Here is a 144,179-nt window from a genome sequence, read left to right on the forward strand (position 1 = left end):
ATTGGTACTGCTTGCCGTGCAGTAGCAGAGAGAACAGTCTATGACTTGGGTGGTTGGAGTCTTTGACAATTTGTAGGCCCTTCCTCTGACCACGCCTGGTATAGAGGTCCTGGATGGCAGGGAGCTCGGCCCCAGTGATGCACTGCCTTGCGTTCTGATGCAGAGTCGTTGCCATACCACGTTGTGATGCAGCCAGTCAAGATGCTCTAAATGGTACATTTGTATAACTTCTTGAGGATCTGAGGGCACATGCCAATTCAGCTTACTGAGAGGGAAGATGCATTGTCGTGCCCTCCACTAAGCCCAGTCTATGTGAATGGGGGCGTGCTCAGCCCTCCGTTTCCTGTAGTCCACGATCATCTCTTTTGTCTTGCTGACGTTGAGGGAGAGGTTGTTGTCCTGACCCGTCAGGAATTCCAGGATCCAGTTGCAGAGGGAGATGTTCAGTCCCAGGGCCCATAGCTTAGTGATGAGTTTGGAGGGCACTATGGTGTTGAACACTGAGCTGTAGTCAATGAACAGCATTCTCACATAGGTGTTCCTCTTGTCCAGGTGGGAAAGGGCAGTGTGGAGTGGAGTAAAGATGGCATCATCTGTGGATATGTTGGTGTGGTATGCAAATTGGAGTGGGTCCAGGGTGTCTCGGATGATGGTGTTGATGTGAGCTAACAGCCTTTCAAATAATTTCATGGCTACAGATATGAGTGCTACAGCACGATAGTCATTTAGACAGGTTAACTTAGCATTCTTGGGCACAGGGACTATGGTGGTCTCCTTGAAACATGTGGTTATTGCAGACTGGGTCAGGGAGAGGTTGAAAATGTCAGTGAAGACACTTGCCAGCTGGTCAGCGCATGCTCTGAGTAGGGGCCCTGGCAATCCATCTGGCCCTGCGGCCTTGTGAATGTTAACCTGTTTAAAGGTCTTACTCACATCAACTACACAGAGCGTGATCACTCAGTCATCCAGAATAGCTGGTGCTCTCATGCATGGTTCAGTGTTGCTTGCCTCGAAGCGAGCATAGAAGGCATTTAGCTCGTCTGGTAGGCTTGCGTCACTGGGCAGCCCATGGCTGAGTTTCCCTTTGTAATCCGTGATAGTTTGCAAGGCCTGCCATATCCGAACGTCATAGCTGGCATAGTAGGATTCAGTCTTAGTCCTGTATTGACACTTTGCTTGTTTGATGGTTTGTCCGATGTTGTAGCGGGATTTCTTATAAGCGTCCGGATTAGTGTCCCGCTCCTTGAAAGCGGCAGCTCTACCCTTTAGCTCAGTATGGATGTTGTCTGTAATCCATAGCTTCTGGTTGTGATATGTACGTACTGCAGTGGCGATCGGTGACGTTTAAGTTGAGGGAAGACAATCATTTTTAATGAGCATGGCCTTATTTCTATTACAGCATATTGGATGACTGTCATTCATATTTCATTCATCCATCTCAATGTAACCTCGATAGGTTTAGGTTACTACATGGTACTCCAATTTTTCTTATATCCATAATGAGGTTGTTACAAGGTGACAGACAATGACACATTCAATACCGCCTTGTACACTCTTGCCTGAATCTAGCTGATCTAGGGTGTAATCATTAGTCCAACAGTTGCAAACGAGAGTTTTCTATTGGACAAATTCAGGTATGTTTATCCCCGTTTCATTCCGTTTAATTATGTTTAAGAAACATTTTTCAACAGAATCGATGGAATGAATACACCCCTGATCACATGCAAACATAGTTCACTTTCATAGCAGCCATATAAAAACAGCATAATCACTTTCCTCGTTAATTCCTTTTCGCATCTACGGGCTCCCTCCTCTCACCTTTTCCCTTCGCTTGAAGGCTTCAGTGCAAAACACATCAGCTGTCTTTGACCTGGCGAAAAAAACCTTTCCAAGCCAAACCTTTATATCATACCAATAACCGCTACACACAGCCTACATCGTTGTCACCATATTAGCTAATGTCAGTCAAATAATTACTAGAAATAAAGTGTAAACCTGCTACAATCGTGCAGTACTGTGTAGAGTTAGCAAGCAGTTTAGCAGTTCCACTGGTGGGCCCTGATAGCAATACATTTATAAAACCAAAAGCTTACCTTGACTTGGAAAAGTTCCAGTGTTGGATAGCCATAGCCAGCTCGCTAACATGGCATCCCTCCCTGTTTGAGCAGGATGTTTGAGTAGGCAAAACTAGCTAGCTGCAAGTGAAAGTGAAAGAAAATACAACAAGAAAACTCTCTTGTTTCTCCTTTATTTTTGAAAAATGTATTTGTTCAAAACTGTTCAACTATTGTCTTTCTCTCTCTTTGAGTCAACTACTCACCACATTTTATGCACTGCAGTGCTAGCTAGCTGTAGCTTATGCTTTCAGTACTAGATTCATTCTCTGATGCTTTGTTTGGCTGGACAATATGTCCAACATGTTCATATTTCAAGAGGTTGGAGGACGTCCTCCGGGAGTTGTCATAATTACTAAGTCTATGGAAGGGGGCGAGAATCTCCTAGATTTTGTATTGAAGTCAATGTACCCAGAGGAGGAGGGATGCTGTCTGTTGCGGCTACTTTAGACCTTCGTTGCAAAACAGTGTGTTTTAATCAATTATTTGGTGATGTGAATATATTTAGTACAGTTTTATCTAAAAAGGATAACTTTTTTAATGTTTCACTATTTTAATTTTTTATGAAATTCACTGAGGATGGTCCTCCCCTTGCGCCTCTGAGGAGCCTCCATTGATGTACTGTCACTTTGGGGACAATACACTTATTAATGAAGCTGGTGACCGATGTGGTAAACTCCTCAATGCCATCAGATGAATACCAGAACATATTCCAGTCTGTGCTAGCGAAACAGTTCTGTAGCTTAGCATCCACTTCATCGAACCACTACCATATTGAGCACATCACTGGTACTTTCTGTTTGAATTTTTGCTTGTAAGAAGAAATCAGGAGGATAGAGTTATGGTCAGATTTGCCAAATGGAGGGAGAGGGAGAGCTTTGTGTGCGTTTCTGTGTGTGGAGAAAAGACGGATTTCAGTTTCACTGCATTAAACTCACAGGCCACTAGGGTCACCGCCTCCAGATGAGCATTTTTTGGTTGGCTTATGGCTGTATTCAGCTTGTTGAGTGCGGCCTTAGTGCTAGCCACGGTTTGTGTTGGTAAATAGACAGCTACGAAAAATATAGATGACATTCTCTATTCCACCATCAAACAGAAAACAGACACACAGGTACTGTACTAACACACACACACACGCACACACACACACACACACACACACACACACACACACACACACACAGTCAGATCACCGTTTACCACTTGTAGCTATTTTTAGAGGTGATATAAATAGCTTTTCTTTAGCTCAAACATTTGCATTCATGTCTGACTGTAGCCAGCAGCCTTGTTTTCTGTTGTCTATAGATGTTAGACACGGATGTTATCATCTACTCTGTGATTCTGTTCTCTCTGCTATCGCACGGCAAGAGGTATGGGAGCGCCAAGTCTTGAACCAAAAGGCTCCTGAACATCTTCTACCCCCAAGCCATAAACCAGCTGAACTGTTAATCAAACGGCTACCCTGACTATTTACAATGATCCCCTTTTTATTTCAACTGACTCTCTTGCACCAGTGCTATACAAATTCACTGAACTCTACCCACACACTCACACATACTACACTGACACAACACACACACAGACTACATACAACTACATACCCTCACACACACACAAACCACACACACGTATATTGACATAACACACACACTTTCCCACTCTTTCACACTTCACATACACTGCTGCTACTCTGTTTATGATCTATTCTGATTGCCTAGTCACCTTAACCCTTACCTACATGTACAGTTGAAGTTGGAAGTTTACATACACATTAGCCAACTACATTTAAACTCAGTTTTTCACAATTCCTGACATTTAATCCTAATAAAAATCCCCATTTTAGGTCAGTTAGGATCACCACTTTATTTCAAGAATGTGAAATGTCAGAATAATAGTAGAGAGAATGATTTATTTCAGCTTTTATTTCTTTCATCACATTCCCAGTGGGTCAGAAGTTTACATACACTCAATTAGTATTTGGTAGCATTGCCTTTAAATTGTTTAACTTGGGTCAAACGTTTCTGGTAGCCTTCCACAAGCTTCCCACAATAAGTTGGGTGAATTTTGGCCCATTCCTCCTGACAGAGCTGGTGTAACAGAGTCAGGTTTGTAGGCCTCCTTGCTCGCAAGCGCTTTTTCAGTTCAGCCCACAAATTTTCTATAGGATTGAGGTCAGGGCTTTGTGATGGCCACTCAAATACCTTGACTTTGTTGTCCTTAAGCCATTTTTTCCACATCTTTGGAAGTATGCTTGGGGTTATTGTCCATTTGGAAGACCCATTTGTGACCAAGCTTTAACTTGTGTCTTGAGATGTTGCTTCAATATATCCACATAAATTTCCTCCCTCATGATGCCATCTATTTTGTGAAGTGCACCAGTCCCTCCTGCAGCGAAGCACCCCCACAACATGATGCTGCCATTCCCGTGCTTCACGTTTGGGATGGTGTTCTTCGGCTTGCAAGGCTCCCCCTTTTTCCTCCAAACATAACGATGGTCATTATGGCCAAGCAGTTCTATTTTTGTTTCATCAGAACAGAGGACATTTCTCCAAAAAGTATGATCTTTGTCCCCATGTGCAGTTGCAAACCGTACTCTGGCTTTTTTTAATGGAGGTTTTGGAGCAGTGGCTTCTTCCTTGCTGAGCGACCTTTCAGGTTATGTTGGTATTGGAATCGTTTTACTGTAGATAATGTTGTACCTGTTTCCTCCAGCATCTTCACACAGTCCTTTGCTGTTGTTCTGGGATTGATTTGCACCTTTCGCACCAAAGTCTCCTTCCTGAGTGGTATGGCGGCTGCGTGGTCCCATGGAGTTTATACTTGCATACTATTGTTTGTACAGATGAACGTGGTACCTTCAGGCGTTTGGAAATTGCTCCCAATGATGAACCAGACTTGTGGAGGTCTACAATTTATTTTCTGAGGTCTTGGCTGATTTCTTTTGAGGCACTGAGTTTGAAGGTAGGACTTGAAATACATCCACAGGTACACCTCCAAATGGCTCAAATTGGCTCAAATTATGTCAAATTATGTCAATCAGAAGCTTCTAAAGCCATGACATCATTTTCTGGTATTTTCTAAGGTGTTTAAAGGCACAGTCAACTTAGTGTATGTAAACTTCTGACCCACTGGAATTGTGATACAGTGAATTTTAAGTGAAATAATCTGTCTGTAAACAATTGTTTTAAAAATGACTTGTGTCATGCACAAAGTAGATGTGCTAACTGACTTGCCAAAACTATAGTTTGTTAACAAGAAATTTGTGGAGTGGTTGAAAAATAAGTTTTAATGACTCCAATGTAAGTGTATGTAAACTTCCGACTTCAACTGTACATATTACCTCAATTACCTCAACTACCTCGCACATTGACTCAGTATCGGTACTCCTTGTATATAGCCTCGTTATTGTTATTTTATTGTGTTACTGTTTCCTTTTTTAATGTTCGCAAAAAAACATTTTGTCTCTACATTGTTGGGAAAGGACTCGCAAGTAAGCATTTCACAGAAAGGTCTACACCTGTTGTATTCAGCGCATGTGACAAATAAAATTTGAGTTGATCTATATAGCTGTTATATGACCTGGCTCTTTACACAGAGCACTTATATTGGTGTGTGTGTGTGATGTCTCTCCATCCTATTACCCCACAGATTTCCTGGAAATTCTTTCTGGAAACTGGGAATTGAGGACAACCACACACAGTAACACACACACTCTCACACAGTCCCTTATATGCCTTAATCTATAGTTTCTCTAAAGCGCTCTGATCTTACTATTAAAACACAGAGCAGTGCTATAGGACAGTGCACCTCATTCATCCATATAAATGTCCCTCTGTTCCTGCAATGGATATTCTTAAAAGCTTTGCAATCATTGATTGTTTCTGATATGTGCAGTATTCCATTTAAAGGGAATAAGATGTAAATTCAATACAATGTTTTCTTCTCATTAACCCCTACTAGTCTAATCCTGTAGACGGTGACATCCACTAAGCTAACATGTGGAGCTGTTTTATTAATATGGTCATAAGACGGACCACTTAGCTATTTGATTTGAAGTTTTAGGACTTCTGTAAACCAATACGTTTAGCCTTTATTAAAGCCTTCATGGTGGAGCTTTAGGAAGTGGATGGAACAAAACACAGCCCAGAGACACAAAACACAGCTTATCTTGGAGGTGGGGTGGGGGCGATGGAGGGAGACACGTTGTAGCCTTGGAAACGGTTGCTAAGTAGCGGGGCGAAGGATGCCTGGACAGAGGGACCGAGATGGAACTGTGAGGAGGGATGAGGAGAGAAAAGAGGGGGAGACCTATGTGTGTGTGTGTGTGTTGAACAGTAGTCTGTGAATCGAGTCACTCATACACACATGGAACTCTAAAGTGCTTTTGCACTCTGTGGACTTGGTGGGATAAAAATAACCAGGTTCTGGCTATCCAACACCACTGTATCCTAAAGACACACACACACACACACAGACACAGACACACACACACACAGACACACACACAGACACACACACACACACACACAGACACACACAGACACACACAGACACACACACACACACACACACACACACACACATTTCCATTCAATCTACTCTTACTTGAGTTTATTCCACTCGATGCCTAGTTGAACTAAAACCTCTGTACCCTCTGTTTTTTCTCATTTCCTCTGTCTATCCCTTCTCCACTCTCTTTTATCCTCTCCTTTCTCTCTTCCTCAGTTATGAAATATGAATGACAGAAAGCAAACATAGACGACATGCAATTCATATGTTAATCCATGTGTGTTGGATTTCCGCAGTGCCGGGCCACATTCAGTGAATACACAAGTTCACTTGAAATCAATTTGGATTGAAGCATCTGCTAATTGAACCTTTTGTTTTTATACAAAAATTATATTATATGTGTTATTGGAACTTCTCTCAATCACCGAAACAGTGCTTACTTACTTGCTTATGGTAGCTCAATTCATCAGATGATGGTATGCATAGTTCTCTGTTAATCATGACAGTAGATGTCGATAGATGTTGTCCACATATGTTTCATGTGGTCTTCCACTATGAGACCACTGGTGGCCAGCTGATGATGCCTGAAACATACAGAAACTGTATTGAAGATTAAAATAATAAACACAAATCCTAAGACCAAGTAGGACATGGACAGACACGCAGTCTAATGCACACACGTATTCTATGTATATTCCTGAATGGTAGAGACGGGGGAAAAACATGAATTCGAAATAGTCTGGAAAGATTTAATCTATTTAGGCAGCGGTGGTTGTGTTTTGGTAGCAGCCTTGAGTAGTTATTTGTTTGACAACAGACAAGCATTCATACACTGAGAATACAAAACATTAAGAACACTGCTCTTTCCATGACATAGACTGACCAGGTGAATTCAGGTGAAAACTATGATCCCTTATTGATGCCACTTATTAAATCCACTTCAATTAGTGTAGATGAAAGGGAGGAGACAGGTTAAAGAAGGATGTTTAAGCCTTGAGACAATTGAGACATGGATTGTATATATGTGCCGTTCAGAGGGTGAATGGGCAAGACGAAAGATTGAAGTGCCTTTGAACAGGGTATGTTAGTAGGTGCCAGGTGTACCGGTTTGTGTCAAGACTTGCTGTGTTTTTCACAACCAACAGTTTCCTGTGTGTATCAAGAACGGTCCACCATCCAAAGGACATCCAGCCAACTTGACACAACGGTGGGAAGCAGTGGAGTCAACATGGGGCCAGCATCCCTGTGAAACGCTTTCGACACCTTGCAGAGTCCTTGCCCCGCCGAATTGAGGCTGTTGTAAGAGCTGTTCTGAGGGCGGGGGGTGCAACTCAATATTAGGAAAGTGTTCCTAATGTTTGGTATACTCAGTGTATATAGGCATGAAAGAATGGCTACATGTGTAACTGGCATGTCCTAAATGGATACAGGTGTAACTGACGTATTCTAAATGGATACAGGTGTATCTGAGGTATTCTAAATGGATACAGGTGTAACTGACGTATTCTAAATGGATACAGGTGTAACTGAGGTATTCTAATTGGATACAGGTGTATCTGACGTATTCTAAATGGATACAGGTGTATCTGAGGTATTCTAAATGGATACAGGTGTAACTGACGTATTCTAAATGGATACAGGTGTATCTGACGTATTCTAAATGGATACAGGTGTAACTGACGTATTCTAAATGGATACAGGTGTATCTGACGTATTCTAAATGGATACAGGTGTAACTGACGTATTCTAAATGGATACAGGTGTAACTGACATATTCTAAATGGATACAGGTGTAACTGACATATTCTAAATGGATACAGGTGTAACTGCATATTCTAAATGAATACAGGTGTATCTGACATATTCTAAATGGATACAGGTGTAACTGACATATTCTAAATGGATACAGGTGTAACTGCATATTCTAAATGAATACAGGTGTATCTGACATATTCTAAATGGATACATTTATAACTGACGTATTCTAAATGGATACAGGTGTAACTGACATATTCTAAATGGATACAGGTGTATCTGACGTATTCTAAATGGATACAGGTGTAACTGACATATTCTAAATGGATACAGGTGTAACTGCATATTCTAAATGAATACAGGTGTATCTGACATATTCTAAATGGATACAGGTGTAACTGACATATTCTAAATGGATACATTTATAACTGACGTATTCTAAATGGATACAGGTGTAACTGACATATTCTAAATGGATACAGGTGTATCTGACTTATTCTAAATGGATACAGGTGTATCTGACGTATTCTAAATGGATACAGGTGTATCTGACTTATTCTAAATGGATACAGGTGTATCTGACGTATTCTAAATGGATACAGGTGTAACTGACATATTCTAAATGGATACAGGTGTAACTGACGTATTCTAAATGGATACAGGTGTAACTGACATATTCTAAATGGATACAGGTGTAACTGACATATTCTAAATGGATACAGGTGTATCTGACGTATTCTAAATGGATACAGGTGTAACTGACATATTCTAAATGGATACAGGTGTATCTGACGTATTCTAAATGGATACAGGTGTAACTGACATATTCTAAATGGATACAGGTGTAACTGACGTATTCTAAATGGATACAGGTGTATCTGACGTATTCTAAATGGATACAGGTGTAACTGACATATTCTAAATGGATACAGGTGTATCTGACGTATTCTAAATGGATACAGGTGTATCTGACGTATTCTAAATGGATACAGGTGTAACTGACATATTCTAAATGGATACAGGTGTAACTGACGTATTCTAAATGGATACAGGTGTAACTGAGGTATTCTAAATGGATACAGGTGTAACTGGTGTGTCCTTGACTTGTGCGACCAGTCTTCCTTGCACACGTCAATATATCTATAGGACTAACTCTGGAGGGAGAACATTTGGCCATCAGAATTCTCTCGAATTTCCTCTCTCTTACTTCTCTTTTTATCTATCTCCCGCTCTCCTTTTCTCTCTCTTGATCTCCCCCTTCCCTGCTCCCTCTACACCAGGGGAGAACGACTGGTCCCTCTCGTTGAAGACACGAAGTTCAAGGCCGACCGCCGTACTGCAGGAATTGTTTGCAGAAAATAGGATCCCCATTATAATGAAGGGGAAATGGCGATCTTTGTGGTCAATCTTCATGTAAATAAATACAAATTTGAAGGAATCATGGTACCAATATTACTTCTATAACACCAGATGTATGTCCTTGAAGAGATTATTTTTAAATCACACAGAAGAAATTATAAGGATAATTTAGTAGCTAATATCAGCCTGCGGTACCCCGGTCAGTCTTCAATTTGAGGAGCAGCACTGAGCTACCCTCAAAGGTCACTTGATCGAGTAGCTCAAACTTTGCACGTGAGGTCTACATAAATCTCCCACGAGACGCCATTTTAACCAACTTCCTGGGCTGCATTCCAAACACTTAACAGACACACCCTCTCAAATTAAGTGGACACTTCTGATGACGTATCATGATATCTGACGAGTTTACACTTGCAGGTCAAGGGGCGAGGGAGGAAGGAAGATTTGATAGAGAGGAGGTGCCAAGATGGCTGCTTAAACAGACGCTTTTTTACCGAGCTCCGTACCAAACTTCAGAAAGATTGTGAAAAAAAAAAAAAGTTTAGTCATTATTATTTTTATTTGTTCAAGATATAAGACCTTTCCTGTGACTGGAATGATAATTGGATCATTTATTTCAGCATGTCCATGCGAAGTCGTGCCAAAAAAAAGAAAGGAAGAAGTTAGCCGTTCTATTGTTAATCAACAAGAGAGAAACGTGCTTATAGACAACTGCCATTACTACGCTTCGTCTATGGATAATATCATGCTTTTGAATGCTGAAGATGACGAATCCCCCTCTTTACCGGTTACTCCGTGCAAACCTCCACCCTCCAAAAAACCCAACATGAACTCTGACATCGTGGCTACCCTCTCCTTACTCATCAACTCCAGGTGTGACGCCATTGAGAAAATGGTAGGCGCGAACACCACGGTTATCGAAGGTTTGAAAAAGACTGTGGAGTTTGCATGTGGTGAAATTAAGGATGTGAAAACGAGAGTGGCAAAGGTTGAAAATAATGTGGAAAGGGTGGAAAAGAATAACAATGTCTACCATAGACTGATCTGGAACAATACACAAGAAAATGGAACCTGAGACTCTACGGCTTGCCAGAGGTGGAGAATGAAGATGTGCGAGGAGAGGCTATCCGTATCTGCCAAGACGTTTTGCCTGCAGAGAAGAACAAAGTTGGTGATACCATCGACGTTGTGCATCGCCTCGGCAAGAAGCAACAGCAAAATGATTCAAGACCCAGGGGTATCATCATCTTATTCACTACCAGATTCTACAGGGATGCTGTCTGGAAAGCTGCTAGGAAGAACGCCTTCCTTCAGAGCCATGGTATGCGTTTCGCCGAGCATCTCAGCCCGGAAGACATAGAAAGAAGGAACAAGTTGTGGCCAACGATCAAGATAGCACGAAGTGAGGGGAAGGCTGCTTACTTCGTTGGAGGACGAGGTTTCATCAACGGTTCAGAAATCCATATTCCTCCCTAAAATCTCACCAGAAGGAACAGGTTGATGGTTTCAGCCATGGTATTCTCATTTTCCTTATGTTGTTTACCTAATAAGCATCAGGTGACTATTTTTCAGGAATACTCAGGTATTTAAATGTATTCGTTTGTTCTTGTATGACCAGAAGACCTATTTTGTTTACAAACTTACGAAGAAGATTGAAAGCTGAATTTATGTTTTATGTATACAGTAACTAAGATACTGTTTTAAAGGGCATACAGGTCTGCTCTGACTTTACACGGTTATTATTCTATTTAGTTATTAATACTTATTTCCAAAAAAGGTCTTAGGAACGTTTCTATGTAAAACTTTTTGTTATTCAATTATTTTATGATCAGTTTTCATATGTACTTAAAATAGTAGGTACCCTTTTATTTAAATGATTATTTGTTGTTTTATTTCTCAGAATAGTTCCTGATTACACTAAAGAGGGTTTTTAGTCTCTCTTACTACAAGAACCCTTGGTTTGGTCTTGAACATAATTTCCAGTTGAGTTGAATTTCAAAGCCAGATAACGTCTAGCTCAAAGGTTATGGAATAAGCTATTTTCACTTTAAATTGACTTAAATGGTGCAGATCTCAGTTCCTTATCGTTTACGTTCACTGCTCCTACGTCTTTGACTCATCCTACTACAGTTTATACTTTTATATAATCTTTGTTGTTTTGTCTTTGTCTATATTATCTCTTAATGCTAAGGGGTTACGAAACAATGTGAAGCGCAAGGCCTTATTTTTATTTGCTAAACAATTTCGAACAGATTTTTGATTTTTTCAAGAGTCTTACTCAATTTTGGCTGATGCCAACTTCTGGAGGTCACAGTGGGGCAACGATATCTGGCTTTCCCATGGATCTGAACGCTCCGCCGGTGTCACTACAATGAAAAATACCTTTGGTGGTAATATTCTACACTCGGAATGTGACCCCTTTGGTCACTTTATTTGTCTTGTGATCAGTTACAATGACATTACACTCATTACTGTAAACTTCTACGGGTACAATACCAAACATGATAATGATGAGTTACTTGAATCTATAGAGAAACATATACTTCCTTGGTTATCTAAATTTCACAAATCGTTATTATTGATAGGAGGGGACTTTAACATTACAATAGATAATTCAACTGATAGATGGCCCCCAGGGAGGCCAACCAATCAGAATTTGGGTTTAATACTTTTTATGGAAAAGTTTGATCTTACTGATATATGGAGAGAGAGGTTTCCGGACGAAAGATCATTCACTTGGACTAACAAAACAGGCTCCAGACAATCCAGAATAGATTTTTGGCTTATATCCAAATGTATTGATAGTGAGTGTGTTACTATAAATATTTGTACTACTCCCCTCACAGACCATAGGGCCATTTACATTGATATCAAAATATTTACCCCTGATACGAACCTTGGTAGAGCATCCTACTGGAAGCTAAATAGCTCATTATTAAATAATGATATAGTTACATTGGAGGTTAAAGATCTGCTCTCACACTTTTGGGAAAAGGCTTGTGAAGAAAAATCTTATTGCAAGAACTGGGAGCTCTTTAAATTTGAGGTGTCCAAATATCTTAGAAAATATGGTAGTAATCTTGCTAAGACCAGAAGAGCTGAGGAGGAAAAGGTGATCATTAAGATAACTTCCCTTTCTCAGAGGTCCCCAGCCGACCTCTTGGGGGAGGAGAAGATGGAACTAATTGAGTTACAAAATAAACTGGATAATATATATAAATTAAAAGCAGAAGGAGCCGTTATTAGATCTAGGAAAAAATGGATTGAGGAGGGAGAACAGAATTCATCCTATTTCTTTAGACTTGAGAAATTTCACTCTAAAAATAACACTATCCATAAGTTAAACATTGATGGTGTTATTACAGATGACCAAAAATGTATCGCTAAATACTGCAGCAATTTTTACAGAAAATTGTATAGCTCTACATACTGTCAGGAATCCACAGATATGTTTTTTAACTCACTGAATAATGTTCACTCTATCAGTGATATAGAATCTAAACAGTGTGATGAACCCATCAAAGTTGAAGAGATTATAGAGTCTATCAAACATCTAAAGAACAATAAATCACCAGGTGTTGATGGAATTACATCAGAATTTTACAAATTATTTTCTGAACAAGTAGCTCCCTTCCTATTTGAAGTCTTTTTAGAGAGTATTAAAAACAGTTCTCTCTCCTACAATGAGTCAGGGGTTAATAACACTGATACCTAAACCTAAAAAATAAGTGCTGCTCATCGATAACTGGCGTACAATTTGTCTTCTTAATAATGACTATAAAATATTAGCCTTACTACTTGCAAAAATAATTAAAGAAGTCCTGGATGCAATCATTGATGAAACAGTCTGGCTTCATGAGGAACAGACATATTTCTAACAATGTCAGACTAGTATTAGACATACTTGACTACTCAGACCTAATACCTGAGGATAGCTTCATATTATTTTTAGATTTTTATAAAGCATTTGACACAGTAGAACATCAGTTTCTCTTCCACTCCCTTGAGAGACTTGGCTTTGGGGATTTTTTCTGTAAGGCTATTAAGACTCTCTATGCAAATGGTAACAGCTCTATCAAATTGAAATATGGCACCTCACCTAGATTTGAGTTAAAGAGAGGAATTAGGCAAGGTTGTCCTATCTCTCCATACCTGTTTTTATTAATCACCCAACTTCTTACAAATTCTTTAAATAATAATCCTGTACAAGGTATTTCCATAGCTGGTAAAGAAATTACTAAAAGCCAGCTGGCTGACGATACTACACTTTTTCTGAAAGACGCTAACCAAATTCCCAAATCGATCAATGTGATACAATCCTTTTCCAAAGCGTCTGGTCTATATCTTAACATTAAGCTATGAACTCATAGCTGTCAAAGATTGTGTGACACCTTCATATTATGGTATTCCAGTAAAATAAGAACTTACATATTTAGGCATAACCATTACAAAGGATCAGAAGTCTAGAGGCTTACTAAATTTTAACCCTCTTATTAAAAAAACCCAAAAGAAACTAAATCAATGGCTACAGAGGGACTGATCTTTAAAAGGTAGAGTCCTAATAACCAAGGCTGAAGGTATCTCTAGACTAACATATGGTGCTCTGTCTTTATATCTTGACCGTAAAATAAGCAAGGAGATAGACCAGATGCTTTTCAACTTTCTGTGGAGAAACCGTTCCCATTACATTAGGAAAACTGTTGTAATGAACACTTATGAGAATGGTGGACTGAATTTTCTGGACTTCACTTCACTTTAAATAATACTTTTAAGATCAATTGGATAAAACAATTCCTAAGGAGACCCACTTCTATCTGGAATTTTATTCCTCATCATGTCTTCTCTACTTTTGGTGGCCTTAACTTCATGTTGTTTTGCAATTATAATATTGACAAAGTTCCAGTGAAACGTTCTGCTTTTCATCGGCAGGTTTTCTTGTCATGGTCCTTAATTTATAAACACAATTTTTCTCCACACAGATATTATATATGGAATAATCGGGAAATATTGTATAAAAATACCTCTCTGTTTCTAGAATATTGGTTCCGAAATAATATCCTATTGGTGAGCCAACTGGTAAATGCAGAGGGTCTTTTACTCAGTTATAAAGAATTCTTATCACTTTACAAGGTCCCTGTAACACCTAAAGATTTTGCAATTGTTTTAGATGCCATTCCCTCAGGTGTTGCTATGTTATTCAGGAATGTGTCAAGACCTGACCCTCAGAGCCTACCTTCTATTGACCCTGTTGACTCAACTGTGGCAAGACATCAGTAGGTTTATAATTGAACACATTTATGAAGATTTTACACTATTGTGGAGAGATGTACTGTTTGGATTCTTTACATACAATAGAAATAAGCGGAATCATTTTTATGTAATTAATTTCATTATTCTTTTGGCCAAATTTCATATACACAAATGTACATTTACAAACAGAAAACCACATTTTCGTACCCTACAAAAATAAATTGAACTGTATTAAGACGATGAAATGCTCTACTAACAAAAAAGCTGTTGGAATTGTAAGCATATGCATGTCCCTTAAGGTCCTTGTGTAATTGTAATGTGATATTGTACCCCCTAGCTCGATTGTCTATTGTTTGTAATCTATGCATGCTTGTGTTCCCTCATGTGCTTTATGTATTGATTTGTTATTATAAAAAAAAAATATTAAAAAAAGAGGGAGGAAGGAAGGAATTTTAAATGGACCACATTTGCCCGGATATTCGTCCTCGTTCATCCCACGACGATTGTGTTTTCAGCCACTGGTAGCTTGTGGGTGCTTTATATGTGCTACAGTCAATTATGATTGCATGTCTACTTATATTAAATATATAATTATTCATATACGCCTACTGTATGATAGCTAGCAAATTAATTAGCTAACTAACGTTAACCTGCCTAGCTGGAACTTCTGAAGTAGGAAAATGTTTTATTTTTTACCATTTCCAAAAGCTAACCAAACAAAAACATAATTACTGAAAACGAGGGCTGAGGGGCTTACGTTGCAAACTTCCCTTGCTTGGCTAATCATTTGGACCGCCGACAAATATGGCCGCAGGGATTCCCCCAAGGGCATAAAACGAGGATAAATTAATAAGGGTGTGTCTTTTATGAGTTTGAAACACAGCCCTGGGCTTCAAATGCGCTATTGAGTCTTCAGATACGAATGAATGGTGTCACGTGATCGATGGCTTTGTCCATTCATAAATGTAGTCTTTGCGCTGTACCCACCTAGGTATACCTAGACTCACAGAGTAAGACCAAAGTGACTTGCTCTCCTCCTTCTCTCCATTAGCGATCCCCTGACTTTTACTATCTCCATGTATCTTCATCTCACTCTGTTGTTTCTCTGTCTCGGTCTGGGTGACCCACACTCATTGAGAAGAGTCTAACACAGCTCTGTATTAACTCATTTCCCTCTGCCTCAGAGAAAACTATAGAACTTACTATAGAATTCTGTTGTACACTGTACAACACTAGACTCCACACTGTAGTATCCCTCGTTCATGTGTTGTACTACAGTATACTATAGACCGCAAAAACACTACAGTAATTACTATAGTATATACCGCAGTACTTAATTTGCATATACCCTGGCCAATCCCCTCCCTAATATCCCAATTTGTGTCACCTATAAGTGACTGGAGGCTGCTATAACAGCCAGTCTCCAGTCTTCTGGGAAGGCTTTCCACTAGATGTTCGAACATTCCTGCGGGGACTTGCTTCCATTCAGCCATTAGAACATTAATGAGGTCAGGAAATAATGGATGATTAGGCCTGGCTGGCAGTTGGCTTTCCAATTCATCCCAAAGGTGTTCGATGGGGTTGAGGTCAGGGCTCTGTGGAGGCCAGGCAAGTTCTTCCACACTGATCTCAACAAATCATTTCTGTATGGACCTCGCTTTGGCCACAGGGGCATTGTCATTCTGAACGATGGAAACACAAAAAACATCAACCACAACCACACATACCACCAGTATCCTGAAAAACAAGTTTCCATGCCCTACTTTCTGTTTTTAATAAAGTTATTCACCCCCTCCCCAAACATACCCTAAATTGGGTTTGTATCCTATTCCCAACCCTACCTCTTAAACCTAACCCCATCTCCTCTATTTTATTATCCTCTTTACATTTTTTTATTCATTCTTTAAAAAAAAAATCTAATCGAGGAAGACAAAAGGTGAACTCCACCACCCCTCCCCCTTGCAAACCTGATCTTCAACCAGACAGCTACACTGAGAAGAGGGATAGAAGAAGGCATGATACCTTGAGATGTCCCTACCAGTCCCAAAGTTTGTTGTGTCTATCTCCAGGTTATAGAAAAGAGCAGCTCTTAACTATCTGTACAGACTCCAGTCCTAAATACCTACAGGCTATGGAATATTTGCTCTTTTAGTATTTGTCCAGTAGGTTTCCTCAAGGAGAAAGACCACATGTATATTACAAAAAGAACTAAACAAAAACAAGAGTAAATACTACAGTAAATACTACAATCATGTCCGCAACACTACATTGAATAATACAGCAAAAACACTAGTGTATACTATCGTATTTATACCTTAGTGTACTATACTATTTTTTCATGTGAGGGGAGAGAGCGATAGAGACGATTGACACTCAAGCCTAAGTATTCTCAGTACTGGATAATCTCCTTTTGCATCTGAGGGGAGGGGGGCTCAGAGAGAGAGGCGGCGTCTCACCCTGTCCCCTTATCTCACCCCGTCTCTGGCGCAAATCCCAGTCCTCTAAAAAGCAGTTTACAGACCAGACAGAAAAAGCAGAGGGAACGAGAAATGAATGGATTAGAGAGATATAAGTGCGGTAGAGTAATGAGCAGAAAAGGCTGAATAGACAGAAAGGGCACTCCAGGCCAGAGAGAAAAGCTAACTGTATACTAAACATGTAAATCAGAGAAAGCAAACTCTATAGGCTAACTTTGAGTTGTCTGGCTCAAGAGATGTGAAGGGGTGAATTGTTAGACTGCGCAGCAGTAATGCTTGTTAATGTACTTTTAAATTATTAGAATGCTTGGGCAGAAATAACTATTTAAGACAAATGCAGGGGCTACGCAGACAGACCTGTCACCAGAGGAAGACTGATAAATGGAAGTGTCCAGTTAAACCGTCATAGCTGCCTCAATATTTCATTAACCACTCACATCAAGACTAATTACTTTATAGAATTAATCAGAAGTCCACCTAGGTTTGTAACCAGAGAAGGGGGAAGGATGGAAGCCTGGAGCAACCTGAGGCCGTAGTTATTTGGTCACAGAACCCGTGATGATTTAACTTGAAATTAAGATTGAGGGGGAAAAAAAACAAATGTCTCCCCTGGTTGCTGTGGATACTAACTCAATGCAGCTCAGCAGATTAGTTTTGAGAGAGCCTGTGGTAGCTGGGAAAGGGATAATGTAGAAATGCAATCTAGTGAGATTATAATCCAGCCCTCCCCTTTGTTGCTTTTGGGCTGGTTGAACCCAGTGAAGTGCTAAAATTGAGTATACATCTGAAGCCAGATGTACCGATGGGATTAGGGTTTAGAAAACCCAGACTGACAAAGCTGTGTTGGCTAGGCCCGCAGAGAGAATTGCTAGAGGACATAGCCTATTCACTTATAGCATGAGTGCCAGTGGTTGTGCCATAATGCCAAACAGTTTGGTTTGACAATGACAGTTGTCAAGGGCAAACAGATCTGAGCCAAGGCTACTATTTACAGCAGTCAAAACAATTTTGATTGTAAAAAACTGGGATTTTGATTGCTATAAATAGCCTGGTCCCAGATCTGTGTGCCCTTGACAACTGTCATTGTCAAACCAAAGAAGCATTTTAAGACTAGGTAGAAACCACATATCTGTGATCAACTCACATTACCCCAATCGGTAGGGGGATTAGGGGATTGAAGAAATACCAGACCCTATATGGTTAGTGGGAACTAGCAGGATCATTGGGTCCCCCAGGGGATGGTTGAGCTAACCTAGGCGAATGTGATCAGCATGAGGTTGTAAGTAACAAGAACATTTCCCAGGACATATCTGATATTGGCAGAAAGCTTAAAATTCTTGTTAATCTAACTGCACTGTACAATTTACAGTAGCTATTACAGTGAAAGAACACCATGCTATTGTTTTAGAGTGCACAATTTTCAACATGAAGTTATTAATAAACAAATTAGGCACATTTGGGCAGTCTTGATACATTTTGAACAGAAATGCAATGTTTCATCAGATCAGTTTAAAACTTGGCACACTTGCCATCTAGTGGCCAAAATCAAAATTGTACCTGGCCTGGACTAATGTTACTGGCATCAGACAAAGATTTGGGTATGTCGTTTTACGCAAAAAAAATGAAGGGCAGATCCTTATTAAAACATGCACCAATTGTCTAAATACATTGGTAAATTAATCTGGATAAAGTTTCCCTTAAAAACAAGAGTATGTTAAGAGGCATATATTATTTTTCAGGGACACAGATCAACCTCAATACTGGAATAAAAATGTGTTCAAACAAGATTCTCCATTGCAAGTAATTTGTCAAACTAGTCCATCTATGCCCAGGAAAACTGCAAATTAAATGGCACTGAGAAAGTTCTGATTATTTTATAGTCATGGGCACCACCTTGTGGTAGCAGATAGAAAATACATATTGTAAATCAGAATCAAATTATTTATTTATTGGGGTTCAAGAAAAAAAAGTTGGAGTGGTGAACATGACCACAGAACATATATACAGACATATCTACAAACTGGAATGAGCATTTGTTTTCCAAACAGAAGAGGGAACAAGGGGAGCATGGAGTTCTGTTGATCTTCCTCACAGACAGCTGGCCAGGTAAGATGATCAACTAAAAAGTACTTGAGCTAGAATAAGAACCCTAGTCCCAGAAAAGGACATTAGTAGATCCTACCACCATTGTCTATCCAGTATATATATAAAAAATGACTGGATCAGTCAAACTGCTGATAAACAAACGTATCCAGATAAAACTAAAACGCAATAGCGATGCCATGATGCAGACAAAGTCAGCCAGCCATCCCTTTCCCACCCGCCAACAAGATCCTCCTCCCTCCCCACTGGAAGTTTGGACTAGGGAGGTTTAGGAAGCCTCCTCGTCAATCTTGGGCGCCAGGTAGTACTTGACATGGCCCATGTCAGCTATCTTGTACTCCACCACTGTCAAAGAAAAGATCAGTCAGACATCAGAAAACAATGTACAGTACCTGATAGGCTGTGTGTATGGGGTAGAGGTTAGGGTTAGAGGGCAGGAGCAGGTTACCTACCTAGGGGGATGTCTGCAGACATGCTGAGGATGACTGTCTTGGAGAGGGGTGTGGCCTTGGTGAAGAAGTTGAGGTAGTTGAGAGCAAAGATCAGCTGGACTGGCTCGTTCATCTCAATACTCACCTAAGAGGAAGGAATGGGAGAGAATATATTTAATTCAACATCGAAGCTTCCAGTGATCCCAGACAAAACTGCAAATCTGCTGTCCAAGAGAACAACCTTTACCGAGCCGATGGCCATTCTGGTTGACATGTTCATTGTCCATCTGATATGCAGTTTCTCACACTTCACCCCAGAGATCAAATTATATAGGGCACTAAATAGGGAATAATTTGGGATACAGACCCAGGTCTCCTCCCCATACGTACCGCTTCCTCCTCCTTGTCCACGTTGCTGGTTTGGGACAGTTTGACGTTGCCAGTGCCCAGCTCTCCCGTGGCCGAGAACTTAACGCCATCCTTGGCGCAAGAGATCATGACGGCGTCACCAATCTGAGACAGGTCACGGCAGATACGGGCAAACTCCCCCGATGGCATCTTGACCACACAGCTGTACTCCTGCTCCTAGAGGGTAAGAGAGGGGTGAGAACGTGACAACCAACATGGCATGGTCTGGTGACAAGTGACTAACGCTACTGCCACAAGTATGGTTCAAATAGCACACTCTAAAGAGAAGTTTAGAACTTTTACTTCATGGAATATTGGGAGAACACTTACTGGGATTCCCAACTGTTCTACATCGAGATCCATCAACTTCATCTCATAGTCCGACACCTTCTCCTGGTCTAAGAGAAGAACAGGTTAAAACCTCTTAAGTCTACCCCTTCCTTTTTCGAACATTCTGTTAAAAATCGCGCAACTTTTCAGCGTCCTGCTACTCATGCCAGGAATATAGTATATGCATATGATTAGTATGTGGGGATAGAAAACACTGAAGTTTCTAAAACTGGTTAAATCACGGCTGTGACTATAACAGATCGTGTGTTTCATTGAAAAACGCAAGAAAAACTGCTCTCTGAAAGCTAAAAATAATTTCCATAAGTCACTTTCATGGGATGTTAAAAGGGGACATAATTTAATATCGACCTGCATGCAATTCATACAAATTCCACACGATGTCGCCATTGTCGTCATTTTCAATGGAATTTTTTGTTGGAAAATCCAACTATCTGGATTCCGTTTCTTCCGGTCTCCACCAGGATCTTTTCAATGTGGACATTGGCAGCCATTGATTTGCAGACGAGGAGCTATTGAATATACATCGCCCTGTAATCATTTTGATAGATTATAAACGTTTACTAATACCTAAAGTTGGATTACAAAAGGATTTCGAAGTGTTTTGTGAAAGTTTATCGTCGACTTTTTTAATTTAAAAAAATGACGCAGCGTTTAAAAACGATGTTTTTTTCTGAATGACACAGCTTCCATAGAAAGCTATTTTGGGTATATATGGACCGATTTAAACGAAAAAAAGACCCAATAGTGATGTTTATGGGGCATATAGGAGTGCCAAGAAAGAAGCTTGTCAAAGATAATGAATGTTTTATATTTTATTTCTGCGTTTTGTGCAGCGCCGGATAAGCAAAGTCTTTGTTTACGTCGCATTCAGGCATTTTGAGGTGTTGCATGCTATCAGATAATAGCTTCTCATGCTTTCGCCGAAAAGCATTTTAAAAATCTGACTCGTTGGCTAGGTTCACAACGAGTGTAGCTTTAATTCAATACCCTGCTTGTGAATTTTGATCAAGGTTTGAGTTTTAACGAGTACATTTAGCGTAGCGCATTTGCATTTCCAGGTGCCTAGTTGAGACATATGCGTCTCAAGTAGAATCAAGAAGTTAACACTGACATCTAATTAAACATTAAATACATGACCAAGCATATATATGATAGCAGGGGTTTACCATGGGTCCTGAGAATTCAAGTCGTCCTACTACAGGTACAACTCCCTCGATAGATTGCTAGATCTATCATTCCAGCTGCAAAATGAAATATCCCTACTGTATAGGTATAGATATTGCTTGATGGATAAAGGTACTCACTGAGTGTCTCGAAGACTAGGGCGAGTGTGTCTGCGTTGTCCTCTGCTCTGAGAGTGATGATGTCCTCATTCCCAGCACACTTCAGGATCTTTGACATACTAGGAGGGAGAGTGGTAGACCAGTCAATTTCACTAAAAAAAAACTTGCTGAAGCACAAAATATGAAAATTGATTTGATATGCTTTGTTTATACGGCAATATTTTTATTAGCATATTTAAACCTGCTCTTTCCATAGGCTGTGTATGTCAATCAAATGCAACTTTGGTTAGGCTGTCATGACACTGCACGGAGCACCATTGTCTAGAAGCTCTGCTACACGTTAGTGGTTAAATTATACATAAGCATTTATGATTGTTGGATCCTGTTTTAAATTATAGCCATTACCATATATATATGATTGAATATTATCTGCTGTTGGCTTGTGTGTATGTGTTATGCAACATAGCTGACTTGAAACATTGTTAACAGTTACAGGGCCAGGGGCCTTTCTCATGATGGAAAAATACAGAGTAGCATGGGGTTGCAGAACAAGCGGTCTTTTGTTAGATAACAGGAGCCAGGTGCGAGATAACGGTATGGAGCATGAGTGCATGGATGTTCTTCACAGCAACAGTTACATCTATCAACAGAAGCCCAAGAGGCGGGGACCCGCCTGAGCGCCTGCAATAGGCTGAGCAAGTTTAAACCACGCCCAGTCTCTACTGTGATAGACAGTTCCAACCCGTCTGTTGGCCTATCACAGTATAAAGAATACTGTTTACATACATCTTGTCAGTTCTCTGTTCTGCCCTGCGTGGTATTACAGTGAGCCCGTATATACGAAAGTTGCATTTGCCATTTATTACTTAGCTAATAAAAAAATACATAGTACACAATCGGTGACTCATTTATCCTGATACCAGATTCGAATTTACGCAACTCTAACATGGTGACCGTTTAACATGAGATAATATACAAAGTGATTTCATATAGCTGGTAAACGTGATCGTATGCTCCATTTCGCAAACAGCCAACTTCAAACAATAGTGACTGACGTCACCTGAACTTGGCGGGTTCGCGAAATTCCCGCCAACCATCAACCAGCGATTTAGCGCTCAAGTGACGTCACTTTCAAAAGGCGGCATGTTACGCTGCAACCTGTCGCTATATCAGTTTTCCAGGAAAAACATAGTCTACAAACTTTTAACTTCTGAAGATAACGAGGCGTTGCAAGAGACTTGAACGTCTAAAAATGTCCTCACCACAGTACAAAGTAGAATACTAAAGCCACAAGAACATGGTTAACTTAGCTTACTAGCGACAATGAAAAATCTTAAACTAGTTACCTCCCTGCTAAACTAACGACATTATTGTTCTCTAGGCAAAGTAACTACCCTTGACAATCATGCTGTCATACTCTAAATCAATTCCACTAACCTGCTAAGATTGACTCCCATTGCGAGGTTGCGGTCACAACGGTAGGAGTCGAATCCGTCGCTGCGGAGAGTGAGCTGAACTAGGGAGACGTGGGACGAGTCCATACTCTGAAGAGAGATACCCGACGAACTCACGTCCCAACAGGCCTCCGTGATCAGGTCCTTCAGAGCCTCCAAAACCTTCTTCAGGATGGATCCCTGTACCAAGCGAGCCTCAAACATTGTCGAGTCTGTTTGTATGTAGTAGAAATACAAAATTATTTCCTGAGACCTTCTCCTTCAACTTTGGTCCTGCAGTCTAAAAATGCAGGCTTGGATAAAAAAAGTAAAAAAAGAGCTCCCTTCCTCGCTTCTCAAAATGCGACAAGAGTTCTCTCTTCTCTAGTTGGAGGGGAAACGGTCTGTGGATCACGAACGCGCGCTAACGTGTCGTTTTAAGCGTCATTCGTCATTTCCGTTTAATAATGGGCGCCTTCGGCTCCTCCCACTGAAGAAATTGAGGCACAATAATCTCTTTGATATAGTTTTAGGCACTTGTTCATACGCATACGTTAATCCAAAATGGTATATGTTACAACCTATTTTCAAAATAAGGACGTTCGATGGCGCCAAATGTTCTCCAGCTTAATTTTCAAAACAGTAAAATGACTCCGATATTTCGACCGTAGCTATGCATACATGTTCTCTGGGTTTTACTTTATTTGACTCATTTATTACTTTAACCCATTTGTTTGAGTGATATGCAACTGTCTATGCGCTGCTGCATTAGGTTTGTCTGAGCTTTCCCAGTTTGCATTTTTTTTTTAACTGTCATAAATTCATGTTTTGTTGCAAACAGTCCATGCACCATGACAAATGTAATACATTTGAATTAAGAGAAACTATAGCTTCCATATTCAGCATACAATTGGTTAAAAATGGATTTCCCCAAATAGACAACTATATATATATATATATATATAGTTGTCTATGATTGGTGGCCTACCTCTAACCTATATACCTGCCATTCCACAATTCCTGGCCCTACAGATGTTAACATTGGTTATTGAAATAAGTAAACATTGAAAATTGATTATTTTATTGAAGCACACAACCATTTGACTTGCCACTCATCTCAAGTTTCACGTGTATAAAATGGATGGATGAACAGAGCATGTAATTTCTCCCCTGAGAGTATTCAATACAGTGACTCATGTTAGACATGGGGGTAAAACATTTGGGACACATAAGGTTGGATGGATATATTTTAGCATGATCTTAGAAACAGAATCTATCGAACAACAACCTGAGCTCTTGGAATGTTTGAAATTAACTGCCGATATCACACCATTGATGGATGTCTGTGTTCTTATTCTTTGTGTAATATATCAAATTATACTGGCACTACCATATTAGGACGGTTATATGTGATATAACTCAGGACAGAGTAGGGTACATTCTACACATTCTTATATCACAAGGTTGCTAAGCACTGGGCAGGGTGTAGTTGGGTTGCTAGGCGCTGGGCAGGATGTAGTTGGTAGCCATGGCAAGGACTGGCGCTCCGGTGGGTACACCGGGGAAGGGGCCGCTGGAGCCAGCGATGTCGATGTGAGAGTATGGCAGAGGACTGCCAGAGTCCACACCATACTAATGGAGGGAAACAAACAAACGAACACAGATTATGTTCGATCCAGAGCTGTGAAAAGAGCTGGAGCATTGTGTGTCTGTGTGGTGTGGGATGTGTGTGTACCTTGTCCAGCCCAGAGGCCATGATGAGGAAGGCAGCGGGGGTCTGATGTCCGCGGGGAGTAGCAGAGGATGGCAGGTTGTTGCTCTGCAGAATCTCCTCGTACTCAGACTTCCCCTTATGGAAGTCATAGTCCTCACGCCTGATACTGGACACCTCAAACAGATCACCCAGCACCTCTCCCGCTACACAGAGAGAGAAAGAAATAGGACTAACAGGTTAAACCATGTCCAACCCAGAAAACCCACATTCAGACCTGTAAAACCCTGGTTTGAATGAATAGTATCCTGTATGTACAGTGGGGCAAAAAAGTATTTAGTCAGCCACCAATTGTGCAAGTTCTCCCACTTAAAAAGATGAGGCCTGTAATTTTCATCATAGGTACACTTCAACTATGACAGACAAAATGTGAGAAAAAAATCCTGAAAATCACATTGTAGGATTTTTTATGAATTTATTTGCAAATTATGGTGGAAAATAAGTATTTGGTCACCTACAAACAAGCAAGATTTCTGGCTCTCACAGACCAGTAACAACTTCTTTAAGAGGCTCCTCTGTCCTCCACTCGTTACCTGTATTAATGGAACCTGTTTGAACTTGTTATCAGTATAAAAGACACCTGTCCACAACCTCAAACAGTCACACTCCAAACTCCACTATGGCCAAGACCAAAGAGCTGTCAAAGGACACCAGAAACAAAATTGTAGACCTGCACCAGGCTGGGAAGACTGAATCTGCAATAGGTAAGCAGCTTGGTTTGAAGAAATCAACTGTGGGAGCAATTATTAGGAAATGGAAGACATACAAGACCACTGATAATCTCCCTCGATCTGGGGCTCCACACAAGATCTCACCCCGTGGGGTTAAAATGATCACAAGAACGATGAGCAAAAATTCCAGAACCACACGGGGGGACCTAGTGAATGACCTGCAGAGAGCTGGGACCAAAGTAACAAAGCCTACCATCAGTAGGCCCCCTGCTTAAGCCAGTACATGTCCAGGCCCGTCTGAAGTTTGCTAGAGAGCATTTGGATGATCCAGAAGAAGATTGGGAGAATGTCATATGGTTAGATGAAACGAAAATATAACTTTTTGGTAAAAACTCAACTCGTCGTGTTTGGAGGACAAAGAATGCTGAGTTGCACCCAAAGAACACCATACCTACTGTGAAGCATGGGGGTGGAAACATCATGCTTTGGGGCTGTTTTTCTGCAAAGGGACCAGGACGACTGAGCCGTGTAAAGGAAAGAATGAATGGGGCCATGTATCGTGAGATTTTGAGTGAAAACCTCCTTCCATCAGCAAGGGCATTGAAGATGAAACGTGGCTGGGTCTTTCAGCATGACAATGATCCCAAACACACCGCCCGGGCAACGAAGGAGTGGCTTCGTAAGAAGCATTTCAAGGTCCTGGAGTGGCCTAGCCAGTCTCCAGATCTCAACACCATAGAAAATCTTTGGAGGGAGTTTAAAGTCCGTGTTGCCCAGCAACAGCCCCAAAACATCACTGCTCTAGAGGAGATCTGCATGGAGGAATGGGCCAAAATACCAGCAACAAAAAACCTTGTGAAGACTTACAGAAAACATTTGACCTCTGTCATTGCCAACAAAGTATTGAGATAAAATTTTGTTATTGACCAAATACTTATTTTCCACCATAATTTGCAAATAAATTCATTAAAAAAAATCCTACAATGTGATTTTCTGGATTTTGTTCTCATTTTGTCTGTCATAGTTGAAGTGCACCTATGATGAAAATTACAGGCCTCTCTCACCTTTTTAAGTGGGAGAACTTGCACAATTAGTGGCTGACTAAATACTTTTTTGCCCCACTGTATATGTATGCATGTGCGGAGCATCTCACCTTTCTGCCACTGCCGGGCATTGCCAGAGCGTTGGGCAGCTCCGTTGTCCATGATGATCTAAAAGGGGACAAAGTTTAATCAAACAAAATTGTCACCATGGCCTGTGTGTTGTATTGTACTGTGTGTGTATGGTAGAGTACTGTGTGTATATGGTCCCGTCCTCACAGAGTAGTTTGGTCCCATGGCTCTGATGGCGTGTCCTGTCAGAGTGGCGATGGTAAACAGCTGAGGAGACACCTCACATACCGCCTGGAAAGAGAGGAGATAGAGGGTATTATTACACTTGATGAAACACCCTGCCAAGAAATGAAACTTTAAACCTAATTTTACATTGTCATCAACAGCTATCCCCTAGAATGTCGCATGCAAACATATCCAGTGACACCTGTTTTGGGACTTAAACAGATATACGCACACATTAAAGGTCTTGCCCCTGGACCTGGAAGGCGTATAAAGTCACTGACTGACAGTCAGTCAGTTTTTGACAGGAAGAGGTGAGATTAAGGTGACAGAATGGGTTGGACAGGAGAAACAGAGGGAGAGAAGAGGAAATAGAGTTGTGTATTCTCACTTTCTCCTTCATTTCACAGAGCAAGTCGACCATCACCATGCGTCCCTCAGCGTCCGTGTTCCCCACACGAACTCTGCGACCCGCACGGGACACCACCAACTCATCAGCTACGTAGCAGTCTGAAAGAAGAGAACCACAACACACAACCCTTAAACCCTCATTCAGTCAGAGAGACAACACACAGAGAGAGATAGGAGAGAGGGAAGACGCCAACTGTACACTCATTAGGTGAAAGTATAGAAATAGAATAATAAAAATAAATGTTCATATAAGATTCTATTTGTGAAACCCCTACCCCTATGTCATCACACTGACCTGAGCCCACGCTGTTCCTGACCATCGCCATGGCACCGACCACCTTCAGATGCTTGGGCTTGAGTTTGGCCAGGACCTGACAGGACAGAACAGAGCTACATGTTAGCAGGAGTAGCAGACTATTTGAGGGACTATGAAACATCTCTAACTACCATCCTCTAGTGATAACTAAATAGTGTCAAAGTGCTAGTTGTTGAACCTGGAAGAACCCAGCCACGGCAGCAGCACCACACTTGTCCCTGTGCATGCCAGCCATGAAGCCACCAGCCTTGATGTCAGCTCCACCGGTGTCATAGGTGATGCCCTGAGAGAAACACACACAAACATGTTACATCCAAAAACATGTTCATGACATGAGAACACCCCACCCCCTTTATCGCCACCATCATCTTCCCCTCTTCCACACTCTCCCTCTCACCTTGCCGACCAGCATCAGTGTGTGTTGGACTGGTCCTTCTCCACAGTACTGCAGCTTGATCACTCTGGCCTGGTGACGAGGCACAGCTATAAGAGACAAACACACGGATGAAAAACAGACACACCAGACCTAGGTTCAAATACATGTGAATTTGAGTATCTGGTATTTAAAATACCATTCTCTGTGTATTTGAGTATTTTCAAATAAACAGCCCAAAACAAGTACTTTTATTTGAGTATTTGAATGGTTATTTGTAAAAAAAAAAAACCCAGATAGAATATCAAAAATTGAGAGCATTTTCAAATACTATTTTTAAATACATGGGACTGTATTTGAGTATTTTCAAATATTCAACTACTATTCAAATAAGAGATCTGAATACTTACTGTGAATGTATGTAAAAGTAATTGAGATATTTGAACTCAGGTCTGACACACACACTTACCATTGGCACAGCGGTTGACAGCAGCGAGGCAAGGGTACTCCTTCTCCAGCACCTTCAGATCACTCACCACATCTACCTGAGAAAGAAAGGGTGGTTCAGCTTCATCACATTAACATATTAGTGAAATACATGAGACAAGTAGAGTTTAGATATGCTGGCACTACTAAAGGCTGGTAAAGAATGGAGAGCTCATCTGGGTAAAGTCATATTCCCAAAAAGACTGCAACAAACCTTTGACAAAGACAGATTGAGGTCGAAACAGATCAGCTTTTTTAACTAATAAAAAAAGCACCTGAATCACAAAATCACTTTGTTGTTGCTGTCTTTTTGGGAGATAGAAATCACCTTTTCCTTTTTGGATGTATGAGAAAATCATCTCTCACCTGCACTGGGCTGTCCTTAAAGAGGGCCTGGATGTACTCAGCTACACGAGGAGCAGCCATCCTCTCAGGATCGGACCCTCCTATGTCGCGGCAAGCCAGCCTGGAGAAAGAGTGAGAGAGAGATGGGGTAGTCAGTGGAAAAAAATATTGATTTTTCAGATCTAATACATTTAAAAACCTCTCCCCATAAGAGGGATCACTAAGTTGTGAAAATGTGTGTGTGAGACCCACCGTCCACTCTCCAGAGCAGAGGCCAAATCCACTAACTCCTTCCCCTGGGCCTCCTGGTCCACCCACAGCCCCAGAACACACACCTTATACTGGCTAGGCTTCACAGACGCCTCCCTCACTTCCAGAGGCTGAGAGAGAGAAGGAGATGGAAAAAGAGAGAGAGGGAGAAAAAGAGAGAATAAATGTCAGCACCATATTTGGTGCAAGAGAATTGATTTTCTAGAGCTCCATATGTGTGCAAAGTTTATTTGAATAAGGGTCTAGGGCTTTATGGGCACAGGAGTGCCTGACAAAGTCCTTCGGGTCGAAACGTTGCACAATAAACAACTATGGGAGCATTAATCAGTGTACTGGTATCTATTCAGTTTTTCATAGGATAGTTCTCACCATGTAGAGGGCGTGCAGGGCACCTAGGGCAGCCACCAGGGTGCTCCTGTCATAGCTGCTATGGCGAGGACAGACCAAAAGGGGGCGCTGCATGCCTGCTTTCATGGCCCTGAAGAAATACCCATACAGTATATGGTAATGAATGTGAGAGCGCCACACACACACACACACACACACCTCGATACCATTTGTGTGTGTGGTGTTGACTGACCTCTTGATGCCATTAACAGCTGCGTCACTGAAGCGTCTGACATCATCGTAGTCCCGGTTAACAGGCCCGGTGGACGCAAATACCAAGCGGTTACCAGGCAACCCCGGAACCTTCAACACCACCACCTCATCTCCCAGACCACAGTCCACCTAGAAGAGAAAGGGAGAAAGGAGAGAGACGAAGGAGGAAAAATGAGAGGGGAGAAGAAAAAAAGTAGGGCTATATTCATATATCTATCTATATGCTGTTGTGTGACTCACAGAGCTGTAGTCCAGCAGAGGTGCTTTCAGACATTGCAGCTCCTTGGGCAGCGTGTCATAACTCTGCGTCACCAAGACTATTCCATCATAACTGGAGAGAACACACACAGTTAGATCTCACACACACACACATACACACACACACACACACACTCACTTAATACTCACTTCTGGCTCTTACAGTCAGTGGTCCACTCGATGGGCTGGACACTATAGACAGTGGTGGAAAAAGTACCCAATTGTCATACTTGAGTAAAAGTAAAGATACCTTAATAGAAAAATGACTCAAGTAATACTAATTGAGTAAAAGTATTTAGTTTTAAATATACTTAAGTATCAAATGTAAAAATGTAATTTGTAAAATATACTAAAGTACCAAAAGTAAAAATAAAAATAATTTCACATTCCTTATATTAAGCAAACCAGAGGGCACAATGTTTTTGTTTTATTATTTTAGGGATAGCCAGGGGACACTCCAAAACTCAGACATTTACAAACAAAGCATGTGAGTCCACCAGACCAGAGACAGTAGGGATGACCTGAGATGTTCTCTTGATTAAGTCTGAACTGTCCTGCTAAGCATTCAAAATGTAGCTAGTACTTTTGCGTGTCAGGGAAAATGTATGGAGTAAAATTACATTATTTTCATTAGGAATGTAGTGGAGTAAAAGTGGTCAAAAATATAAAGATGCCCCCCAAAAACTACTTAATTAAGTAGTACTTTAAAGTATTTTTACCTTAGTACTTTACACTTCTGACTATAGAGAGAAACATTAATTACAGCTCAATATTACTGGTCTTGAAGGTCCAACTCACAAACCTGGTCCCAGATTTGTATGTGACCTTGTCAACCCAATTGCTGTCAATGTCAAGCCAAACATTGTTAAGCATGATAATGAATGACAAGGAGTTGGAAATCATTATAGTACACACTGGATCTCTGGTTACCAACTCAGAATAATACAGTGAGCTGTTTTGACTGCAGAGAAAGGTGAGATAATGTATTGCTTTGCTTTCCTGTCTGGTATTCTCTGCTGCAGGGTTAGCGATTTCACTGAGACTGTGTCAAAGCCTGTCTTGCAGAGGAAACCTTTGGCCTCTAGATAACCTGCAAGACTCGTATACACTCGGCCTGTTAAGAGTCCCTGGTTATCTCTAAAGGCACACATAGTCAAGGGGACATCGCTTTTACCTGCCCAATTCATCCACAACGCACAAGGAACAGAGAGACCTTTGAGATCCACTTTATGTTGAGTTGCAGACCATATGAGTCCGACTCAGTATTTACGTATCTCGCCATAGAACGAACAATGCCTTCAGATTGAAATGGAAGGGGTGTTCTAAAGACCAGTGTTACCGTTCTCGCACCCTCCCTTTCCTGTAATGTGGAGATTCATGCCTTTGTCACAAGAATAACATGTCATGTGGGGAGACTATTATATCTCCAAAAAACAAGGAACACGATCGAGGAACAGAAAGTGAAAATGGCAGATTATATTTTTTGCCATAGGCCAAGACAAACTGGGCTGTAATAAAAAGCTAGTTCGCAGCTACTTGAATGCAAAATTGCAACTATCTTGCTAATCAGCCTGTCTGTAAAAAAAATAGACAGTCCTTGCGAATTGATCAAGTGGATTTAAATATGCATGCAATCTTGTCGAACAAAGCCACGGCTCAAGAAGTTAGTTCGCTCATTCATACCAGATAACAATTGATCCTGCACACATGTATTTCACAAAGTACATTTTCTGACCGAATCTTTGCACGGAAAACAGCTAAATATATGAATCGGTAGGCTTACCGGGCACACATTGCTGTCCTTCCGACGTCTAGAGGGAAAGAGACAGCAAGCTGACAGAACTAAGCCTCCCTCTGGTTGATCACCTGATTTATCAACGTTCTTTAAATGTAATCATGGGAATTGTAGTTTATACATAGCAATTACTTCTCGTCTCGGTCGCGGAAATGTATGCAGATTATCCATAGAAATTGTTCAGATAATCAATTGTAAGTGTTACTTATGATGCACATGCTAGAGAGCATTGACCTTTCATCTCACATACTGTGAGCACTGAGTGACAGTATCCAGTAAACTAAACTACAAACACTGACCAGGAAGTGCACTTCTGTGCATATCTGTTCTGTAGACAAACTAGCAAGGCGAGTTTATTGATCTTCGGTCCAAAGTGCAATAATGAGACGATTTACAAGACGTTTGACCTGATTTATATGATATCGGTAAAAACCAGCTACTTTTCATTGACTAGATTGTATTAGCAAATTTTGGTTGTGCAAGGTAGAGTATATGTTGCTGGCTGCGTAATGTATACACCAGTTCCACAGGATAGGGACAAGGGGTTAATTTGGGATTGGGCACAAGCGTTACAAGTGTTGTCTGTTGTGGTCCTCAGTGCTTGACTTCAGCAAGAACTCACCAGAGTTGACTACTGGCACCTAAAATGTTCTACTGCTTGAGCTCCTGTTCCTCTAATAGAATAGGAACTCATAAGTATTGTGAAGCTCCTGCACCATAATGAAGTGTTCCTGTATGTGTGTGTGTTTCAGAGAGGTGACGTGGTTGAGTGTCAGATAGACCAGCTGGGGGGTAATAGCAACAATGTTGTCTAACCTATGACTCCTGAAGCAGCCAGCCCATTGGTCAGCTCTTTTTTTAATCAACCAATCATTATGATTGATAGATTCAGCTCTCTTTTGGACCGAAGTGGCATTATTCTACTGTACTGTAAATCAGGTCACAAATCCAAGCAATGTTTTGTGTGTAAATTCTGTCAATCTAACTCATGTTGCATATATTTTGTGGAATTCTTGTAGATTCGACTAGATTACTTATCAATTCAAGCTCTGTGTGTGTTCGGTGATCATTCTTATACAAAACATCTGTTGTCATACTAAAATACCACTCACATGGCTAAATACATGACGAGTCTTTACAGAAGTCAAGTGTGCTATAACAATGTTTCCATCCCAAATGGCACCCTATTATCTACATGACCACAGACCAAAAGTAGTGCACTATATAGGGAATAGGATGCCATTTGTGATGCAAAGTGTCATGAAGAATATATTTTTACCTAGACAATTAGATTAAGCAGGACTACCATTAATAATTATGATAAATATTCATGTGGGTCATTATGACTCATATCACTGTTATATTTCCTTGACAATAGATATACTCAGTGGTCAGTTTATTTAGGTACACCAAGCTATACTGAACAAAATAAAACACAAAATGCAACAACTTCAAAGATTTTACTGAGTTAAATGAACTTGAAGGAAATCAGTCAATTGAAATACATTCATTAGGCCCTAATCTATGGATTTCATATGACTGGGAATACAGACAGGCAACTGTTGGTCACAGATACCTTAAAAAAAAGGTAGGGGTATGGAACTGAAAACCAGTCAGTATCGGGCGTGACCACCATTTGCCTCATGCAGCGCAACACAACTCCTTCGCATAGAGTTGATCAGGCTGTTGATTGTGGCCTGTGGAATGTTGTCCCACTCTTTAATGGCTGTCTGAAGTTGCTGGATATTGGCAGGAACTGGAACACGCTGTTGTACAAGTCGATCCAGAGCATCCCGAACAGGCTCAATGGGTGACATGTCTGGTGAGTATGCAGGCCATGGAAGAACTGGGACATTTTCTGCTTCCAGGAATTGTGTACAGGTCCTTGTGACGTGGGGCCGTGCATTATCATGTTGTCACAGTATCTCTATGCAATCAAAAATTGCCATCGATAAAATGTTTGTTGTCCGCAGCTTATGCCTGCCCATACCATAACCTCACCGCCACCCTTCTGTTCACAACGTTGACATCAGCATACCGCTTGCCCACACATGAACCCTCCAGGACACCTACAACACCCGATGTCACAGGAAGGCCCAAAAGATCAAGGACAACAACCATCCGAGCCACTGCCTGTTCACCCCGCTATCATCCAGAAGGCGAGATCAGTACAGGTATGTCAAAGCTGGGACCGAGAGACTGAAAAACAGCTTTTTTCTCAAGGCCATCAGACTGTTAAATAGCCATCACTAGCACAGAGGCTGCTGCCCTATATAAACTCAGCAAAAAAAGAAAATGTCCCTTTTTCAGGACCCTGTCTTTCAAAGAAAATTAGTAAAAATCCAAATAACTTAACAGATCTTCATTGTAAAGGGTTTATACACAGTTTCCCATGCTTGTTCAATGAACCATAAACAATTAATGAACATGCACCTGTGGAACAGTCGTTAAGACACTAACAGCTTGCAGATAATTACCTACTAAGGTCACAGTTCTGGAAACTTAAGACACTAAAGAGGCCTTTCTACTGACTCTGAAAAACACCAAAAGAAAGATGCCCAGAGTCCCTGCTCATCTGCGTAAACGTGCCTTAGGAATGCTGCAAAGAGGCATGAGGACTGCAGATGTGGCCAGGGCAATAAATTGCAATGTCTGTACTGTGAGACGCCTAAGACAGCGCTACAGGGAGACAGGACGGACAGCTGATTGTCCTCGCAGTGGCAGACCACGTGTAACATCTGCACAGGATCGGTACATCCGTAATACACACCTGCGGGACAGGTACAGGATGGCAACAACAACTGCCCGAGTTGCACAATCCCTCCATCAGTGCTCAGACTGTCCGCAATAGGCTGAGGGAGGCTGGACTGAGGGCTTGTAGGCAGGTCCTCACCAGACATCACCGGCAACAACGTCACCTATGGGCACAAACTCACCGTCGCTGGACCAGACAGGACTGGCAAAAAGTGCTCTTTATTGACGAGTCACGGTTTTGTCTCACCAGGGGTGATAGTCAGATTCGCGTTTATCGTCGAAGGAATGAGCGTTACACCGAGGCCTGTACTCTGGAGCGGGATCGATTTGGAGGTGGAGGATCCGTCATGGTCTGGGGCGGTGTGTCACAGCATCAGACTGAGCTTGTTGTCATTGCAGGAAATCTCAACGCTGTGCGTTACAGGGAAGATATCCTTCTCCCTCATGTGGTACCCTTCCTGCAGGCTCATCCTGACATGACCCTCCAACATATCAATGTCACCAGCCATACTGCTTGTTCTGTGCGTGATTTCCTGCAAGACAGGAATGCCAGTGTTCTGCCATTCGCCAGCGAAGAGCACGGATGTCAATCCCATTGAGCACATCTGGGACCTGTTGGATCGGAGGGTGAGGGCAAGGGCCTTGGTGGAAGAGTGGGGTGGAACTGGCAAATCTGGTGCAGTCCATGAGGAGGAGATGCACTGCAGTACTTAATGCAGCTGGTGGCCACACCAGATACTGACTGTTACTTTTGATTTTGACCGCCCTTTGTTCAGGGTCACATTATTCAATTTATGTTAGTCACATGTCTGTGGAACTTGTTCAGTTTATATCTCAGTTGTTGAATCTTGTTATGTTCATACAACTATTTACACATGTTAAGTTTGCTGAAAATAAACGCAGTGAGGACGTTTCTTTTTTTGCTGAGTTTACAGACTTGGAATCACTGGCCACTTTAATAAATGGAACACCAGTGACTTTATTAATGTTGACATATTTTGCATTACCCATCTCATATGTATATACTGTATTCTATCCTATTCCACTGTATCTTAGTTTATGCCGCTCTGACATTGCTCGCCCAAATATTTATATATTCTTAATTCCATTCCTTGACTTTAGATGTGTGTATTGTTGTGAAATTGTTAGATATTACTGCACTGTAAGAGCTAGAAACACAAGCATTTTTTCGCTACACCCGTTTATAACATCTGCTAAACACGTGTATGACAAATACAATTTGATTTGACATGCTGTCTGTCATCTGCCCGGCACAGTCAAAACCGGGATTCATTCGTGAAGAGCACACTTCTCCAGCGTGTCAGTGGCAATTAAAGGTGAGCATTTGCCTACTAAAGTCAGTTATGACGCCAAACTGCAGTCATGTCAAGACCCTAGTGAGGACGACAAGTACACAGATGAGCTTACCTGAGAAGGGTTGACAGTTTGTGCAGAAATTCTTTGGTTGCGCAAACCCCCAGTTTTATCAGCTGTTCGGGTGACTGGTCTCAGATGATACTGCAGGTGAAGAAGCCAGAAGTGGAGGCCCTCGGCTGGCGTGGTAATACGTGGTCTGAGGTTGTGAGGCCTGTTGGACATACTGTCAAATTCTCCAAAACAACGTTAGAGGTGGCTTATGGTATAGAAATGCACATTTAATTTTCTAGAAACAGCACTGGTGGACATTCCTGCAGTTAGCATGCCCCCACAAAACTTGAGACATCTGTGGCATTGTGTTGTGTGACTGCACATTTTAGTGGCCTTTTATTGTCCCCAGCACAAGGTGCCCCTGTGTAATGATAATGCTGTTCATTCAGCTTCTTGACATGCCGCACCTATCAGGTGGATGGATAATCTTGGCAAAGGAGAAATGCTCACTAACAGGGAGGGAAACGAATTTGTGCACAAAACTTGAGATACGCTTTTTGTGCTTATGGATCATTTCTGGGATTTTTTATTTCAACTCATGAAACATGGGACCAACACTTTCTATATGTCGCGTTTTATTTATGATCAGTGCAGTACCGGGTTGAACCCCCCTTTGCCTCCAGAACAGACAGAATTCTTCAAGGCATGGATTCTACTTTATATAGCAAGCCACAGTCACATGATTCACTGTCTGTAGGTGTGAACCATTTTCATGAATGGGGTGGTGTACCTAATAAAACAGACAACTGAGTGTATGAGGTTAGATGTGGGCACAGATAAGATTCCAGTGTGTGCAGGAATAGCAGCTGCTTACCATGAGGCAGTGTGGCAGCTGGAAAGGTATTGCTCTGAGTCAGCTGTTGTGGGCAGCTCAACTTCTCTGTATGGAGATGGTGGCTTTGGTCTCCATGATTCAATCAGACATATGTATGACCTTGGAAATATTAAATATCTGGGTCCACTGCAGCTCAATGCTTTACGGTAGATACATATTCTGTATTGGAAACATTATACCTGGTTAGTCTCACCATCAGACAGTGGCCTCTCCTGTGGCACTTACACAAACACAAGTGTTTACTGTGTCAAACACACCTCAGAGATACCCACTTAATCTAAATGCAAAGTGCGAGACCGAAAGAGAGAGCTGAAGGCTATTGATTATTCAAGGGCAATAGAGGTAAAATGCACAGCCAGCCTGTCACATCTCTGATTACAAATGCTGCCATTTGTTCAGACCAACACAAGGTGGTAGTAGTGTGTCATAAGACATTCAGACAACGGTATCTTATCTCTGCCATCTCTTGAAATAGTCTGCATGCTATATTGTTGCCTTACAAGACAACTGATTTGACTTATTTCCATCTGTTCAAATGTTTCTTGCACATGTTGTCTTCTACAGTATTTAAGGGTGAATTATTTGACCTCAACTCATCTTCCCATGTTTTTGCTGTCCAGCCACTCTTCTCCCAGGTTAAGTATTGATTGCTCTCTCTTTGTTATTCAGTGATGATAGAAATACACTGCCTACAACCAACATAAAGTACACTGCCTAGAATAGGCATGCTAGAAATATAATATATATATTTATTTATTATCAGTCAAACTTTTGAACACACTCATTCAAGGGTTTTTCTTTATTTTTACTATTGTCTACATTGTAGAATAATAGTGAAGACATCAAAACTCTGAAATAACATATGGAATCATGTAGTAATTATGTAGTAAAATTGTAATCTATTTTAGATTCTTCAAATAGCCACCCTTTGCCTTGATGATTGCCAAGAGTGAACAAAGCTTTCGCTTAACCAACTTCACCCGGATCAGTCTTGAAGGAGTTCCCACACATGCTGAGCACTTGTTAGCTGCTTTTTCTTCACTCTGCGGTCCAACTCATCCCAAACCATCTCAATTGTGTTGAGGTTGGGTGATTGTGGAGGCCAGGTCATCTGATGCAGAACTCAATCACTCTCCTTCTTGGTCAAATAGCCCTTACACAACCTGGAGGTGTGTTGGGTCATTGTCCTGTTGAAAAACAAATGATGGTCCCACTATGTCCAAACCAGATGGGATGGCATGTCGCTGCAGAATGCGTGCAGTGTGCCTTGAATTCGAAATAAATCACTGACAGTGTTACCAGCAAAGCACCCCCACACCACCTCCTCCATGCTTCACGATGAGAACCACACATGCGGAGATAATCCATTCACATACTCTGAGTCTCACAAAGACACGGCGGTTGGAACCAAAAATCACAAATTTGGACTCATCAGACCAAAGAACAGATGTCCACCAATCTAATGTCCATTGGTCGTGTTTCTTTGCCCAATTAAGTCTCTTCTTCTTATTGGTGTCCTTTTTAGAAGTGGTTTCTTTGCAGCAATTCGACCATGAAGGCCTGATTCATGCAGTCTCATCTGAACAGTTGATGTGTCTGTTACTTGAACGCTGTGAAGCATTTATTTGGGCTGCAATCTGAGGTGCAGTTAACTCTAATGAACTTATCCTCTGCAGCAGAGATAACTGTGGGTCTTCCTTTCCTGTGACGGTCCTCATGAGAGCCAGTTTCATCATAGTGCTTGATGGTTTTTGCGACTGCACTTGAAGAAACTTTCAAAGTTCTTGATATTTTCTGTACTGACTGACCTTCATGTCTTAAAGTAATGATGGACTGTTGTTTCTCTTCGCTTATTTGAGCTGTTCTTGCCATAATATGGACTTGGTCTTTTACCAAATAGGACTCTTCTGTATACCACCCCTACCTTGTCACAACACAACTGACTGGCTCAAATGCATTAAGGAAAGCAATTCCACAAATTAAGGCACACCTGTTAAATTAAATGCATTCCAGGTGACTACCTCATGAAGCTGGTTGAGAATGCCAAGAGTGTGCAAAGCTGTCATCAAGGCAAAGGGTGGCTACTTTTAAGAATCTATAAAATATATTTTGATTTGTTTAACACTTTTTTGGTTACTACATGATTCCATGTGTTATTTCATAGTTGATGTCTTCAGTATTATTCTACAATGTAGAAAATAGTAAAAATAAAGAAAAACCCTTGAATGAGTAGGTGTGTCCTAACTTTTGATTGGTACTGTATATGTTCTTAATTTTCATTGGACATAAAAAACATTAACATTTTGGGAAATCTGTTCTAAAGTATTTCCATGCATAACAGTGATCATATACAAATGTAAGCAAGGTTTGAAATTATTTAGTTTAATTTATTATCTGTTTGCTAGTTCAGGGTTGGAGTAAAAACCTATACGATGGTAGCTCTCCAGAAATAGGGTTGGAGAGCCCTGGCCTAGAACAGTTATAGATATACACTGCCAAGAACAGGAATGATAGAAATATACTGCCTAGACTTAGACTCAAGAGTTCTAAACTGACCTCTAGTCCATAAACCATTGTTAATTATGTGAACACTTGGCAAACAATAAACTGAATGGCTGCCCACACATTCGTTTTATAGGGATTGTTCTCAATCATTATGGCCCTTATCACTTCTAATTGAGTGTGATGCTTCAGGTTTGTGAGATCAGAGAAATGATGGATTCAGAAAATAAAAACATTTCTAGGTTTAATAACATCAACGTAACAAAGAGCATCATATGAAAATAAATCTTGCTTAGACACTTTCCACTGAGCTATTCAGCATCATTAACACTAGAAACACACATCTTCTCTCAATTTCTCTGGTGTGTCCAAAAATGTGAACTGTTCCAAGCCAAGTTATCACTATACATCTTTGGCCAAAGGCAACATCTAAACTGAAACAAGACCCAATGTTCCGATCCATTATAGACTCATGCAAAGTCTTTTACTAAACTGAAACACGCATTGAGATTAAACAAAAAAATAGCCTGATGAGAACAGTAAAATGTAAACTTAATTCCAACGACTTGATCATGTAAACACATGAAAGTCAATAAGAGCAGGCTAAACATTATAGAGCTTCACTATATAGATTTTACTCTCATTCACTGCTTGGTCATTCTCTTGTGGTGTGTGTGTGTTAGTCATAGAGGAACTGGGATACAAAGCTGTGGAGTTTCTGTCTGTTGTCTGTCTGTTGGAAGAGTGGACTGACTCCCAGGAACACACATCCTCTCTGCTGATCCTCAACCAGCACCTGACACACAAACACTATTTAGATACACGTGCAAGGACCAGTGAGTCACTGATAAAATGTTAATCATATACAGAGTGACTGCTTCTCACCCCCAGGTCTGTCAGGGTCCTGACTGTCACACGTGCCACCTCCTCTGAGCAGCTCTCTGTGACACACACACAACAAACCAGTGTTTGTGAAAGGTGAGTCATGTGCGTAACCTTCAGACAAAAAAGCTGGTTATTAAAGAGGAGATTTTCATTAGGCAAATGTTTGAAGTATGAGTATTAAGCATTCTGTGTGTATGTCATTGTGTAATTCCAGTCTCACCATAGTGTCCCCTATCCCTCTGGGCGGTGTCACACAGGTGGGAGTGTATCTGGCCCAAACAGACAGCCTCTGCAGGGTGAGACACACACAGCTACTCAGAGGAGTTCCACGCACACACACACACACACACACACACACACACACACACCTGGTAGCGGAGTGTCTAGGAGGTCTAACCCCTTTGTAGCCCAGCACAGGGCCCTCAGGTAGCCAGCCATCAGACTGCACAGGAAGAAAAGCAGTTCTGGACACTGGCTGGGCTGGCTCAACTACAAAGAGAATGAGAGAGATAGATTTTAGTCACTGAGTTGTGTTGATTAGTAGTTCTGTGTGTGTACCTTGAAGGAGCGTGCCTCTCCTTCTTCACAGTCAGAATGGTCATCTGAAGCACTCCAGGTCAGAGCACCCTTCCTCCAGAAATCACAGATCGGCGTGTCGCTAGGAACCTACACACACACACGATATAAATGACATAAGCCCAATCACTGGGTTGAAATGATGAAAGTGTGTTGTGAGAGATGTACGTTTGTGTGTGATGCACTTTTAACCTCTTCCATCACAAGGATGCCACAGCGCACCAGTGTGTCCACTGCATCCAGAGCAAAGCCATGAGATGACTGACATGGCTATAGAGAAAGAAAGACAGAAAAATGGGGCAAGTCAGAGCATTATCTGTGCATATTTCGTTGCTACTGGTGGACAGACAGGCAGTTATCAGTCAATGTGGAAACACAGATGGGTAGGGGGGGTGAGGAAACAGATGGGTAGGGGGGGTGAGGAAACAGATGGGTAGGGGGGGTTGAGGAAACACAGATGGGTAGGGGGGGTTTGAGGAAACAGAGGGAGGGGTAGGGGGGTGAGGAAACACAGATAGGCGGGGGGGGGTTGAGGAAAAACAGATGGGTGGGGGGAGTGAGGAAAAACTGACGGGTAGGGGGAGTGAGGAAAAACTGACGGGTAGGGGGAGTGAGGAAAAACTGACGGGTAGGGGGAGTGAGGAAAAACTGATGGGTATGGGGAGTGAGGAAAAACAGATGGGTAGGGGGAGTGAGGAAAAACTGATGGGTAGGGGGAGTGAGGAAAAACAGATGGGTAGGGAGAGTGAGGAAACAGATGGGAGGGGTGGGGGGTGAGGAAACAGATGTGTAGGGGGGGTGAGGAAACAGATGGGAGGGCTGGGGGGTGAGGAAACAGATGGGAGGGGTGGGGGGTGAGGAAACAGATGTGTAGGGGGGGTGAGAAAACAGATGTGTAGGGGGGTGAGGAAACAGATGGGTGGGGGGGTGAGGAAACATATGTGTAGGGGGGTGAGGAAACAGATGGGTGGGGGGTGAGGAAACAGATGGGTGGGGGGTGAGGAAACAGATGGGTGGGGGGTGAGAAAACAGTGTGAGTCAGATAGAAATAAAAACTGATGCAATCAGACAAAGGAGGGAGCGGGAAGGAGAGAAGGAGGGCGCAAGAGAGAGAAAGGCCTAGTATTTATGTCTTTGATTAAAAGCCTTTGAGGACAGAGAGTTCGAGCACACACTCCATACACAATCTCTCGCACTCTCTGAGCTAGATGAATGGCTGTGCTGCACCATTAAACATTCATTGAATAAGACACACACACACCCAGCCAGTCCATTGTGTGTCTAGTATAGTATTTCCAGGCACAGTAGGTATGTGTGTGTGAATGTGTACTATTCACAGGTATTGTTCACAGGGGGGCATTGTGGGTGTACGTACTCACAGGTATATACCCCGGGGGCAGTAAGTGTGTGAGTTGCAGGGCTCTCTCAGTCAGTTCATCCTGACACAGTGCCACGTCAAACTCCATCTCCCCTCTGACCTCGTCACCTTTAATCTCGTCACCCCTGATCCTGCTGCTGCCCCCGCAGCCTGCCACCTCACACAGCATGGCCGACACCGCACACGCTGCACACACACACACACACACAGTCAATTGTAGGAAAAACAAAAGAGTCATAAATAATACAACTAATCAATGAAGACTGTGAATGTGGTAATGAATTTGCACAGACGTACCTCCGACGGCCTCATGGATGAAGGTGTGTGTGAGTATCTGGGAATGGCGGGAAAGAGAGAGAGTGGCGGAGAGAGAGGGGTGGGGAGCGATGAGGGGATCAGACCTAGAAGGGAGGGAGAGAAATGGTTGGTATTCCCTCTGTCACACACACACACACACACACACCTACATACCTACCTACCTGTCTTTGGGATGGGCAGCGAGGGTGAGGTGAGGGGTGAGTAGGGTGAGGGAGTGGTAGACCACCCCAACCAGACTCCCCCCAAAGCCCACATCTCTGTTCCTGAACAATATCTCCTCCAGCAGCCAGGCCACGTCACGACACAACACAGACAGACATACACCCTGGATGGAGGGTGGGGGTGGAGAGAGAGAAAATGAGGTGAGCAGACGACCCAATGACCAATAAAATGAAAGAACAGGGCTTTGCCCCTTTGAGAGTAGAAAGTCAGCATCAGCGACTCTAATAACGTCTATACACAGAAACAATAAGCAGCAAAGCACAAAAACACGGGCTCCAGTACTTAACCCCCCCAGACTGAGTTTATGGTCATAGATGGTGTGTGTTCCCTGTGATATCACCACAGGGCTGGCAGGAGAATAGTTCTCACACACACTACCTTGCGGTGTTTGTGCAGTAGAAGACAGGAGACCAGGCTAGTGGACATCACAGCCATGCAGGACATAGTGGCTAAAAAGAGGAAAAACACCAGGTATATTACATGTTAATAGACTGGAACTGGCATTATGACATGTCAAAGAGATGGAGACAGAGGGTGTGAGAGAGAGAGGGGGGTTGGACAGTGATGTAGTGTCAAAGATATTATGGAAACTCCAGACTAGTACAGTATAGCTGATCTGGTCCTTTCTGATGTACAAGGGGGAAATCAAGAAGAGTCTAGGGGTTAGGACTAGGGGTTGATTTAGGACGGCAATAGATTCACAGTAGATGAAGGGCGGGTGGGGGTGTGTGTGCGCGCTTATGTATGCATCTCTGTGTGTGTGTGTGTGTGTGTGTGTGTGTGTGTGTGTGTGTGTGTGTGTATCTCACAGTAGGTGAGGTGCAGGGTGAGGGCAATGCTGAGGTCTCTCTCCGATTGGCAGAGCTCAGGCAAATAACGAGGGGGCAGGATCCATGACATCGTCCTCTGGCCAAATATCGCATCAGACCTGGAGGAAGGGCAAGGGCGCGCACAAACATATCAGCCTGAAGACCTTTCACTAAATCAGCTCCTTCAAAACAGGAAATGATCTCAATTAGCGATGCCAGATAGACAACAGGAAGCATAAAACCTAGAGAGTAGAGACTGCAGGGTGTTTGAGCATCAGTTAGGCACTTTGAATGAGTGTGTTTTTGTGAGTCAGATCAAAAGTGTGTGTATATCCCACCAGGTTCCCAGCTTGGTTTGGCCAGCTCTCCTGTTCACTGCTGTGTGTTTACTATTTGAGCTGTGAACAATAGAGACTTTAAACAGACCTAATAAACCAAGTAAAGCCAGACAGATTGACTCAACAACCTCTTTCTCCATCCATCTTCAGTCCCCACTGCTAATACCCCCTTTCAACTCTCTCCTTTTCCCATCGTCCTCTCTCCTCCTCTGAGTTTCATAAGAAGTGAGGACTGAACAGCAAATATTGAGATAAGATGTTACGCAAGCGCAGGCACACACCTGTTGTGTAGAATGGTAGGGAGCAGGAGATCTTGTAGAGGGCGCCCTCCATCCACACGACACTTCCCTGTGTCACACATCTCCTACGCACGCACACACACACACATCAAACAAACACATGAGGCGCGACACAAAAGTCAGAAATAATGCTATAATTTATACCTTACCTTTGAAGAGCTTCTTCTGTTGGCACTCCAATATGTCCATTAAACATCACAAATGGTCCTTTTATTCGATAAATTCCGTCGTTATATCCCCAAAATGTAAATTTATTTGGCGCGTTTGATTCAGAAAATACACCGGTTCCAACTCGCGCAACATGACTACAAAGTATCTAATAAATTACATGTAAACTTGATCCAAACAACTTTCCTAATCCAACTTTATGTATTTTTAAACGTAAATAATCGATCAAATTTAAGACGGGATAAACTGTGTTCAATACCGGACAAAAACAAAGTGGAGCGAGCTTTCATGTCGCGCGCCCCAACCACAACAGTACACTAGACTCGACACTCGTTCTGAACAGCCCTACTACTATATTATCTCCAATGTATCGTCCATGTAAAAAACCTGTCTGATTAGGATGAATAATATCTGACAATACTTTATTAATTCTATGCACCAAGCATTTTGCATCACAACACTGAAGTGTAAGAGGTCTCCAATTTTTTAAATTAACTGGAACTTTATATATACACACACACACACACCACTTGTGTCCTTTTTCAGTAATAATGATAGCAGACCTTGTTGCGTGTTTGATAATCGACCATTTATATAGGAGTGGTTAAAACATTCTAATAATGGTCCTCTGAGTATATCAAAAAAAGTTTTGTATACTTCCACTGGTATGCCATCCAGCCCTGGAGTTTTCCCAGCCTTAAAGGCTTTAATTGCATAAATAAGTTCCTCCTCTGTAATTTGGCCTTCACATGTCTTTCTGTACAGATGTTAATTTGACATTATTATTATTATTATTATTATTATTATTATTATTATTATTAGGAAAAATATCCATACAATTAGTTTCAGTTAGTGGAGATGGAGGAGACTGAAACTAAAACATTCTTAAAGTATTTTACTTCCTCTTTCAAAATATAATTTGGTGAATCATGCGTTACTCCATACATTTTTGGTAGCATTTCTATATTGAAGATGAAAAAATAATTTGGTGCATTTTCCCACATATTCCATCCAGTTCGCTTAATTTTTATAATATATTACACTGGATCTTTCTTGAATAAGTTCCTCCATTTATTTTAGTTTTTCCTCCAACTTATTCCTCTATGGTACAGTTTTAATTGCTATCTAACTGTACTGTTAGTCCTTCAATTTCCTTTGTTAACCTCTCTGAGCACAGAACCCGGTAGCGGGCTGAAATTCCACAACATACGGTGATCGCTACATAAATAGTCATATTAAACATTCATGAAAATACAAGTGTCTCACATGTATCGAAAGCCTAGAATCTTGCTAATCCAACTGCGTTGTCAGATTTAAAAAAGGATTTACTGCGAAAGAATACGATGTGATTATCCGAGGATAGAGCCCCATGAAAAAAATATATATATTTCAACCAGCACAGGCATAACAAAATCACAAACTGCATTAAAATAAATAGTTTACATTTGACGATCTTCCTCTGTTTGCAATCCCAATGCTCATTGTTACACAATTAATGATCTTTTGTTTGATAAAATCCGTTTTTACAGCCTAACACGAAACATTTTGTGAACCGCTTGTGTCGTGAATTCCGTCTCATTCCATTTGACGACGACCCATTCGAGGGTAAATACCCACACAAAACGTGACTTTTCCAGTCATGTTTGGTTTCATTGCAATCAACTGGTTTGTTTGTAACACATTCACTATTGAAGTTTTATACCGGAAGGAGCTACGCATATTACGCACAGCATTGTTTGGTAAACGCGCAGATTCAGCTGTTTATATATCAATCAGTATGGCGACTAAGTCAGGGAAAGCTAAATCTAAGTCTAGATATACAGATGTACACACAATTTTAGAAGAAATTGATCAGAAAAGTGAGACAGAGATTGTTGTAGGACGATTCATTTAGCGATTCCCAAGCGGAGGAATATTTCTTTGAACGGAGAGGACATCGTTTTGGACTGGTAAGTTCTTCTCATGTTAATGCCCTTGTTTGAAATTAATAATATAAAATATTATTTGTGATTTCTATTAAATTTAGAAGCAATATCTAAAAATGTAATGAAATGCGTGTGTCTGCCGCCCCACCCCAACCCACATGAAATAGCCTATTTGAGGCTGTTGAGGGGAGGGCAGGCCCACAACAATGGCCAAAGGGAAATGGAGACAGTAGATACAGCTGGTCTGTTGTAATATAATAAAGACAGTAGATCTAGCTGGTCTGTCATAATATAATAGAGACAGTAGATCTAGCTGAAATGTCATAATATAAAAGAGACAGTAGATCTAGCAGGTCTATAATAATATATTCAACCTTATGTTCCGTGTACTCTATATATATACACACACTGCTCAAAAAAATAAAGGGAACACTAAAATAACACATCCTAGATCTGAATGAATGAAATATTCTTATTAAATACTTTTTTCTTTACATAGTTGAATGTGCTGACAACAAAATCACACAAAAATTATCAATGGAAATCAAATTTATCAACCCATGGAGGTCTGGATTTGGAGTCACACTCAAAATTAAAGTGGAAAACCACACTACAGGCTGATCCAACTTTGATGTAATGTCCTTAAAACAAGTCAAAATGAGGCTCAGTAGTGTGTGTGGCCTCCACGTGCCTGTATGACCTCCCTACAACGCCTGGGCATGCTCCTGATGAGGTGGCGGATGGTCTCCTGAGGGATCTCCTCCCAGACCTGGACTAAAGCATCCGCCAACTCCTGGACAGTCTGTGGTGCAACATGGCGTTGGTCGATGGAGCGAGAAATTATGTTCCAGATGTGCTCAATTGGATTCAGGTCTGGGGAACGGGCGGGCCAGTTTATAGCATCAATGCTTTCCTCTTGCAGGAACTGCTGACACACTCCAGCGACATGAGGTCTAGCATTGTCTTGCATTAGAAGGAACCCAGGGCCAACCGCACCTCACAAGGGGTCTGAGGATCTCATCTCGGTACCTAATGGCAGTCAGGCTACCTCTGGTGAGCACATGGAGGGCTGTGCGGCCCCCCCCAAAGAAATGCCACCCCACACCATGACTGACCCACCGCCAAACCGGTCATGCTGGAGGATGTTGCAGGCAGCAGAACATTCTCCACGGCATCTCCAGACTCTGTCACATGTGCTCAGTGTGTACCTGCTTTCATCTGTGAAGAGCACAGGGCGCCAGTGGCGAATTTGCCAATCTTGGTGTACTCTGGCAAATGCCAAATGTCCTGCACGGTGTTGGGCTGTGAGCACAACCCCCACCTGTGGACGTCGGGCCCTCATACCACCCTCATGGAGTCTGTTTCTGACCGTTTGAGCAGACACATGCACATTTGTGGCCTGCTGGAGGTCATTTTGCAGGGCTCTGGCAGTGCTCCTCCTGCTCCTCCTTGCACAAAGGCGGAGGTAGCGGTCCGGCTGCTGGGTTGTTGCCCTCCTACGGCCTCCTCCAGGTCTCCTGATGTACTGGCCTGTCTCCTGGTAGCGCCTCCATGCTCTGGACACTACGCTGACAGACACAGCAAACCTTCTTGCCACAGCTCACATTGATGTACCATCCTGGATGAGCTGCACTACCTGAGCTACTTGTGTGGGTTGTAGACTCCGTCTCATGCTACCACTAGAGTGAAAGCACCGCCAGCATTCAAAAGTGACCAAAACATCAGCCAGGAAGCATAGGAACTGAGAAGTGGTCTGTGGCCACCACCTGCAGAACCACTCCTTTATTGGGGGTGTCTTGCTAATTGCCTATAATTTCCACCTGTTGTCTATTCCATTTGCACAACAGCATGTGAAATTTATTGTCAATCAGTGTTGCTTCCTAAGTGGACAGTTTGATTTCACAGAAGTGTGATTGATTTGGAGTTACATTGTGTTGTTTAAGTGTTCCCTTTATTTTTTTGAGCAGTGTATTTGAAGATATATAGAAAAGCTATATTTTTTTATTGTATTATTACAATCCATAACCGGGGTAGAATTGTGTTTCATTATTTTCCTCGTCTATAAGAACTTCATAATTTTTTAAATAGCCATGGAGTACTAGTCTTTGTGTCTCTGGTTTATCGACGACGAGAGCGACTCGTTTCCCTTTGAATCTATTTTTCTTGGAAATTGGATACAGAACTTTATGCCATTCTGTAATTTCTTTCGGGAACTGGTCATTCATGCCAATTTTGGTCCCAGCAAGTCTTTTACCCAGGCTTTTAACCATTATTTTATCTTTAATTGTAGCAAATTTGGCAACGATTGGGCGTTCATACCTCTGCTCTCTGTCCGAAGTGGTGTACACATTTGAGTTGGATTTTGTCGATAGCTTCGCATGGAATCTGAAGCGCTGTAAGGAGGAACTCTAACTACAGATTCAGGAACTTCTCCTTCTTGGATACCTGTAAGTACCAAATTCTCTCTCATGGATCTAGTCTATGTCAAGTAAGGCTTCTCTCAGAACGGTGTTCACTTCGGTTTCAATCTTATGGATTGTCACTTTTAGCTTATTTGTTTCCTTCTCCAATGGTCGCAGCTTTTTCATCACTCATCGAGGCTTGCCTTCAACTCTTATATCCTTACTGACTATTTCAAGTATACCCAGTTTGTCAGTTATTGATTTTAACAGATCGGTTTCGACCTTTACCATTCCCGATGGTGAAAATATTAAAATTGTCTGTGTCTGTAGAAGTCACGTTTTCGTTCTGAAATCGGTTCCCCTGTCTTAACTCTGTCATATTTGTGTGTTTCGTGTTTTCTTAATATTTGTCAATACATTTCTCTAGTCTTAAGATTTGTTTTGTGTTATTATCCAGATTGAAGGTTATCACCCACCAGTTTGTGTTGTGCTAATATTTAGTCTAACTTGCCGATATTGAATATTACGTTTTCATCTTGAGGTGCTCTACATAACCATGTTCAGTCCACCATTACCTGTCTCAGTCCCGCCCTCTCCTCTTACCTCTATAGCCAAGTATTTACGACAATCAGAATGAGACCGATCGAGCTGACGATTAATAATTGACTGCTATTGATAAAAAAGATCTGAAGATCTTTTAAAGAGTGGATTCGGGAGATAACCGCTCTATATAAATGAATGCCTCCGTGGTGCCCCAGGTTATTAGTGGTTTAATTGTTGCATGGTTTAATTCAATCACGTAATCAATTAAATGTTAGGTAATCGATTTGATAAAATAGCATATCTTATAATTGAATCAGTCAGAGACACGACAAATCTTATCTGCTAAATTAAATAGTGTAGCCCATAGCCATATGGCATAGCCTGATCAGGGCCTAACATATGGACAACTCAGAGTGTGCTATTCTGTTCTTCTGAAATATACTACATTTCCTTCATGTCATGTTTCTATAGACATGTCTAAAATAAATAATGGATTTATTGTGATGGTGTAGGCTGGTGTACATGGATCTATTAGACTTTTTAAAATGTAGATGTTCCAAAGTTCTGCATCAGTGGCTTGTAGCCTGTGTGTGGAAGATGCTAAATGTGTTTTATGTTAATTAACGGTCAATTACCGTGAGACTGGCAGTTATTTGCTTGACATTCACAGGCTGACTAAATTTCATGACCGCCTCAGCCCTAGTCACAACTAGACTTCAAAAATACTAAGACAAAGGTGTTTCACAATCCCTGTCTGTTGGAGAGTTAGTTTTAAGCTAAGCAGCTCAGTCCTCCATGAAGGAACAACAATAGCATACCCATCAGTTACTGGTCCAAACATACCTTCAGAGAGAAGGGCTGGGCGAAGTGGATCCTCACACTACTTCTCTGTCGGTTGCCGCACAGCAAGGAGAACACACACCTCAGAGTAGACAGCAGACCAACCTGGGGGATATGGAATACATAAACACATTGTTATCCTCATGGGGACCTAGAATGAATTTCCATTAAAATTCATATTTTCCCTAATCCTTACCATAACCCTAACCCGTAACCCTAGCCCTAATAGTAACCCTAACTCCTAAGCTTAAAATAGCCTTTATCCTCATGGGGATGTGGGAAATTCTTTGGATACTTGAGGGAACAATTAGTTAGGAGAATGGAAGTACAGATACAATAGAAGTATAGAATACATGCACATAAGCACACACAGATGAGTTATGATGATACCATAATGGGGCTCTCCCATTAAGAGTAAGATTAGGGGAGCAATAACAAAAATGATTTTAATTAACAATAGGATGACGTGTGTGTGTCAGATTAATAATGAACAATAAGATGTTGAGGGAACATTAGCCCACCCACAACGGAACACCTTCATCTAACCAACAAGTACAGAAGCAACACTGTGGGGGGGCTCCGAGGGGCTTTACCGGGAAATGTAAGATTAATGTGTGTATGTTATACAGGTAACTGTCAAAAATAATGGGAACACTCAAATGAGGGATAGAGATGTGGTTCTTGAGTTAATTCAGCATCCCATCAAGCTCAGGGTCATGTAGAAAAATGCTGGGCAGGCCATTATTTTGGCTACCATGGCTATAACCCCATAGGATGACAATGCACCAATCCACAGGGCACGAATGGTCACTGAATGGTTTGAGGAGCATGAAAATGATGTAAAACACATGCCATGTCTGTCTCAGTCACCAGATCTCAACCCAACTGACCACTTACAGGAGATTCTGGAGCGGAGCCTGAGACAGCATTTTCCACCACCATCAACAAAACATCTCTCCCACAGTGTTCCACACTTGTAGAATGAATACAGTGCCTTCGGAAAGTATTTAGACCCCTTGACTTTTTTACATATTTTGTTACATTACAGCCTTATTCTAAAATGGATTAAATAAAAATCCTCAGCAATCTACACAGAGTAACCCATAATGACAAAGCGAAAACAGGTTAAGAATGTGTCCAAGGTACATATAAAAAATAAACTGAAATAGCTAATTTACATAAATATTCAGACCCTTTGCTATGAGACTTGAAATTGAGCTCAGGTGCATCCTGTTTCTATTGATCATCCTTGAGCTGTTTCTACAACTTGATTGGAGTCCATCTGTGGTAAATTCAATTGATTGGACATGTTTAAAAAAAATATATAATTAAAAAGGCACACACCTGTCTATATAAGGACCCACAGTTGCCAGTGCATGTCAGAGCAAAAACCAAGCCATGAGGTCGAAGGAATTGTCCGTAGAGCTCCGGGACAGGATTGTGTTGAGGCACAGATCTGGGGAAGGGTACCAAAAAATGTCTGCAGCATTGAAGGTCCCCAAGAACACAGTGGCATCCATCATTCTTAAATGGAAGTTTGGAACCACCAAAACTCTTCCTTGATCTGGCCGCCCGGCCAAACTGAGCAATCGGGGGAGAAGGGCCTTGGTCAGGGAGGTGACAAATAACCTGATGGTCACTCTGACAGAGCTCTAGAGTTCCTCTGTGGAGATGTGAGAACCTTCCAGAAGGACAACCATCTCTGCAGCACTCCACCAATCAGGTCTTTATGGTAGAGTGGCAAGACAGAAGATACTCCTTAGTAAAAGGCACATGACAGCCAGCTTGGAGTTTGCCAAAAGGCACCTAAAGGACTCTCAGAACATGATTGAATGCCAAGAGTCCCGTCTGGAGGAAACCTGGTACCATTGTTACGGTGAAGCATGGGTGGCAGCATCATGCTGTGGGGATGTTTTTCAGTGTCAGGGACCAGTAGACTAGTCAGGATCGAGGCAAAGATGAACGGAGCAAAGTAGAGAGAGATCCTTGATGAAAAGCACTCTGGAGCAAGTTAGGACCTCAGACTGGGGCACAGGTTCACCTTTCAACAGGACAACGACCCTAAGCACACAGCCAACGCAGGACTGGCTTCGGGACAAGTCTCAATGTCCTTGAGTGACCAAGCCAGAGCCCGGACTTGAACCCGATCAAACATTTCTGGAGACCTGAAAATAGCTGTGCAGCAAAGCTTCCCATCCAGCCTGACTGAGCTTGAGGGTCTGCAGAGAATAATGGTAGAAACTCCCCAAATAATGATGTGCCAGGTTTGTAGAGTCATACCCAAGAAGACTCTAGGCTGTAATCGCTGTCAAAGGTGCTTCAACAAAGTACTGAGTAAAGGGTTCGAGTAGTTATGTAAATATGATATCAGTTTTTTATTTTTCATAAATTAGCAACAATTTCTAAATTTTTTTTTTGCTTTGTCATTATGGGGTATTGTGTGCCGATTGATGATAATAATTGTTTTAATGTAACATAACAAAATGTGGAAAAAGTCAAGGGGTCAGAATACTTTCCGAAAGGCACTGTACCAAGGTGCATTGAAGTTGTTCTGGCTTGTGGTGCCCAATGCCTTATTAACACACTTTATGTTGGTGCTTCCTTTATTTTGTTACATGTAGGCTATACACTGAGTGTACAAAACATTAGTAACACCTGCTCTTTCCATTACAGACTGACCAGGTGAATCCAGGTCACCTGTTAAATCCACTTCAATCATTGTAGATGAAGGGGAGGAGACAGGTTAAAGAAGGATTTTTAAGCCTAGAGACAATTGAGACATGGACTGTGTATGTGTGCCATTCAGAGGGTGAATGGGCAAGACGAAAGATTGAAGGGCCTTTGAACAGGGTATGTTAGTAGGTGCCAGGCACACTGGTTTGAGCGTGTCAAGAACTGCACCGCTGCTGGGTTTATCATGCTCAACAGTTTCCTGTGGGTCAACATGGGCCAGCATCCCTGTGGAATGCGTTCGACACCCTGTAGAGTCCATACCCCAACAAATTGAAGCTGTTAGGTATTAGGTAGGTGTTCCTATTGTTGTGTATACTGTACCGGTGTGCTGGTGTTGGGAACACAATCATAGGAGATGCCCACTGGAACCAAGTGGACGTCAGGCACCACTCCCTCTCTCACAGCCAGTCTGATGCGTGCCAACCATTGCCCTCCTCGCCAACTCTCTCCTGACACACACACACTCAGTACCTGGCCTTCACACAGCAACTCACCAACCAACTACACACAAAGAGAGAGAGGGGGTGGGGAGCAGTTGGAGAAAAACATGTTTTGGAATGCAATAATCTGATAAATTACCCACCATGACGTAATGACAACCTCCAATAAGAGGGGTGGGGGACCAGAGAAGGAGAAGAGAGGATAGAGAAATAGGAGAGCTGTAACGGTTTTCTTGTGGTGAAGGAGAGGCGGACCAAAATGCAGCGTGGAGGTTATTCATGTTCTTTAATAAAGGAACTATACATGAATAAACTAATAAAACAATAAATGTGCAAAAACCTAAACAGTCCTATCTGGTGCAAACACAGAGACAGGAACAATCACCCACAAACACACAGTGAAACCCAGGCTACTTAAGTATGATTCTCAATCAGAGACAACTAATGACACCTGCCTCTGATTGGGAACCATACTAGACCGAAACATAGAAATACCCAAATCATAGAAAAACAAACAGACTGCCCACCCCAACTCACGCCCTGACCATACTAAATAATGACAAAACAAAGGAAATAAAGGTCAGAACGTGACAAGAGCTAAGAGTAGTCGATGCCTCCAGTCCAAAGCATCTGTCCCTACTGAGAGGTTGAAAAGGCAAGGATGATAAGGAAAGAGGGGATGATGAACAGAGAAAGAGGTATATAGCAGGACAGACAAGTGGATTATGAATGTGTGAGATATATGTACATACATATACAGTTGAAGTCGTTAGTTTACATACACACTCAGTTTCACAATTCATGACATTTAATCCTAGCAAAAATTCCCTGTCTTAGGTCAGTTAGGATCACAACTTGATTTTAAGAATGTGAAATGTCAGAATAATAGGATAGAGAATTATTTGTTTCAGCTATTATTTCTTTCATCACATTCCCAGTGCGTCAGAAGTTCACATGCTACCAAATGTTAATTGAGTGTATTGCCTTTAAATTGTTTAACTTGGGTCAAACGTTTCTGGTAGCCTCCCACAAGCTTCCCACAATAAGTTGGATGAATTTTGGCTCATTCCTCCAGACAGAGCTGGTGTAACCGAGTCAGGTTTTTAGGCCTCCTTGCTCGAACGCGCTTTTTCAGTTCAGCCCACAAATTCTCTCTAGGATTGAGGTCAGGGCTTTGTGATGGCCACTCCAATATCTTGACTTTGTTGTACTTAAGTCATTTTCCAACAACTTTGGAAGTATGCTTGGGGTCAATGTCCATTTGGAAGAACCATTTGCGACCAAGCTTTAACTGATGTCTTGAGATGTTGCTTCAATATATCCACATAATTTTCCTACCTCATGATGCCATCTATGTTGTGAAGTGCACCAGTCCCACTTGCAGCAAAGCACCACAACATGATGCTGCCACCCCGTGGTTCACGGTTGGGATGGTGTTCTTCGGCTTGCAAGCATCCACCTTTTTCCTCCAAACATAGCGATGGTCATTATGGCCAGAAAGTTATTTTTTTGTTTCATCAGACCAGAGGACATTTCTCCAAAAAGTACAATCTTTCTCCCCAAGTGCAGTTGCAAACTGTAGTCTGGCTTTATTATGGCGGTTTTGGAGCAGTGGCTTCTTCCTTGCTGAGCAGCCTTTCAGGTTATGTCGATATAGGACTCGTTTTACCGTGGATATAGATACATTTGGACCTGTTTCCTCCAGCATCTTCACACGGTCCTTTGCTGTTGTTTTGGGATTGATTTGCACTTTTCGCACCAAAGTACGTTCATCTCTAGGGGATAGAATGTGTCTCCTTCCTGAGCGGTATGACGGCTGCGTGGTCCCATGGTGTTTATACTTGCGTACTATTGTTTGTACAGATGAACGTGGTACCTTCAGGCATTTGGAAATTGCTCCCAAGGACCAGACTTGTGGAGGTCTACAATTTTGGAGGTCTTGGCTGATTTCTTTTGATTTTCCCATGATGTCAAGCGAAGAGGCACTGAGTTTGAAGGTAGGCCTTGAAATACGTTAGCTTACTTACATGGCACGTATTGCACTTTTACTTCTCCAACACTTTGTTTTTGCATTATTTAAACCAAATTGAACATGTTTTATTATTTATTTGAGGCTAAATAGATTTTTATTGATGTATTATATTAAGTTAAAATAAGTGTTCATTCAGTATCGCTGTAAATGTCATTATTACAACAACACAAAATAAAACGGCCGATTGATCGGTATCTGCTTTTTTGGTCCTCCAATAATCGGTATCGGCGTTGAAAAATCATAATTGGTCGACCTCTAGTATACATACGTGTGTGCGCACACACACATACACACACACACAGCAGGACGGACCAGTGATACTATAGGATGAGCTGCAGTAGCTAGATGCCGCCAGAGCCTCAAGTTGTGTTTTTGCTTCTCATACAGAGTGAATTAAATTACTATAGACCAGCAGAAGAGCAGCCCTGTGAAATGAACTCAATAAACTAGCAGGTCTATTAACAATGATGCACAGCCAATAGAAATACACACACAACTGCCTCCCTCCCTTTTTCCCTTACTTCCTCCTCCTCTCTCCTCTCCAGCCAACACAGATGCCACAGATTCTCTAGTGAGATTCAGACTTGCTGTTAATGGGAATAGAACCAGAGCTGGAGTGCGATGGAGCCGGGGCTGACAGAGGGGGATGGAGCCAGAGTGTGGGATGGAGATGGGGCTGACAGTGGGGGATGGAGCCGGAGATGGGGCTGACAGTGGGGTGTGGAGCCGGAGTGGTGGATGGAGATGGGGCTGACAGTGGGGGATGGAGCCGGAGATGGGGCTGACAGTGGGGTGTGGAGCCGGAGATGGGGCTGACAGTGGGGTGTGGAGCCGGAGTGGTGGATGGAGATGGGGCTGACAGTGGGGGACGGAGCCGGAGTGGTGGATGGAGATGGGGCTGACAGTGGGGGACAGAGCCGGAGTGGTGGATGGAGATGGGGCTGACAGTGGGGGACGGAGCCGGAGTGGTGGATGGAGATGGGTCTGATAGTGGGGATGGAGCTGAAGTGTGGGATGGAAATGGGGCTGACAGTAGGGGATGGAGCCGGAGATGGGGCTTACAGTGGGGGATGGAGCCGGAGTGGTGGATGGAGATGGGGCTGACAGTGGGGGATGGAGCCGGAGATGGGGCTTACAGTGGGGGATGGAGCCGGAGTGGTGGATGGAGATGGGGCTGACAGTGGGGGATGGAGCCGGAGTGGTGGATGGAGATGGGGCTGACAGTGGGGGACGGAGCCGGAGTGGTGGATGGAGATGGGGCTGACAGTGGGGGACGGAGCCGGAGTGGTGGATGGAGATGGGGCTGACAGTGGGGGACGGAGCCGGAGTGGTGGATGGAGATGGGGCTGACAGTGTGGGACGGAGCCGGAGTGGTGGATGGAGATGGGGCTGACAGTGGGGGACGGAGCCGGAGTGGTGGATGGAGATGGGGCTGACAGTGGGGGACGGAGCCGGAGTGGTGGATGGAGATGGGGCTGACAGTGGGGGACGGAGCCGGAGTGGTGGATGGAGATGGGGCTGACAGTGGGGGATGGAGCCGGAGTGGTGGATGGAGATGGGGCTGACAGTGGGGGATGGAGCCGGAGTGGTGGATGGAGATGGTGCTGACAGTGGGGGATGGAGCCGGAGTGGTGGATGGAGATGGGGCTGACAGTGGGGGACGGAGCCGGAGTGGTGGATGGAGATGGGGCTGACAGTGGGGGATGGAGCTGGAGTGTGGGATGGAGATGGGTCTGATAGTGGGGATGGAGCTGAAGTGTGGGATGGAAATGGGGCTGACAGTAGGGGATGGAGCCGGAGATGGGGCTTACAGTGGGGGATGGAGCCGGAGTGGTGGATGGAGATGGGGCTGACAGTGGGGGATGGAGCCGGAGATGGGGCTTACAGTGGGGGATGGAGCCGGAGTGGTGGATGGAGATGGGGCTGACAGTGGGGGATGGAGCTGGAGTGTGGGATGGAGATGGGTCTGATAGTGGGGGATGGAGCTGGAGTGTGGGATGGAAATGAGGCTGACAGTGGGGGACGGAGCTGGAGATGGAGCCAGGCTGGGTTCGGGTTGAAGTTCTGTCATCAGCATGCCAAGGAGTGCAATAAAGATGGCGCACGTGTGTGTGTTTTACCCAAATTCCATTTCTCCCCTTCCCCTGAAGTACGAAGGTCTCTCGAATCCACTTGTTGATGGAGACAGACTTACGGAGGTCATGACTGATGAGTAGAGGTTGTCGGTCTCTGCTTCCTGTTCTGTGATTGGATCTGGTGGGAGGAGGACAACGCCAACTCTCTGCAGGACTGACCTATAGGAACAGGTTATACCAGTCAGGTGACAGGAAGAGTAGAGCAGCCAAACTGCCATACCAGGTTGTCTTTTTGTCAATCACTGACTGTCTGTGTGTGTCTGCGCACGCGCGTACCTAAACCAGTTGTTGTGTATCTGTAGGTGACAAAGTGTGTATGGCACTCTCAGGTTGTGACAGAAGAGAACCAGTGGGATGAGAGCATAGTCCACCATACTCTGAGGCACACACACAAACACCAGTGACGCACCCTGAAAAACAAAAGGCATTACACACATTCATTCCTCCAATCGACCTTCTACACACACACACACACCTACATATCTTCTTACACTCCGATCAAAATGTCTGTGTGTGCGTTCGCCAAAATTTCCTAGGGGGATGCAACCTTTATTTGAGGGGTAAAATATTCTTAAATAGCCTATAGGTACACCTAAAATATGTCATGAGTCTTGTTAAAATGTAGAATTGCAGTAAATTAGCTTCAAAACATTTATTTTACTATGGTTATAGAGTCATTTAATAAATTGTTTATATTTATTTTAACCTTTATTTAACTAGCCATGTCAGTTAAGAACAAATACTTATTTACAATGACGGCCTACGCTGGTCCAAACCCGGACGACGCTGGGCCAATTGTGCGCCACCCTATGGGACTCCCAATCACGGCCGGTTGTGATACAGCCTGGATTCGAACCAGGGTCTGTAGTGACAGATGTGCCTTAGACCGCTGCGCCACTCGGGAGCCCCATCACTATTGATTTAATATAGAGCCCTAGAACGACCTTGTCTGACGACTAAAACTGAATTATTCCGCTGCTCTATGTTCAACTACATACTTCAGTCAGACTGCCATCGTTGAAGTCTTTGTGGTGACGTCAAAATGAGGGGTGTTGTTCAAAATAAAGTCATCAGTGATTGGATCATCTCTAATCAGAGTATCAACGGCAATTACGAATTTTCAAAACGCAGTTTTACCCATGTGCGTTCTGGCTCTGGCCCAATGCATCAGTTTCTAGGACCACTAAGAAAGGTTCAAATGTCTTTGAGTTCTAGAAATAGTCGGAGGTACTCAGATCCAAGAGCAAGGAGTTTGGGTAACCAGGCAAAGAAAGACCCTCATACCTATGGGGTACATATGAAAATGTCTGTATGACAGTGTGTGCGTGTGTGAGTGAGTACCTGCTTTGAGGCTCTGTGCAGGGGAGCCATGTGGTTCAGGTTGACCTGAACACTGCAGAACACTGACCCAAACACCTTCAGCAACACCCAGCCGACCAGCCTGGAGTGAGTGAGAGAGACAAACGCCTTCAGCAACACCCAGCCTGGAGAGAGAGAAAAACCCCTTCAGCAACACCCAGCCGACCAGCCTGGAGAGAGAGACAAACCCCTTCAGCAACACCCAGCCTGGAGAGAGAGAAAAACCCCTTCAGCAACACCCAGCCGACCAGCCTGGAGAGAGAGACAAACCCCTTCAGCAACACCCAGCCTAGAGAGAGAGAAAAACCCCTTCAGCAACACCCAGCCTGGAGAGAGAGACAAACCCCTTCAGCAACACCCAGCCTGGAGAGAGAGACAAACCCCTTCAGCAACACCCAGCCGACCAGCCTGGAGAGAGAGACAAACCCCTTCAGCAACACCCAGCCTAGAGAGAGAGAAAAACCCTTTCAGCAACACCCAGCCTGGAGAGAGAGAAAAACCCCTTCAGCAACACCCAGCCTGGAGAGAGAGAAAAACCCCTTCAGCAACACCCAGCCTGGAGAGAGAGACAAACCCTTTCAGCAACACCCAGCCTGGAGAGAGAGAAAAACCCCTTCAGCAACACCCAGCCTGGAGAGAGAGAAAAACCCCTTTAGCAACACCCAGCCGACCAGCCTGGAGAGAGTGAGAGAGACAAACGCCTTCAGCAACACCCAGCCTGGAAAGAGAGAAAAACCCCTTCAGCAACACTCAGCCTACCAGCCTGGAGAGAGAGAAAAACCCCTTCAGCAACACCCAGCCGACCAGCCTGGAGAGAGAGAAACCCGTTCAGCAACACTCAGCCTACCAGCCTGGAGAGAGAGAGAAACCCCTTCAGCAACACTCAGCCTACCAGCCTGGAGAGAGAAAAACCCCTTCAGCAACACTCAGCCTACCAGCCTGGAGAGAGACAGAAACCCCTTCAGCAACACTCAGCCTACCAGCCTGGAGAGAGAGAGAAACCCCTTCAGCAACACTCAGCCTACCAGCCTGGAGAGAGAGAGAAACCCCTTCAGCAACACTCAGCCTACCAGCCTGGAGAGAGAGAGAAACCCCTTCAGCAACACTCAGCCTACCAGCCTGGAGAGAGAGAGAAACCCCTTCAGCAACACTCTGCCTACCAGCCTGGAGAGAAAGACAAACACCTTCAGCAACACTCAGCCTACCAGCCTGGAGAGAGAGAGAAACCCCATCAGCAACACTCAGCCTACCAGCTTGGAGAGAGAGAGAAACCCCTTCAGCAACACTCAGCCTACCAGCCTGGAGAGAGAGAGAAACCCCTTCAGCAACACTCAGCCTACCAGCCTGGAGAGAGAGAGAAACCCCTTCAGCAACACTCAGCCTACCAGCCTGGAGAGAGAGAGAAACCCCTTCAGCAACACTCAGCCTACCAGCCTGGAGAGAGAGAGAAACCCCTTCAGCAACACTCAGCCGACCAGCCTGGAGAGAGAGAGAAACCCCTTCAGCAACACTCAGCCTACCAGCCAGGAGAGAAAGACAAACACCTTCAGCAACACTCAGCCTACCAGCCTGGAGAGAGAGAAAAACCCCATCAGCAACACTCAGCCTACCAGCTTGGAGAGAGAGAGAAACCCCTTCAGCAACACTCAGCCTACCAGCCTGGAGAGAGAGAGAAACCCCTTCAGCAACACTCAGCCTACCAGCCTGGAGAGAGAGAGAAACCCCTTCAGCAACACTCAGCCTACCAGCCTGGAGAGAGAGAGAAACCCCTTCAGCAACACTCAGCCTACCAGCCTGGAGAGAGAGAAAAACCCCTTCAGCAACACTCAGCCTACCAGCCTGGAGAGAGATAAACCCCTTCAGCAACACCCAGCCTACCAGCTTGGAGAGAGAGAGAAACCCCTTCAGCAACACTCAGCCTACCAGCCTGGAGAGAGAGAGAAACCCCTTCAGCAACACTCAGCCTACCAGCCTGGAGAGAGAGAGAAACCCCTTCAGCAACACTCAGCCTACCAGCCTGGAGAGAGAGACAAACACCTTCAGCAACACTCAGCCTACCAGCCTGGAGAGAGAGACAAACACCTTCAGCAACACTCAGCCTACCAGCCTGGAGAGAGATAAACCCCTTCAGCAACACCCAGCCTGGAGAGAGAGAGAAACCCCTTCAGCAACACTCAGCCTACCAGCCTGGAGAGAGATAAACCCCTTCAGCAACACTCAGCCTGGAGAGAGATAAACCCCTTCAGCAACACCCAGCCTGGAGAGAGAGAGAAACCCCTTCAGCAACACTCAGCCTACCAGCCTGGAGAGAGAGACAAACACCTTCAGCATCACCCAGCCTAGAGAGAGAGACAAACACCTTCAGCAACACCCACCCTGGAGAGAAACAAACCCCTTCAGCAACACTCAGCCTAGAGAGAGACAAACCATAAAAATATAGCTGTATGTGAGCTCAATCATTGAATTATTAATTTATTTTATAAACCCCTTTCAACCTCAGCAGTTGTCACAAAGTGCTTTACAGAGCTCTCAGGAGTGCTCTAATTCTAAAGATAGTGTTTGTGAGGGAAAGATAGGAGAAACATGACACTGATATGGAGAAAGCACGGGGTAAACCCATTTGAATTTAATCACTTTAATCAGTTCTTTGTAGTTTGACAACCCTGTTTGTAAGCTTTTAAATGATATCAAACTTTTAGATTTTCCAGTGATGAAGACATTTATAGCCTGAATGTCCAAAAAGTCACCTTTAGAGCACTTCTACAATGGACAAACATGGAAAGTTTTGTTGAAATCAAAAGGGATGCTATGAAAAAGTAAATTAATTCAAATGGATTTACCCGGAGGGGGAGGGGTAGAAAGAGAGAGGAGATAAAGAGGGTCAGATGACACTGGCTGGAAATTAGATGGAAGTTGTGGGGGGAGAGAGCGCGGGTGGAGAGAAGTAGACAGATTTTAAAGACAACCACAATAGAATTCCAATGACCGAGTATATCTACTGGGGATGAAATTGAAAAGAGAATTTTCAATTCCATCCAGGACTACATTATATCCACCATCTACAGAATCTGAAAGGCAGTGAAATTCAGAAGGCAGGTCAAATTAACTCCAAGACAGGATTTCAATGACAGTGGTATTCCAAAAACAAATTCCAAGATTTATGGAACAGACAGAGTTAATCCCAAATGCACCCTATTCTCTACTTTTGATAGGGCTCTATGGGCCTTTTGGAACGCATCCACTGCCGGACAGACAGACCCACCGTAGAAGCTGTGGAGAGATGCAGGTGTTGATGAGGGGGATGTAGGGGGTAAGGTGGGTGAGTGAACCACAGGTGTCTCCCCCTGTTGGTGCTATGTCTGGTGAGGAGAGAGCCTTCTGAACCCTGAAACACATATACGTTGGGATAGGCAACAGGACAAAACAGCCATTTTACTTAACATGTGCACAAACACGTATGCACGCACTCATACACACATATCCACTTGGGGTGAGCTTGGGTGAGCTCCCAGCCATCAAGGACGTACATGCAAGGTGGTGTCTGAGAAAGGCCAGAAAATGGCTAAAGACTCCAGCCACCCGAGACATGGACTGTTCGCCATGCTCCCGTCCGGCAGATGGTACCGGTGCATCAAAGCTCAGAACGACAGACTCTTACAGTTTTTATCCCCTGACCATAAGACTGTTAAAAGGCTAACAACTACTACTCACCCTCACACCTACACTCCTGCTAAAATCCTTAATGATTCTATTTATTATTTCCACTATGATGCTGTTCATTGATTGCCATTATCTATCCATTTTATCCTGCTATTGGCCACTATTACTCCCGTTCACATTTATACACTCACCGGACAGTTTATAAGGTACACCCATCTAGTACTGGGTCGGACCCCCTCTGCCTCCAGAACAACCTGAATTATTCAGGACAAGGATTCTACAAGCTGTCGGAAATGTTCGTTGCTCAATTGGTATCAAGGGACCTATCGTGTGCCATGAAAACATTCCCCACACAAGTACACTACCAGCCTGTACGAACCAGGATGGGGCCATGGACTAATGCGTCTTACGCCAAATCGTGACTGTCATCCAGCATGACGCAACAGAAACCAAGATTCGCCGGACTAGGCAATGTTTTTCCTCTCAATTGTCCAGTGTTGGTGATCGTGTGCCTACTAGAACCGATTCGTCTAGTTTTTAGCTGATAGGAGTGTAACCCGATGTGGTCGTCTGCTGCAATAGACCATCCGTGACGAGGATCGACACGTTATGCATTACGAGATGCCGTTTTGCCCACAATTGTTGTACTGCACCGTTATTTATCCGTTTGTGGCCCACCTGTTAGCTTGTCTGATTTTTGCCATTCTCCTTTGACCTCTCAACAAGCTGTTTTGGCCCACAGGACTGCCGCTGACTGGATGTTTTTTGTTTGTCGCACCCTTCTTAGTAAACCCTAGACACGGTCATGAAGAAAGGCCAAGGAGGGCATTCGTTTGAGTTACTGGATCTGGCACGCCTGGCACCGACGATCATACCGCAGTCAAAGTCGCTTAAGCCACTCGTTTTGCCTATTCTAACATTGACTCACTGTACGTAGGAGCAAACCATTTTCGTGAACGGGGTGGTGTACCTAAAACTGGCATGTGAGTATCTGCTGGTCCCAGTGGTTTTCAATTAATGTAGTCTTGTTTTTTCCAGAGAGAGAGAGTTTTGATACATAGCGATCCATTTGTTATATGTCTGTAGGAGCGATCAATTTTTGCTATACTATTTTTTTTGTGATAACTGTACTGTTGGGTAGAGCTTGCAAGTTAAACATTTACGCTTCGAACACACGGACAGCGTCAATGCGCAAAATAGTATGCAGCATCATCTGGATATGTGTGCAACAAAAGTTACATTCACCTACAGTAAAATTCACCTTCTACCATTTCTGCTACCATTTCTGTCAAGCCGTCTACACATAGTTTAACACATACGTTAAATAAATCCAACATCTGCACCACACCGAAAGCACTGCAACTGCCTCTCCAACACAATGCTGCACAGCAAACTCAGCGTTTCCTTGGAAATGAATGTACTTCTGGTGAAACCAAAATGCAATGACGCCGTCGGTGTGTTCGAAGCGTTAACTGTACCTTTGCATGCAACAATACAACACACACACACACACACACACACACACACACACACAGGTACCTGTTGCTTTGGGAGACTCGCTCCACTCTGTCAGTAGCAGGACTAGGGTAGACCCTGCAGCCTCTGACCAACAGCACACAGCACACTCTCCTCACCAGCCAACCACGATACCTACAACACCCAGGAAACATCACATCATTGTGTATTTGCATGCAGTGTAAGGCCGTGGAGGTCTGTGTGTGTGTGTAATATATGTGTTACGTCTACCTGGTGTGGGTCTCATTGACACTCAGTAGATTATGGAAGCCCAGAGAGGGTATGGTCTGTCCCAGCTTCTTGCCCTGAAACGCAAGTGTACGCACACACACACACAACCTAGTTGGTTAGACCAGTCCAAAGACGACTACACACTGCCAGTACCACACCTCAAAATAATGGCTGGAATTGAGTGATGGAATGGTATGAAACATGTTTGATGTGATTGACACCATTCCATTACTATGAACCCATCCTGATTTAAAGTGCCTCCAGCCACCACTGCTGCAGAGATTGACTGATGTGAACAGTAAACGTCCTCTAAGGACTTCATTTAAATGGGGCCTTTTATTAGGACATGACTGGGTTTGCTAAATGTGCTTTGTGTGTCAGGTCAACCCCATCTCTATGGGTACACCTCAATAGCCTCTCTATAGACCCTTTTCCAGTACACGACACACTGACATCACTCTTGGCGGCAGTAAGAAAGCCATCACCATTTGCGGCCATTCAACATTTAGATTGACGTTTTTATTACTTTAAACTTAATACGTTTTTTGGGTTCTCATACGCTTACAATGATGTTTTGATTCTAGCTTGAACAGTCGCTAAGATTATATTTTGTATGCAGCAGTTGTTAGCTAGAATGCTAACACTCATTATTATAAGCTGTAGCAAAAGCTAGCCAAATAGCAATTTTGATGGTTGAAGTTTGTGTTTAAGTATAATGTAATTGATTTGCAATGATGACACAAACAATATATTAAGCAGGACATTCACACATTCATTCAATTATAATCCAAAAGTAGAGTGAAATAAGCAACATGTAAATAGAGGCGGTTTTTGCGGGCGTTCTGTTCTGCCACCCTCATGCGGCAAAGCTTGCAAACACAGAAAGGGCTCTCTGGGCAGCCCCTCCATAGGCTCGCTCTCTGGGCAGCCCCTCCATAGGCTCGCTCTCTGGGCAACCCCTCCATAGGCTCGCTCTCTGGGCACACCTCAAAAGACTGAAGTGGCTCTCTCTCTTCCATCTGCATTATTTTTTTATTTCACCTTTATTTAACCAGGTAGGCCAGCTGAGAACAAGTTCTCATTTACAACTGCGACGTGGCCAAGATAAAGCAAAGCAGTGCGACAAAAACAGAGTTAAACAAATGTACAGTCAATAACACAATAGAAAAATCTGTGTGTGTGCAAATAGGAGGTAAAGCAATAAATAAGCCATAGCGGCGAAATAACTACAATTTAGCATTAACCCTGGAGTGATAGATGTGCAGATGATGTGCAAGTAGAGATACTGGGGTGCAAAAAGAGCAAAAATAAATACATTTGGGGGATGAGGTAGTTGGATGGGCTATTTCCAGATGGGCTGTGTACAGGTGCAGTGATCGGTAAGCTGCTCTGACAGCTGATGCTTAAAGTTAGGGAAGGAGATATGAGTCTCCCGCTTCAGTGATTTTTGCAATTCGTTCCAGTCATTGGCAACAGAGAACTGGAAGGAAAGGCCGCCAAAGAAGTTGGCTTTGGGGATGACCAGTGAAATAAACCTGCTGGAGCGTGTGCTATGGGTGGATGTTGCTATGGTGACCAGTGAGCTGAAATAAGACGGGACTTTACCTAGCAAAGACTTATAGATGACCTGGAGCCAGTGGGTTTGGCGACGAATATGAAGCGAGAGCCAGCCGACTAGAGCATACAGGTCGCAGTGGTGGGTAGTATATGTAGCTTTGGTGACAAAACGGATGGCACTGTGATAGACAACATCTAATTTGCTGAGTAGAGTGTTGGAGGCTATTTTGTAAATGACATCGCCAAAGTCAAGGATTGGTAGGACAGTCAGTATTACGAGGGTATGTTTAGCAGCATGAGTGAAAGAGGCTTTGTTGCGAAATAGGAAGCCGATTCTACATTCAATTTTGGATTGGAGACGCTTAATGTGAGTCTGGAAGGAGAGTTTACAGTCTAGCCAGACACCTAGGTATGTGTAGTTGTCCATATATTCTCAGTCAGAACCGTCCAGGGTAGTGATGCTAGTTGGGCGGGCGGGTTCAGGCACCAATCGGATGAAAAGCATGCATTTAGTATTACTAGCATTTAAGAGCAGTTGGAGGCCACGGAAGGAGTGTTGTATGGCATTGAAGCTCGTCTGGAGGTTTGTTAACAGTGTCCAAAGAAGGGCCAAAAGTATACAGAATGGTGTTGTCTGCGTAGAAGTGGATCAGAGAATCACCAGGAGCAAGAGCGACTTCATTGATAAATATACACAAAAGAGTCGGCCTGAGAATTGAACCCTGCGGCACCCCCATAGAGTGGCATAGAGTGGAGTGGCACCCCCATAGGCTGCACAGTACTGTCTTTTATCGATGGCGGTTTTGATATGGTTTAGGACCTTGAGAGTGGCTGAGATACACCCATGCCCAGCTCGGAAACCAGATTGCATAGCGGAGAAGGTACAGTGGGATTCGAAATTATTATTATTTGACCATGCTGGTCATTTATGAACATTTGAACATCTTGGCCATGTTCTGTTATAATCTCCACCCGGCACAGCCAGAAGAGGACTGGCCACCCCACAAAGCCTGGTTCCTCTCTAGGTTTCTTCCTAGGTTTTGGCCTTTCTAGGGAGTTTTTCCTAGCCACCCTGCTTCTACACCTGCATTGCTTGCTGTTTGGGGTTTTAGGCTGGGTTTCTGTACAGCACTTTGAGATATCAGCTGATGTACGATGGGCTATATATATATTTTTTATTTTTTTTAAATGGTCGGTGATCTGGCTTTAGAAAGGCAGGGCAGGATGGATATAGGTCTATAACAGTTGGGGTCTAGTGTCTCCCCCTTCCAATCTTTAGTGATCTCAGATGAAACGAACAAGGTTGAATAGGTTAGTAATAGGGGTTGCAACAATTGCGGCGGATAATTTTAAAAAGAGAGAGTACAGATTGTTTAGCCCAGCTGATTTGTAGGGGTCCAGATTTTGCAGCTCTTTCAGAACATCAGCTATCGGGATTTGGGTGAAGGAGAAGCGAGGGGGGGGCAAGTTGCTGCGGGGGGTGCAGAGCTGTTGGCTAGGGTCGGGGTAGCCAGGTGGAAAGCAAGGCCAGCTGTAGAAAAATGCTTATTGAAATTCCCAGTTATTGTGGATTTATCGGTGGTGACAGTGTTTCCTCAGCTGCCTCAGTGCAGTGGGCAGCTGGGAGGAGGTGCTCTTATTCTCCATGGACTTTAGTGTCCCAAAACTTTTGGGAATTTGTGCTACAGAATCCAAATTCTGTTAGGAAAGCAAAAGCTAGCTTTTTCAAACGGACTGTGTATATTGGTTCTTAACTTCCCTGAAAAGTTGCATATCGTGGGGGCTATTCGACGCTAATGCAGTCCGCCACAGGATGTTTTTGTGCTGGCCAAGGACAGTCAAGTCTGGAGTGAACCTAGGGGGCATGCTTATTTAAAGAATAACCAGGTGTCCTCTACTGACGGTGTGACATAGAAGTCTGTCACTGGCCGCGGGTAGCATTTGGTTTTTAACGCACGCACACATTCATCACTACTCCCTGCTCCGTTATAAGATAAGTTAACAATGTGGGTCGACACACAAGTTAACTTCTGTCATAGTGCATACATTTCACACTTGTCATTTGTATTATGTATTATACTTATCTATGTTGTGGATGAGTGCGTTTGTTTGTTTTGTTCCTCTATCTCTGTAGCTTCCGGGTATGATGGATAAGGACCCGAGCTAAGGGAATTGGGCTGACTTTGTAGTGCCTGTCCCAAATGGCTCATTAATGTAAATGTGCATATTGAAAGACACTGTCAGTAGTGATGTCATTTTGTAACTGTTATGTTGTGATATTGTTTCATAAACATGTTGCAATGTATATACTTTAGTATGTTTAGTTAAATGGAGAATGTAGGTTTGTATAGGTAATTGCTTAATTAATTGGTGTTAATTGTTCTGAAGGGAGGGGCTAGCACTACAAAAGGAGCCTCTCTTTCAGTTCACGGGAAGGCCATTTTGGATTGAGCTGTGAATGTGGCAGCATTGTTTTTAGCTGTCCCATAAGGTATACGTTTGATGGCAGTACTGTTGTTTTTGTTCTGGAATCACTTAGTAAATAAACACCCTTGCACAGAAGAACATTTGCGGCTCCGCCATCTTTTTATTTTGATAGAGGTTAGGTTTTCCAGTATAGCCTTCTGGGATACTCTACGTGACAGACGGGATGAGGTCAATATCCTTCCAGGATACCTGGGCCAGGGCGATTAGAAAGGACTGCTCGCTGAAGTGTTTCAGGGTTTGACAGTGAAGAGGAGTGGTCGTTTGACCGCAGACCCATTACGGACAAAGGCAATGATGCAGTGGTCGCTGAGATCCTGGTTGAAGACAGCAGAGGTGTATTTAGAAGGCAGGTTGGTCAGAATGATATGAGGGTGCCCGCGTTTATGGATTTGGGGTTGTACCTGGTAGGTTCCTTGATAATTTCTGTGCGATTGAGGGCATCTAGCTTAGATTGTAGGATGGACGGGGTGTTAAGCATATCCCAGTTTAGGTCATCAACAGTATGAACTCTGAAGATAAATGAGGGGCAATCAATTCGCATATGGAGTCCAGGGCATCCCTGGGGCTAAGGGGGGGTCTATAGCAGGCAGCAACAGTGAGAGACTTTGTTTCTGGAAAGGTGGATTTTTAGAAGTAGAAGCTCGAACTGGTTTGGGTACAGACCTGGATAGCATGACAGAACTCTGCAGGCTCTCTGCAGTAGATTGCGACCCCGCCCCCTTTGGCAGTTCTATCGCGGCGGAAAATGTTGTAGTTCGGGATGGAAATTTCATAATTTTTGGTGGCCTGCCTAAGCCAGGATTCAGACACAGCTAGGACATCAGGGTTGGCGGAGTGTACTAAAGCAGTAAATAAAACAAACTTAGGGATGAGGCTTCTGATGTTAACATGCATGAAACCAAGGCTTTTACGGTTACAGAAGTCAACAAATGATAGCGCCTGGGGAATAGGAGTGGTACTGGGGTCTACAGGGCCTGGGTTAAGCTCTACATCACCAGAGGAACAGAGTAGGAGTAGGATAAGGGTACGGCTAAAGGCTATAAGAACTGGTCGTCTAGTGCAATGGGAACAGGGAATAAAAGGAGAAGATTTCTGGGCGTTGTAGAAAAGATTCAGGGCATAATGTACAGACAAGGGTATGGTAGGATGTGAGTAAACCTAGGCGTTGAGTGACGATGAGAGGTTTCGTCTCTGGTGGGACCAGTTAAGCCAGGTGAGGACTCCGCATATGTGGGGGGTGGGACAAAATATATATCTAAGGTAAGGTGAGTGGGACTGAAACAATAAGGACTAGCCGAGGGAGGCATAAAGCAGTCATAGGTGTTGATCGGGAGAGCTAAGACAACAACGGGTAAATGGTGATGAATGGGCAGAGCAGGTCAGTTAGGTACATACAGAACCTGAATTCGAGGCTGGGGCCAACATATAAACAAAATGGGGTACCGTATTTTTGTAACAGCCCAGGGGGTATCAGCTGTGTAGCCGAGTGATCATAGGGTCCAAAGAACAGCAATAGGTTAGTCAGGGAGCCGTTCAGTAGTCAGTACTACGCTAGGTGAGTGAGAGACATAGCGCTTAGAAAGCTAGCGGGCCGGGGTAAGAAGATGGGTCTTCGGCGACACGGAAACGGAAAAGCCAGTTGAGACCACATTGGGTGACCACGTCGGCAGACCAGTCGTGATGGATCGGCGGGGTTCCGTATCGACAACAAAGCGTCCAGGCCAATTGGCAAAAGAGGTATTGTAGCCCTAGAATTAGCTGGTATATGGGCCTAGCTCGTGGCTAACTGGTGCTTGCTTCGGGAGAGAGGAGTTAGCTAACAGTAGCCACTCGGTAGCAGCTAGCTAGCTGCAATGATCCGGTGTAATGATCCAGAGAGGCAGGAATCCGGTGATGTAGTAGGGGGAATCAGTTCGATATGCTCTGGGGTTGATATTGCGCTGTGCAGACTGGCATGTATTGTCCGAGCTAAAGCTGGCGGTGTCCGAGCTAAAAGGTGAAGATCGCTAGCAGTGGCTAACAAAGACTAGTAGCTAGTTAGCTGGCTAGCTACTGACAGAGGTTCCAGTTATAAGGAAGAAAAATAGCAGATGGGTGAGGCGGGTTGCAGGAAAGTACCCTGCTCAAAAAAATAAAGGGAACACTTAAACAACACAATGTAACTCCAAGTCAATCACACTTCTGTGAAATCAAACTGTCCACTTAGGAAGCAACACTGATTGACAAATTTCACATGCTGTTGTGAAAATGGAATAGACAACAGGTGTAAATTATAGGCAATTAGCAAGACACCCCCAATAAAGGAGTGGTTCTGCAGGTGGTGACCACAGACCACTTCTCAGTTGCTATGCTTCCTGGCTGATGTTTTGGTCACTTTTGAATGCTGGCGGTGCTTTCACTCTAGTGGTAGCATGAGACGGAGTCTACAACCCACACAAGTAGCTCAGGTAGTGCAGCTCATCCAGGATGGCACATCAATGCGAGCTGTGGCAAGAAGGTTTGCTGTGTCTGTCAGCTTAGTGTCCAGAGCATGGAGGCGCTACCAGGAGACAGGCCAGTACATCAGGAGACGTGGAGGAGGCCGTAGGAGGGCAACAACCCAGCAGCAGGACCGCTACCTCCGCCTTTGCGCAAGGAAGAGCAGGAGGAGCACTGCCAGAGCCCTGCAAAATGACCTCCAGCAGGCCACAAATGTGCATGTGTCTGCTCAAACGGTCAGAAACAGACTCCATGAGGGTGGTATGAGGGCCCGACGTCCACAGGTGGGGGTTGTGCTTACAGCCCAACACCGTGCAGGACGTTTGGCATTTGCCAGAGAACACCAAGATTGGCAAATTGGCCACTGGCGCTCTGTGCTCTTCACAGGTGAAAGCAGGTTCACACTGAGCACATGTGACAGACGTGACAGAGTCTGGAGACGCCGTGGAGAACGTTCTGCTGCCTGCAACATCCTCCAGCATGACCGGTTTGGCGGTGGGTCAGTCATGGTGTGGGGTGGCATTTCTTTAGGGGGCCGCACAGCCCTCAGTGCTCGCCAGAGGTAGCCTGACTGCCATTAGGTACCGAGATGAGATCCTCAGACCCCTTGTGAGGTGCGGTTGGCCCTGGGTTCCTTCTAATGCAAGACAATGCTAGACCTCATGTCGCTGGAGTGTGTCAGCAGTTCCTGCAAGAGGAAAGCATTGATGCTATAGACTGGCCCGCCCGTTCCCCAGACCTGAATCCAATTGAGCACATATGGAACATCATGTCTCGCTCCATCCACCAACGCCACGTTGCACCACAGACTGTCCAGGAGTTGGCGGATGCTTTAGTCCAGGTCTGGGAGGAGATCCCTCAGGAGACCATCCGCCACCTCATCAGGAGCATGCCCAGGCGTTGTAGGGAGGTCATACAGGCATGTGGAGGCCACACACACTACTGAGCCTCATTTTGACTTGTTTTAAGGACATTACATCAAAGTTGGATCAGCCTGTAGTGTGGTTTTCCACTTTAATTTTGAGTGTGACTCCAAATCCAGACCTCCATGGGTTGATAAATTTGATTTCCATTGATAATTTGTGTGTGATTTTGTTGTCAGCACATTCAACTATGTAAAGAAAAAAGTATTTAATAAGAATATTTCATTCATTCAGATCTAGGATGTGTTATTTTAGTGTTCCCTTTATTTTTTTGAGCAGTGTATATAAAGTAAACAGAAAGTGAGATTAAAATGTATACAAGAAAAGAAAAAGCCAGTTATTGACATGGGATAAAGACAGACACTGCTACACCATCCTACACCATCTTGGATTTAATCTGCTACGCCATCTTTGATTTGCATTAGTCTGAAAACAGTAGTTAGGTGTTAAAATGGAGGAAGACACTATTGAGACACAATCTACTTTATAAACTCGGTGGTTCGAGCCCTGAATGCTGATTGGCCGAAAGCTACAGTATATCAGACCATCTACAATGGGTATGACAAAAAATAACTACTTAGTCTTCTAATTATGTTGGTAACCACTTTATAATAGCAATAGGCCACCTCAGGGGTTTGTGGTATATGGTCAATATACCACGGATAAAGGCCGTGTTCAGGCACTCTGCGTTGCGTCGTCCTTAAGAACAGCCCTTAGCTGTGGAATATTAGACATATACCACAACCCCCTGAGGTCGTATTGCTTAATTATACAACGGGTGGTTTGGAATTCCCATTGTTAGAGCCTATCCTGCCCATGATATACGAGACGAAAACAGGAGGTTGGTGGCACCTTCATTTGGGAGAACGGGCTTGTGGTAATGACTGGCGCGGACTTAATGGAATGGTATCAATAACATCAAACAAATGGTTTCCAGGTGTTTGATGCCATTTGCTCCGTTCCGGACATTATTATGAGCCGTTCTCCCCTCAGCAGCGTCTACTGGAGACAACATACACATGGCCTGTACATTCATAAAAAGTACCATTGTTTACGTTGTTACCTAGCAACGCACTACTACTCCTCCTCGGGCCTTATTGCTTAAGTACCCACCTCGCCTCGCTCTCCATCCCCCTACTTACCAGGCTGTCAGGGGTACACTGGTGGCAACATTGTCCTACAGATGGCCTGAATTTGCCGAGGTAGGGAGCTACAGTCTTCAGCTTCTTCTTGATCTTCGACCCCCACGACAACTAACAGGGAGAGAATGCAGGGATATGGCATTAACATACACACAAAATCACAATGTAAATTGACGACAGCATCAACTCTGAGTCAACATGCTTCATATATTGTCCGGCACAAACACATGATCTTATATCAACATGTCATAAACATGTCAACATGTCTAACACAAACCGGATTGTCACTGTATAGGACTTTTGAGCGGTGACTTTCAAACTAGTGGCAGTAGAATGCATTTACATGACATCCCTATCAGTGAGACCAAATCCATTATTATTCTGTCTACACCCAAAACACAAGTATTGTGCTGTGTGTGTGCGCATGTGTAACAGACAAAGGCTTGCTTACCGGTACCACGGTAATATAACGTTACCAAAATGTCATGATACGAAGATTTTAGCATACGATACTAGCGACTTTTTCAGCCCGACCGATCTAAAGAACCTGCGGGCCTGTTCTAAAATGTTTCTCAAGTCAGTTTTGTTTATGAATTCAATTGAATTTAAGCAACAGCCAATAGTCTCTTGAATCAGCAGGCAATAATATCCACTTCACTTTGTTTAAAAAAAATATATAATTTAACTGTGATGCGAGCGGGGATGCAGACCCAGATGAGTCTTATGTTGTTAGAGTTGTATATGTGTTACATTGGAGCAGCCCGCAAAGTGATACATTGTATAATTTCTGAGTCGACTTTAAAAGTTCCCTGACATGTAGCCTCTGAGTGCCAGAGAGGGAAAATGGAGCAGAGAAAACATCTTGTCTCTAATCTAACCAGTGACAACAATATGACCCATATTACTAGAGACGCCTTTCATTCTACCCATCAGGATTCGCGCACATTTGCTATAATTTCATAAACCATGTCACGGGCCTTTTACACTCATCCTGGGTCGCTGATTATGAGTTTGGTAACAGAACAGTTGTTCAGTCATATTACCCAGCTAGCTAACAACCTGGTAACTTGACAGTAGGTTTAGGCAAATGGAAATGGCACAGGAAGAAAGGAAGAGTCTGCTACTCATGAGGGGTATTTCAAAAGGAATAATTAATTTATGGTGCTCCTTCAATTCTGTTTGGTGCCTATAATTTTAAAAGTTGGGAGTAGTGTGTGTTTGTGTGTTTGTGGGAGAGAGAGAGTGGTGTGTGTGTGTTTTATGAGAGTGAGGGAGACAGAAGGTGTGAGGAAGGGAGGGTGTGTGTTAACTGAAAAGACGCTCCCCTTACTGACACAATGACATGCAGATCATTATGCATGTATATCACAGGAGGTTGTTGGCACCTTAATTGGGGAAGACAGGCTAGTGGTAATGGCTGGAGCGGAATGATATCAAACACATGGTTTCTGTGTGCTTGATGCCATTCCATTTGCGCCGTTCCAGTCATCATTATGAGCCATACTCCTTTCAGCAGCCTCCACTGATGTACATCTATTCCTTCCTCTCATTCCTCCAGCCAATCACAGGTAGGCCTTTTCAAATATTAGCAAATCCTCCACAGGCTGAGCAGGGCCAGGGACAATCCACTTTAATAGAGAGCCTGCAGTATGACACTGATAAATGAGCCAGTAAGTTTTCACTACAGTAAGAACACATTGTGAAAAAATCTAAAGTGCTGACATGTTGAAAGCAACTCTCCAAACCAAATAAATAAATAAATATATGACTTTTGCGTGTCAATTCATAAACCATGTAATCGGTACATCGAAAATCTCCCCAACTATTTTGCAATGTACATGGCACAGCTGTCAATATAAGGTCCCACAGTTGCCAGTGCATGTCAAAGCAAAAACCAAGCCATGAGGTTGAAGTAATTGTCCGTAGAGCTCCAAGACAGAATTGTGTCGAGGCACAGATCTGGGGAAAGGTACCAAAAAATGTCTGCAGCATTGAAGGTCCCAAAAAACACAGTGGCCTCCATCATTCTTAAAAATGGAAGAAGTTTGGAACCACCAAGACTCTTCATAGAGTTTACCGCCTGGGACAAGTCTCTGAATGTCCTTGAATGGCCCAGCTAGAGCCCAGATCTGAACTCGATCATACGTCTCTGGAGATGCCTGAAAATAGCAGTGCAGCGACACTCCCCATCCAACCTGACAGGGCTTGAGATGATCTGCAGAAAAGAATGGGAGAAACTCCCGAAATACAAGTGTGCCAAGCTTGTAGCGTCATACATCTCAAAACAGCAAATGCATTTGCAACGGAAGGCAGGCCTCATCAGCGTGTCACACACCACTTTCAATGAGATGGAGGCCGTATGCATTTTGAAAACAGCCTACTTAATCGTTTTACTACATTATGAGGCATGTCTTACGTTGCTTTAACCTCTTGGGGCTAGGGGGCAGAATTTTCACTTTTGGATAAATAGCGTGCCCAATTTCAACTTCCTGCTACTCATGCCAAGAATATAAGATACGCATATTATTCATAGATTTGGGTAGAAAACACTGAAGTTTCTAAAACTGTTTGAATCATGTCTGTGAGTATAACAGAACTTATGTAGCAGGCAAAACCCAGAGGACTAACCGTTCAGAATTCTTTTTTTTTAGGTCTGTCTGTTCATTGAGTTCTCTGGTTTGTTTTCATTCCTGTATTGAACACAGACAGACCAGTCTACAATTTGATCGATTATTAACGTTTAAAAGTACCTAAAGTTGTATTACAAAAGTAGTTTGAAATATTTTGGCAAAGTTTATAGGCAACTTTTGAAATATTTTGTAGTGACGTTGTGTTTTTTGGAAGGTGTTTTTTTCTGGATCAAACGCGCTTTATAAATGGACATTTTGGATATATATGGACGGAATTAATCGAACAAAAGGACCAATTGTGATGTTTATGGGACATATTGGAGTGCCAACAAAAGAAGCTCGTCAAAGGTAATGCATGTTTTATATTTTATTTCTGCATTTGTGTAGCGCCTGCAGGGTTGAAATATGCTACCCCCTTTGTTTACTGCTGGTGCGATAATCAGATAATAGCTTCTTATGCATTCGCCGAAAAGCATTTTTAAAATCTGACATGTTGGCTGGATTCACAACGAGTGCAGCTTTAATTGAGTATCTTACATGTGTGATTTAATGAAAGTTTTATTTTATATTAAAAAATAATTTGCCGCTCTGCATTTTCCCTGTTTTTTGCCCAAGTGGGACGCAACTGTCCCACCTCGTCAAAATTCAGACCATATCCGTGGAGGCAATTGTTTTATATTAACTTTTTTTTTATTGTCCAGTAGCCAAAGGCACAACCCATGCTAGTTGTTGTATATTAGATCACCCCCCTTTCTAAATGTTTAAGGAAATGTTCATCTCTGTTACATGAAACCACTCGCATGTGCATTGCGCTTTTGACAATAGGCGTTTTCCCACTAATTGCATTCTGGAACGAAACGTTGCACGTAACCTACTGCTTTGCTGCGCTTATTATGTGAATAAATAATTGTTTTTCAACATTTTAAGCTAAACGTTCTGATCGGTTTCATCACTCATTGCCTTTTAAAGTATCATTTATTTTTATTTTTTATGTAGCCTACTGGTTGTATGAATTGGGGATCTATCATCCCACAACTGTCCCAGTCTGTTTGGAATAGGAAAATTCTCTCTCGACAAGCTGACCAATAGAATAGGTAAACGTTTGTACTATGGGGTATAGTAGATTGACATAGGCTAGTGATTTTCGGTTTGTTACTCGTCTTGTTGGCTGAGGAAAAGTACATGTGGACAGTTATTCTAACATCTTCGAAGTGCACATCTGAATTCAGTAAGAAGATCCGCACATCGTTGCATCCTGGACTTGCATGTCCATTTAACATTTAATTACCATAAACAAAATGTGATTTGTCATTCTGAGCACTGTGGTTGGATGCCCTAATCAGGTTACATACCCAATGCATATGGGTCCGGTAAATTTCTCAAATGTCAGGTAAATTAACCTCTTGGAACTCCCCATACCGGATCCGGTATCAGGAATACAGACTCAAGCTCATTACCATAACGCAACGTTAACTATTCATGAAAATCGCAAATGAAATGAAATAAATATGCCATCTCGCAAGCTTAGCCTTTTGTAAACAAAACTGTCATCTCAGATTTTCAAAATATGCTTCTCAACCATAGGAAAACAATAATTTGTGTAACAGTAGCTAGCAAACAAAGGATTTAGCGTTAGCATTAGCGTTAGCATCCAGCACGCAACATTTCAACAAAAACATAAAAGCCTTCAAATAAAATCATTTACCTTTGAAGAACTTCTGATGTTTTCAATGAGGATACTCTCAGTTGGATAGCAGATGCTCAGTTTTTCCAAAAAGATTCTTTGTGTATTAGAAATAGCTCCGTTTTATACATCACATTTGGCTACCAAAAAAAAACCGAAAATTCAGTCCTCAAAACGCGAACTTTTTTCCAAATTAACTCCATAATATCGACTGAAAACATGGCAAACGCTGTTTAGAATCAATCATCAAGGTGTTTTTCACATATCTCTTCATTGATACATCGTTCTTGGACACATGCTTTCTCCCCTGAATCAAATGGTAAAGTGGAAGCAGCTGGCAATTGCGCACCGAATTCGACGCAGGACACCAGGCGGACACTTGGAAAATGTAGTCTCTTATGGTCAATCTTCCAATGATATGCCTACAAATACGTCACAATGCTGCTAAGACCTTGGGCGAACGACAGAAAGTGTAGGCTCATTCCTTGCGCAATCACAGCCATATAAGGAGACAATGGAAAACAGAGCTTCAGAAATTCTGCTAATTCCTGGGTGATGCATCATCTTGGTTTCGCCTGTAGAATGAGTTCTGGGGCACTTACAGACAAAATCTTTGCAGATTCTGAAACTTCAGAGTGTTTTCTTTCCAAAACGGTCAAGAATATGCATAGTCGAGCATCTTTTCGTGACAAAATATCGCGCTTAAAACGGGAACGTTTTTTATCCAAAAATGAAATAGCGCCCCCAGAGATCCAACAGGTTAAAATGTTGCCGGTCAAATGTCCGGCGCCAAATTTTCCTAACGGAACCCCTGGTGGGTAGGTAGGTGGGTGTTCTGTAGGCAGAAGGGTGTTCTTACTGCTGGTCTCTTCTGTTGAGTGCCCTGGGAGATGAGGGCTTCAGTAAAGCCATACCCACTCTCCTGCGCCATGGTGGTTCGTTCCACAGGTGTGTCACTCTCTCAGGGACCTATAGGCACAAAGAGGGTGGCAGGGTAAGAGCAGGTTTACTTCACACACATACACTGTAGAGCTGTTCACGGTTCCGGGTGGACACGATATACCCGAGACCCGAACAGATCGGGTTTGTGTTTGAAATTCAAACTTGTCCCTCGGGTCTGAGCTGGATCCTGTTTGATTGTCATCGGGTCTATGTAACTACAGCTTACTGACCCGAGTGGACCTGACCATGTTCTGCATAGCCCATAGCATACTTATGTTACGCTAATAAGGTGAATTTATTGACTTAGAAGGCCTAGCCAACATATAAAGACCTATTCATTAACCAGAAGAGCAACTTGTTAGTTCACAGGCTGAAACAATGGTGCTCAAACACAAGAGGCTGTTTCTGTTCTTAACTGCCATTACAATTAGACTTTTATTAGAGCCTTCCTGTTCATCTGTTATCAATAGAAAAATGGTGTTCTGGTGAAAACATTCAGAGACAGATAACGCAGACTCACTGGTAAACAAGACAACAGTCAAGAGAAACAGTATGAGTGAGTGCACTGATGCATCTAACATCTATCAGTATCACTGACATCTCCCCCAACCTCTCAGTATCACATAATAAGGCCAGACTTCCATAATAGGAGAGAGCTGACAGAGCCAGAGCATGTGGCCAACCCAGTCATCCTCTGTAGCTGATAATACACCTGAAAGCATCACACGCACATGCACCGTTTCATACAGACTTTTCCATGGGAATGAGGGTTATTCTAGGGTGAAGCTGTAACCATAGTAACCCTAGAAGCCAATCTAGCTTGACACACAAGCATATGCTTTATTTTGCACAAACACCCATAAGCATGCACGCACGCACGCTTTATGAATACATAACAGTAATGTGCTGGACACTGCACAAAACAAACAGAAGAGGATTGTGATTGAAATGCACAGACTGTGCTTTATCACTTCAATTACAGCTAAAGCCTTAACACACACACACACACCTTTCCCCCAAAACAAATTTACTCACCCAGTCCTGGCCAGGGAGTGTTGGCAAAAGTCAACCATCTATCAACCTGAGCCCATAGCTACAATTACTCATCCTCCTTCTGCATCTCTCCACACCACATTTCACTCTCACTTCCTTATTACTAACTTTACTCACGTCCTGAATTAACTCTCCTTTCTAGCAAGCGTATAGCCTAACTTAATGCTCAGAGAGGGCAAAGAGGGGTGGGCTATCAGCTGATCATAGCGAATGTACACTGAACAAAAATATAAAACGCAACATGCAACAATTTCAAATATATTACTGAGTTACAGTTCATATAAGGAAATCAGTCAATTGAAATAAATTCATTAGGCCCTAATCTATGGATTTCACATGACTGGGAATACAGATATACATCACTTGGTCACAGATACCTTACAGAACAAGGTAGGGGCGTGGATCAGAAAACCAGTCAGTATCTGGTGTGACAACCATTTGCATCATGCAGCACAACACATCTCCTTCACATAGAGTTGATCAGACTTGATTGTGGCCTATGGAATGTTGTCCCACTCTTCAATGGCTGTGCGAAGTTTCTGGATATTGGCGGGAACTGGAACATGCTGTCGTACATCCAGAGCATCCCAAACATGCTCAATGGGTGACATGTCTGGTGAGTATGCAGGCCACGGAAGAACTGGGACATTTTCAGCTTCCAGGAATTATGTACAGATCCTTGTGACATGGAGCCATGCATTATAATGCTGAAACATGAGGTGACGGCGACGGATGACCGGCACGACAATGGGCCTCAGGATCTCGTCACGGTATCTCTGTGCATTCAAATTGACATCGATAAAATGTATTTTTTTGTTGCCTGTAGCTTATGCCTGCCCGTACTATAACCGCACCATGAGGCACTTTGTTCCCAACATTGACAACAGCTCACCCACATGTCTGCCATTTGCCCGGTACAGTTGAAACTGGGATTAATTCATAAAGAGCACACTAAGTGATGCCAATGGCCATCAAAAGTGAGCATTTGCCACTTAAGTCAGTTACGACACCGAACTGCAGTCAGGTCAAGACCCTGGTGAGGATGACGAGCTTCCCTGAGGCGTTTTCTGACAGTTTGTGCAGAAATTCTTCAGTTTCATCAGCTGTCTGGGTGGCTGGTCTCAGATGATCCCACAGGTGAAGAAGCTGGATGTGGAGGTCAAGGGCTGGTGTGGTTACACGTGGTCCGTGGTTGTGAGACCAGTTGGATGTACTGCCAAATTCTCAAAAATGACAGCGGCTTATGGTAGAGAAATTAACATTAAATTATCTGGCAACAGCTCTGTTGGACATTCCTGCAGTCAGCATGTCAATTGCATGCACCCTCAAAAATGTTGACATCTGTGGCATTGTGTTGTGTGACAAAACTGCACATTTTAGAGTGGCCTTTTGTCCCCAGCACAAGGTGCACCTGTGTAATGATCATGTTTAATCAGCTTCTTGATATGCCACACCTGTCAAGTGGATGGATTATCTTGGCAAAGGAAGAATGCTCACTAAACACATTTCTGCACAAATATTTAGAGAAATAAGCTTTGTCTGCTTATGGAAAATGGCTCAGATCTTTTAATTCAACTCATGAAACCTTTACTCTATATGTTGCATTTGTAATTTTGTTCAGTATAGATTATGTAAAGCAGCTAATTATCTTGCTATTCTGGTGAAACAATCGAACTAGTCTTTACCTGTGATTGGAGTTATCTGCCTTTTAGGCCTACTGACAGTCGAATTGAAGCCTTCCCTGTTCCTGACCGTGAGATGACAGGCAAATCAAAAGGGAGCCACTAGTAGCCTACACTACCGTTCGGCGCCGATAGCTTCTGCCTGCAGGACAAGTAACAAGGAGAAGTACAGTACGCGCACGGGTTGGTGCGAAGGAGGAGGGAGTTTCAAGATTCAAAAATTAGCAATGAGCTGGTTTGATGGTGAACTCAAATAAGAGAGAAAATGGACTAAGTGAAATAAAAAAAGTTAAACGCCACCAATCTGAAAAGGCACTTTTCTTATAGGAGGGCAAAAGGGCAGGTGCCCAGAAAGACCATCTATGCACGTGCCTGATTCCTGCTCTCTCAGTCTTTTCCTTTTTCTCCCATTCACCTCCATGGATACATCTCTGGCTAAGCATCATTAGCTAAACATCAAATGGTACTAAGACAGAGTGGACAGGAATTAGTTTGTAACGTAAATTAGGCAGAGCCACAACATAAACCTACCTGTCTTTGCTCTTTCTCTCTTATTAACGCCTTTTCTATTCTCCTCTGAAGTTGTTCAACGCTACTCTATGATACGTATGACCGCTTATCCTGCACAGCTAGCTTATGTAACTAGCCAATTTGCTGGCTAGCTCTAAGTATGGGTAATTGCATACGTTCTGTCTAGAAGTGGGCGTGTCAACAGAAGTAGGAGGATCAACAGACCGTTTTGATTGTGCGTGTTGTTTTTAGTTTCCACGTTTTAATTGGTCAGTTCCCCACCGTGTGAACCAAGACTGGGTGCTAAAATGCACTCTGTTCTTGATAGAGAATAATACTGTGCCATTTGAATGTTAACAAAACACACAACAAACACCTCACTTATTGCCTATATATGAAAATAAAAGTAATTTTAACGTTAAATACTGAACTAAAATCCACAAATAGCAGTAGAGCATAGATAGGCCTTGGGGTTCTCCAGATGTTGCAGGATGAGATGCACTATACTGAGGATTGCTTAATCTGTGCCACATTTGTATTTGTTAGCCAACTGATACAGGTCCAACAGTGTGTTTAGTCTGACTGAATGATATTTTCAATACACTTTATTACAATGGAGGTCAGAGCAACAGGTCAAAAGCCTTATCTTTGGGAGAAGGCTTCTGAGGAAGAGGGGTGATGATTGCCATCTTCCACCGAGGTGGAACCGTGTGGGAATGTACAGGTATCTAAAAGACAGTGACCCTGACTGGTGTTGAGCATGTTAACACACTTGGCAGAGAAGTGATGTCAAATTTGATGTAGAAGTCATTAAGTTAATTTGCTATTTTCTTTTCACCTGTTGTGTACAGTGGTTTTCTGGTGGGAGTTATATTAGTGATGGCTTTTATTGTTAACCTTTGTCCTTGAATACTCTTCATTCTAAGCTGGTTTGCTGCACAAGTCTAAGAGTAATTATATTGAGCCAAACAATTTTATTATCATCATCTGATAGTAAAATATATAGATGCCATAAGTTATAATAAAACAGATTTATTGGTAAATGGAAAAAAACAGTAGACTGTTTGCTGCCCAATTATACAAGAGTAATTATTATTGGTAATACGTGAAAAACTGGAAGACTAATAACTGACATCAACATTTATTTTCATATACTGTATAAGCTATAAGAGAGGTGTTTGTTATGTGTTTCGTTAACATTAAAATGGCATAGTATGATTTTCTATCAAGAATAAAGCGGCTGTTACCCCTCCCAGTCTTGTTTCACACTTTCAAGAACTGACCAATAAAAACACGCTCAATCAAAACAGTCTAACCAATTACAGAACGCTGGTGTAACACCTATCGCTGCTGATCCTCCCACTTCTGTTGACACACCCACTTCCAGACACACTCCACGTATGCATTTACCCAAGGGAGGAAAAGTGACAAGGACAAGGCTAACGTTACTTGTTTGGGTAAAGTGTACATTGCAAATTTGAGTTATTTTGATTAATACATTTTTCAAATGTGCTTGCAAAACAGTATTTGCTTCTCACGTTGTGATCTTCTGTCTGCTGGCAGTACTTATGATGTTCAATCACTGAGAGTCTAACCTAACATAAAAGGCGTAAAATAAACACCTGATACTAGATCCTCTACATCAGTGATTCTCAACTGGTGGGTTGCGACCAGGTTCGTTGGCTGGCGACCGGTGTGCACACAGGCACCTAACTGTAGACAAGATCCCACACCAGAAAGTGGGAAACAGGGCTGCCTAAATATGATCCCCAATCAGAGACAACGATAAACAGCTGTCTCTGATTGGGAACCATATCAAATCAAATCTGATCAAATCAAATCAAATTTGATTTGTCACATACACATGGTTAGCAGATGTTAATGCGAGTGTAGCAAAATGCTTGTGCTTCTAGTTCCGACAATGCAGTAATAACCAACGAGTAATCTAACTAACAATTCCAAAACTACTACCTTATACACACAAGTGTGAAGGGATAAAGAATATGGACATAAAGATATGTGAATGAGTGATGTCACAGAACGGCATAGGCAAGATGCAGTAGATGGTATCGAGTACAGTATATACATATGAGATGAGTATGTAAACAAAGTGGCATAGTTTAAAGTGGCTAGTGATACATGTATTACATAAAGATGCAGTAGATGATATAGAGTACAGTATATACGTAGACATATGAGATGAATAATGTAGGGTATGTAAACATTATATTAAGTAGCATTGTTTAAAGTGGCTAGTGATATATTTTACATAAATTCCCATTATTAAAGTGGCTGGAGTTGAGTCAGTGTGTTGGCAGCAGCCACTCAATGTTAGTGGTGGCTGTTTAACAGTCTGATGGCCTTGAGATAGAAGCTGTTTTTCAGTCTCTCGGTCCCAGCTTTGATGCACCTGTACTGACCTCGCCTTCTGGATGATAGCGGGGTGAACAGGCAGTGGCTCGGGTGGTTGTTGTCCTTGATGATCTTTATGGCCATCATAGAAAGACAAAAACCCCTAGACCTACAACAACCCTAGACATACAAAACCCTAGACATACAAAACCCTAGACATACAACACTAGAGTACCCAACCTAGTCACACCCTGACCTAACCATATTATATAGAAAACAGAGATATCTAAGGTCAGGGCGTGACACTACCTCTTCCCCTACTGTATTTATTTATTTTGCTCCTTTGCACCCCATTATGTCTATTTCTACTTTGCACATTCTTCCACTGCAAATCTACCATTCCAGTGTTTTACTTGCTATATTGTATTTACTTCGCCACCATGGCCTTTTTTTGCCTTTACCTCCCTTATCTCACCTCATTTGCTCACATCGTTTATAGACTTATTTTTCTACTGTATTATTGACTGTATGTTTGTTTTACTCCATGTGTAATTCTGTGTTGTTGTATGTGTCGAACTGTTTTGCTTTATCTTGGCCAGGTTGAAATTGTAAATGAGAACTTGTTCTCAACTTGCCTACCTGGTTAAATAAAGGTTAAATAAATAAAATAAAATAAAAATATTGGATAGCGACTGAGACAACCTGGTTCAATTTGGGTCCCGAAGAAAAACCAGTTGAGAACCACTGCTCTACATACTGTTCTTGACAAGAAGGGAAAATAACTGTTAGGGGAGGAGTTAAAATGGAGTGTCGCCAAAGTTGTCACCTTGATAACGTCCACAGTGGAAGTCGTGTCACAGGCTCTCTTTCCATTTCCCCTGAACACCAGAACATCCGGCCACAAAGTCAAAATTGTCTATATCGTAAAAATTCATGAAAACAAAAACAATTACTTTTGGTTCTTAATTTACGGTTAGGCATAAGGTTAACAGTATGGTTAAGATTAGTGTTAAGGTTAGGTTTAAAAATCACATTTAATGAAAATAAATTGTAGAAATAGACAGAGTTTATGACTGCGGTAACTAGTGACAATCCTACTGAGAGGCGTGTAGTAAGCTTGGAGCGCGCTCCCTTCAGGCCAAAATAAAGACAAGATTAGCACATTTGTTTGTTCATTTGTTAATATAATATCAGCGTTTTTATAAGTGAATGCCGATACATATGTATATAAGGCCAATATTGGCCAAAAATATCGCTAAACTGATTTATTGTTTGGCCTCTAGTGGTCATAGTGCTGTAGTGGGCTGGGATTGGGAGATCATGAGGGACTCTCAGTGAGAAGAGGAGACTGGCGTAACCATGGTTGCATTTGCAACCACTTAACACTGTCACTCACACTATCATCAACTCTGGTATTCACATCACACCGCAGGGCTGGAAATGCAGTCTAGAGAGGGAGACAGCGATTACATGAGAGAGTGTGAGCCGACAAACCCAAAAGAAAGATGGACAGCGAGAAAGCAGCAGAAGCAGAATACCTCTGTTATTAGTAAGAGACTGTGCTTGTATTGTTCCCTGTATCACTGATCTACAGAAGAGAGTTCTGACTGTCTACCGTCTGTCCTAAATGGCACCATATTCCCCATAGTGCACTACATTTAAAAAGTAGTGCACAGGTGCGGCCTCTCTCTCTAAGGCTGGGCCACCACTGTGGCGGGCCGGGCACAGTGCACGCTGACCAGGTCGCTAGGTGTACAGTGTTTCCTCCGACACATTGGTGCGGCTGGTTTCCGGGTTGGATGCGCACTGTGTTAAGAAGCAGTGCGGCTTGGTTGGGTTGTGTTTCGGAGGACGCATGGCTCTCGACCTTCGTCTCTCCCGAGCCCGTACGGGAGTTGTAGCTTTGAGACAATTGCATACCACGAAATTGGGGAGAAAAAGGGGGTAAAAATAAATATATATATAATTTTTTAAAGTAGTGCACTGGGGAATAGGGTGCCATTTGAGACGCCTCCTAGGTTGTCCTATTGGCTGCGTGTGATCAGTCAGTCAGACTAGGTAGATGGGCTAGAGCCTAGAGAGGTACAGGGAGTCTAGAGGCTGTGTGTGGTCAGTAATGATGATGATTGTATGAATTTTCCATGGAGGGCCACATTAGAATATATTTTTGCCATTGCGGGCCAGAATCATATTACATACATACTACTTATTTTACTTTTTTAACATGCACAGAAATAAACCATATCCATGTTCTCCTCTTGGTAGTCATTATTAAACATGCAATGGACTACACGGAGGGAAAGTACACTGCACATACAGCACCACGGACAGAACTCTTGTTAGCGGGTATGCACAAAAACACAAGAAAGAGAGAGCTCAACATTACATTTAAACTACTCAATCAGTGTGAGGAGTGAAGTCTCTGATTGACATTGACTAGAGCAGTGAAGTCAGGTATAGTTTCTGACGTCGCTATGAGCAGGATTGCTGAGAGGTGAGAGTCAGTAAGAGATGATCTGTGCCTTGACTTGTTATATTTCGTCACTGAAAATGTCTGTTCACATACATAGGTTGACCCAAACAGTACAAACATCTTCTGAGCATGACCCCTAATCTTTGGAAAGTTTTGTTTATTGAGAGATGCATAGAACCTCGTCAGTGAGATTGTCTTGAGTAGTTCTCCAATCACTGCACCAGACTGAAGATCGATAAGCTCAAGTTGCAGGTAAGTGGGAGCGTTATGCACATTGAAGGTGAAAGGAGAGGAAACCAACAGCATTACATTTTCCAACACTTTGAAGTCCTCAAAACGAGAGAAAACTCACCATTCAAAGCACACAGCAGAGATGTATACTTCTCCCGCTAGTCCTCTGATAGGGAACAGACTAGTAGTGTCGGAAGGTGGATGAGATTGTTGGCTTCTACTTGGCGGGTCAGGAGGAGTAATTTTCCCTTGAAGGCTTTGACAAGGCTGTACATCTGATGAGCAAAAGGGCCCTTCCCTTGTAGTTTGGAATTAATTTAATTCACGAGGGCCATGATGTCCACGGTGAAGGCAAAACCAGCCAACCTCCAACCATTCTTTGTCTTGCAGTTGAGGGAAATCCACATATTTTCCTTTCATTTGCAAAAACTCAGCAATCTCCTACTTCAGGTCCCACACCATTTTAAGAACCTTCCCCAAACTCAGCCATCTCACGTTTGTGTGGTAGGGGAGATTTGCAACTTCCAACTGTGAGACAAACTGTCTGTGGTTTAAATATTTAGCTCTTCTGAAGTTTACCACTTTAGTGACTGTGTCCACAACATGACTCATTTTCAGAACACATTTACAGAGCACCTCCTGATGAGTAATGCAACGCAGGAAAATTATTTTCTGATCTGGGTTCAGCTCAGCTACTTGATCCTTTTCAAAAGGCCAATGTTTTTTTCTGTCAAGTTTGGGCACCCATCAGTGGTCACACTGGATAACTTTTCAAAACTCAGTCCCAGCTTTGCCACACACTTATTAACCTTCAATAAACATTTCCCTGTGGTTTTGCTCTTCGTTGACTGCACTAAAGCAAGCCTCCGTAATTTCAGAGTATGGGGTTATGCCTCGTAATAATATCAACAACTCCGCCTTGTCACGAGCATCACTGCTCTCATCCAGAGCCAAGGAGAAATCCGTTACCTTGTCTTTCAACTGTTGTTCCATATTCTCTGCAATGTCCTCAACACGCCGTGTCACTATTCGTCTTGACAGGGAAACATTTTCAAACAGCTCTTTATTGTTGGGGCAAAGTATTGCTGCAGAGTCAATTAGAAATTATTTAATGAATTCGCTCTCAGCGAATGTCTTGTTATGTTTAGCAATTTTGTGGGACAGTACATAGCTAGCTCTCGCAATTCCGTCGTTTGATGAATGCAGTTTTGTGAAAAGTCTTGGCTGCTTTTGCAACTGAGAAAGCAACTCTTTCGATGCACTTGCCCGCTGCTCAGAAGACATATTCCTACAGTTCTCTGTATGCTTCGTTTGGAAGTGTCGGGACAAATTGAAGTATTTCAAGACTGCGATAATCTCTTTGCACACAGCTGATACCTCAATAAAGACATATTTCAATGTCCACTCTTGCTGGAACATCCTACATTCATTGTCTACTTTCCTTTTCCTTGAAAACTATTTTTGCGCAATTTCTAGCTAACTATTATTTATAACTGTGACTTTTGTGTCAGCCTGTCAGTTACTGTCTGTCCTAGTGCAGTTGTTATTTGTAGGTGCCTTCAAAATAAATGTCACACAAGCGGTGGGATCATTACACAAAGGCGAGTATTCAATGGGCTTTTAATTTGAATTAGTGATGGGCATTCCGGCTCTTTTCAATTAGATTTATATGCACTTTGTTTACATACATTAAAAAGTTATACTTTAAATGCAAATGTTTAATAGCATCCTTTTTCATAACAAACCAATGCATTTTTAAATACATTGTGGTTAAGGTAGAGTATGATTTCATTTAATAATTTAATTATAATTGTTTTAACACCAATCAAAGTCAAACTATTGCAGACTGTTTGACTTGAAAAATACAAAACATATATTTTTTAAAGAACCGTTTGGGAGCCAAAAGAGCCGTCTCTTTTTGGTGAGCTGAGCCTTAGACCTTGCCTCATTAACTTGGTACGCCCAGAGAATTGCCCTAAAGGCGGTTACGCCCACTTCTGACCCAAGGGTATAAAACCTGTGAGTATAGAATCTACGACAGGACTACGTGACCCCAGCTGCAGCAAGGTCTAAAAAAGTCAACGAACCCAGAACGCAACGCAAGTTTGAGGACAAAGAAATCCTTTTCTACCCAAGCTACGGATGAGTAGCTGTGTCTAAGCGGGTGAATTCAAGTCGAACCACCTAGCCTCCATCTCCCATCGAATCGTGGTATCTAAGGGTTTCATTCCTATGCTGTGAGCTCTGAGCTACAGAGCTGTCTGTCCTCAGAAGACCCCTTCCAGAGAAAAGGGTGAGGGAACAGACTCCTAAGCCAAAAAGGACACTGACATCGGGAGGACGAGCAGGGAGGTGCGCAGGAGAAGTGCGTCATCGAACAGCAGAACGGTCCACGCAGAGAATCCTCGGAGATCATCCCCACGTAATTACATCATTATATTCTGACCCATAAGAGTGGCAGTTTGGGGCAAGGCTAGGGTTAGAATAAGCATAGCTGACAAATTCACCCAAATGTATATTTCTCTTTATTTTTTCTCTCTCTTTTGAAATCTTCATTGTGGGTAACACGCACCAGAGTGTGTTGGCCCGTTATACTAAGTTCTAATCAATAGCCTATAATGTGTTTTGTCTATGTGTATCTTTTATCATAATTTTAGCTTTTTAGTAAGTAAATATTCAACTAAGATTGGTGTGGTACGAATTCATTAGTGAGACCCGGGTCCGTGCAGATTCACGGGCTATATACGACGTTCAGAACGAGATGGGTAGAGGTAACTGGTAAATTAGCGGCTGTTGTAAAATCGATATTCTGATATTCTTTGAGTTAATTTGGGAAATAGAAACTCAATTAAAAACTAGTTTTCCCATGGTGCCCCAGGTTAATGAGTTAATAACTGCTTGATTCAGTTAATCACGCAATTAGAAACTTGTAATCATTCGATGAGCAACAGTCGTCACATTAACTCATACAACGTCACAACACCATGTTATAACCAGAAGCACACAGCAATGCCGACCATATTTTGCTTTTATGAGAGATTTGCATTTAGAAATGCAAGCGGCCTGTCACGGTCGTCCTCCTCTTCGTCTGAAGAGGAGAGGCGAGAAGGATCAGAGGACCAATATGCGGCGTGGTAAGTGTCCATGGTAAAATCTTTAATAAAGAAGGACTGAACACTATACAAAAGAGTAACAAAAACAATAGACCAAATTCGACCGTGAAGCTACAAAATGAGACCTGTGCTGACACAAGCCACTAACATAGACAATCACCCACCAACAAACAGTGCAACCCAGGCTACCTAAGTATGATTCTCAATCAGAGACAACCAATGACACCTGCCTCTGATTGAGAACCATACTAGGCCGAAAACATAGAAATGCCCCAAAACATAGAAAAACCAACAGACTGCCCACCCAACTCACGCCCTGACCATAATAAATAAATACAAAACAAAGGAAATAAAGGTCAGAACGTGACACGGCCTCACTTTTGAGGGGCTGATGCGGTTTCTTCTCTCAGTAATTATTTGCTCAGTTTTTGAGAAGACCCTCTCAGAGGGAACTGATGTGGCCACTATACAGAGGGAGACCCTGTCATGACTTTAGTAAGCCATGGGTACACAGAGGCCTTATTATTCCACCAGCTCAGAGGATCTGCAGGAGGGGCTCCTCCAAATAGGATCAGACCTCCATTATGAGATCTGCTGAGGAATTTATTTGTGCTGCATCCCCAGTTGCTCTCTCGTCGAACAGCATCCAAAAAGCAGACGTTTGTGGCACTACTGCTGGTGCTTCTGCTCCATCAGATCCCTCTCCTTCCTGTTGCCCTGGTGCCTGAGCCAGCTGACTGCTGGGGCTGTCCCTACCTGCTGCTGAGGTTATTCTTTGAAGAGCGTCATCAATCGCTCTGGCATCACTGAAGTCTAACTTCTTAAACCTGGGGTCAAGTGCAGCAGTTTCTGATTATATTCCATTCTGTGGAACTTTCTGTCCATTGATGAACATAGGGTGTCCATCAACTCTGTCACATGTCCTGTGGTTACATTTGCTTCTCTGTGGCGGCTGGCTATGATTCGCTGCAGACCTTTAAACAGGAGTATCATTTTTGAGCCTATCACATAGCTGAAAAGAGAGAACAGTAACTTATTAGTTCAACAGGTTCATGTTTTGTCTACTGATACTACATTCTCATATACTGCTCATATACAGTTGAAGTTGGAAGTTTACATACACTTAGGCTGGAGTTATTAAAACAAACTTTTCAACCACTCCACACATTTCTTGTTAACAAACTATAGTTTTGGCAAGTCGGTTAGGACATCTACTTTGTGCATGACACAAGTCATTGTTTACAGACAGATTGTTTCACTGTATCACAATTCCATTGGGTTAGAAGTGTACATACACTAAGTTGACTGTGCCTTTGAACAGCTTGGAAAATTCCAGAAAATGATATCATGGCTTTGGAAGCTTCTGATAGGCTAACTGACATCATTTGAGTCAATTGGAGGTGTACCTGTGGATGTATTTCAAGACCTACCTTCAAACTCAATGACATCATTGGAAAATCTAAAGAAATCAGCAAAGACCTAAAAAAAAATTGTAGACCTCCACAAGTCTGGTTCATCCTTGGGAGTAATTTCAAAATGCCTGAAGGTTCCACGTTCATCTGTACAAACAATAGTACCCAAGTATAAACACCATGGGACCACGCAGCCGTCATACCACTCAGGAAGGTGACGTGTTCTGTCTCCTAGAGATGAACGTACTTTGGTGTGAAAAGTGCAAATCAATCCCAGAACAACAGCAAAGGACCTTGTGAAGATGCTGGAGGAAATAAGTACAAAACTATCTATATCCACAGTAAAACGAGTCCTATATCGACATAACCTGAAAGGCCGCTCAGCAAGGAAGAAGCCACTGCTCCAAAACCGCCATAAAAAAAAACAGAATACGGTTTGCAACTGCACATGGGGACAAAGATCGTACTTTTTGGACAAATGTCCTCTGGTCTGATGAAACAGAAATAGAACTGTTTGGCCATAATGATCATCGTTATGTTTGGAGGAAAAAGGGGGTTGCTTGCAAGCCAAAGAACACCATCCCAACCGTAAAGCGCGGGGATGGCAGCATCATGTTGTGGGGGTGCTTTACTGCAGGAGGGTCTGGTGCACTTCACAAAATAGATGGCATCATGAGGTAGGAAAATTATGTTGATATATTGAAGCAACATCTCAAGACATCAGTCAGGAAGTTAAAGTTTGGTCGCAAATGGGTCTTCCAAATGGACAATGAGCCCAAGCATACTTCCAAAGTTGTGGCAAAATGGCTCAATGACAACAAAGTCAAGTTATTGGAGTGGCCATCACAAAGCCCTGACCTCAATCCTAGAGAAACTTTGTGGGCACAACTGAAAAAGCATGTGAGAGCAAGGAGGCCTACAAACGGACTCAGTTACACCAGCTCTGTCAGAAGAATGGGCCAAAATCCACCCAATTTATTCTGGGAAGCTTGTGGAAGGCTACCTGAAACGTTTGACCCAAGTTAAACAATTTAAAGGCAATGCTACCAAATACTAACTGAGTGTATGTAAACTTCTGACCCAGTGGGAATGTGATGAAAGAAATAAAAAGCTTAAATAAATCATTCTCTCTACTATTATCTCTACTATTATTCTGACATTTCACATTCTTAAAATAAGTGGTGATCCTAATTGACCTAAAACAGGGAATTTTTACTCAGATTAAATGTCAGGAATTGTGAAAAACTGAGTTTAACTGTATTTGGCTAAATTGTATGTAAACTTCCGACTTCAACTGTACATACAGTGCCTTGCGAAAGTATTCGGCCCCCTTGAACTTTGCGACCTTTTGCCACATTTCAGGCTTCAAACATAAAGATATAAAACTGTATTTTTTTGTGAAGAATCAACAACCAGTGGGACACAATCATGAAGTGGAACGACATTTATTGGATATTTCAAACTTTTTTAACAAATCAAAAACTGAAAAATTGGGCGTGCAAAATTATTCAGCCCCCTTAAGTTAATACTTTGTAGCGCCACCTTTTGCTGCGATTACAGCTGTAAGTCGCTTGGGGTATGTCTCTATCAGTTTTGCACATCGAGAGACTGACATTTTTTCCCATTCCTCCTTGCAAAACAGCTCGAGCTCAGTGAGGTTGGATGGAGAGCATTTGTGAACAGCAGTTTTCAGTTCTTTCCACAGATTCTCGATTGGATTCAGGTCTGGACTTTGACTTGGCCATTCTAACACCTGGATATGTTTATTTTTGAACCATTCCATTGTAGATTTTGCTTTATGTTTTGGATCATTGTCTTGTTGGAAGACAAATCTCCATCCCAGTCTCAGGTCTTTTGCAGACTCCATCAGGTTTTCTTCCAGAATGGTCCTGTATTTGGCTCCATCCATCTTCCCATCAATTTTAACCATCTTCCCTGTCCCTGCTGAAGAAAAGCAGGCCCAAACCATGATGCTGCCACCACCATGTTTGACAGTGGGGATGGTGGGTTCAGGGTGATGAGCTGTGTTACTTTTACGCCAAACATATCGTTTTGCATTGTTGCCAAAAAGTTCAATTTTGGTTTCATCTGACCAGAGCACCTTCTTCCACATGTTTGGTGTGTCTCCCAGGTGGCTTGTGGCAAACTTTAAACAACACTTTTTATGGATATCTTTAAGAAATGGCTTTCTTCTTGCCACTCTTCCATAAAGGCCAGATTTGTGCAATATACGACTGATTGTTGTCCTATGGACAGAGTCTCCCACCTCAGCTGTAGATCTCTGCAGTTCATCCAGAGTGATCATGGGCCTCTTGGCTGCATCTCTGATCAGTCTTCTCCTTGTATGAGCTGAAAGTTTAGAGGGACGGCCAGGTCTTGGTAGATTTGCAGTGGTCTGATACTCCTTCCATTTCAATATTATCGCTTGCACAGTGCTCCTTGGGATGTTTAAAGCTTGGGAAATCTTTTTGTATCCAAATCCGGCTTTAAACTTCTTCACAACAGTATCTCGGACCTGCCTGGTGTGTTCCTTGTTCTTCATGATGCTCTCTGCGCTTTTGACGGACCTCTGAGACTATCACAGTGCAGGTGCATTTATACGGAGACTTGATTACACACAGGTGGATTGTATTTATCATCATTAGTCATTTAGGTCAACATTGGATCATTCAGAGATCCTCACTGAACTTCTGGAGAGAGTTTGCTGCACTGAAAGTAAAGGGTCTGAATAATTTTGCACGCCCAATTTTTCAGTTTTTGATTTGTTAAAAAAGTTTGAAATATCCAATAAATGTCGTTCCACTTCATGATTGTGTCCCACTGGTTGTTGATTCTTCACAAAAAAATACAGTTTTATATCTTTATGTTTGAAGCCTGAAATGTGGCAAAAGGTCGCAAAGTTCAAGGGGGCCGAATACTTTCGCAAGGCGCTGTATATAATACTGGATTAAATAATGAGGTAGTAATAACTGCTTACTGTACCTCTCTCCACTGATCTCCACAGGGACCTGCTCAAAGGGTTCCAGGACTCTGCACACCTCCTCAACCACCTCCCATTCCTCTTGGGTCAGAGCGTCAACAGGTGCATTGACGATGGCCAGGGTAGAGATGATGGCATCCTTTGACTCAAGAAACCGCTTCAACATATAAAATGTTGAATTCTACCTTGTAGTGCAGTCTTGTTTAAGCCTCAGCTCAGGTTTCCCCATCTTTCATTGTGTAGACTTTAGTTTTTACAGCACCTACTGTGCTCCTGTGGAAGTATTCTACAGCTGCTTTCACTTTGTCCACAGGGGGCTTCATCACCTTCAGAGCATCTCTTAGAATCAGGTTGATTGTGTGGGCAAGACATGGATGATGGGTTCATTTTAAAATTGTCATGGCTTTGGTTATGTTAGCTGCATTGTCAGACCACTTTTCCGTCTACTTGCCATTCTCTGGCCACTCTCAACAGTTCCTCTGCCAAGTTCTCTGAGGTGTGTCTGTCGCTGAACTTAAAGCACTAAAGCAGTCCAGAAGACAGCTAGACATTGAAAAATCTTCAATGAAGTGACATATAACCAACATGTAAGACGTGGTTGCTCTTGATGTCCAGCAGTCAGTGGTAAGGCAAACTGCAGTAGCTTTTTGGACTCTTTCCCACACTGAAGCCTGTGCGCTCTCGTACAGTTGTGGAATAAGTGATTTTGAAAGGGTTTTCCTGCTTGGAATTGTGTACATTGAATTTAGACTATTGCTATAATTTTTAAAACCTCTGTACTCCACGATTGAAAATGGCTGGAAATCGGTGGCAATCATTTTAGCCAATGCAATAACAATTTGGCCTTGTTTTTCTACAGACATAGACTTTGGCATAAACTGGTCCATAGAAGACTGCGTTGCTGTGGGTCGCGGAGTAGGTCTACTTGACTGAGGCTGGCTCCACCACTATCACTATGCTCTAACATTGTTTACATTATTAAAATGCATCCAAATGCTACTGTACTTCCGACTCATTTTCCAGCTGTTGTTTTCACAGCTGTCCTTCCTCTCTCTCCTCGGCTGCTAAAGTGTGTGACTGAGTGAGTTGGCTTGACACTTAGAGCGAATAACCCATCACTAATTTGAATAACAAATACGTTTTTCAAAACTTTACTATAGCAAATTCATTGATCTGATTTTGCGGGACGTATTGAATCAGGTCGTGGGCCGCATACAGCCCCTGGCCGGCCTTTGTCCAGGCCCCCTACCTTTCAGACAGAAAGAAAAGGTGGCAAAAAGTTGGCAGCATGTTAAAGTTGCCAGTAACTGTCTTGGTAGGTTTATATGTTTGGTCAGTCAGTGTGGCTGTTAGACCAGTGTGGTGGAGACTGGAGAAGAGACAGAGGGAGACTGGGAGTGCCTGGGAGGCAGCATTACAATAGATGGATTATTTAATGGTTGCAGGCTTCAGGTATTTAACACTGCTTATGCAACCCTGTTCCCCAACACCAACATCAATCTAGGTTAGTTTGAAACCGAGTGGCTCACAGCTATATAGGGCCTTAGGAAACATTATTTTACTTCATTTCACACAACTACAGTAGCTGGGGTATTTTTGCCAAATAAATGTTCAGTGTGAGCGAAGCCAAGGAAAGCTAGTTTTAATGACTGAGTACTGTGTTGTTGCTCGACAAGCAGGTTTCCACAGGCAATTCCTTTGATATATGCTTCTGTAGTAGAGTAGAGTTCACGTACTAGTGAGTTCAATACTAAACCTGCCACAAAGAGACTTAAAGCCTGTATCTCTCTCTCCCTATGTCTCTCTCCATCACTCTCCCTCTCCCTCATCCCACTTTCTCTCCCTCCTGCCCCATTAAAGTTGTCTAATTAAAACCAATCCATTCCCTTCTTTGGGGAGGTGCTCCACTTCAACTGGCTCCGGTTCCCACATTTATTATCTTCCCTGTGGGAACACCAGGCATCAATTAGAGGTTACCAGGGCCCCTCGGTTTCCTCCAACAAGGGAGGAGGAAGAAGGGAGAGGGGAGGTAGAGGAGGAGGAAGATGGGAGAGGGGAGGGAAAGAGAGGAAGGGTGTTCATTTGTGGATTAAGGATGTCAGTAATCAGCATGTATCAGAGTGATAGGCTGTAATAGGGTTGTATAAGATCTCTACAGGGGAAGGCCACACAGAATCAGCATATACACATAGGTGGGTCAGCCCTATACTAGCTATGTACTAAAACCGCCTCTCTCTCTCTAAACAAGGCCACATGAATTGGAAACCACTGGCGCCAGCAGATATACACTCAGTGGTACACCACCCCGTTCACGAAAATGGTTAGCTTCTACAGACAGTGAGTGATGTCATGTGGCCGTGGCTTACTATATGAAGCAGGCACCCAGGCATCGAGGCATTCAGTTACTGTTCGATTTAATGTTAGAATGGGCGAAACAGGTAACCAAGCGACTTTGAGCACGATATGATCATCGGTGCCTGGCGCGCCGGTTCCAGTATCTCAGAAACGGCCGGCCTCCTGGGCTTTTCATGCTTGCCATTTCCCAAAAAACATCCAGTCAGTGGTAGTCCTGTGGGCGAAAACAGCTCGTTGATGAGAGGTCTAAGGAGAATGGCAAGAATAGCTGTATTTTTTTATATTCATGCCATGAGATTTCAACCAACGATGTGATTGGTCGATTGATCCTGCTGTCTGATCTAAAAATCAATGAAGTTGTCACGTTGTCACGCCCTGACCTTAGAGCTTTTTGTGTCTCTATTTTGGTTTGGTCAGGGTGTGATTTGGGTGGGCATTCTATGTTCCCTTTTCTATGTTTTTGTATTTCTTTGTTTTGGCCGGGTATGGTTCTCAATCATGGACAGCTGTCTATCGTTGTCTCTGATTGGGAACCATACTTATTAGGTAGCTTTTTCCCACATGGTTTTTCTGGGTAGTTAATTTCTGTTTAGTGTTTTGCACCTTACAGGACTGATTCGGTTATTCTCTTTGTTATTTTTGTTATAGTGTTCAGTTAAAATAAAAGCATGAACACTTACCACGCTGCACTTTGGTCCGATGATTCTTCTTCCTCTTCTTCAGACGACGAAAGTCGTCCAGTCTGCCAGCTCGGGACAGACGGGCGACTCTGGCAACTCGGGACAGACGGGCGACTCTGGCAGCTCCGGCGAGGGAGACTCTGGAAGCTCTGGACTGGAGGGAGACTCTGGCAGATCCGGACTGGAGGGAGACTCTGGCAGATCCGGACTGGAGGGAGACTCTGGCAGATCCGGACTGGAGGGAGACTCTGGCAGATCCGGACTGGAGGGAGACTCTGGCAGATCCGGACTGGAGGGAGACTCTGGCAGATCCGGACTGGAGGGAGACTCTGGAAGATCCGGACTGGAGGGAGACTCTGGAAGATCCGGACTGGAGGGAGACTCTGGAAGATCCGGACTGGAGGGACACTCTGGAAGATCCGGACTGGAGGGAGACTCTGGAAGATCCGGACTGGAGGGAGACTCTGGCCGCACTGGACAGGCGGGAGCACCTGTAGGAAGGAGATGGAGAGACAGCCTGGTGCGGGGGGCTGCCACCGGAGGGCTGGTGCGTGGAGGTGGCACCGGATAGACCGGACCGTGAAGGCCCACTGGAGCTCTCGAGCACCGAGCCTGCCCAACCCTACCTGGCTGAATACTCCCTGTAGCCAGGCCAGTGCGGCGAGGTGGAATAGCCCGCACTGGGCTGTGCTGGCAAACCAGGGACACCATGCGTAGGGCTGGTGTCATGTACCCCGGCCCGAGGAGATGCACTGGAGACCAGATGCACTGAGCCGGCTTCATGGCACCTGGCTCGATGCCCACTCTATCCCAGCCGATACGAGGCGCTGCTATGTACCGCACCGGGTTATGCCTGCGCATCAGGGACACCGTGCGCCTCGCGGCATAACACGGTGCCTGCCTGGTCCACCTCTCTCCACGGTAAGTATGGGGAGTTGGCTCAGGTCTCCTACCTGACTTAGCCACACTCCCCGTGTGCCTCCACCCAATACATTTTTGGGGCTGCCTCTCGGGCTTCCTTGACCGCCGTGCCAACTCCATTCTCCGGTATCCCTCCTCACATTGTTCCAGAGAATCCAAGGCGGGCTCCGGCACTCTCCCTGGGTCGACCGAACACCTCTCTATTTCGTCCCATGCTGTAACCTCCTCCAGATAGCGCTGCTCCTTACCACGCTGCTTGGTCCTTTGGTGGTCGGTGATTCTGTAACGGCCGTTGTTGGTGGGAGAAGGTGAGGACCAAGGTGCAGCGTGATATGTGTCCATATTTATTAAAATGAACACGGAAATAACAAAAATACCAAAGAGAAACGACCGAAAACAGTTCTGGCTGGTGCAGACACACAACAGAAAACAATCACCCACGAAACACAATAGAAAACAGGCTCCCTAAATATGGTTCTCAATCAGGGAAAACAATTGACAGCTGCCTCTGATTGAGAACCATACCAGGCCAAACACAGAAATAGCAAATCATAGAAAAACTAACATAGAAAATGCACCCAACTAAAACAAAGACATAACAAAAGAACTAAGGTCAGAACGTGACAGACCAGAAGTATACAGAATGGTGTTGTCTGCGTAGAGGTGGATCAGAGAATCACCAACCGCAAGAGCGACATCATTGATGTATACAGAGAAATGAGTCGGCCCGAGGATTGAACCATGTGGCACCCCCATAGAGACTGTCAGAGGTCCGGACAACAGGCCCTCCGATTTGACACACTGAACTCTGTCAGAGAAGTAGTTGGTGAACCAGGTGAGGCAGTCATTTTAGGGTGTTGAGTCTGCCGATAAGAATATGGTGATTGACAGAGTCAAAAGCCTTGGCCAGGGTGATGAAGACAGCTACACAGTATTGTCTCTTATTGATGGCGGTTATGATATCGTTTAGGACTTTGAGCATGGCTGAGGTGTACCCGTGACCAGACTTTACAGTGTCCCAGAACTTTTTGGAGTTAGTGTTACAGGATGTTACAGGATGAAAAAGCTAGCCTTTGCTTTCCTAACTGCCTTTCCTGATATTGGTTCCTAACTTCCCTGAAAAGTTGCATATCGCGGGGGCTATTCCATGTTAATGCAATACGCCACAGGATGTTTTTGTGCTGGTCAAGGGCAGTCAGGTCTGGAGTGAACCAAGGGCTATATCTGTTCCTGGTTCTACATTTTTTGAATGGGGCATGCTTATTTAAGATGGTGAGGAAAGCCCTTTTAAATTATTTTTTTTACCCCAATTTCGTAGTATCCAATTGTTAGTAGCTACTATCTTGTCTCATCGCTACAACTCCCATACACAACCCAACCAAGCCTCACTGCTTCTTAACACAGCGCGCATCCAACCTGGAAGCCAGCCGCACCAATGTGTCGGAGGAAACACTGTGCACCTGGCAACCTTGGTTAGCGCTCACTGCGCCCTGCCTGCCACAGGAGTCGCTGGTGCGCGATGAGACAAGGATTCCCTACCAGCCAAACCCTCCCTAACCCAGACGACACTAGGCCAATTGTGCGTCGCCCCACGGACCTCCCTGTCGCGGTTCGCCTGGGCTCGAACCCAGAGTCTCTGGTGGCACAGCTGGCGCTGCAGTACAGCATCCTTAACCACAGCGCCACCCGGGAGGCCCCCATGAAAGCAGTTTTAAAGAACAACCAGGCGTCCTCTACTGAAGGAATGAGGTCAATATCCTTCCAGGATACCCGGGCCAGGTCGATTAGAAATGCCTGCTCGCTGAAGTGTTTTAGGGAGCGTTTGACAGTGATGAGGGGTGGTCCCTTGACCACAGACCCATTACGGACGCAGGCAACGAGGCAGTTATTGCTGAGATCCTGGTTGAAGACAGCAGAGGTGTATTTGGAGGGCAGGTTGGTTAGGATGATATGAGGGTGCCCGTGTTTACGGATTTGGGTTTGTACCTGGTGGGTTCATTGATAATTTGTGTGAGATTGAGAGCATCAAGCTTAGATTGTAGGATGGCCGGGGTGTTAACCTCTCTAGGGTAGGGGGCAGCATTCAGAATTTTGAATGAAAAGCATTCCCAAATTAAACGGCCTGCTACTCGGGCCCAGAAGATATATGCATATAACTGTTAGATTTTGATAGAAAACACTCTAAAGTTTCCAAAAATGTTAAAATAGTGTCTGTGAGTATAACAGAACTGATTTAGCAGGCGAAAACCTGAGAAAAATACATTCAGGAAGTAGTTTTTGTTTTGTTTTTGTAGTTTTCTATTCAATGCCATTACAGTATCCATTGACCACCGGAAATAGCGGTCACGACAACGCCGAATTATATCAAATTATATCCATAATATCGGCAGAAACATGGCAAACGTTTTTTTATAATCAATCCTCAAGGTGTTTTTCAAATATCTATTCGATAATATATCAATTGGCTTTTCAGTAGGAGCGAGAGGAAAAATGACTACCTCTGTCTTTTACGCAAGAATCACTCTGAGAGCCCTAAGATGGCCACTTACGCAATGTAGTCGTTTACGCTCATTCTTCAAATTTAATTTCTTTTAACTGAGGCAGTGTTCATTGCAGTACAATTTGGTGATCGATAAAATATACTGTAATCTAACGTTATAACTAGATAACTAGACTAACTTGCCTCAGTGCCTCATTATGAGCAAAACTGGATAAATGTTTTAATGGTAATGGTGGAGCGTAAAGCAATGACTTTGGCTTGACGACTCATATTAGTCTTGGAGTTAGCTAACATGTGTCTCATGTTCTACACCATGCTGCTACTGTACAGTAGGAATTGACAGTACACAATGATTGCCCATGTATGTGTAATGGCATTTTCGCCTTTCTCACAGACAATAGACTGGATGTGAAATGTCCCGTAACAACAAACACCCCTTGTATCAAAGTGACTCCGAACACCTCACATCATCTCCCAAACACACCACATGCAAGTCATCTCTTTGCAGAACTGTCGTCTTTATTAGTGTATTTTTCTTCTGCTTATATATGTAATACTTTGCCATAACTGTCCCTGCATACTGCGGTCTAAACTCACCTCTGTCTTTGTCTTGAATACAAGCCATGTCTACTTAGTTGCTATATTGACAGACTAATCTGCTGTTTTATTAAGACATTCTTACTTGCCAACAAATTAGTTTAAATTATACAAAAACTCCCAGAGCAGTTGCCGTACCAGGCGGTGATACAGCTCGACAGGATGCTCTTGATTGTGTATCTGTAAAAGGTTGCGTGTTTTTGGTGACAAGCCAAATTTCTTCAGCCTCCTGAGGTTGAAGAGGCGCTGTTGCACCTTCTTCACCACACTGTCTGTGTGGGTGTACTATTTATGTTTGTCCATGATGTGTACACAGAGGAACTTAACTTTCCACCTTCTCCACTACTGTCCCGTCGATATGGATAGGGGACTGCTCCATCTGCTGTTTTTTCCTAAAGTCCACGATCATCTGTTTTGTTGACTGTGAGGTTATTTTCCTGACACCACACTCCGAGGGCCCTCACCTCCTCCCTGTAGGCCGTCTCGTAGTTGTTGGTAATCAAGCCTACTACTGTAGTGTCGTCTGCAAACTTGATGACTGAGTTGGAGGGTGCTGAGAACGCACCCTTGTGGGGCCCCAGTGTTGAGGATCAGCGGGGTGGAGATGTTGTTTCCTACCCTCACCACCTGGTGGAGGCCCGTCAGAAAGTCCAGGACCCAGTTGCACAGGGCGGGGTCGAGACCCAGGGTCTCGAGCTTAATGCCGAGTTTGGAGGGTACTATTGTGTTAAATGCTGAGCTGTAGTCGATGAACAGCATTCTTACATAGGTTTTCCTCTTGTCCAGATGGGTTAGGGTAGTGTGCAGTGTGATTGCGTCGTCTGTGGACCTATTGGGGCAGTAAGCAAATTGGAGTGGGTCTAGGGTGTCAGGTAGGGTGGAGGTGATATGATCCTTGACTAGTCTCTCAAAGCACATCAATGGAACAGTAGTGGAGAGGGTAGCAAGTTTTAAGTTCCTCGGCATACACATCACAGACAAACTGAATTGGTCCACTCACACAGACAGCATCGTGAAGAAGGCGCAGCAGCGCCTCTTCAACCTCAGGAGGCTGAAGAAATTCGGCTTGTCACCAAAAGCACTCACAAACTTCTACAGATGCACAATCGAGAGCATCCTGGCGGGCTGTATCACCGCCTGGTATGGCAACTGCACCGCCCTCAACCGTAAGGCTCTCCAGAGGGTAGTGAGGTCTGCACAACGCATCACCGGGGGCAAACTACCTGCCCTCCAGGACACCTACACCACCCGATGTCACAGGAAGGCCATAAAGATCATCAAGGACATCAACCACCCGAGCCACTGCCTGTTCACCCCGCTATCATCCAGAAGGCGAGGTCAGTACAGGTGCATCAAAGCTGGGACCGAGAGACTGAAAAACAGCTTCTATCTCAAGGCCATCAGACTGTTAAACAGCCACCACTAACACTGAGTGGCTGCTGCCAACACACTGACACTGACTCAACTCCAGCCACTTTAATAATGGGAATTGATGGGAAATGATGTAAATATATCACTAGCCACTTTAAACAATGCTACCTTATATAAATGTTACTTACCCTACATTATTCATCTCATACGCATACGTATATACTGTACTCTATATCATCGACGGTATCCTTATGTAATACTTGTATCACTAGCCACTTTATACCATACTATGCCACTTTGTTTACATACTCATCTCATTTGTACATACTGTACCCGATACCATCTACTGTATCTTGCCTATGCTGCTCTGTACCAACACTCATTCATATATCCTTATGTACATATTCTTTATCCCCTTACACTGTGTACAAGACAGTAGTTTGGAATTGTTAGTTAGATTACTTGTTATTACTGCATTGTCGGAACTAGAAGCACAAGCATTTCGCTACACTCGCATTAACATCTGCTAACCATGTGTATGTGACAAATAAAATTTGATTTGATTTGATTTGATTTGATTTGACAGAAGTGAGTGCTATGGGGCGATAGTCGTTTAGCTCAGTTACTTTAGCTTTCTTGGAAACAGGAACAATGGTGGCCCTCTTGAAGCATGTGGGAACAGCAGACTGGCATATGGATTGATTGAATATGTCCGTAAATACACCAGCCAGCTGGTCTGCACATGCTTTGGGGATGTGGCTAGGGATGCCGTCTGGGCCGGCAGCCTTGCGAGGTTTAACACGTTTAAATGTTTTACTCACGTTGGCTGCAGTGAAGGAGAGCCCGCAGGTTTTGGTGACGGGCCGTGTCAGTGGCACTGTATTGTCCTCAAAGCGAGCAAAGAAGTTGTTTAGTTTGTCTGTGAGCAAGACATCGGTGTCCACGACGGGGCTGGTTTTCTTTTTGTAATCTGTAATTGACTGTAGACCCTGCCACATACCTCTCGTGTCTGAGCCTTTGAATTGTGACTCTACTTTGTCTCTATACTGACGCTTATCTTGTTTGATTGCCTTGCGGAGGGAATAGCTACACTGTTTGTATTCGGTCATGTTTCCGGTCGCCTTGCCCTGATTAAAAGTAGTGGTTCGCACTTTTTTGCGCGAATGCTGCCATCAATCCATGGTTTCTGGTTGGGGAAGGTTTTAATAGTCGCTGTGGGTACGACATCACCAATGCACTTGCTAATAAACTCGCTCACCGAATCAGTGTATACATCAATGTTGTTGTCCGACGCTATCCGGAACATATCTCGTATAACGTGATCGAAGCAATTTTGAAGCGTGCAATCAGATTGTTCGGACCAGCGTTGAACAGACCTGAGCATGGGGCGTTTCCTGTTTTAGTTTCTGTCTATAGGCTGGGAGCAACAAAATGGAGTCATGGTCAGATTTGCCAAAAGGAGGGCGAGGGAGGGCTTTGTATGCGTTGCGGAAGTTAGAGTAACAATGATCCAGAATTTTGCCAGCCTGGGTCGCGCATTTGTTATGCTGATAAATTTTAGAGAGCCTTGTTTTCAGATTTGCCTTGTTAAAATCCCCAGCTACAATAAATGCACGGGGGGGATATACACGGCTGTGATTGTAATCGAAGAGAATTATCTTGGTAGATAATGCGGTCAGTATTTGATTGTAAGGAATTCTAGGTCGGGTGAACAAAAGGACCACAACTCGTTAATCATAAGGCATACACTCCCGCCCTTCTTACCAGAGAGATGTTTGTTTCTGTCGGAACGATGCGTGAAGAAACCAGGTGGCTGTACTGACTCTGATAACTTATCCCGAGTGAGCCATGTTTCCGTGAAACAGAGAATTTTACAATCTCTGATGTCTCTCTGGGAGGCAACCCTTGCACGAATTTCGTCTACCTTGTTGTCAAAAGATTGGACATTGGCCGTTAGTATACTCGGGAGCAGTGGGCGATTTTACCATCTACGGAGCCTGACCAGAAGACAGCTCCGTCTGCTCCTTCTGCAGCACCTTTTTTTTGGGTCGCCTGCTGGGATCCGATATTAAATATTAAATATATCAACTGTTCAGAGGCGATTGCGTGAATCAGGCATTCATGGTAAAATTGCTGCAAAGAAACCACTAAAGGACACCAATAAGAAGGGACTTGCTTGGGCCAAGAAACACATGCAATGGACATTAGACCGGTGTAAATCTGTCCTTTAGTTTGATGAGTCCAAATTTGAGATTTTTGGTTCCAACCTCCATGTCTTGTGAGATGCAGAGAAGGTGAACGGCTGGTCTCCGCATGTGTGGTTCCCACCGTGAAGCATGGAGGAGGTGGTGTGGGGGTGCTTTGCTAGTGACACTGTCTGATTTATTTAGAATTCAATTCAGATGATCTGGTCTCCACAGTCACCTGACCTCAACCCAGTTGAGATGGTTTGGGGTGAGTTGGACCGTAGAGTGAAGGAAAAGCATCCAAGTCCGCAGCATATGTTGGTACTCCTTCAAGACTGTTGGAAAATTTCAAGGTGAAGCTGGTTGAAAGAATGCTAAGAGTGTGCCAAGCTGTCAAAGGCAAAAGGGTGGCTGCTTGTTTAACACTTTTTGGGTTACTACATGATTCCAAATGTATTATTTCATAGTTTGTAGATGTAGAAAATAGTCAAATAAAAACCCTTGAATGAGTAAGTGTCCAAACTTTTGACTGGTACTGTATGTACAGCAGCTAGCAATAGCTATACCACAACGCAGTTGTGAGCATACTAGTTCATTGTATGTTATGCTAAAACATCACTCTAACTGAATATGGACGTTGTATTACTTGAATGTTCCAGGCAGGTTCCAGAATGTTATTCAGCTGGTTAACCTCATCTTGTGATGGGTAACGGCAGCTGGTTTAGCAAGCTTTGGCCCTGTGTCAATGTTGGCAGGGGATGTTGAGTTGGGGGGCTGTGACTCTTGCTCCTTGTAGACAACCATCTGGTCCTTTCTTCACACCACAGCCAAGGTGGACAAGCCTCTCATACACTTTCTTCACCACCCACTACTTTGACCGCTTGCAGAAGATTTGTTTGTACTGGAAGTCTCCTGGAAAGACAGAGTGATCATGATGATGTGTAACTATATAATAAACCCTGTTTGTAAACAAAAATGGGTACAGTAGACTTGTTTTGTTACACTAATGGGGCATTGATATGGGCTGTTAGTAAAGACGGGAAAAGTTTGAGGCGTGCTTGACTTGTAGACAGTCTAGTCGTGTATTGTTGTGTACGAGCACCTACAGTTGTGCTGTTGAGTAGACAAGCACTGCCAATGATTAGGCTAGGAGAGTATACTCTAACAGCCCCTCTCACCATGCCAAAGAACTGACTGCAAGGGTGTGAAAAGTTTGAGGAGCACTTGTCTTGCAGACAGTTTAGTGTATTGGTAAATTTGTTTTCTCAAGAGGATATAGGGGCTTTTATGCATACATTTTGGCTGTCCTGGCTTGTTTCAAAGTCAGATGATGTTATTTAAGCTTGAGCTTATTCCAGGCTGGAAGCTTTCATCCAATGGGTCTACAGGCGCTGTACTACAAAAGCTGAGTCAAGGTCATCGTCATCAGTAGCAGGGTTAGTCTGTAGGACACACAGTAGTCAGTGATTAGCCAACATTGTACCATTTTGCCCTCATCAATACACACTCAAATAATGTACTATATCCACCCATCCCCCTCATGTCAATACAGCATGCATACTAACCTTCACAGGCAACGCTCACCTGTTGGTTTTCTTCCGGTGAAGGAGAGGACCAAAATGCAGCGTGGTTATTTCGATTCATGTTTCATAAAAAGATAAACACGAACAATACAAACAATAAACTTAACGTGAAAACCTAAACAGCCTTATCTGGTGCAAACAAACACTGAGACAGGAACAATCACCAACGAAACACTCAAACAATATGGCTGCCTAAATATTGTTCCCAATCAGAGACAACGATAAACACCTGCCTCTGATTGCGAACCACTTCAGGCAACCATAGACTTTTCTAGATAACCCCACTATACCACAATCCCAATACCTACAAAAAAAACCAAGACAAAACACACCACATAATTAACCCATGTCACACCCTGGCCTGATCAAAATAATAAAGAAAATACTAAATACTAAGACCAGGGCGTGACACCACTCCAGTCAGTCACCCACACCATCCCCTCCTTACTAATACTTACTTTTCTCCAATTTAGACTTCAAGCCTTGCATGACCATTCAACTAAGCCTCCATAATACAGAGATAACGATTGTACTGTAGAAGCTGTAGCCTACTTGTAAACACACTAATTATGACAACAAGACACGCATGGATCATGTTTATGTCTGGCTCCATTAAATGTATTTGCTCATCATGGAGTCATGTACAGATTTAGTAGATTTTAGTAAGATTTTAGAAGGTGACTTACACTAATTCCGGGTGCTGAGCTTGATGTTGATGCCTCTGCAGATGTTGATGGGATTAGACTCAGTCATGTTAGCCTCTGAGGTAGTTAGTTTGCTACAAATTTGCACAATAGCAACATTCAAACGAGGCTGCAATGAAAACTAATAGGACTGTAGCGACAGTGTTGACATCAAAATCTGGGGTATGAACTACATTTCTATTCAAGTGTTGATTGACATGGTAATGGCTCAATATTATTGGACAAAAGTTGAAAAAACTGAAAAAACTCTGACGCTGTACGTTAAATTGTGACGTGTCATGACGTAACGTACAGCACGCATGAAGCATCTAATTCTGTCTTAAAGCCTCTCTCCACTAGGTGTAGCACTTCTCTCACCGTTTAAAAACAAGAAAGGGACAGTGTAATGGGGATACCGAGTCATTTTTTGCGTCATCACTGCAAGCTATCATGACTCTCAAAAGCTGCTGTTTACTTCTGAAGATCACTTTAGCACTGCCCTAAAACCCGATTCAAATTTGACACAAACCTTCAAATAGGTATGTAATGACACATTATATAAACTCTTTATAGTGTTTTATTTACATTTTTGAGGTGATAAGGCGATAATTTGGACAGATCGAGTGAAAAAAGCTTTTTCCCCACACGACATCTCTCCTTCTCACTATCACGCAATAGGTTTCGCTTCACCACCTGCCATTTTAAAGAAGAACCCACAGAGCTCATTGCCTTCTTGAATCATGCAAAGATGGGCATCATGAAGGTCTCATCACTGATTTTGTTGGAAAGGGGAGTAATTGTGCTTTACAATGATATTACAGTTGATCTGGAAGTATTACGTTTTTTGGCCGCTAAAATAAGGTCAATTGTACGGACCAGCGCAATGTATCAAAGTGAGTTAACGTTAGCTATTGGTTAGCTAATGTAACCTAACGAAGCTAACACTAGCTTGCAACGTTACAAATCACATCGCCAGAGAACAGCTGCCTAATTACATTGAAATGCTTTAGAATGTCTAGCCAGCATATTATGAAAGCTATCTAGATTTTGGTTTAGATAAACAAATGTAGTTAGCTACTATTTTCTGCTGCTCAGATTGGATAGCTCCCTCTTTGAAGTGAAGGGGGAAATCTACAGAATGGCATCAATTTTCAATGTTTGACGACATGGCAACCCCATCAGTTTTTATTCACATGATTCTCACGAGTCACACACACTGTGTATTACACCATGCACTTTAAGGGACCACAATGGAAATAAGTAATTTACTTTGTTATCCTAGTCTAAAAATGTACTGTAAAATAAAAGCAATCAATCAACGCACACACACACTATGCAGTCTGACCTTGATGTTCACAAGTAGATACTATTCTTTAAATGTTAATACTATACCTTGTTTTCTAACATAGCAGCTCTAGAAAAAGGCTCAGTGCAATCAGCCAGTTGTAACGTTCCGTTCTACACAACAAAGACTGAGGGAACACTGACACTCACCTCTCAGGACCCTCAAAGGAAAATTAGATGGTTTGAATGCTTAATTGATTGATTGATCAATTATTTACACAAACAGCCAGCCTATGATGTGTAAATGTTTTCAGCACTTTCAGGACAGCTCTCACAATAAGCTACCATTCTCAGAATGGATCACTTGTATAAATTTAGAATACATAAACAAATATATAAGTAATTGAATGACTAATGTGATGTGTGCTAAGTGCTGCCATTTAGAGCTGGTTTTGACTTGCTAATGAACTCTCTGGGATGGGCCAATTAGATGAGATGATTGCCAGCAGCATACCACCCCGCATACCACTGCTGGCTTGCTTCTGAAGCTAAGCAGGGTTGGTCCTGGATGGGAGACCAGATGCTGCTGGAAGTGGTGTTGGAGGGCCAGTAGGAGGCACTCTTTCCTCTGTTCTAAAAAAAATATCCCAATACCCCAGGGCAGGGATTGGGGACACTGCCCTGTGTAGGGTGCCGTCTTTCGGATGGGACGTTAAACGGGTGTCCTGACTCTCTGAGGTCATTAAAGATCCCATGGCACTTATCATAAGAGTAGGGGTGTTAACCCCGGTGTCCTGGCTAAATTCCCAATCTGGCCCTCAAACCATCACGGTCACCTAATAATCCCCAGTTTACAATTGGCACATTCATCCCCCTCCTCTCCGCTGTAACTATTCCCCAGGTCGTTGCTGCAAATGAGAACGTGTTCTCAGTCAACTTACCTGGTAAAATAACGGATAAATAAAAAAATAAAAAAAAATGATTGTGCTGAGTGAGCGAATAGATAACGTCACAGACTGATGTATCAAGTATGAAGGTGAGACCCAGATGCAGTGTCGAATTAACAATGTTTATTACAGCAACAGGGACAAAGGTACAGGATGGCAGGCAGGCTCATGATCAGGTCAGGCAGAGGTCAGTAATCCAGAGGTGGGGCAAAGGTACAGGACGGCAGGCAGGCTCAGGGGCAGGCAGAGCGGTCAGACTGGCGGGTACAGGGTCAGGACAGGCAAGGGTCAAAAACCAGGAGAACAAGAAAAGAGAGACTGTGGAAAAGCAGGAACTGACACAAAAATGCTGGTTGACTCGACAAACAAGACAAACTGGAACAAACAGAGAAAACAGGTATAAATACACCGGGGAATATGGGCGACACCTGGAGGGGGGTGGAGACAATCACGAAGACAGGTGAAATAGGTGAGGGTGTGACAGTACCCCCCCCCCCCCCCCTAGGTGCGCCACCTGGCGTCCTACTTGGGAGCATACCTGGTTGACCGGGGTGCCGGTGATGGAAGTCGGCAATGAGGGCTAGGTCCAGGATGTCTCTAGCACTTCTCCTCTGGGCCATAACCCTCTCAATCAACCAGGTACTGGAAACCCCTGCCCCGGGGTCGAACCCTCAGGAGGTGTCTCACTGTGTATGCCGGATGGCCATCGACAACATGGGGAGGAGGGGTGGGCCTTGAAAAGGGCCGTGAGACACATGCTTAATTCTAGACACATGGAATGTAGGATGAAAACGAAGCGCACCTGGCAACAGAAGGCGAACAGCAGAGAGGCTAATGATCTTGGAGATGGAGAAAGTGCCGATAAACCGGGGGGACAGTTTGCGAGACTCCAGCCGGAGGGGAAGATCCCGTGTGGACAGCCATACCTTCTGCCCGAGACAATACCGGGAAACTGGGGTCAGATGGCAATCCGCTTGTCGTCGATACCTGGAGTTGGTCTTGAGGAGGGCCGACTGGGCTCTCCGCCAGGTATGATGACAGCGGCGGACAAACAGCTGGGCAGAAGGGATGCCGACCTCCTCTTCCTGCTCAGGGAAGAGTGGAGGCTGATAGGTCCATGGCAGAGCAGGGAAGGGTGTTGCAGGTGTATTTGACCCACACAAGCTACTGGCTCCAGGTGGTGGAGACCAGGCAGCACAGGGTAGTTTCGAGGTCCTGGTTATCTAGCTCCGACTGGCCGTTGAACTGTGGGTGGAACCCGGAGGACAGGCTGGCCGACAACCCAATGAGGGTGCAGAATGCCTTCCAGAACTGGGACGAGAATTGAGGACCCCAGTAGGAGACCATGTCTACGGGCAGTCCCTAGATCCGGAAAACGTGCCTCACCATGAGCTGGGCCATCTTTTTGCCAGGGGGTAGTTTGGGGAGAGGAATGAAGTGGGCGGCTTTGGAAAACAGATCCACCACGGTCAGGATGGTGGTGTAGCCATCAGACGAGGGAAGACCTGTTACAATGTCCAGGGAGATGTGAGACCAGGGAAGGTGGGGACAGGCAGAGGTTGGAGGAGACCAGCCGGAGCTGGCAGAGGAGTCTTGTTCTGTGCACACAGTGCAAGCAGCAGCAAATGCGAACACATCAGGGACCGTAGCAGGCCACCAAAAGCGCTGTTGCACAAATGCCAGGGTCCGACGGGCGCCCGGGTGACAGGCAGGTCGGGAGGAGTGGGCGCACTCCAGGACCGCGGAGCGGACGGCGTCAGGAATGAACATCCGGTTATCAGGGCCGTCCGGGGTTTGGCTAGGAACGCTGCACCTCATGGACCTGCTTCCCTATTCCCCAGCTGAGTGCCCTCACCAGGCATGAAGTGGGAAGGATGGTCTCGGGTTCCGGAGTTGTAGTCGTGCGGCTATAGCGGCGGGATGATGCATCCGGCTTGACATTCTTGGATCCCACGAAGTTGAATCGTGTGAACAGCAGGGCCCATCTGGCTTGCCTGGAGTTGAGGCGGTTGGCGGTGAGGAGATACTCCAGGTTCTTGTAGTTTGAATGGATTTTTATTTAGATCTCTTTTAGTCCTCATTTGGATTAATCTTCCAAGAGTCCTTAAACATTAAAATACAATTTATAATACGAACACATTTTCACATATAAACACAGTGTTACAAACAGACATAATACACTAACATATTTACCCGATAAATACTCAGTCTGAAAAGATATTGATTCTTCATCTACTATAGTCAAACACAACATTTCTATGTATTATATTTAAATGGTTTTAAAGTATTGTTTAAATTTATATATTGAGAGGTTTCTGGTTTCCTCAGTTAAATTATTCAATTTCGTTATTGCTCTAAATCGAAATGTTATTTTGCCTATTTCTCTTTTCTGTCTGGATAACACATAGATAGTGGACAATCTATTCCTAGTATTTACTGAATGTCTGTCTCTTACCAACTGAATACCGTTGTGAATAGAGTTTGTCTGTTTTAAATGGCGCATATTATGAAACAAAATAAGCATGTTTTTTCAATTATCTTGTTCATTGATGACCAACCAAGAGCATTGTCAATGACTACAACAGAAGAACCATATCTCCACCTTAAAACAATCCTTGCTGCTTTGTTCTGTGCAATCTGCAGCCTCCTAATTTCACTTACTGATGCATTTCCACAGACCACAGAACAGTAGTTCACCTGACTCCATTAATGCTTGTGTTATTTGCTTAAGAATCTTTCCTGGTAAATATTTAGCTATCCTTCTGCTCATGCATGCTGTTTATTTTTTATTATTTTTTATATAGATTAGTAATTTGAGACGACCATGATAAGCAGTTGTCTGGCTGCACTCCCAGTAGTTTGGTTTCTGCCACTTCCTCAATTTGTACTCCCCCCATACTTAATTGTATCCCATGCTCTGTTGGCCTTTTCTTAGTGGAACAGACCAACATAACTTTGGTTTTCTTGGTGTTTAAAACAAGTTAGTTCCGGCAAACCAACTCCATGATATTCTCCAAACCTCCTTGTAAAGCTTGCTGTACCTGTTGAACCGATTGTCTTGCTGTATAAATTGTAGTATCATCTGCAAATATAGTAGCTTGAGTTACAGATAAGGCATAAGGAAGGTCGTTGCTATATATTAAATAAAGAAGAGGCCCAAGGCAACTGCCCTGTGGTATTCCACAGTTTAAAGCATGAGGGGAATTAAATGAACCATTGATATAGGCGGACTGTTTCCTGTCAGTTAGATATGACTGTACCCAATTCAATGCTACCTCCTTAAAACCATAAAGTATTAATTTTGTCAAAATGATTTCATGATCCACTAAATCAAATGCTGGACTAAAATCTAAAAATAATACGCCCACAAATCTGTCATTATCCATAGCATTGAGCCACTGGTCAGTCATGTCCACCAATGCAGTGGTTGTGGAATGTTTTTTGCGATAAGTATGCTGATTGACTGTAATCAGATCATTCTTTTCCATGTACTCATATTTGTCTACTTACAATACCCTCCAATATCTTCCTTAGTGAAGGGAGTAGACTAATTGGCAGGAGTAATGGGTTCTTTGCTGTCTTTCGGAATGGGACACAGTTTCTCATGGTTCCATACATTTGCAAACATCCCCTTTTCCAGTGACCAATTAAATATATATTTCAGTGGAGCTGCAATCTGGGGAGCAGCATAGCGAAGTAAAACATTGCCCATAAGACCTGTAGATTTACCATCGGGTAATGACTTCAATAGGTTTAACACCTCCTCCACTGACACCATTTGTAGACTAAAAGAACAGGGCTTGTTGCTCATAATATGATCATCAATCCTTTGGACAATAGCTTGTTTGAAAGAATGTATGTTTGCATTAATGCTCAGTAAATTCATTTTCTTTGTAAAAAATTCTGCAAAATGATTGGCAATATCAGCTTGTTTTGTTATTGTTCTCCCGCCAACCTCCACACTAGATGGGCATGATGAGATAGATGTACCAAGTAAGCCCTTAACTGTATTCCATACCTTTTTAGAATCATTTTTACAATCAATAAAAGCATTTTGGTAAAATAACGTTTTTTTTCTTACGATTCAATTTAACTGCATAATTACGTAATGTTCTATAATTCTGTTCATCAATTTCTAGTTCAGATTTGGCTGCTAAGACTTTTGACATATTTCTTTGAGAAAAAGCCTCACCCAGTTCATCATCAATCCATGGAGATGGACAAGCCCCAACAACTCTTTCTTACTGGGACATAGTGGTCCATTACCTCAGTGAGCAAATCAATAAAACATTCTGTAGCGTGATTTAAATCATCCTCTCGATAAATCAGCTCCAATGGGACAGCAGCCAAATCATTTAAAAATAGCTCATGATTAAATGTTTTAAAATGTCTCTTGACCACAATCCTAGGGGGTTTCTTTGGAACCTTGGTGTTCATGGTTATGGTCACAATATTATGGTCTGTCTAGCCCACTGGCATTGATCTGGCTTTTAAACATTGCAATGGTATATTACAGAAGATCAGATCAATGCATGTGTTTGAACAATGACCAAACTTAGTTGATGATCTAGTAGTATCATTAACCATTTGTTTCAAACCACAGTTCTCGGTATATCTCATCAATTTAGTTATATTCTAATTATTATGATCCTTCCAATTTATATTAAAATCACCCAATATAAATTATTCTCTGTTGCTATCTGTGGCCTGGTCAAACCCAGTGCATAAGTCATCCAGATAGGACACCTTAGAGCTTGGCGGTCTATACACACATCCCACCAATATGGCTGCCTGGTGAGGCAGATGTACTTGAGCCCATAGTGCCTCTACTTGACATACATTAAGGTCATCCCTCCTCTTAAAAGGTACCGTAATTTCCGGACTATAAGCCGCTACTTTATTCACCACATTTTGAACCTTGCGGTTTATACAATGACGCGGCTAATTTATGTTTTTTTTCCTGCTTTCACAAGTTTCATGCCGCCAAAAAACTGACCAACGTCACATAATGTGACGTAAATCGAGCGCGCTCAAACTTCCCATCATTCTGATTACGGTAGTAATTTTGTCACCCTCATCATGGCAAAGACACGGAGAAATGCATATGATGCAGCTTTCAAGTTGAAGGCGATCGATCTGGCTGTTGGAAAAGGAAATAGAGCTGCTGCATGGGAGCTTGGCCTTAATGAGTCGATGATAAGACGTTGGAAACAGCAGCGTGAGGAACTGACTCAGTGCAAAAAGACAACAAAAGCTTTCAGAGGGAAGAAAAGCAGATGGCCAAAGTATTTGCAGCCACTCGACATCAGTGTAAATCGTGCATTTAACCTCTTTGATCTCTAGGGGCGCTATTTCATTTTTGGATAAAAAACGTTCCCGTTTTAAGCGCGATATTTTGTCACGAAAAGATGCTCGACTATGCATATTCTTGACAGTTTTTGAAAGAAAACACTCTGAAGTTTCAGAATCTGCAAAGATATTGTCTGTAAGTGCCCCAGAACTCATTCTACAGGCGGAACCAAGATGATGCATCAACCAGGAAATGAGCAGAATTTCTGAAGCTCTGTTTTCCATTGTCTCCTTATATGGCTGTGATTGCGCAAGGAATGAGCCTACACTTTCTGTCGTTCCCCCAAAGTGTTAGCAGCATTGTGACGTATTTGTAGGCATATCATTGGAAGATTGACCATAAGAGACTACATTTTCCAAGTGTCCGCCTGGTGTCCCTGCGTCGAAATTGGAGCGTAAAGCCAGGTGCAATTATTTTTCCATTTGAGAGCAAGGAGAAACCAGGCTTCCACGAAGGATATATCATTGAAGAGATATGTGGAAAAACACCTTGAGGATTGATTCTAAACCACGTTTGCCATGTTTCAGTTGATATTATGGAGTTAATTTGGAAAAAAGTTTGCGTTTTGAGGGCTGAATTTTCGTTTTTTTTTTTTTTTTTTTTTTTTTTTGGTAGCCAAATGTGATGTACAAAACGGAGCTATTTCTAATACACAAAGAATCTTTTTGGAAAAACGGAGCATCTGCTATCTAACTGAGAGTCTCCTCATTGAAAACATCAGAAGTTCTTCAAAGGTAAGTTATTTTATTTGAAGGCTTTACTTGTTTTTGTGATAGTTGCCTGCTAAATGCTAACGCTAATGCTAACGCTAATGCTAACGCTAAATGCTACGCTAGCTAGCTACTGTTACACAAATTATTGTTTTCCTATGGTTGAAAAGCATATTTTGAAAATCTGAGATGACAGTGTTGTTAACAAAAGGCTAAGCTTGAGAGCTAGCATATTTATTTCATTTCATTTGCGATTTTCATGAATAGTTAACGTTGCGTTATGGTAATGAGCTTAGGTCTATAAATAGAATCCCGGATCCGGGTTTGGTCGTCGCAACAGGTTAAGGTGGCGCTCCTTGTTCAGTGGGAGGCTTGGATGACAAGTGAGAAGAAATCCTTCACTAAAACGGGCCGCAGGCGAAGAGAATCTTATGGTCAAGTCTGCCAGTGGGTCCTGACAGCGTGGAGCATTGTCAAAAAATCCACTATCATCAACGTGTTTCGAAAGGCTGGACTGCTGCGTGTTGAAGGGGCAGCATGAGCTCAGCGGGGTATTTGCCTCCGGATGAAAGTGACGACGATGAAAACGATCCAACATCGTTGTCCTGAGGCTATTCAACTCCGACACCGAAGGAGATGACTTCAGTGGTTTCAGTGCACAGGAGGAGGAAGATAGTGACCAATGACTTTCTTGGTAGGCTACTGTTTAATTTCTGTTACAAGCCGTGTTTCGTTAAAGCCTATTTATTTTTGTAACAAGCCGTGTTTCGTTAAAGCCTATTTATTTTTGTAACAAGCCGTGTTTCGTTAAAGCCTATTTATTTTTGTAACAAGCCGTGTTTCGTTAAAGCCTATTTATTTTTGTAACAAGCCGTGTTTCGTTAAAGCCTATTTATTTTTGTAACAAGCCGTGTTTCGTTAAAGCCTATTTATTTTTGTAACAAGCCATGTTTCGTTAAAGCCTATTTATTTTTGTAACAAGCCGTGTTTCGTTAAAGCCTATTTATTTTTGTAACAAGCCGTGTTTCGTTAAAGCCTATTTATTTTTGTTACAAGCCGTGTTTCATTTAAAGGCTGTGTAAAGTTAATTTGTTTCAATGTACCGGTAGGCACCTGCGGCTTATAGACATGTGCGGCTTATTTATGTACAAAATACATCTTTTTTTATAATTCAGTGGGTGCGGTTTATATTCAGGTGCGATTAATAGTCCAGCAATTACGGTATATGATTCTGAATGTACACTACTGCACCCCCACCATTCCTATTCCCGTCTCTTCTAAGTAGACTATATCCTTGAATGTTAATTTGCCCATCATTTACAGATGCATCTAAATGCGTTTCGGTCAGAGCCAAAATATGAATATTATTTATGTTGACCAAGTTAAAAACCTCATGTATTTTGTTAGTGTTACGGATACCAGTATCCTTTGTGTGTAAAATCATCACTCCAATCAGAAGACACACCTCCTCCTGTTTCCTACCCTATCACAGTTCCTTTCCCTTGGTTTAAAAACCCTGTCAGTTGTTTGCTCTAGAGCTCAATCTCTCTGTAAATGCCATGTCTGTAGGTCTCTGTGTTTCACTCTCTCTTTGTGTATTAACCTTTCTTTTGTTTGAGCACCTCCATAGCACTTTGTCATCACCTGTGAGTATTGTTTTTGGTTATGGTGTTTGCTGGTGGGAAAAGGGGGAACCAAGACAAGTCGCCCATGGGCATACACTACCCGTAGGTGGACTTTGTTAAATACACTAGTTAGAACTGGGCGGACCACCCACTGTATTTTTGGTTAGTTAGTTAGCTGTTGTTAAAATAGGCTAGTCTAGCTTAGGGGTGTTTTGGATGCTTATTGTTTCTTTCCTTGGGTCCAGCTCAGCCCCTTTTCCTGCTCCCCCCATTACCATGTGTTTTCAAATAAACCTTGAGTTTGACGGTGATTTCAGTTGTCCTGGTTATTTCGTTCACACTTTTACTTTGTCACTATTATAATTTGCCTGAATTATGTTACGGGTCTCATTACCATCCCCCCTAGACTGTCGGGCCAAAAGGGATTCGTAACAGTTAGGAAGGCCACATACATTAACCTGAGCTATATGCAACCCTTTCCTTGTCAAGTGGAGATCAATAGAGCATGTATTGGTTATAGTTGAAGTTGTCATGATACACTACAACAAACTCAGATTTGAACATTGAATTAAAATAGCCAGGGAGTTACTCTAGATTCCCGATACAATTGACCTTTGATGTAAAGTTTATCCATCACCATGGAGACTCGTTGATTCAGACAATGCTTTTCCTTCATGATGGGATAAAAAAAATGTTTATCCTTTCATTGATCTCGGTGGGGAAGTGAGGGAGTCCTGCAGAAGCTGGATTAGCTTTCGGGTGGCCTCTTGCCCGGAGAACGTGGCATCACAGACCTTCCTCACTTCTCCCACGAACCCTAGCGTATATGGCCGGCTGTTGTTCCCACATGAAAGTAGCCCAGGCAAGAGCCCTACCGGACATCAGCGTGATAAGGTAGGCTATCTTGGAGCTATCCGAGGGGAAGGAGGAGGGCTGAAGCTCGAAGACGAAGGCACACTGAGCAAGGAACGCCCGACAGGTTCTCGTTCTCGACTCTCCATTGAAGCGTTCCCGGAGGAGGTAAGTGTGGCTCCCGAGAAGGTAGAGTGACCGATGAGACGGCGCTGTGGGGTTTCCACTGTGGTTGGCGGCCTCCCAGACAACCTGTGGAATTGCTCCAGCAAACTGTCCAACACCTGGTCATGGCGTTCAGCCAATGTTTGGACCCCCTCCACAAGGCCACGAAGCAATTCCTTGTGCATACCGATGGTGGCTCCCTGGGTGGAGATGGCATTGCGCAGCTGGCCCGGGTGTGCTGGGTCAGTCATGGCCAATTCATACTATCAGGTATCAAGGTAAGACCCAGATGCAGACCGTGTTGAAGTAACAATGTTTATTACAGCAACAGGGGCAAAGGTACAGGACTGCAGGCAGGCAGGGACAGGCAAGTGTCAAAAACCAGGAGAACGAGAAAAGCGAGACTGGGGAAAAGCAGGCGCTGACACAAAAACGCTGGTTGACTTGACAAACAAGATGAACTGGCACAGACAAACAGAGAACACAGGTATAAATACACAGGGGATAATGGGGAACATGGGCGATACCTGGAGGGGGGTGGAGACAATCAAAGACAGGTGAAACAGACCAGGGTGTGACATGATGGGCATTTCCACAAACTTTAAAGTGTTCACTCTCTCTCTCTCTCTCTGACACACACACACTAGGGGTGCAATGGTTCACCAAACCCACGGTTCGGTATGTGTTGTGGTTTTGCGGTCACAAAAAGGGCTGCTTGAATGCAGAGGGGAGACAAAGTTGTGTTTGACATTTTTGGGCATTTCTGTTGGTAGTTGGAATACTGGGATGATGTCGGCATAAATATGTCAACATGTTTGAGGTGTTGGCAGTTGCATCGGCTATTATTATTGAGTAGGGGCGACATACTCTCTGTAATTTACTGCGAAGCTAAAAACTTTCCCAAACTGGAGATTTAAACAATGATGGAGAATCCTCCTGGTTTATCGACCCCACTACTTGCCATTGTACAGAACTCGTTCCCACCTATGCCTCACAAAATTATAATTTGAAATGTGGCAATTAAGATATGAAGTTTGATTACAACGTGCACATAGGCTCTAGTTGTAACGGAATAGCCTGAAATGTTTTTCAGCTCAGATTTACTCTAGGCATACAATGAAGTGTAGCCTTTAGGCCTAGTGTTTTTATTTTGCACATAATTGTTTTATGTGTTCATTCGGGTTCCCACAATTTGGTACAAATAGGTGTATAGTTACACCCATAACTCCCCCCCCCCCTCTCTCTCGCTGTCTCTCTCTGTCTCTGTCTCTCTCTCCCTCTCGGAGGGTCTCTTGTGGAGTGACTTTGTGAGTCATGGCGACAGAGTATCATTGATTTCCTCTAAAAGGCCTCAGAACAAAAGCTGCTATTTATCCCTTTCTTTCTCTCTCTTTCTCTCTATTTAGCTTCATGCTGCTCTCTTCTCAACTATCCTCCTCTACACTCCTTTATTTCTCTAACCTTTCCTCCTCTCCACCGCTCTTTCTATTTACGGCCCTCTTCTCTCACTCCCTTTTTCTCCCTCTCTACCACACTCTCTCCCCTCTGTCCTTTTATCTCTCTTCAACTCTCTTCTCTCCCACTCTTTCCATCCCCTTTCTCTCTCTACCTCGCCCTCCTTTTCTCTCCATTCCCCCTTCTCTTTCCCTCTTTTCTAAACTATAGCCCCCACCTCTGTGTCTGTGCCCAGTTATTTTGGACATTATCAATAATCCCTTGATGGAATAAGAATGCTCATGTAATGTGTTGTTCCTTGGTTGTCTCCATGATTTAGAACTGTTATGACTCTCAATCTCAACCAAGTTATAGCCCCCCCAGCTCTGAACTAAATTAGTTGTACAATTCAGTTTTAAAAGTCATAAGGCCTGACGTGGACGGTCCCACCTCTGATCTGGGTCTGGACAGAGAGAGGGGGCTGAGGGAAGAGAAGGCACAGAGAAAAACAACAGAGACAGAAGAGATGGAATTAAATATATTGAATCAAATTGAATGTGAACTCTGCCTGCTCTCAGCTTTGGCTTCGTAGATAAAAAGGGAAGAGAAAGAGGGGTCAGAGAGGAGGTAAAGAGGGTTTTTGGAGAAATATGAAACAGTTCAGGTTAATTTAACCGTTGGCCATGTCATCTCCATCAGGTGATCCCCCCTTAGATGAAAAGAGTATTTTGTTCCCAGCTCTGCTTGAAAGGGAATTCTGTAATTATTCTGAATCAAACTCATCCAAGTCATGTCCTTGACTGGAAAAAATTGCCTACTGTTCCTCAACACTAACCATCTCCCCGAGTAGAACCTGATGAAGCTGAAAGTGAAACACGTTGTTCGTTAACGCACTGCAAAATGGACTAATGCAGTCACAATACGAGTGGACTAGCTCAGTCACAGTACAATTTGACTAATGCCGTCATAATACAAGTGGACTAATTCAGTCACTACAAGTGGACTAGGTCAGTCAGATTTAGTCCTGAGCGATTAACAACAATTTATTTTTTCAACTAATTGACTGATGTGGGTTAAATTATAGTTTCTCTTGAGATAAATCAGATCCAGCCTGAACTGTGCGATGTATTAGGGAGTTGAAGTTTCCAACAGGCCAATATTCTACATAGTTTAGTGCATAAAACGTGATAATTAACTACAATAACCATAATCCATTGCGCATCTACTTATCCAGTCTATTTCTTTTACCCCTGCTATGTAAGAGACAAGAGAATGTGCGATTGTGAGGGGATATGGATTGCAGCTGTTGCTTCACGAGGTATCGCTGCCTGAAAATACATGATTTAAGTGATTGATAGTTAGTATTCAGCAGTCATAAAAGTATGCCTTATTTACTTTGAAGAACTACAAAATAGTGATTTTGTCAGACCGCATAGGTAGCAACTTGATTTGATTTATTAGGATCCCCATTAGCCGATGCCAATGGCGACAGCTAGTCTTACTGGGGTCTGACATATAACGAAAAAGGCATTACAGACAAAATACTTTATAATTTACATACATTTAAAAAACATTGACATGTACTGTAGTATGTGTGTGCATCTTTGAGATATCAGCTGATGTAAGAAGGGCTATATAAATACATTTGATTTGATCTATCAGTTACACATACATGTCAGTACATACAAGTAGGTCACATGGGGAGAGGTGTTGTGCCATGAGGTGTTGCTTTATTTGGTTTTTGAACCAGGTTTGCTGTTCACTTGCGCTATATAAGATGGAAGGGAGTTCCATGCACTCATGGCTCTGTATAATACTGTACGTTTCCTTGAATATGTTCTGGACCTGGGGACTGTGAAAAGATCCCTTTGACTATGCAAACAGTTTGGAATTTCCAACACATTAATGTTTCTTATAAAAACAAGAAGTGACAAGGTCGGTCTTTCCTCAACTCTTAGCAAAAAAGACTGGCATGCAAAGTATTAACATTAGCCCTCTGATTACAATGAAGAGCACGATGTGTCGCTCTGTTCTGTGTCAGCTGCAGCTTAACTAGGTATTTCTTTGCAGCACAATAATCAAGATAAGATAAAACTAGAGCCTGCAGGACTTGCTTTGTGGAGTGTGGTGTCAAAAATGCAGAGTATCTCTTTATTACGGACAGACCTCTACCCATCTTTACAACCATTGAATCTATAGGTTTTGACCATGACAATTTACAATCTAAGGTAACACCGAGTACATTAGTCTCCTCAACTTGTTCAACAGCCACACCATTCATTTCCAGATTCAGCTGAGGTCTAGAACTTAGGGAATGATTTGTACCAAATACAATGCTCTTAGTTTTATATACATGACCAATTTATTACTGGCCACCCATTCCAAAACAGACTGCAACTCTTTAAGGGTTTCAGTGACTTCATTTTCTGTGGTTGCTGATGCATTTATGGTTGAATCATCAGCATACAGTACATGGACCCACATGCTTTGTTTAATGCCAGTGGCAGGTCTTTGGTATAAATAAAAATAGTGGAGGGCCTATGGAGCTGCCCTGTGGTACCCCACACTTCACATGTTTGACATAAGAGAAGCTTCCATTAAAGAAAACCCTACGAGTTATTTTTGATAGATTGCCATATCGTGGATTCAGAGCTGAAGTTGAAAAGCCATAAGACATAAGTTTTCTCAACAAAAAGTTATGGTCAATAATATCACATGCACTGAAATCTTAACAGTACAGCTCTCACAATCTTCTTATTATAAATTTCTTTCAACCAATCATCAGTCATTTGTGTCAGTGCACTCACTACATGTTGAGTGCCCTTCTCGATAAGCCTTCTGAAAGTAGGTTGTTACTTTTTTTTGACAAATACTTTCCTCTAGGCTCAGATTAAAGATATGACAGATAGTAGTGGCTATTGAGTCAGCTACTATCCTCATTAGTATTCCATCTAAGTTGTTATTGCCAGGAGGTTTGTCATTATTGATCTTTAACAATACATTTTCCACCTCTGTCACACTAATTTACAAAAAGCAAACTTGCAATGCTTTTCTTTCATTATTTTCTTTTTATATGACTATGATGGCCCACTGCTCATTGTTGGCATTTCTTGCCTACTTTTGCCCACTTTGCCAATGAAGTAATAATTAAAACAATTGGCAACATCAAATGGTTTTGATGAATAAGCCATCTGATTCAATGACAGAACGAATTTGTCTTTCTGCCCATATTTTCATTTAAAGTACTCAAGTTTTTTTTCTATCATTCTTTATTTCATTGATCTTGGCTTCATAATACAGTTTATTCTTCCTGTTGTTGAGTTTTGTCACAATTTCTCAGTTTGCAATAAGTCAACCAGTCAGATGTGCGGCGAGACTTGTTAGTTTTCTCTTTCAACCACACAGTTTTTCAATTCCTTAACAGTTCGAACAATCAGTTTCTTAATAACAGGTGCATGTTTATCAATAATTGGAAGAAGCAATTTCATAAATTCATCAAGTGCAGCTAATGGATGCTCCTTATTAATCACATCAGAACATCAAATATTTGTAATAGCATCAACACGAGTCACAGCAAAATCTTTTGTATGATCTCTTATACACTATTTTAGGCCCAGCTTTTGGAACTTTGGCTTTCCTGGATATAGCCACTATATTGTGATCACTGCATCCAATGGTTACGGATACAGCTTTAGAACAAAGTTCTACCATATTTGTAATGTTTGAGAGATAAACAGCATGTTATTATGCACACCTAGTTAAAATGGTATGCATGTGTTCAGTGCATGATATTAAAAATATGTATCTGATTGGATGTGCACAGTTTTATTGGCAGGCCTCATTGGTTGTTGGCCAAGGTATTCAATTCAGTTCAATTCAGTTTCCTTTGAGCGGGTGCAGATGGACTCAGCTTGGAACCGGCTATGTAGTATCCACTGTCATCTTGTAACTAAACCTATTTGTGATGTTAATTCTTTATACTGTCGAGTTTCTCTTTACAATAACTAAAAAGAACCCACTTCCTTTAACTGGAGATGCAACAGATTGGTGACAAGGTACCGGAGTTTTTGTCCGAAGGGGAGAGAGCGAGCAAGAAAGTGCTAGCTCCATTGAGACAGTCTGTGTAGAAAAGCTAGCACGGAAGATGTCGTTCAGCAAGGCTGAGGATTTTCGCTTCGAGGAAAGTGAGGAAGGTTTTGAAGCCTATTTGGAAAGGTTGGAACAGTATTTTGAAGCTAATGGGCTCAAATACGAGGATGATAAGTCTAAAGACATTTTTCTGACAAATGTTGGCAGAAAGACTCACAATTTGTTAATGGACTTATGTGCGCCACAGAAACCAAGTGAAATAATGTTGACAGAGTTGGTCGCGCTGTTAAAAAGTCACCACATACTGAGGACAAATTTTATTGCTGAAAGATTAAAGTTTCATGCAAGGAGTCAACTTGAGGGAGAGTCGATTAGTGAGTACTTGGCTAGTTTAAGAAAACTATCAACCAGATGTAAATTCGGTCCGTTTCTTGAAGAGTCGTTACGTGATAGATTTGTGTGCAGTGTTAAAAGTGCAGAGCTGAGAGACCGGTTACTGAACGTAGCTCACACAAAATACTTAACATTAGCACTGGCTGTGGATGTGGGATTCTCTTTTGAAGTAATAAGGAAATGTGCACAGCAGTTTTCACAAAATACTTTTAAAGCAAATGCAGTTGAGAAGAAAAGCGTTGCCATGAAAACGGAGGCAACTGGGTAACCATGTTACCGTTGCGCAGGAAAAGGGCACAAGCCAAATGATTGCCGCTACAAGGATTTTGAGTGTCGGGAGTGCAAGAATAAAGGACACAGCCAGGGCATGCCACTCGCTTCAAGTGGGAAACAATGACACGAAGCAAGCGAAATGGAACAAGAACCTGGATGCTACTGAGGGAGAGGCCCCCTTACTGCGACTGCAGGAAGACCAGAGGAGCAACAATGATCAGCACCAGGGCATCGAGAACACATGTTGTAACTGTTTCACACCAACCTTGGTGAATGAGATTGGGGCAAGGTTAGCCCAAGGTACAATCTACTGTCTCTTTAAGACCCTCACTTTTCTCATCACTTGTGGTAAATGACAGATTGGTATTTCAATGCGTTTTTAGTCTAAACGACTATACATTTTGCAATGTGCAGACCTCCACAATCAACCTGATACCCCAAATAAACTATTTTGGATAAGCAGTTGGCACGGTTGACCACTCCCCTCCATCCCAGGCACTCATCCTTCCTTTCCTGGCATTTCTTCATGTTCTTCTTCAGATAGTGTTTCAGTTTGTCCTTTTAATGGCACATGTTCAAAGTGGATTGCCCTTGATAATGTCTCTCACCTTACAGTCCATTATGTCTTTGTCCATTTTCCTACCAATACACCAGCAGCATGAGAGAAGTTTGGACTGGATCTCTCTCCATGCTCACTCCACATGGACCCATGTCGCACTCCTGTGAGAAAAAGCATGAGAGAAAAGGCAGTTGATATCTTCCACTGGATGCTGTGTACAGGTTGCTGGCTCGGACTCAGGCCTAACAGGAAAAGTGGTGAATAACCATACTGAACGCTATTTTCGCAATTTTCAGCTGGTTAGAGGGGTTGTTATGTTTTTTCACCTTTATTTAACCAGGTAGGCCAGTTGAGAACAAGTTCTCATTTACAACTGCGACCTGGCCAAGATAAAGCAAAGCATTGTGACAAAAACAATACAGAGTTACACATAAACAAATGTACAGTCAATAACACAATATAAAAGTCTATATACAGTGTGTGTTGAGGTTCACACTGTTCTCGGCCAAATCATCTTCCATGCATTAAGATACCATCTGTGGTCCCCTTTGCCATAACCGAGAGAGAGAGAGAGAGAGAGCGAGAGACAGAGAGAGAGGACAGACCAGAACAACAGTTTAGTTTAGAATAACAACACACAGTTGAACCCAATCTGGTGAGATGTGTTATGGAAGCAAGACAAAAACAGAGCAAAGCAAAGAAAACAACAACAGCAATACACATACAGTGCATTGCAAAAGTATTCACCCCCCTTGGCGTTTTTCCTATTTCATGTAATGGACATACATAAAATAGTCCAAATTTATGAAGTGAAATGAAAAAGAAAAATTGGGAAAAAAAATGGAAAAGTGGTGCATGCATATGTATTCACCCCTTTGCTATGGAGCCCCTAAATAATATCTGGTGCAACCAATTACCTTCAGAAGTCACATAATAGGTTAAATAAAGTCCAATCTAAGTGTCACATGACCTGTCACATGATCTCAGTATATATACACCTGTTCTGAAAGGCCCCAGAGTCTGCAACACCACTAAGCAAGCGGCACTATGAAGACCCAGGAGCTCTCCAAACAGGTCAGGGACAAAGTTGTGGAGAAGTAGTGTTGTTAGTGTTGTGTTATATAAAATATCTGAAACTTTGAACATCCCACGGAGCACCATTAAATCCATTATAAAAAAATTGAAAGAATATGGCACCACCAAAACCATGCCAAGAGAGGGCCATCCACCAAAACTCACGAACCATGCAAGGGGGGCATTAATCAGAGAGGCAACAAAGAGACCAAAGATAACTCTGAAGGAGCTGCAAAGCTCCACAGTGGAGATTGGAGTATCTGTGCATAGGACCAATTTAAGCCACACACTCCATAGAGCTGGGCTTTACAGAAGAGTGGCCAGAAAAAAGCTATTGCTTAAAGAAAAAAATAAGCAAACACATTTGGTGTTCACCAAAAGGCACGTGGGAGACTCCCCAAACATATGGAAGAGGGTACTCTGATCAGATGAGACTTTTTGGCCATCAAGGAAAATGCTATGTCTGGCACAAACCCAACACCTCTCATCACCTCGAGAACATCATCCCCACAGTGAAGCATGGTGGTGGCAGCATCATGCTGTGGGGATGTTTTTCGTTGGCAGGGACTGGGAAACTGGTCAGAAGGAACGATGTATGGCGCTAAATACAAGGGAATTCTTGAGGGAAACCTGTTTCAGTCTTCCAGAGATTTAAGACTGGGACAGATGTTCACCTTTCAGCAAGACAATTACCCCAAGCATACTGCTAAAGCAACACTCGAGTGGTTTAAGGGGAAACATTTAAATGTCTTGGAATTGCCTAGTCAAAGCCCAGATTTCAATCCAATTGAGAATATGTGATATGACTTAGATTGCTGTACACCAGTGGAACCCATCCAACTTGAAGGAGCTGGAGCAGTTTAGCCTTAAAGAATGGGCAAAATTCCCAGTGGCTAGATGTTCCAAGCTTATAGAGACATACCCCAAGAGACTTGCAGCTGTAATTGCTGCAAAAGGTGGCTCTACAAAGTATTGACTGTGGGGGTGAATAGTTATGCATGCTCAAGTGTAAAACATTTTTTGTCCTATTTCTTGTTTGTTTCACAATAAAAAACATGTTGCATCTTCAAAGTGGTAGGCAATCAAATGATTGTGTTAATCAAATGATACAATCCACCCCCAAAATGCATTTTAATTCCAGGTTGTAAGGCAACAAAATAGTAAAAATACCAAGGGGGGTATACTTTCGCAAGCCACTGTATATCACTTGAGGTGGGGAAAACTTCAATTCATTTGGAGAAACTGTCATCCATTACCAATCCTTTTACAGGCAGGCATGTGAAGAAAATCAAGTAGCATGTTTACCAAGGGGCCCGGTAATTCCCCCTTTGGACACATGACTCACATCGTGATTCATGCATCTGAAAAAAACAAAAACACTGCCTGTTAAATCAAAAATAAACAAATTAGAACAACAAATTGAATAATCTCTTGATAACTCCATGAGGAAATAATTGTATGCCTTAAGGTAATGGTAAAATAGACTAGAGACAGCTCTCTCTCTGTCCTTCTCATGGTCCGAATCACACATAATACTGTTGATAAATTATAAACTTCTTCCTAATTATTTGTTTTTACATAGCCCATAAAAAACAAAACAGTGTCTGTCTTTCTAGTGAGGGTCATCAGGCCTCACCAGGAAGTCAGAACAGAGGTCAGAGGTCAGTCAGCCCTATTAAGTGAGTGTTTGTTTTCCTGTACCTCAGACATTATTTAAAGATATTTCAAACATTTCAAACATTTTGTGTATCAGGTTTACATGGGGTGTTTCAGTGCATTTCTTCTAATCAAGAGAATTTACATGTGTGCAACCAAAACTTTTAACAATAGAAAACTTTCATTTGTGTACATAATCCTTTCGAACATCCGAAAAACCCACTAAAACCAAATATAAAGACCCCACACTTCTGAATCAAACAGAGTATGAACCACTAACAAATATGCATTAACAGGTGGGTTGTGTGTCGGTGCTGGTGTGTGTGTGACAAAAATAAACGCAAACAAAATGGCCAGGCCTTGCTTAATTTGGGAGGTCCCTTAGCAGCTGGATCCGGGAACTTTTAACTGCTCTCCCAAGGCACCTGCCTCAGGAAGCCTTTCAAAGGGAGAGATACAGAATCTTTGGTAAAAATGAAGAAAAGAAAACTTGGTAGTGGACATTCCATCAGTCCAGGAAGAAAGAAAAAACACACGTACTTAGTTTTCATTATGCCACAATTTAATCAGTCCTAAAAATTCTTAATCATTAATCGAGTTTACTGTATCTTGGGCAGGAAGTCTCAATAAACCCAAGCGTATACAGAATTATACTTCAGACACATTTATACTTCAAACATATCAGATGATATGTTGTCCCATAAAGCTGAATTGGGCACCTTATAAAGTAAACACTTCCCCTGTAATCTTAATATTTTTGACCTGTTGCATTAACATACAATTCTGTACAAACTGTACCTAATTCCCCAACTGTGTCTCTCACAGCCTGTTTGAGTTCAGTGTGTACTGGCGGCTATCTATTGTTCAACAGGAAGGTTATCTCTAACCCAAACAACAGATGACTTAAACACAAGAGCAGTGGACCAGGCCTTGAAGAGTGAGCAGCCTCTAATTTAATATCAGTCCTAATGACTAAAATATTGTATTATTGGATTGCTATCTGAATGCCGATTACCATTCACTTTGCTGCTTTCACTAGTCTCTATATCTGTTTCCATCAACTTGGACTCCCTTCCCAATAGGAATACCTCAATCACTACTGCTTAAACACACAGATCACTCTCAAACAACATTCTGCTTTTCCCCCTATTGCAAGGGTTAAAACAAAACAAAACAAACATGATAACTTTCTCCATACTGGAAGGCATTGTTTTCATTTTAGTATACCTTCAAAAAGTTACTCATTTTTTTTTATTACCAATCTCTGTTGGATATTCACTTTCTGCTTCAATATTTATTAAATGTCTATTATTTTAAGATTCATATGTAATGCTTTGGAGGGATCATTATGCATTAATGGGCTCCCGAGTTGCGCAGTGGTCTAAGGCACTGCATCTCAGTGCTAGGCATCACTACAGACACTGGGTCGAATCCAGGTTGTATCACAACCGGCCGTGATTGGGAGTCCCATAGGACGGTGCACAATTAGCACAGCGTCGTCCGGGTTTGGCCGGTGTAGGCAGTCATTGTAAATAAGAATTTGTTCTCAACTGACTTGCCTAGTTAAATAAAGGTTAAATAAATGTTTTAAATAATAATAATTAACTGGGTTGGCACTGTCTTAGTCCCCAGTAGATGTCGCGCTCCGTCCATAATAAGTCTGGCACCTGAGACAACAGGCAAAGAGATGCAGTCTCCATTTTGCCTACTCATGAATTGGTTTAGAATGTCATCATTGGGATGTCAACAAGAACTCCAGTACAATAAGTTGTAGCCTTTTAAGTTTAGTTAACAGAAAATCATGTTCAACATTCATTGGTTCTATTTAAGAGGGTATGTGCTTATTTCAAAATGAATTATCAGGGTGGAGGAAAGCTTCTAAGCGTTCATTAGTTATATTGGTTAGGGGTAAGTCATGTCCCGTATAATGCTTTATCCTTATCATACAAATGATCCATAAAGGGGCCACTCTGAACAGAATACTTTTTACTCCACTTACATATGTCTACATGTGGGTGTGCTAGTTGTATGTTATTATTATTTTTCTATTCTTACATCATCAGATCATCATAATAACCCATTATACAAATATTATGTTACTTTATCTCTAGTAACTTTCATATCTGTCATACCCTGATCTGTTTCACCTGTCATTGTGATTGTCTCCACCCCCTCCTGGTGTCACTTATTTTCCCTGGTGTATTTATCCCTGTGTTTCCTGTCTCTCTGTGCCAGTTCGTCTTGTATGTCTTTCAAGTCAACCAGCGTATTTTCCCGTACTCCTGCTTCTATTCTCTTTTTGCTAGTTCTTCCGTTTTTGACCGTTGCCTGTTTTATGTACTCCGTACCCACCTGCCTGACATTCTGCTTGCCCTGACCTCGAGCTTGCCTGCCACTCTGTACCTCCTGGACTCTGAACTGGTTTTTTACCTGTCCACAACCATTCTCTTGCCTACCCCTTTTGGATTGATTAATAAATATCAAAGACTCAAACCATCTGCCTACCGTGTCTGCATCTGGGTCTCGCCTTGTGCCCTTATATCTCCATGAATCCAGTATCCTTGACACATCCTTACCCTACACCCCAACCGTAACCCCTCCCTAACCATTTAAAATGTAAACTTCAATAGGGTAGGGATGTCCCAATGGTCCCAGATAGCACAGACCCTAATTTAATAGGATCTCTATGGGTTTGGACCACTTGGCGTAATGGTTAAGGTGTTGGCTTGAGTTTGAGTTCCGGTCCGGTCCGGGCTACCCCCTGAGTTTGAGTTCCGGTCCGGGCTACCCCCTGAGTTTGAGATCCGGTCCGGGCTACTCCCTGAGTTTGAGTTCCGGTCCGGGCTGAGTTTGAGATCCGGTCCGGGCTACCCCCTGAGTTTGAGATCCGGTCCGGGCTATCCCCTGAGTTTGAGTTCCGGTCCGGGCTACCCCCTGAGTTTGAGATCCGGTCCGGGCTATCCCCTGAGTTTGAGATCCGGTCCGGGCTACCACCTGAGTTTGAGTTCCGGTCCGGGCTACCACCTGAGTTTGAGATCCGGTCCGGGCTATCCCCTGAGTTTGAGTTCCGGTCCGGGCTATCCCCTGAGTTTGAGATCCGGTCCGGGCTATCCCCTGAGTTTGAGATCCGGTCCGGGCTATCCCCTGAGTTTGAGATCCGGTCCGGGCTATCCCCTGAGTTTGAGTTCCGGTCCGGGCTACCCCCTGAGTTTGCTACAACATACTTCCCTGGTTGGTTTCATTGATTCTCCCCTTAAACTGCCTCTAAACCCATTGTTTTGCTACAACTTCGAATCACTGATCTACAAATAGTATTCCCTGCCTAAATAACAGGCTTTGTGTAATTAAGATTCTGGCTTGGGCGATCCCAATACCAAACATGCACAACCTGACATGGATTAATTGATTGGAGACAGCATGTGTCAATGAAAAAACTTTTCCTAGGATTTTCTCCTTGCAGCAAAACTAGTGGACAATGCTGGAAATACCAGTCTAAAAAAAATACCACAAAAACCAACCAAAACAACTGGCCCTAATCATGATCATTATATTTTAATAAATAACTTCACAGCTTATCCTGTAATGACAGGAGTGTGGCCTGGGGTTTGGTTTGTATCTGACATTTAACACAGGCTCGCTCTGACTGTCTGAGGGTAGAATAACACACATGTATGCACGCACTCACAGTTCTCTAAAAGGTTAGCCACTCTCAACTCTCTCCATTCATAGCCCAGCGTGTCTCTCTCTCTGTGTGTGTCTCCCTGCCACTATCTCTGATCCGTCTCCATTTCTCAGTCTCAGTATGAGCTGAGCTGAGCTGAAAGGTTAAATAGCCCATTCTGCCCTGATGGACTCCCACTGACACACGCACACACACACTCACACACACTCCTACACACACGTGCCCCTATATGTTCTTATGTGAAACGGTTGGACAGCATTCTTACACACACCCTACTGTGTGAAACACACTAAGGAGGCCCATTTCACGTCTGTATGGCAGTTTGCTCACACTCATGTCACGCATCCCCACACACATAGACTGTTGTTATTCCACTTTACCAGGCACCAATATGTGGTGTTATCTGTTGCTACTGCAGTGAAGCTGACTGGCTTTATTTCATAATTGAAAGCTTGATTACATTGCTGCTAGAGAGACAATTGATAAAGTACTTTAAAGTCAGAATTGAATTGTCCACTAGGAGATCCAGGAATCTGAGTACAATTGTTATGGCTTTGGCGCCATCGAATTAGTTCCACTAAAACTGAGAGAGAGCGAGGGGTGAAGGGGTGGGCGGAAGAGGGAGCGAGAGTAGGGAGAGAGAAAGAGAGAGAAGGAAGAGAGGTAGAAGGGAGAGAGAAAAGGGAGAGAGGGAGAGAGGGAGAAGGGACAGAGAGAGAAGGGAGAGAGAAGAGGGAGAAGAGAGAGAGAGAAGGGAGAGAGATGAGAGGTAGAAGGGAGAGAGGTAGAGAGAGGAGAGGGGGGTAGAGAGGGACGATTGAAGAGCGGTAGAGAGAGGTAGAAGGGAGAGAGGTAGAAGAGAGAGAGAGGTAGAAGGTAGAAGTAGAAGGTAGAGAGAGAGAGAGAGGTAGAAGGGAGAGAGGGAGAGAAACAGAGAGAGAGAAGAGGGAGAGAGGTAGAAGAGAGAGAGAAACTGTTCTGCCTGCGGCTATTGAACCCTGACCTGTTCACCGGACGTGCTACCTCTCCCAGACCTGCTGTTTTCAACTCTCTAGAGACAGCAGGAGCGGTAGAGATACTCTCAATGATCGGCTATGAAAAGCCAACTGACATTTACTCCTGAGGTGCTGACTTGTTGCACCCTCGACAACTACTGTGATTATTATTATTTGATCATGCTGGTCACATCTTGGCCATATTCTGTTACAATCTCCACCCGGCACAGCCAGAAGAGGACTTTCCACCCCTCATAGCCTGGTTCCTCTCTAGGTTTCTTCCTAGGTTTTGGCCTTTCTAGGGAGTTTTTCCTAGCCACTGTGGTTCTACACTTGCATTTCTTGCTGTTTGGGGTTTTAGGCTGGGGTCCTGTACAGCACTTTGATGTAAGAAGGGCTATATAAATAAATTTGATGATTTGATGAAGATAGAAGAGAGGGAGGTAGAAGGGAGATATAGAGAGAGAGAGACAGAGAGAGAGAGAGAGAGAGAGAGAGAGAGAGAGAGAGAGAGAGAGAGAGAGAATTAAATGAGAGGTAGAAGGGAAAGAGAGAGAGGTAGAACATTAAATGAGAGGTAGAAGGGAAAGAGAGGGAGGTAGAACATTAAATGAGAGGTAGAAGGGAAAGAGAGAGGTAGAACATTAAATGAGAGGTAGAAGAGAGAGAGAGGTAGAACATTAAATGAGAGGTAGAAGAGAGAGAGAGAGGTAGAACATTAAATGAGAGGTAGAAGGGAAAGAGAGAGGTAGAACATTAAATGAGAGGTAGAAGAGAGAGAGAGGTAGAACATTAAATGAGAGGTAGAAGAGAGAGAGAGAGGTAGAACATTAAATGAGAGGTAGAAGAGAGAGAGAGAGAGGTAGAACATTAAATGAGAGGTAGAAGAGAGAGAGAGAGAGGTAGAACATTAAATGAGAGGTAGAAGGGAGAGAGAGAGAGGTAGAACATTAAATGAGAGGTAGAAGAGAGAGAGAGAGAGGTAGAACATTAAATGAGAGGTAGAAGGGAAAGAGAGAGAGGTAGAACATTAAATGAGAGGTAGAAGGGAAAGAGAGAGAGGTAGAACATTAAATGAGAGGTAGAAGAGAGAGAGAGGTAGAACATTAAATGAGAGTTAGAAGGGAAAGAGAGAGAGGTAGAACATTAAATGAGAGGTAGAAGGGAAAGAGAGAGAGGTAGAACATTAAATGAGAGGTAGAAGGGAGAGAGTTGGAAGAGAGCGAGGTAAAACATTAAATGGAAATGCTGTTTAGAGTTGTGGAGTTTGAACAGCTCTAACTACATTTCACAGCTGGACAATGATCCAGTAGAATGGTTCAGGGATGGAGGAATGAGGAGGAGGAGAGGAGGAAATGTTTTGTAGTTGTAATTAGGAGAATCCTCTATCTCACTGTTTACTGCAGTAGCTGGCTAGAGAGGGAGATAGGGGAGGGGTTATTAGAGAAACTGAGTGTGTGAGAAAACAGAGGGAGGGAGGTTGAAGGTACTGTTCGGACACATTGAAGATATTAAACTAGTATGTGTGACAGATTTTTCTTGCATGTCTGCTAGTCTGGGGTGTGTAAAGTACTAAGGCAATCTCTAGGCTTGCCGTTTTGTTCTGTATCTTTTATCAAAGCCCTATCCCCCACTGTAATCACTCAATCCAGCTACAGTGCCTTGCGAAAGTATTTGGCCCCCTTGAACTTTGCGACCTTTTGCCACATTTCAGGCTTCAAACATAAAGATATAAAACTGTATTTTTTTGTGAAGAATCAACAACAAGTGGGACACAATCATGAAGTGGAACGACATTTATTGGATATTTACTTTTTTAACAAATCAAAAACTGAACTGAACCGAATACTTTTGCAAGGCACTGTACGTGATACAGGATTCTTCAGGTCATCACATTTATCAGCTCGACATGATCGGAATTTTGACTGACCTCCGAGTTGATGAAATATGAATTTGATGTCCATAAACTGTAAACACTTTCTCTCTAACATCTCTCCTAATAGCTCTGTACTTGATGTACTCACTTCTGCCCTCTCTGTCACACTCCTGCCTTCTCTCTGCCACTGTCCATAATGAGTAATCATGCAGCTTTAAGGCTGTTTAGGGACAGTAGCGCTAGTGTCCAGTCAGCAGTATAGGGGGCTGATGTTTAGGGACAGTAGCGCTAGTGTCCAGTCAGCAGTATAGGGGGCTGATGTTCATGGACAGTAGCGCTAGTGTCCAGTCAGCAGTATAGGGGGCTGATGTTTAGGGACAGTAGCGCTAGTGTCCAGTCAGCAGTATAGGGATGCACAAATAGCCACAGTCACACACTGTTGCCTGCAGTTTCCTGGTCTAATTGATGTCACCAGCCCTGATCCTGGAGAGTTTCAGGGTTTTTAGTCTCTGCCTCCTAACTCAGTTATGAACTAAAACATCTCATTCAACTAATAGTTAGGACCTACATATTCTACACATAGGGTTGTGTAGAATATGTAGCCTAATTTTTTAGGTCTAGGAGTAAGCAGTGAACATTCATTGAGCTTTCCAAGATGTGGGCATGTGTTTGTGTGTGTCTGTCTGTCTGTATGTATATTTGTGTGTGTGTGTGTGTGTGTGCAAGCTTTTCCTGCAGGTGAAATATTGACAGCAGCTGCATTTGGAAAGCGCTTTGATGTGCTGGAGTTGAGATTGGTCCGAAGGGCCTTTCTGCTCTCTCTCTCACACACACACACGCACGCGCGCGCACACGCACACGCACACACACACACTCTGCTTCCTAACCTCAGCAGGTACTGTACAGGGAGATTACTGTCACGGTATTACATGTACATGGTAGCCATTTAGTGCCACACACATGCAGACATAAACAAATGTGCAAGTTCTCTGTTCTAAAGTTCCATTTCATGTCCAGTCATCATTGCCAGTAGATCAATATATAATAATTGTAGTCTTGTGTGTGCTGTTAATTAATAGTGAATAAATGTATCTTGCTCATCATCTGTGGATCAATAGGAGATGAATCCATTTAAAGTATTGATTGACCGCTGCACCTGTTTCCCACAGTTACAGTGAGCACGGTTACGTCACCACATCCAATCGTATGCTTTTATACGGTGGCAAACGCAACAGCAAACACTTAAATATTCATAATGGTCAAGTGCTGCAAAGAAGGACTTAGAAAAGCTGCAGAACAGAGCAGCACGTCTTGCCCTTCAATGTACACAGGGGGCTGGTATCAACAGTATGCATGTCAGTCTCTCTTGGCTCAAAGTAGCGGAGAGATTGACTGCATCAATTCTCGTTTAAAAAAGATATATCTTACTGTGTTGAACATTCCAAATTGTCTGTATAATCAACTTACACATAGCTCTGACAAACATACTTACCCCACCAGACATGCCACCAGAGGCCTCGTCACAGTCCCCAAATCCAGAACGGATTCAGGTGACACCAATGCCCAGTATTATATAGAGCGATGATCAAATGGAACAAATTACTTAAGCAAACAGCAAAATCAGCTTTAAAAAACAAATACAGAAACACCTCACAGCACAACCCCTCTCCCCTATCTGACCTCGCTAACCTAGTTAAGGCATATGTACACGTGTATGTAGTAATGTATGTATGCGTGTAAGTCTGTCTATGTTAATGTTTTTAAATGTTTTTTTTTGTCTGTAATGTCTTTTTCGTTATGTGTCGGACCCCAGGAAGACTAGCTGTCGGCATTACTTGTTTGGTCGACTGTGGTGTTAAAAATACTGAGCATCTCTTTATCACACGTAGACCTCTCCCCATCTTTACAACAATTTTATCAGTATACCTTGACCATGACAATTTACAGGTGACACCAAAATTGACACCAAAATTTCAATTTACAGGTGACACCAAAAAGTTTAGTCTCCTCAACTTGCTCAATAGCCACATCATTCATTACCAGATTCAGCGGAGGTCTAGAACTTAGGGAATGATTTGAACAAAATACAATGCTTTTAGTTGTCTATATGTTCAGGACTAGTTTATTACTAGCCACCAAAACTGACTGCAACTCTTTGCTTAGGGTTACACTGATTTCACTAGCTGTGGTTGCTGATGTGTATAATGCTGAATAATCAGTGTATATAGACATACAGGCTTTGTTTAATGCTAGTGGTATATCATTAATAAAAATAGAGAATTAAATTACATTTATAATATAATTAAATTAAATGTACCTTTGACCTAGTGTCTGTTATGCAGTACAGAATATCACAAGACACACAATAAAATGAAGTGTGTGTTATATAATCAGATTGGCTGCATATGACCTGAGAGCACTGCTAGCACATGTAGGTAATGACACACACTACCAGATGGGATGTCAGATGCGTATGAAGCCTTAATGTCTGCTCTATGTGGCTTTCACATTATCCTTATGAAGTGCTTACAGATGTGTCATGAATGCTTGCAAAGTTAAAGGCCCAATGCAGTCTTTTTTTTATATCACAATCAAATAATTTTCTGGGTAACAAGTACCTTACTGTAGGTTTCCATTAAAATGGGCAAAAATGTCTTTTTAGCAAACAAACTACTTCTCAAGCAGCCATTTTGCTAGGACTGTCTGGGTGAGGAGGGGGAAACTGAAAATTAGCTGTTCTTGGCAGAGGTTTCGAATGCTTTGTTATTGGTCTATTAGCCAATTTACCGCATGGTGATGTCACCCATGCAAACCTGCTGATTAGAAGGTTAGTTTCATCAGATGTTAGTTTCATCAGATGTTGTACAATCTGATATAAAACACAGGAACAACAGGGCCTATAAAGAATAGATGTGGACTATTTAAAGAATAGTCATGAATGCTTTACAACGTTAAAGAAAATTGTTATCCTAAAACAATGTCGCTGCCTGCATCTGCCCTCCCGTCCATCATCACTACTCTGGACGGTTCTGACTTAGAATATGTGGACAACTACAAATACCTAGGTGTCTGGTTAGACTGTAAACTCTCCTTCCAGACTCCCATTAAGCATCTCCAATCCAAAATTAAATCAGAATCGGCTTCCTATTTCGCAACAAAGCATCCTTCACTCATGCTGCCAAACATACCCTCGTAAAACTGACCATCCTACTGATCCTCGACATCGGCGATGTCATTTACAAAATAGCCTCCAACACTCTGCTCAACAAATTGGATGCAGTCTATCACAGTGCCATCCGTTTTGTCACCAAAGCCCCATATACTACCCACCACTGCGACCTGTACTCTCTCGTTGGCTGGCCCTCGCTTCATACTCGTCTCCAAACCCACTGGCTCCAGGTCATCTACAAGTCTCTGCTAGGTAAAGTCCCGCCTTATCTCAGCTCACTGGTCACCATAGCAGCACCCACCCGTACCACTCGCTCCAGCAGGTATATCTCACTGGTCACCCCAAAGCCAATTCTTCCTTTGGCCGCCTTTCCTTCCAGTTCTCTGCTGCCAATGACTGGAACGAATTGCAAAAATCACTGAAGCTGGAGTCTCATATCTCCCTCACTAGCTTTAAGCGCCAGCTGTCAGAACAGCTCACAGATCACTGCACCTGCACATAGCCCATCTGTAAATAGCCCATCCAACTACCTCATCCCCATACTGTATTTATTTATTTATCTTGCTCCTTTGCACCCAAGTATCTCTACTTGCACATTCCTCTTCTGCACATCTACCATTCCAGTGTTTAATTGCTATATTGTAATTACTTCGCCACCATGGCCTATTTATTGCCTTACCTCCCTTATCCTACCTCATTTGCACACACTCTATATAGACTTTTTCTACTGTATTATTGACTGTATGTTTGTTTTACTCCATGTGTAACTCTGTGTTGTTGTATGTGTCGAACTGCTTTGCTTTTATCTTGGCCAGGTCGCAGTAAATGAGAACTGGTTCTCAACTAGCCTTCCTGGTTAAATAAAAGTGAAAAAAAAATAATATTAAAACATATAGCCGTTTGATTTGATTGATTATTGATTGATTGTATATTTACTTACCCATGCCTCATCCCTCTCTTTTTCTCTCAGGAATGTTGTTTTTGTGAGTGTGTTTTAACTTGCTTTTAGCATCCCTTTGATGAACTGAGCAGATTGTGATCTGGTCTGTCCTGGCTTCTTCGTTGGGCCTATACCTAATGACACTCACATGGCACTCTCACTCTGTTCCAGACAAACACTTGGTTCTCCTCTCTGCTTGTATTAGATTCATCAGCTAAGGCTGCTTTTATAGCCTTTATCATAAGACCCACATAACTGACACTAAAGACCTCAGGCTGTACCCCCCCATCCCCAGTCCCCAGTCCTTTCTGTCTCTCTTCATCTCTCTCTCTCTCTCTCTCTCTCTCACATACACACACACACAGATAGTTATCAGAAATTGTGCCTGGCCTACTTGTAGCTGACTTGGTGTGATAATCCTCCTATTGTAGAGCCAGGAGAGCAGACGGTGAACTGTGAAACTCCCAGACACACATTTCACAAAACATCTGATCAGGACTCAACACATCACAGAAGAGCTGTTTATGCCACTGGCTGCAGCATTGTGACCCACCAAAGAAACACAACGTTTCTACCAGGGGTTGGAACCAAAGTTATTTTCCAATAGTTTACTTCTGAACAGAACCATTCTTTTTTTGTTCTGCTCCACTGTTCCCACCAGCAAAAGTTCTGAACCGGTTTGAAACAAAAAAGGAACGGTTTATATCGTTCCTTTCTGTTCCTTTTTAAACTTCTGAAATACACCACCGTTCAAAGGTTTGGGGTCACTTAGAGATGTCCTTGTTTTTGAAAGAAAAGCAACATTTTTTGTACATTAAAAAGATCAAATTGATCAGAAATACAGTGTAGACGTTAATGTTGTAAATGACTATTGTAGCTGGAAACGGCTGATTTTTAATGGAATATCTACATTGTTGTACAGAGGACCATTATCAGCAACCATCACTCCTGTGTTCCAATGGCACGTTGTGTTAGCTAACCCGGTCCTGGATCGTTCTCTTATTAGGGACTTCCACAGGCGTCGTCCTGACCGACCTCAAGGTGGTCGACGCCCCGTTGCTGGAGCAGCACCTCAGGGGAGTACTGTCACACCAGCCTTTGCTTTGGCTAACCCCTCCTGTCCAGCTCAGGCGTTTGGCATCGCCGGCTTTCTAGCTGCTGCCAAACCTACTGCTGGCAAACGCCCTTCTCGTCATCATTACACACACCTGGTTCAAATCCCCACTCTATCACTGTATATATACACCCTCTGTCATTGTCTTTGTCCATCATTGTAATGTTGCTTGTTTTCCTGAGAGGAATCTCTCCTACTATTTTTCTGAGATCTTTATTATTCTGCAACTTGGGTTTTGTCCCGCTTTTATAATTATAGTGCTTTAATAAACTCAGTAGTTCTAAACCTGCGACTGCCTTCTGCCTCCTCCAATCTACGCTTGTGACAGTCAGCCAGGTCCTAACTATTTGAATAACGGGTAGTATTTCGGGGAGAGGAAATGGTGGCAGCCGATATTAGACACAGCCCTGTCTGTGGTTCAGGTGCCATCATGAGCATGTTCTTTAAACCATGTAGCCCCAAACATACACACACGCACGCACGCACACACACACACACACACACACACACACACACACACACACACACACACACACACACACACACACACACACACACACACACACACACACACACACACACACACACACACACACACACACACACACACAGACCTAGGTTGCTTTATTAGTACTTAGTGACAAATGTTGTTTTATATGGAACAACTGGCAGATATACATATTGAGTGTGATTGATTGAGCGCACAGGATGTTAGTGCCAACCCCAGTTAACTGTAATAATGTCACTGCACGTGTTTCTCATAGGGATTTACAGCCACTACAATACTGTCTTTTGCTGTCATTGGGTTTTTAGGATTTTATTAATTTGTGACGGTTGGTACCAGTGTTGTTTATACCCTCTGTTTCATGTCTGTTGATAGGGCATGAATTGGGTGTGACTTTTAGCTCAGCTGTGGTATTATTTTGTATGATGTTTGTATGTTTTTGTTTTTATTTAACCCTTATTTTACCAGGTAAGTTCTCATTTACAGCAACGACCTGGGGAATAGTTACAGGGGAGGGGAGGGGGATGAATGAGCCATTGTAAACTGGGGAAGATTAGGGGACCATCATGGCACAGCATGAGGGCCAGATTGTGAATTTAGGCAGGACACTGGGGTTAACACCCCTACTCTTACGATAAGTGCCATGGGATCTTTAGTGACCACAGAGAGTCAGGACACCAGTTTAACGTTCCATCTGAAGACAGCACCCTACTTAGGGCAATGTCCCCAATCACTGCCCTGGGGCATTGGGATATTTATTTTGACCAGAGGAAAGGGTGCCTCCTACTGACCCTTCAACACTACTTCCAGCAGCATCTGGTATCCATCCAGGGACTGACCAGGACCCTGGATGAGGATGTCCTTTATGGATGTTGAATCCAACAGTGCTGTGAAGCTCAGACAAGCAGGCTTAGTTCACTAACAAAGCTGAGCCACACTTCAAATCACATTTTACTGGTCGCACCAGTGTTGTTTAGCAGATGTTATTGCTGGTGTAGAATGTTATGGAATTTTTATGTTTGTGCTTTTCTTAGAACTCATTTTTGTGATCTATTTATGTGCTGTTCTGTAAATCAATTTCTGTGTTCATGGAAGTGATTGACTGAACAAATCCTCACTCTCAGTAGCTGCAATTTGGCAGTATGCCCAGACCTTGTTTTGAGAACGAACGAAAGATATCTCCGTTTCAATGTCTCAGCTCAGAGAGAAGAAGCCTCGTGATGTATTGGTCTATCACATGTTATGAACCAGTATTGGTCGGTCACATGAATGAAACAAAATGGTAATGATTCATTAATTATGCAAAATCATGCAAATATAACTTGTCTATGTATAGCCCTATATAAGACAACTGCTGGGATTGCCCAGGGAGTGCTCCTGATTGACATGTGTACTATGGTGCATTGAGTTGGTTGGAACCTCTCCAGCACGCTGACAATAAACAATGATTCATTTAAGATTGACTTTGAGTGTCCCTGTGTCAATTTGGCGTCACAAAAAGGATGATTGATTCTGCCTGTGAAGCTTTCCAGTGGTGATCTGCGAGGAAAACCGGTGGCACATTTTATGAAGCGTGAGGGAAATATCTGTCTGACCAAAAGAGGACGAGGAACAGCCCAGACCAGATCAGACCCTTACTGTGAGCTGCCCAGGAGGAGACACATTATCTACAAACAATTGAGGGATGGCAGCTGATTTCAGCGCGTCAATTTAAATGGATCTGTATAAAAAAATTACAAATATATAAAATATTAAACCAATAAAATTGAACATAAAGATGTAGAAGGAGGGTATCACTATCTTACAAAAAAACACAAGGTGTTTTTGAATACGGGGTGTTATTTACATGTATGGGAAGCGGCAAGACTATACTGTAGAGCCTATAGAATTTATGACTATGACAGTGAGGGACTGTAGGTGCTATAACTATAGGGACTATGGATGCATTTGGGACTATTGATGCTCAGGGACTACAGATACTCAGGGACCATGGATACTGTAGAGACTATGGTGACTGTAAAGACTATAGAGGAACTGCAGAAGATACATATGACGTGGAAGAAGGCTAGAGCTAGTCTTAGAGAGAAGACTAGAGTGAGGGCAAGTAACGGTACCAAGCCCCACTGACAGCTGTCTATAGGCATTTACAAGAGAAATGTCTACTTGGTATGCTGCCACTGGTAGAGAATAGCATAAGGTGCACTCCATACTATTTTATACGTATAGTGAAGATACATGTGGTGCATAGGAGGTAACGACAGAGAATCGTTGAAGATGCACGTGGGTAATGAAGAGATTACTGAGTGTGTTTGGGAATAGTACTACGTGAATGTGGATGTGAAAGTTGTGTGATTGTGAGAAATGGGAAACACTCAAAGTTCCAGAATGGGTTTAAAATGCAGCTCGAACATACTTCTACAGAGCTGCATATATTTGTCACTCAGTGACAATCCGCCTGCCTGATGCTCCTCAACAATACATGGCAGCATGTGTGTTGAGAAGAATGCCTTCAACCTCAGGACAGCCTCTGCACAGGACTGTGCATCATAGGAAACAGGGATGCCACTGGGAGGCTATAAGCTCATTATCTTCAAATACATTAAAATGGTACAGCCACAAATAAATATTCCTTTCAGTCCAATTTTACCTGGGATGCTGCTGGCTGTGATATTATTGTCAGTTCAGTATTAACACACTTATAGAGCAGATTTCCATAGGCAGATTCAGGTGTCTCAGGTTCCTATTTAATTCATCCTGTGAGTGGCATGCAGGAGTGGGAGGCAGGGGTGGACATTCTGGACGCTTTTCTGCATATTGGTCACTGGCCTTATGGTGTGTGAAGTCAATGCTGTTTAACTGCTTTGACTCAAGGTTCCCTGCATTCCATTGTCACTGCTCATCTGTGCAGGCTATGCCAGATAGCCCACTGGACACTGCATTCTGCACCTGTGAAAAAAATTAAAAATACATTCAGAAAAAATCCCATTATTAACAATTTTGTGACTGAGGACTATGTGAGGACTATGTGATAAACTTAATCAAAACACATGCAAGTTTCATCATAAACTTACCTTGATATTGTTCCCAAGCATTACCACCCAACCGCAAGGATATTTTACAAACCTTATTCACCCAGAAAAAAAACGAGAAAAAATCACTGAAGACACTAATAACACTAAAGAAATACATGTGATGCTGACATGTTGAAATACATTTTATAACCTACTCACCTGGACTCCATAAACCTACCTTTAGATTTGACAGGATACTTACAGATTCCCAACATTAATACAGCAGTTCTGTTGATCCACAAATACGTGTTAACATAACCAATAAATCATGACATTCTCAATTCAGCTTTCATCAACAACAAAAAAGCCTGACTATTTTATCATTCTGTGTCTAGATAAGGCAGTATTGCGCACTTTCATCTATAAATCAACATGTTGCGCTGGTAGTATGGGTCAGATCTTTTCACCTGGTTGGGCTAAAAGCAAGCCATCTTCGCTTTAGTGATGGTGCAACCATGACGCTAACAAATTTGCACTTGATTGTTTTCTGGATCACTCGGAAACAATCTCACAGCGAAGCCTTATCATTACAACAATTATTATCTGGTAGATTATTTTTAGTAATCGCACAGTGCTCCCAAAATAAAACTCCTGGTCGCACAGCAAAATATTTTGTTGCATATGCAACCAAACTGGTCTCACTTTAGAGCCCTGGGTGTGACCATTGAGCAAGTTAAGGAAGCTAAACTCATAGGTATAACATTGGATGGTCAATAATCATGTTAAAGTCATATTAACAAAGATGTTGTGAAGATGGGGAGGGGTATGTCTTATAGAAATATGTTCTGCGTTTTTTACATAAAAATCAACTGTAGTAATTGTTCAGGCTCTGGTCTTGTCCTATCTTGATTACTGTCTGGTAATATGGTCAAGTGCAGCAAAGAAAGACCTAGCAAAGCTGCAGCTGTCTCAAAACACAGAGCAGCACGCCTTGCTCTTTACTGCACACACCAACATTGTTTATGTTTTATTGTCACATACATTGGATAGGTACAGTGAAATGTGCTGTTTTACAGGGTCAATGCTTAAGTGCCTTGCTTAAGGGCACATCAACAGATTTTTTCCACCTTGTCAGCTCAGGTATTTGGTTACTGGCCCAACACTCTAACCGCTAGGCTGGTTGAGGGTTGACAAGAGACTGCCTGCTTCTCTTGTAGTTTTTATGAGAAATATTACTGTGACAAAAATGTCAGATTGTCTGCATAATCAAATAACATTCAGCTCAGACACCCACAAGACATACCACCAGGGGTCTCTTCAGACACCATACTGTACGTACCCTACAAGACATGTCACCAAGGTTCCCTTCACAGTCCCCCATTCCAAAACAAATTCATGGCAATGCACTGTGTTATACAGAGCCATGGTTGCATGGAACTCCCATCTCCAATTACTCAAGCAAACAGCAAAATGGCAAACAGCAAAACTGTGAGGGGACACACACACAAACACACACAGATA

The 144,179-nt window shown here is 42.9% G+C and overlaps 3 protein-coding genes and 1 non-coding gene across 4 annotated transcripts; 1 reads left to right on the forward strand and 3 right to left on the reverse strand.

Moving 5' to 3' along the window:
* Nucleotides 1-17,121: 17,121 nt before the first annotated feature.
* On the forward strand, nt 17,122-17,177 carry LOC139390258 (U7 small nuclear RNA). Its single transcript, XR_011629484.1, has one exon. It is a non-coding gene; the product is annotated as a U7 small nuclear RNA (small nuclear RNA).
* A 1,689-nt stretch (nt 17,178-18,866) lies between these two features.
* Nucleotides 18,867-24,183, reverse strand: LOC139389392 (proliferating cell nuclear antigen-like). Its single transcript, XM_071136113.1, has 6 exons — nt 23,478-24,183; nt 22,062-22,159; nt 20,737-20,804; nt 20,389-20,583; nt 20,020-20,143; nt 18,867-19,912 (listed from the first exon to the last, which is right to left on the reverse strand). The coding sequence occupies exons 1-6, from the start codon at nt 23,696-23,698 to the stop codon at nt 19,836-19,838; spliced, it is 783 nt and encodes a 260-aa protein (XP_070992214.1). The 5' UTR covers nt 23,699-24,183; the 3' UTR covers nt 18,867-19,835.
* A 354-nt stretch (nt 24,184-24,537) lies between these two features.
* Nucleotides 24,538-32,193, reverse strand: LOC139390164 (putative aminopeptidase W07G4.4). Its single transcript, XM_071137383.1, has 16 exons — nt 32,092-32,193; nt 30,459-30,500; nt 30,291-30,381; nt 30,031-30,179; nt 29,820-29,928; nt 29,433-29,560; nt 29,202-29,301; nt 28,819-28,894; nt 28,374-28,459; nt 28,155-28,259; nt 27,956-28,031; nt 27,641-27,759; nt 27,235-27,318; nt 27,069-27,126; nt 25,209-25,390; nt 24,538-25,105 (listed from the first exon to the last, which is right to left on the reverse strand). The coding sequence occupies exons 1-16, from the start codon at nt 32,100-32,102 to the stop codon at nt 24,971-24,973; spliced, it is 1,551 nt and encodes a 516-aa protein (XP_070993484.1). The 5' UTR covers nt 32,103-32,193; the 3' UTR covers nt 24,538-24,970.
* An 8,021-nt stretch (nt 32,194-40,214) lies between these two features.
* LOC139389910 (glycerol-3-phosphate acyltransferase 2, mitochondrial) lies at nt 40,215-81,628 on the reverse strand. The gene is made up of 23 exons (XM_071136943.1): nt 81,540-81,628; nt 78,191-78,300; nt 73,018-73,128; nt 64,431-64,504; nt 64,224-64,334; nt 62,287-62,409; nt 59,007-59,106; nt 57,942-58,075; nt 57,725-57,824; nt 53,380-53,559; nt 50,329-50,430; nt 44,430-44,512; nt 43,811-43,929; nt 43,380-43,450; nt 42,941-43,104; nt 42,759-42,862; nt 42,463-42,647; nt 41,276-41,353; nt 41,066-41,173; nt 40,876-40,996; nt 40,728-40,796; nt 40,508-40,563; nt 40,215-40,418 (listed from the first exon to the last, which is right to left on the reverse strand). Exons 2-23 carry the CDS (start codon nt 78,260-78,262, stop codon nt 40,302-40,304), a joined length of 2,382 nt encoding a protein of 793 aa, XP_070993044.1. The 5' UTR covers nt 78,263-78,300; nt 81,540-81,628; the 3' UTR covers nt 40,215-40,301.
* Between the last annotated feature and the right edge of the window lie 62,551 nt (nt 81,629-144,179).

The sequence above is a fragment of the Oncorhynchus clarkii genome, chromosome 30, assembly GCF_045791955.1.
Source record: "Oncorhynchus clarkii lewisi isolate Uvic-CL-2024 chromosome 30, UVic_Ocla_1.0, whole genome shotgun sequence".
Classification (NCBI taxonomy): Eukaryota; Metazoa; Chordata; class Actinopteri; order Salmoniformes; family Salmonidae; genus Oncorhynchus; species Oncorhynchus clarkii.

Coding starts and splice junctions, on each gene's coding strand:
- LOC139390164 (XM_071137383.1), bottom strand. Junction 27,760..27,955: donor CAGGAACAGCGTGGGCTCAG/GTCAGTGTGATG, acceptor CTCTTCTTTCAG/ACTGCTACGTAGCTGATGAG. Junction 27,319..27,640: donor TCTGTGAAATGAAGGAGAAA/GTGAGAATACAC, acceptor CTCTCTTTCCAG/GCGGTATGTGAGGTGTCTCC.
- LOC139389392 (XM_071136113.1), bottom strand. CDS start 23,698: ATGTTTGAGGCTCGCTTGGTACAGGGATCCATCCTGAAGAAGGTTTTG. Junction 22,160..23,477: donor ATGGGAGTCAATCTTAGCAG/GTTAGTGGAATT, acceptor TCTCCCTCCTAG/TATGTCAAAGATCCTGAAGT. Junction 20,144..20,388: donor TGGACAAGGAGGAGGAAGCG/GTACGTATGGGG, acceptor CCTTCCTCTTAG/GTGAGTATTGAGATGAACGA.
- LOC139389910 (XM_071136943.1), bottom strand. CDS start 78,262: ATGGCGCAGGAGAGTGGGTATGGCTTTACTGAAGCCCTCATCTCCCAG. Junction 62,410..64,223: donor CGAGTCTCCCAAAGCAACAG/GTACCTGTGTGT, acceptor TATGTGTTTCAG/GGTTCAGAAGGCTCTCTCCT. Junction 44,513..50,328: donor CCCAGCCCTTCTCTCTGAAG/GTATGTTTGGAC, acceptor GTGCGTGCGTAG/GAGATGTGTGACACAGGGAA.